Below are 144,179 nucleotides of genomic sequence, written 5' to 3'. Positions count from 1 at the left end.
GAGAGAGAAAAAGTGTTTTGCTCCCTTTTCGCACCCGTGGTGCGTCAGAACTAAACCGGGCCCCTTTGCAAAACTATTGACCAGCCTAACCTAAACAGAAACCTCTTACTTGCTAACGTAGAAACGTGGTCGGGAGGTGTAAGGCATGTAGAAATTGTATTTTTAATAACCATGAGTATGGTCCACTTCCATGTGTTTCTTTTTACTTTTTGCAGCTACATCGGAACGTTCAATTTTTATTCTTTACTAATTGCAAATGGTGTTTACATTCAAAATATGAGGAATTTTGGTGGCATTTGTTCGGATATTCTTCTCTTTTGAAATGAAGAAAAGAATAAAAGCAATACGCAAGGACAAAAAGTATTATCAGTACTAAACATTACCAATAATAATTGCTACGAAAAACTAAATACGTCCTCTTTTAGCATCTCTTATGAACTGCATGTATTAGTAACAAACAATTTTTAAAAATGTCCTCGCCGAAGATACGAACTGGCGACCTTTGCATTTGTAAGCCAGTACCTCAACCACTACACCAAGATCATGGCATGGTGAACGTTTAGTTGTCGGCGTCTTTGTTATGTTTGTGTTTTATGTTCCCACTTCAACAATTTTTACTCTTTTTTTCTAAGTTTAACAGCTGTTTCTGGCTTTCTCTTTCGGTGTCGTCCTTTATTTACACTATGCACTATTCGTATTCACAGTTTGTGCCTTGTGCAATGTCTTATTGAGATTAAACTTTTCTTTTTGTCCCTCAGTAAACATTTGATTGATTTAATTCTCATACTCTCCACGGATGGAGCGCAGGAATGCAGACTCGAAAAATAGGTGTACATTTACTTTCCTGACAGATAATACAACGATAACGTTGTTATGTGGTTGTATATAGTATTGGCAATCTGTGCCAGCTTATAAGAAGGTGATCAGAGGCGAATTAGTGGAGCAGTATTATGTGAAAAAAAGATACATAGAGATATCAACAGATTATTCTTTTGTAATCGTAAATTAGAAAAAAAGAGTCGTTGCTATGGATACATAATGAATAAGTGTGTGTAGAGATAGACATCTTATTATGTATGCTTCTCATGAGTGGATATTAAACTCAGTTAAGAAGGTAACAAAACGTATATGAGTTATATTATTTATGAAGTATTTAAAATTAATCCTTCTAAGTGCACGCCGAAACTAATTTATTCGTTGACCTGGAAACAAATTAGTGCCCATTAGTAAACTAAATAACATGCAATGCAGGAAAAGTACACAAACATTAACCCATTAGTGCCCAGAATTTCCCACTTATATTTTGAAAAGTTTTTTTCGCCTATTTGGTCTTACTAGTACTCTAAAATATATATTAAAATATTTTTGAAAAATATTTAGTTTTTTCTTGTTTTTTTAGCCCGGCAACTTAAGTTTCCAACAGGCAACATATTCAAGAAAAAGGGAACATTTTGAAAAGTTACAATTTTCAAGGAGAAAATACACTGGAAAATCATAACTATTAAAATCAAATCAATCCTTCCTTTACAGACCCTTAATCTTTCCTTCTGGAGTCTTTCAAATCAATCCAGTTGAGTCTTTCTCTTTAAAACACATTGTACCCAAAAAACAGTGCTAATCCCGCATCAATATATTATACAAAGAAAATGTAACAATTCTATAACGAAACAGACCCCAAAGTTACTTTACGATTACAACTAGCAATGTCAATCCATGAGTTTTTTGCGCTATGACGAAAAATTGCCATGGCAACTTAAGTTGCCAAGGGGCAGCAATGGGTTAACATATTATACAGTAATTTCAGCACTAAACATTAACAATAATAATTGCTACGAAACACTAAAACGAACAGCTGAGCTCCTAACGACAGGACTTACAGTTGTGGCCAAACTGTGTTAAGAACCTCTGTGTTCAATAATCCCCAACGGACTAGAACCAATGTCCACTCGCACGAAGACGTAAGTAATTCGTTAAAGTTAAAACTATACAGTGAAGGTTATAATAATAATATTATTATTATTATTATTATTATTATTATTATTATTATTATTATTATTAACATACTTTTGAATATACAGGGCGAAATTACTGTATAATATGTTAATCTTTATGTAATTTTCCTGCATTGCATGTTATTTAATTTACTCGCCTGGTACTTACATCCTATAACTTTGAGTAGTACCAAATTTCTCAAAAGTAAATTTCATTTCACAAATTCAACCTGTTGTATATAAGTTATTAGGACGTAAAATTGAATGTAATTTATACGAAAAACCCTTTTATGCATTGCAAGACCTGTAACGTTCAAAAATTCACCACAAACTTATAGTCGTATCGACATAAACAAAACAACAACAAAAAAAAAAAAAAAAAAAAGTGTGGTGTAGGAAACCACTTTACACAAAAGTCAAAAGTGGGCCATTGAAGACATACGAACTGGCCGAGCGGTTTGGGTCACTAGTCTATCAATCAGAAGTTTATGTGTTCAAACCCTGTAGAAAATATTAGTTTTGTTTTTTCTTAAAAGTTTGTTCCTATTTTCATCAGAGAACCGAGAACATTTGTTTGAATAAATCTTTGGAAACTACTTTTCTCTCAAATTCGATTAGAAGCGAACATTATATGAATTGCAAATCTAACATCCACAGCTGAAAACAAAATATTAAGTATGTTCAATATTTCATTATTATCCTTTGATATGTAGTGAAAAATGAATTATAAGCATTGACAATTTCAGAAGATTCTCCCCGGTAATGGTCAATATATGAACGAGAGAAAACTGATGAAACATTATCAGTCCATTTGAGCATGATCGAAGATAATTTATGGCCACGAAGGGGAAATTTATGTCGACAGGGTCCCAAATTCTCCCACAGGTCAGGCCCTGAAATCATCAATGTTTCAAAGGTATCCTTAACAAATAGAATATTACATTTATTTCTCGTTCTACGTTTTTGAAATGGAAAAATCATAATTTTAAAGAGAATTATAATTAAATAAACGTAAAGATTTATAGAACTAATGAAGTAAATACCCTTGTGTAAGTTATCGATTTCTAATCGGATTAAAACTCGAATATTCGTTTGCATCACACTTTAAAGTAAATCCTCTGTGTATATATAATTCTTACTGGAAAGCATGTTTAACTAAAATTACTTAATCAATATTTTTAATAATATATATTTATTGTAATACTTTTACTATTCAATGTTGTATACACTTAATTTCCTAAAGCAAAACCTCGCAAATGTATAGTTGACTAGTGAATATTATCAAATAAATTATCATTTAGTTTACGTAAATATTGCATCACCTGATTTTAAACTTCGTACTTTAAATAACAATAACAATAATAATAATAATAATAATAATAATAATAATAATAATAATAATAATAATAATAATAATAATAATAATAATAAAAAAAAAATTATAGTCATATCTTTATCAGAATTTCAGGCTTAATCAATAAATGAATTCAACGTGGTCTCTATTCAAAGCTCTATTTAATAGAAACACAAAGAGAAACTTCGAGAACAGGTAAAAGAAAAAGGTTACTTTGGTGGGATTGGAAGTAACCTTTAAGAGTTTTTTTTTTACAAATTACAGACAAATGGCTTAGACACTTTTTTGTTTTCTTTAAGTTAACTGATTCACCGAACGTATCTGACATATGAGTAACTTGTCTCTATTTTCTACTCGGTTATACACGTTTTACAATCTTTTCCATTAACCTTGAACGACAAGAACACGAACACAAAAACATCCACCTAGGTATGACAGTTAAAAGTCTTGCTCGAAATAAATATAAATTTCTGATATTATTATTATTATTATTATTATTATTATTATTATTATTATTATTATTATTATTATTATTATTATTATTATTATTATTATTGGTCTCCTACTTCTTGGACAAGATGTGAAAATTCACTACCTTCTTCATATCGCTAAATCAATATCTTCACTGTTTTCTCGTCACAGCTCATACCCTAGCTATCTGAATAGCAGTTTGTCTCATTGTTGCTTGATCTATGATTTTCCCTCGCATAGTAACAGATAGTTTTCTACAGCTTTTAGAGTGAGGTCTTTTGACAGCCTGTAGAAATTTGCATAGTGATTCGTATTAGCAATTACAGTAAAGTGGATCTTTCTGTTTCTACTGTGCATCATCAGCATCATTATATCAGAAGTATTCCGCCATTACCAGCTGGTCACTTACCGCAGCTGAGAACTGCCATGCTCCACGATCTTCTGTTAACCTCTCCATCTTCACATACAATTTTTCTGTTTTGATATCGCCAATAGCCTAATTCTGTTTCTATATAGTCTAATTCGTCCCGTCCCTCTCTTTCCTGCCACCATACTCTCTAGCACATCCTTCATGATACAGTTCCTTCTTAACAAATAACCCAAACAGTGTCTCTTTCTCTTCTTAATAATATTTTTCTCCTTCCATTTCTAATGCCCTCTCATTCGTTTTCCTCTCGACCCAGCTATTTCTCTCCATTCTTCTCCACGCACATATTTCAAAAGCCTTCAAGTGTTTCTCATCATTTTTGTGTAATGTCCATCTTTATGTCCTATAAATACAGCAAAATACAGTACACGAAGCATTTTATGAGTCTTTTTCTTTTCAACTTTATTCCTAGTCCCACAAAATACTATTTCCTCCATTCTAAGGGCTTTTTTCGCCATTTCTACCCTTGCTTTTATTTCACGTTCGCATGTCATATCATCACTAATAATAGTACTCAGATATCGAAAACTAGTCACTAGTTGTTTTTTCCCGCTCCTATTTCTATATTTGACACCGATCGCTTCGTTTCAATCACCATGGATTTTGTCTTTCTAACATTTATTTTCATCCCATATTCTTCACAAGCCTTTCTCAAGTTTTATACATCTTATTAATTTTCTTTTTAGATTCTACAACAACAGCCATATCAACCCCAAACCGTATACACCTCACCATTCTATCTTTTACCGAAATTCCATCTTCATTATGTAGACTCGTTTTCGCTATCTCTTCTAAATAGCTATTAAACAAAACATAATCGGCGGAATATATAACCTCTGTTGAACTCACCTTAGAATTACACTGTCTGTCTACTGTGCATGCAACAGTGAATTTCCATGGAATATCATGAATAATTCTGATAATTTATATAATAGTTATGGACGAATATGTAACAGAACCTATATCAATAATATATATCATTCCTCAAAGTAACGAATACGGTAAACATTAAAAAATCAATAGACATATTACAACAGGGTGAAATAAGTATAAACTTCAGACACTACAAAATACATTTCTCTCGCTTTCCCCACTGGTATAGTGGCTAGCACATGAGAATCAAGTGCATGGGGTTCTGGGGTCGATTCCCCGTGTGGGAAGTTAGGAATTTTAATTGTCATACCTATGTGTATGTTTTTGTGTTCGAGTTCCTGTCGTTCAAGGTTATGGAAAAGATTATAAAACGTGTATAACCGAGTAGAAAATAGACAAGTTACTCATATGTCAGATACATTTGGTGAATCAGTTAGCTTAAAGAAAAGAAAAAAGTGTCTAAGGCACTTGTCTGTAATTTGTAAAAAAAAAAAAAAAAACTCTTAAAGGTTTCTTTCAATCCCACCGAAGTAACATTTTTCTTTTACCTGTTCTCGAAGTTTCTCTTTGTGTTTCTATTAAATTGAGCTTCGAATAGAGACCACGTTGAATTCATTTATTGATTAAGCCTGAAATTCTGATAAAGATATGGCTATGATTTTATTATTATTATTATTATTTAAAGTACGAAGTTTCAAATCGGGAAATGCTGTATTGACGTAAACTAAATTAAAATTTATTTGATAATATTTACTAGTCAATTATACATTTGCGAGGTTTTGCTTTGGGAAATGAAGTGTATACAACATTGAATAGTAAGAGTATTACAATAAAAATATATCATTAAAAATATTGATTAAGTAATTGGAGTTAAACCTGCTTTCCAGTAAGAACAATATATACAGAGGATTTACTTTAAAGTGTGATGCAAACGAATATTCGAGTTTTAATCCGATTAGAAATCGATAACTTACACAAGGGTATTTACTTTATTAGTTCTATAAATCTTTACGTTTATTTAATTATAATTCTCTTTAAAATTATGATTTTTCCATTTCAAAAACGTAGAACGAGAAATAAATATAATATTCTATTAGTTAAGGATACCTTTGAAACAATGATGATTTCAGGGCCTGACCTGTGGGAGAATTTGGGACCCTGTCGACATAAATTTCCCCTTCGTGGCCATAAATTATCTTCGATCATGCTCAAATGGACTAATAATGTTTTATCAGTTTTCTCTCATTCATATATTGACCATTACCGGGGAGAATCTTCTGAAATTGTCAATGCTTATAATTAATTTTTCACTACATATCAAAGGATAATAATGAAATATTGAACATACTTAATATTTTGTTTTCAGCTGTGGATGTTAGATTTGCAATTCATATAATGTTCGCTTCTAATCGAATTTGAGAGAAAAGTAGTTTCCAAAGATTTATTCAAACAAATGTTCTCGGTTCTCTGATGAAAATAGGAACAAACTTTTAAGAAAAAACAAAACTAATATTTTCTACAGGGTTTGAACACATAAACTTCTGATTGATAGACTAGTGACCCAAACCGCTCGGCCAGTTCGTATGTCTTCAATGGCCCACTTTTGACTTTTGTGTAAAGTGGTTTCCTACACCACACTTTTTTTTTTTTTTTTTGTTGTTGTTTTGTTTATGTCGATACGACTATAAGTTTGTGGTGAATTTTTGAACGTTACAGGTCTTGCAATGCATAAAAGGGTTTTTCGTATAAATTACATTCAATTTTACGTCCTAATAACTTATATACAACAGGTTGAATTTGTGAAATGATTGGGGTTGGAGTGATCGTAAATATTTTCATAGTTAGGAGCCTGGATATACAGACCCGCTTAGCGTGGGGATTTACTTTTGAGAAATTTGGTACATATTTTGATTTAGTTTGCTTCGGAGATACCTAACTTGCAATAAAAAAAGGTTCTCATTTGAAAAATCCAAGTTGAGCTCCCTGGGTCCCACACAGGGCCGCACATATTTTGACAGGCACGAGCTTCCGATAGTTCCTTTCATATCCTGCAACTTTTGTACCTTCTAAATTTTCGAAAAAACGCATACTATCCGAGATATTTAGCCGTTCCGAAACTTTTGACAAGCACGATATACAGTATAAATATTGTTTTGACTTGCGGCCTCGACCAAGATACCCATAAGCTAAATTTGGTAACTCTCAGCCCAGACCCCAGGCCGGTCCCGGTAAACGCTCCCCATGAGAACCCCTGGTTCGAAATTTAAAAAAACAAACGCTTTGCCTCGATGACCCTTCTATTATGCCCCGTTCGTAAGCTGATTGAGGCTAAATTTCAAAGTAAACGCGATCTTAAGTTTCACCATTGAGCTCAGCGACCAAAAAAGCTATGGATTTCACACTTATATCGGTTATTTTAGATAATTGTTACATGGCTCGGTAACCTCCCCACACATGTGACCCGGGCCCGCATACAATTTCACCTGAATTTGCAAGTCATCGCTAATGGAAGTGTCACCATTGATTTCAGCGAGCGCAAAAACTATGGAATTGTCACTAATATCGGTAATTTTGGGCTATTTTTTTTACATGTCTCGGTATTTCTTCCCCCCCCCCCCTCCCCAATTGCCACTGACTCCCGGTCCGCATATATTTGTTATTAAATTTGCAATTCATTGCTAATGGAAGTGTCACCATTGATTTCAGCGACCGCGAAAACTATGAATTCGACACTAATATCGGAAATTTTCTACTACTTTTACATGTCCCGATAACCGCCCTCCTGCGACCCCCTGGTTCGAATTTTGAGAAAAACGTTTAACTTTGATCTGGAGCGTGGACCAAGGTATTTGTGACTAAAATTTGGTAACTCTCGGTCTATTTTTCTGGTTCCCAAGCCGGTTCCGGTAAAAACCACCTGAGGCCCCCCTGGTTCGAAATTTTTAAAAAAAACGGCTTCGTCTTGATCTGGGGCCTGGGCTAGGTACCCCTGACCAAAATTTTGTAACTCTCGGTCCACTCGTCTGATTCCCAGGCCGCACACAGACAGACAGACAGACTTACAGACAAACACACAAACAAACTCTTTATTTTATTTATATTAGATAAAAAATTAATATACTGAATATCAGCTCTCCAACTTGAACGGCTTGCGAGATACTAAATTTTTCGCAAAAATTCGGACCCTCTTAGAATATGTAACATAATGAAACAGATATTGTATGATAACTTCCTAGTTGAGATTGAGGCTTAAGTATATACCAAAAATCATTTCATTTGACTTTGCAATTTGGATATGATGATCATGCACACATAGTCACATTCAATTTTTTATATAATAATTCATATATTACACATGATTCAAACATTTTTCCCAGTAGCTAGCTCCTCTACGAAATCACAGGCTCCGTCTCAAATAAGTCCTATTGCTATTATTACAATTGCAAATATCAATATCTAAAATTGCCTGAAGTTCTTTCGTCAATAGAAACAAATGAAACGAAAAAGGATGCCTTGAAAGTAGACAAATTCACCAGTGTTCAGAAGCTGTCTACAATGCACTGAGCAGAATGAGTGTGTGGGTCGTAATACGTTGTTAAGTCAGAGTGGGTCCTGGTGGGTTTGGGGTTGTAGTGGGTCACGTTCTGTTAACCCGCGGTTCCCCGACCCGCTCCATCTCTGGTCTCTACATACGGATAAAACAATCATATATATGTATTTTAACCTTCTTGATTTTACTGAACCTTCACTAATTTAAGATAATTTACAAACAATGCAAGAAAGCAATTATTAATAACATATATAAAAATATAGAAATGTATTTTGAAGGAAAAAGTAATTGGTGTACTCGAGGTTCGAACTCGAGTTGCCTACTCAATAAGCAGACACCTTACCGACTTATCCAGGGCACAATGTGCAAGTTATCGTTTCGAAGCTTTATTTCTAATGTGTGTGTGGTAGTAGTGGTGCGACAACCGTCTTGAAGACCCATTTTGCAGTTACAAAATCACTCTTTTAACCCCCATTAATCCGATTTTTATACACCTCTCTCTCTCTCTCTCTCTCTCTCTCTCTCTCTCTCTCTCTCTCTATATATATATATATATATATATATACATATATATATATATATATATATATATATATATATATATATATATACAACAGTAAGTAAGAGTATAGATTAAGTTATTCTTGATTTTAATCTACAGAACAAATTATTTTAATGAAAACATGGGGGCTGTTGCCGTAGATGGCTAAAGACCGTAAATAAAGTTCAAACTTCAAGTATAACTGGGGTAACTCCCGACAATAACTGATTTAAGACGTTTGATAGCGCTGGTAAAGGCTGGTTTATAAACATACTTGCTATAGCGTGTGTAGGTAAGTGGTTACAGCGTCTGACTGTTATGCTAAGTGTCCGGGGTTCGAGTCTCGGCCTGGACTGAGTTACATTTTTTTCAAGGAGTTAAACACTCCTTGATGTTCGCGTTTGATGCTGAATGAGATTTATCCTATGAAGGGAGAAAAACCAGGACGGATACAGGGGCAGAAGGAAAGACGGACACTGTTTATCCTTAAGTGTTAAAATTTAATTTATTCCCATGTCTTTTGCTCTTTCCTTTCCCTGTTTCCTTCTTTTCTCATTTTATTTAGCTTTCCATACTTTTTCTGTCTCTACATGATGCGTATTATTCTTTTCTGTTTCCTTTGCATTAATTCCTATCTCTTTGATCTTAAAGTGAATGGAATTTCTGCAGATTTATCTCGTGGTTGTTTCTCTAAGTGATGCTCTCAGATAGTAATACTTTTTCCTCCAAGTGGAGGAATATCCTGGCATGTTATGTTTTCGGGCACGTATTTGCTGTCATGTTGGTTGTCCAGCTATCAGACATAGAGTGAAACTATCCTGCTACTGGAAAAAGCTATCATTTCTTATGTATCCAACCTCCACTTATTACAGTCGCTGACTGTACTATAAGACAAAGTTATGTTTCAGCTACAATACAAGACACTGATTCATTTGGTTGCTTTTTCTGATATCGAAAACGGTAACAAATAAAATAAAATATTTTATTCGTTTTACAATGAGCACACAAGATGGCACTTGCTGTTAGATCTTACTAGAAGTGCTCACTTTTATGAAATGTTTATTTGTATGTGGAAAGTATTTTAAAGTAACGGTCTTATTACAAAATAGATATATTGTTTGATCGTTTTTCGTGTTAAGTTTCACATTTTATTTAAATATTAATTTACATTTAAGGAAATAGATTTTTGAGAAGAAACTTGCGCAGAACGCCATAATGCGTTGTTGCCAAATTTGTACGTTTACTGTGGTAGTCACAATAAGAGGATTCCTGGATTCTAGTGTTGCAGTTCGAGAAGTGAAACTTAGCTGTGAATTGCGATAAGGGTCAAAAACTAATTTCTCCAGTAAGTATCCAAGCAGAATTCCAGAATTACTTCCTTTATTACCTGGAATCACTAAACACTCGACATTATCTGGCAACGCCGCACTATTCAAGCAGTGTTTAGCATAGCACCGAAAACACCTAGTGATCCACCTTAAGAGTAAAATGGGAATTTCGGCCTTTTGAGATGGGATTTTATAAGGTTCAGGTTGGCATCACTGTTCTCTAAGAAGCATCTGACATAAAATATATCCCATCTGTTCCTACCAATAGTTTCTACTATGTGGCTTTTCTTTCCTTATTTTGTCGTTCTAGTCATAATAATAATAATAAATTACATACACAACAATATTAAGATTAAGGTGGATCACCACCCGGAAGTCAGTATATATTTTAGCTCATTGCCTTAACTACTGGGCAATGAAACGTTACATATTATAAATATTGTACTATAAGATAGAGTATTGTTTCAGCTACAGCATAAGACACTGATTCATTTGGTTGTCTCTTCTGATATCGAAAAATGTAACAAATAAAAGAAAATATTTGATTCGTTTTACAATGAGCACACAAGATGGCACTTGCTGTAAGATCTTACTAGAAGCGCTCAGTTTTACGAAATGTTCATTTGTATGTGCAAAGTATTTTAAAGTAACGATCTTATTACGAAATAGATATATTGTTTGACTGTTTCTCGTGTTATGTTTCATATTTTATTTAAATATTAATTTACATTTAAGGAAATAGATTTTTGAGACGAAACTTGCGCAGTACGTTATAATGCGTTTTTGCCAAATTTGTACGTTTATTGTAGTAGTCACAATAAGAAAATTCCTGGATTCTAGCGTTGCAGTTCGAGAAGTGGAATTGCGGTAAGGGTCGGAAATTAATTTCTGCAGTAAGTATCCAAGCAGAATTCCATGATTACTTCGTTTATTATATGGTATAAGTAAACACTTGACACTATCTGGCAACGCCACACTATTTAATCAGCGTTTAGCAAAGCACTGGGAACACGTAGGGAACCACCTTAATATATGGTGTTCATTGTTCAAGACGCTCCGAACCATAGAGATTGATCTTAGAATGGAGAACAGTCACCAGAACGACTCTGCATAAGGACCATTGTCTATTTGGCGCATGATTAAATTATTTAAGGGCAGCAGCGTAGAAGGGGAACGGTTTCTAAGCCGTAGTTTCTGTCGTACGCCGCATTTCCCATAAATAACAAGTTTTTCAACTTCGGGTCCCATTCCGTAACAATTTGTATGAACGCAACGCTAAATCTGCACGCTAGTTTTTGTTGTGCATGTGTAGCACTGGAGTGTATTGTCATTTTCACACTAGATTGGTACCAGTAGTGTGTCCAAGAATGACGTAGTTTTATATATATATATGAATATATTGCAAATTTTGTGTTTACTAGCGCTCCGTAAATTTGGCGAACGCTGGCACGGAATAAGTCCCTTAGAGTTACCTCTCTGTGTGACTACAATTTCCATCAACATCGTCCTTATGTTGTTTTTATCCAGACTATGCCAGCAAGGATATGCCAGACTAAAAAGAGAGAACAGCGCAATATATATAAACACATTGAAGAAACGCGACATGAGATAGATTGGGAAGGAATAAAAGGGTTAGAAAGGAAGAAAAAGATTGTAATAAAAAAGTGGAAAGAAGGCCAGTGGATTAAGGAATATGGGAAGGAGAAGTTGATGAATTGGTCTAGTGGACTTGTAATACATGAATTATAGGAAAAGATGATAGACAAAATAGAAAGAAAGAATTAAAAGGATCAACACGAGGTGTACAATAGAGAACAGCAGATGGGCAATAGCGAATAGAAAGTGTGAGTGACAAACATCTAATTAAAAGTTTCATAACAGGTGCTCAAAAAGAGAAAGTGATCTCACTAATTGAAAATTTACATTTTAGAGCAAATGAAAAGTTTACGTGGGTATGTCTTGCATTCAGATTGTATATAAGCTGTGAAAATTGCATATTTCTCTCATAATGTGTCTGAGGAAGGATATGTTACATAGCAGAAATTGTAATACAAATATATAATCTTAATATATATATTTGTATTGTAGCTAGAATGTAGCTAGAATGGAAGAAAGTAGAAATGCTTTCAAAGTCTTGACTGGAAGACCAATCGGAAAACGACCATTAGGAAGACCTAGGCGCAGATGGGAGGACAATATTAAGATGGATCTCGCAGAGATTGGAATACAAAGTAGAAACTGGATGCAGTTAGCTAAGGATAGAAGTCAGTGGAGAGCTTTTGTGAACGCGGCATTGAACCTCCGGGTTCCATAGGCCATAGAGTTAGTTAGTTAATATATATATATATATATATATATATATATATATATATATATATATAGCTTTGGTCAGTTGGAGTTTTATTAGCAATCTTTAATTTTCCATAGCTGCAATGAATAATTTACTATATTTACAATTTTAGGCACTGCTCAGAAAGAAAAAAGATAGAACATTTGCTCCAGGTGAGGCTCGAACTCACAACCCCGGCATAGCCCACAAGTGCTGACTTATAAGTACCGTGCGCTAACCAATTGCGCCACTGGAGCTCAGAAATTCTCTATCATGGTAAGGACATTTACTGTGTACATAATCCTGACATTTTGTCAATTATATTTTTGCTTTATTGTATATCAAAAAAGCTTGAATGTGATGCTTTGTTTCCTCCCATTATTTAAATAGAAAAAAGTTTCAGACATGAAATTGATATTTCTCGCTTAATCAAAGCAAGCATCAGGTTGGCACAATATTCTCTATAGGTGGCAGTGTGCCATCTTCATTAGAATGGTAAACAGCAAGCCTCCGTGGCGCAATCGGCTAGCGCGTTCGGCTGTTAACCGAAAGGTTGGTGGTTGGAGCCCACCCGGGGGCGAGCGCTAATTTTATGTGATTATCATATATAACATAGATAATACGCTATACCAGTAGCTATATATCTACGGAGAAGAGAATATATTGAAAGTTTAGGCTTAACCTACGGCTTGATTACTCTTCAGCTTTTTTCTCTCTCTCATACAAGAGAATATATTCTCATAACTTTACGGAAGTCGTGTACCACCCAGTAATGGGTCGCAACATGGTCCATATGACCATTAAGATTTCTAAATTTAATTTTAGAACTGCTTAAAACTACTACGGTTTCGTACCATTTTTTTCTTTCTTCCGAAACATCCGAACGGAAAGACAAATATCAGGTAATAGATTGATAATTGCTTTGATCATGTTTACATCTGATTGATCGATTTTATTGTACACTCTCATGGACACCAAGGTTATGAAGGACTAAAACACACTTGGGAATCGCGAGCCTACCACAGATCCAGTAGCGTACTTAGAAGCATGTCTAGCACGGGGGGTGAACTCCCAAGTCCATATAATATTAGATGTTCGTGTATATACTGTATCCTAATATTGTGAGTGTTTATTTTCATATATCATCTTGCCCAAGGGGTGTTAAAATCTCGATCCCTTGTGTACGCCGCTACAGAGACCAGAGATAAATTTAAAGTGCAAAACAGTGGTCTAGTGAAGGAAAAGGCCTCTAGAGTACGAATTTTATAGTATTAGAAACTCAACATTTTTGAATATGATTCATCTGCGAACATTGTCACAGAAGTTCTATATTCCCAAAGAATAGCATATAATATTGCTGGGGGATTGCAGCTTTTTCAGTGAGCAATACATTGAACTAGATAAAAGAAATACTGCAGTGAACTAGATAAAAGAAGTAGTGCCATATATTTAACAATTTACGATAAATGTAAAATAGAACTACTTCAGTGTTTGTTATTAGTTTAGGCTAAAATTCAATGGCTATACTAGTTTAACAATCATTTGGAAAAGGCTTGGGACGATTTGACACCCCCTTGGTACTACACGTAGAAGGTAGGCTTAATATTTTTAGGGTTAATATATTGAGCTCCCATTTTACGCTAGCAGGATGGCCCTTACGCCTTATAGTTACGATTGATTAATTGATTGATAGGGGGTAATGAGGACGTCAGCATCGTGGCTATGTGTCCCCCTTCCTTATGGTTACGAGTCCGCCCTTGACTGCAGCTCTTTGTCTGACACCATTCTCTGGCTCAACCTACTTTTGTCAAGTCAAAATATTGATCGGTCAAAATTGTGTCTTCGTTTGTGTTTGATCAAAGCAAACTAACTTTGTCTCAGCTCTCGAAAGAAATGCAGTTCCCATCTTTCAAGTTCAAAATGCGTTCGAGACAACAATAAGCTGCATATCTATATATATAAAAGAGAACGCACAAAATCCTTTGTCCGCTCATCACGCTAATACGGCTGAACCGATTTCTTTCATTTTTGGGGGGTTGTTAGGATTTGGACCCTAGATGGTTTTTATCATATCACTTTAATTTTCAATTACCAGTGTCTTGAGATAATTGACCAATCAGGTGTCAATACGTACAAAAAATCCTTTGTACGCTCATCACGCTAATACGGCTGAACCGATTTCTTTCATTTTTGGGGGGTTGTTAGGATGTGGACCCTAGATGGTTTTTATCATATCACTTTAATTTTCAATTACCAGTGTCTTGAGATAATTGACCATTCAGGTGTCCATACGTAGAAATCCTTTGTTATTAGTTCATCATAGGTATAAAAATAAACGTATTTATATGCAACCCGCATGACCCTGTGACTCGGCGGGTTAACATAACTAACAGGCGCTATAAATCACTTGAAAGCGAAAAAGTAAAAATTATCTAAGTAACAAAGTTTATTGCGTTCCGGGGTGACCGCAGCGAAGCGGGGTGAACGCTGCTAGTTTTTTATAATTATTTTTTCTAATTTATTTTTAAATTTTCGTCATGTATATTTGTTGGATTGAAGCTAAATGTCCCCTTTAGCACCGAAACTGTATAAGATGTGGATCTAACATGGAATCCGAACCACATGAGCTCCCAGCGGAAATCATACCCGGGTCTCTTATGTACACATACGCTAACCACATAGCCACGATGAGAGGCTATGATATTAGAAACCGGGATGTGGTAGATTGCCTAAGATTTAAGGGACTCTGAGGTAGATAACTGAATCAAAAAGTTTGACTACTACTGGAACTAAAGAATATACGATGTAACAGAACGTGGCTTAATCTATAGTAAACAAACTAATAGTGAAATAACGATCAAAGCGTTAAAAGAACAACTGAAAATTGGCAAATGCATTAAAGTACAAAAGATCTTGGGCCCTATATAGCTACAGAGTCGTTTTTAGCGTTGTATTTAGTTTGACTAATGCGCGATGCTAACTTCCATATTTAGTAACAGTCCCGTGATCAAAGTGAGACGGTATGCAGTGGTATGCCATACTGCCTCTGGTTTTTCAGTGATCAAGACGTACCGTCACTGTAGAGTAGATGCTAAATACCTTTAATAAATTCATTTTTATACACAGTAATTGACGAATAGTTTTGCACATAAAGAAAAAAAATATTTCGTATGTAGAAATAATTTCTAAATTGACAACATCGACATTTTTGTTATCCTCTTTCTACCTTTTGTTCTTGAAATCAGATGTCTTCAAAGTTCATCTAGTTTATATTTTGATATCATATTGAATTGTTTCTTCATTATGTATGTGTGTGTCTTCTTGCCTTAATGCATATAAATGTGTTTTGAGTATTGGCGGATTTAGGATTGTTTTCTGTGGGGGCGGATCTTCTCGGGTTTGGACATCTCTCAGTCAAGTGGGGATCCGGAAGTTTTCCCGCAGGAAATTGATAATATAAAAACTCGTTTTTTTTTTTTTTTTTTTTTTGAGAATATTCGTGTATAATTCTCTATAATACAACATAAGGAGATATTTAAAATTTTTCTCTTTCAAAAAATTGTTGGCGAGGATCAGTATCCTATAAAGACTCCTAATATTCCATGTTCCAATTTTTTTTTAGAGGATGAGGTTGTTAGCCCTACCCAAACCCAATAATAATAATAATAATGGTAACATAAATTTAAATGCTGTTTTGGCGTGTTGGCTAAAGGAGACGGTGATGATGAGAATGAATGCAATGGTGGAGTGAAGAATGCAGAAGGAAATAGAATAACTCCGAGCTAACCCACGCACATGGTGTTTGCCCACCACGATATCCATTTGGAGCAGGTTGGGATCAAACCAGGTACCCCATGCACCATAGAGATGAACGGTCTACCACTGAGTCACCGCAGCTCCTTCTTTTACTACATGCTATTTAGGATAAGCTAGATAGAAACTTAAAGTTTCTACTATGTGAGTGACATTTTCTAAAACATTATTAATAGAAACACTGGAATCCAATTGTAAGTTTTTTTTTTTAATTTTAAGAATTGATATTTGAATTTTCTAACTTAGGGGCAGACTACTGAAATTATTAAAAAGCTAACCATTTTTTTTTGCCCATTTTTCGTAAGTGAATAGAGATCTCGAAATGTAACTTATCACAATAATACATAATGCTATCTTACACCCGAAAATACGATTCGGAAGAATTTTCAGTGTTGCCACCCATAGAAATTACAGTGTGGTCAGAATTACCCAAAAATCTAGGTTAAGGCAGCGACTAGAAAAATGAACTCAACGGTAATTGATGACTTATCATGTTGCCATGGTTCCTTTTTAACCACTTTAAAATAATATTTCTATTTATTTTGTAATCAACAGGAAGAGTAATTTTAATAGCTTTCTGTTAAGTTAAAAAAAAATACAAATATTATTTAATACTCACCTTTAGTTCTTAACGAAACAGAAACCTTAGTGCAAAATATCACTATGGCATTAAATTTCGTTATATAAAGAAATGAAAAATAATGCATCTATACTTGAAAATATAGAAGATAATATGACAAATATTATAAACAATTCTATAGTGGAATTAAGCAATGGTTTATAATAAACTTCAGTGAAATGCAAGGTATTTGGAGTTAGCAAAAATATTTGTCCTTATACGCTGAATTACAAGTTTCTTGAGTAATAATTACGTTGACATAACCAGTACGACAATTTATGACGAAAAATGCCTTTTGTATCTTCATCCGTATTATTTAAATTTCGCAAGGTTCTTCGAAATGTCGGAGAGACACTTGAAGCATATTTGCATGTTCATGAAACGGCAGCATGATCACTGATGAGTACAATGCGCATAAATGAATACCTGTGACATATTAACGCCAGTATCATATAAGTCCTGTCTAAAAGACTACGTATTGGAAGTTTTAAACGTGAACTGCTAATCCTGATTGTGATGTACCCATACGTCACTAAAGTGTAATGACAAAAGTGCTGGGAGTCCCGCAGAGGGCATAAATGTCTAGGACGTATCAAATCGTCTGCATTCCGTATTAAAATCACCAGCAAGGATAATCTTGTTGGATACATTGGGAAACAGCGGGAGAATTTCTCCACTGTAAAATTGTCCTTGGACAGTTATATTATCGGAGCCAGCCGACGCATACATATAATGAGCGTCAATACCTTTACAAGTTATGTTGATATCTCTGCCAGATGGTAAATAAACATTCATCACCAGAGCCGTGCCGTGGAAAATCAGCGCCCAGGGCGAGAGTATACGACGGCGCCCCCATACATATATTCCAAGCAATTTTTCCTATCTTTTTTCCTTTTTTCTCCCGAATTTTTCACCCCCATCGCCCCGTCGCCTCCCCCCCTTCGACACGGCCCTGTTCATCACCTCAATACTTTCTTTTTTACATACAATGGCTGTACCTCTTTTCGTTTCACCAACGTTCACATAAATGCGATATTGCGGTAAGAACTCGAAATCAATAAATGTCACTTCCTGAAGGAAGATGAATGCACCGCCTATTTCATTTAACATTTCTATACATGGCGATTCCATTACTGGCAATGACTAATATTCAGGAATGCATACGATCTAGAATTAGTTAGAACTGCCGGCATTGACATGAAGTTTGTATGCATTAAGATGAGAAAGAAAGAGGGAGAATGCTTTCCACGTAAATAAGATATCCAGTTTAGAGTACGAAATGTGCAATATAGCTTATCGAAAAATGCAAGGAAATAACATGTCCATGCATCTGCAATAACAGTGGTCTCCACATAAACCTTAGCATTTTTTTTCTGTATGTATCTACGCATTGAAAAGGAGTTGGTATGATGATCACATATTTACGTCACTGAGAACTCTGGAAGCTTCATTGAACATTTGCTTTCCGTTTTTCAACACTTAGGCACTATGCAATGGCGGGTATGATATTGGAGGAATGTGTGAGGGGAGGGATGTTAACCTTCGCCTCAGACTGTATGCTATCGAGATAGTAGGGCACCGTTGTTTATCTGGAACCTTTCTAGAGTTGTCAATAGATGCACTATTACCAGGGGCGGACTGGCCCACCCTACCACCCTGCAAATGCAGGGTGGGCCCCATCCACCATTTTTAAAAAGATGTGCTCAATTCAACCTACCAGCATAAAAAATATGGCAGGGTAACTCCCGCAAACTTGTGTTTTGCATAAAAGAGACGTAAACTTTCATGAACAGACCTTATTCTTCACGTTTATCGACTTGAAAAGGTTCCGTCTCTGAGACAATCAACTTACGTCAAGTTGGCGACTACACTTGTAGCCACCACCCTAATATAATCAAATTTTTTGTGCTCAATTTGTGCTAATTTATGCTGCAGTTATCAGAATTTGTGCTACAATAGTTACGGAACTAAGTAAAAAAGAAAGTTGGTCGCCAATTTGATGTCAAGTTAGCGACCACATTGTCAAAAACAACTCCTACCATTGAGACATTAACAAATTATTTTGTGCTCAATTTGTGCTGATTCACGATGCAGTTATTAGAACTTTTGCTGCAATAATGTGGTTATGCTTAAGGTTTATCCTAATGGGGGTACATTGCGAGAGGTTTTCTTTCTTAAACATAACCGACTCCGTCCTATACTCCTGATAGAAGTGTTACGTAACATTAAATAAACTAGGAAATTTTAGGCGTGAATAAAAGATACAAGCCTCAAATGTGTGATTGATTTTAATTTTTAGTGAAGTCATGAGATGTTTGTGAATTGGTTTATGTGTAGAGACATTTTGGCAGTTGACAGATTTCTTAAGCACATACCTGATTTTCTTGTTGAAGATTATTGTCCCACGACAGTCACTCCAGGTCCAATCTCAGCCCAAGTCCTTATTGACACAACAGTGACTTTCCGAATTTTATCTGATGTAGAATTTAATGTTCGAAGTCTAAAGACAAAATTGTTTCAAATAACTTAGTTACATTGAGACTATCGACGATGTAATCTCTGGTCGCTCTTTTTTTATCCCGGAAATATCGTGAGGTTATATACTATTTCTTTTGCTGAGGTTGTTACCCAAAGTGACGTAGATCCATGCAATGACCCAGAAACTCGGGTTCATGTACAAGTCGGAATTTGGTTCAGACGAAGAAATCTGTCAACGCAAGATTTACATAATGAGGAAGTTCATTATGTAAGTCAAACTGTCTTCAGCACATAAAACGAATTCGCAGACAAATTACATAATTCTTAACATTTTATTATAGTTTTAATCTGTATTTAGATAAAGGAATCTTTTCCTGTTTTTTCATCTTTAAGAGTTGAATTTAGAACCAAAGTACAACACAAATAAAAAGTTTATAACTGGCCGGTTACAATAATTACAGAATGAAGAAAAAAACAGGTTGGTCACCAAGATGACATCCAGCTAGGAAGGGAAATACTAAACTTTCAGCGACCACCCTTTCTACACTTGAAAGAAGAAATTAATGCTTGCGATGGAATTGTTTCTCGATGCTTGTATTTGTGTAGCACAAAGCAGAATTTGTGCTCGCATAGTTAACCAGATATACGGCATTAATAAAAAGTAAAGGGAAATATTAGAATTTCAGCGACCACCCCTTTTAGACTAGAAAGAGAAAATTAATGCTTGCGATGTAATTGTCTCTCTATGCTTGTATTTGTGCAGCACAAGCCAGAATTTTTGCTCGCACAGTTAACCAGAGATACGGCATTAATAAAAAGTAGAGGGACATATTAAAATTTCAGCGACCACCCTTTCTACAATTGAAAGAAGAAATTAATGTTTGCGATGGAATTGGCTCTCGATGCTTGTATTTGTGCAGCACAAAGCAGAATTTTTGCTCGCACAGTTAACAGATAAACGGCATTAATAAAAGTAGAGGGACATATTAAAATTTCAGTGACCACCCCTTCCACACTTGAAAGAGAAAATTAATGCTTGCGATGGAATTGTCTCTCGATGCTTGTATTTGTGCATCACAAAAAAAGAATTTGTGCTCGCACAGTTAATCAGATATACGGCATTAATAAAAAGTGAATGGAAACAATAAAATTTCAGCGATGACCCTTTCTACACTTGAAAGAGTAAATTAATGCTTGCAATGAAATCGTCTGTCGATGCTTGTATTTGTGCAGCACAAAGCAGAATTTGTGCTCGCACAGTTAAGCAGATATACGGCATTAATAAAAAGTAGAGAGAGATATTAAAGTTTCAGCGAGCACCCCTTCTACACATGAAAGAGAAAATTAATGCTTTCAATGGAATTGTCGGTTAACTTTCCTTGCAAAAATTCTGCTTTGTGCTTCACAAATACAAGCATCGAGAGACAATTCCACCGAAAGCATTAATTTCCTCTTTCATGGTAGAAAGAGTGGTCGTTGAAATTTTAATATTTCCCTCTACTTTTTATAAACGCCGTATATCTGGTTAACTGTGCGAGCACAAATTCTTCTTTTACTGCACAAATAGAAGCATCGAGAGACAATTCCATCGCAAGCATTAATTTTCTCTCTCAAGTGTAGAAAGGGTGGTTGCTAAAATTTTAATAATTCCCTCTATTTTTTATTAATGCCGTATATCTGGTTAAGTGTGCGATCACAAATTCTGCTTTGTGCTGCACAAATACAAGCATCGAGAGAGAATTCCACGGCAAGCATTAATTTTCTCTTTCAGTGTAGAAGGGGTGGTCGCTGAAATTTTAATATGTCCCTCCACTTTTTATTAATGCCGTATATCTGGTTAACTTTTCGAGATCAGATTCTGCTTTGTGCTGCACAAATACAAGCATCGAGAGGCAATTCCATCTTAAGAATAAATTTTCTCTTTCAAGTGTAGAAATGGTGTTCGCTGAAATTTTAATATTTCCTTCCAATTTTTATTAATGCCATATATCTGGTTAACTGTGCGAACACAAATTCTGCTTTGTGCTGCACAAATACAAGCATCGTGAGACAATTCCACCGAAAGCATTAATTTTCACTTTCAAGGGTAGAAGGGGTGGTCGCTGAAATTTTAATATTTCCCTCTACTTTTTATTAATGCCCTATATCTGGTTAACTTTGCGAGCACAAATTCTGCTTTGTGCTGCACAAACACAAGCATCGAGAGTGAATTCCTTCGCAAACATTAATTTCTTCTTTCAAGTGGAGAAAAAGTGGTCGCTGAAATTTTAATATGTCCCTCCACTTTTTAATAATGCCGTATATCTGGTTAAGTGTGCGAGCAAAAATTCTGGTTTGTGCTGCACAAATACAAGCATCGAGAGACAATTCCATCGCAAGCATTAATTTCCTTTTTCAAGTGTAGAAAAGGTAGTTGCTGAAATGTTATAATGTCCCTCTACTTTTTAATGCCGTATATCTGGTTAACTGTGTTTCCACAAATTCTGCTCTGGGCAGCACAAATTAAAGAACGAAAGACAATTCCACCGCAAGCATAAATTTTCTCTTTCAAGTGTAGAAGGGGTGGTCGTTGAAATTTTAATGTGTCCTACTTTTTATTAATGCCGTATATCTGGTTAACTGTGCGAGCACAGATTCTGCTTTGTGCTGTACAAATACAAGCATCGAGAGAGAATTCAATTGCAAACATTAATTTCTTCTTTGAAGTGTAGAAAGGGTGGTCGCTGAAATTTTAATATTCCCCTCTACTTTTTATTAATGCCGTATATCTGGTTAAATGTGCGAGCACAAGTTCTTCTTTGTGCTGCGCAAATATAAGCATCGAGAGACAATTCCATCGCAAGCATTAATTTCTTCTTTCAAGTGTAGAAAGGGTGGTCGCTGAAAGTTTAGTATTTCCCTTCGTAGCTGGACGTTATCTTGGTGACCAACCTGTTTTTAATTCATTCTGTAATTATTGCAGAAAAAGTTCTAATAACTGCATCATAAATCAGCACAAATTGAGCACAAAATAATTTGTTAATGTCTCTATGGTAGGAGTTGTTTTTGACAATGTGGTCGCTAACTTGACATCAAATTGGCGACCAACTTTCTTTTTCACTTAGTTCCGTAACTATTGTAGCACAAATTCTGATAACTGCAGCATAAATTAGCACAAATTGAGCACACAAAAATGTGATTATATTAGGGTGGTGGCTACAAGTGTGGTTGCCAACTTGACGTAAGTGACAATCAGGCCCTAAAACCTTGCAACAGCGAGGTTTGTGATACAGCAATGTTAAACACGAGCACGTTAATTACTACTTTTTAAAATATAAGAAACACAGTAGATTTCAGGCTGTTATTGGATTTGGATACCATTGCCTACTCCGAACCTTTTACAAGCCGGCGAGTGGCGATCTTTTAAAGAAACAATAGTTTCGTAGATATTGTGGAAAGTGGAGGTGGAGCCGGAACGCTTTTGAACTGCATTATCCTCAGAGCAAGCTTCGAAGAAAGAAATCGGATCAGACTTTTTTTTTCAGTGCGGTAAAGCGAAAAGAAATTAGTCGCCACTATCAACGATTGTTTTATGCAAACCTCAAACAATTGCTATGAAGTTGCTGCCCTCGGCTCGTGTTTTGTTTGTATATTACATCGAAGAGCAAATCCGATAGTAGCAATTCAATTATTGGAACACCAGTTATGTGTCGTTTGTCGTGGAAGACAGATGTGGTTGTGTCAGTATGGATGGTAGGAGTGATTGTAAGATTACTGTAAAGAAAAAATATAAAAGTGGTGCTAAAAAGCGAGAACACAAACGAAGATGTGATTTACAAAAAGCTGCATCTGACCCAAAACAACGTAGGCTATTTGAATCTGTGAAGCCCCAAGAAACAAATGAGCGTGATGTGACTCATTCGAGTACTGCAGGACAGTTGCCAGGTATTTTTTTGTTTTTTTGTCTAAGGTGTTTATAAATTATAATGTATACACCACGTCTTTGGATGATTTCAGTCGATTGTAGCTTATCTTTTATGGCTATTTTTACTTGAAATTACACAACTTTAACAGGCGAACAAGAAATTAACTGAACTGTTTGCTCCCGCGTAGTGCTTTCAAACGGGTCAGATCAGGTTTGATACGATAATGCCAATAAAAAATGATAATGCCAATTACACACTGTATGAGTTACTATTAAAATGTTCCTACTTCAGATTTTTTGTAATTAATGTTTTGCTTTTGTATGAATATATGGGATACTATTTATAGGTTCGAAGATGGAATTTTATATGTAATACATATGAAGAATGCCAAATACATTTTTTACATTTTTATACAGTGGGCCCTCATTTTAGTTTAGCAGGGTGGGCCCTATGGTTGCCAGTGCGCCCCTGACTATTACCTTCTCTCGTTGTTGCTGACAGCTGATGATAGGAGATTTGTAATGGTAGGCAGTTGTGGAAAATATTTGTCATCTTGTAAGTTAAGCACTTTTTCCAGTGATTCCTTCCGAAACCATGGAATTTGGGGTGAGCACTGTAGGTAGCGGCGTAGCAAATGAAGGGTTAACTAGGTGTAGTTCAGCATTTCCTGTGGAAAGTTGTCATCTTAAATTCAGGGAGAGATGCAGTTGGTCACGGAAACTTTATTTTTACGAGGACAGCTACTGGCTACGTGATTTCAAGCAAAACAAATAAACCATGTACGAGGTTGTCTTTGGTACACTTCTATTTACAAAATCCTGGAATTCCTTTCAGAGACTAAGTGAAAAAAAAAAAGTAAAACTAGATCAATCATAATTCACACAAATCTGTACAGAGGAAATTAAATTTTTTCTCCGATCTTTATATGGACATAAGCTGTAAGTACTTGTGCCGACGGTAGCCGAGCGTGTGATGAGGCACTCAGTCTTCATAAACAACTTGTGAAACTTCAAGATTGAAAGTTCGAAACTCAGCCTCAGAAGTTTTATTTTTTAAACATGAAGATATGTAAAAGTGTAATACATATTTGTTACACATTTGAATTTCAAAAGATATAGCCGAATAACGCGGTATAATGTGCCCTTACACGGATTGATGTGATATTTATACCAAAGGTACCTCATAGCCAAAGATAACTCTGGCCAGAAAAAACAAATTCCTTCAAATTTCGAAGTTATTGTTGAAAATTCGGCAGGGGTGGCCCTTCTAGTAGTAAACTACAGCCGACAGTTCTAAATTCTACTGTATCAAGCACGTGTCTTCGTTAAGGTAGCGTTTATCGGAGAGAATATTCTCACTGGCTCACTAACAATGTACAGTAAAACTTGTCAACTTGGCCACCTGCTCATCTTGCCCTGGTTCGTCTTGAACCTGCATTTTCCAATACGACATTCGTTATTACTCTGTAAGTTGGCCACCTATCTATCTTGGAAGCTAGCAGCATTGAAGCAATGTTTACCCTATGATGATAAATCTACCTGCGTATCTTGGCCGCGCAAAATACCACTTTGTTATTTTTCTTGTCTTTTGTATTCCCACATGAGAGAGATATATTCTGTATTTTAGATTTTTAACTTCTTCTCGAACGTTACATACTGAATATCACGGATCAGAAATATTCCTCGCTCTCACTCTTTATATATATATATATATAGGAAACTCAGAGGATGCAAATCAAAGTGGTTAACGCTCCTATTACGGCACGTGTGAACTCAAACGAGCGTTAAAAAAGACTATTCTGCTTCGACTGACTAAGCATTAGGTAGACTGTTGCATTAAACTGTTGATACATAACGAAAACTATTTTCCTAAGATGGTCCCTCACTCATCATATTGAGACACCGAGAATTTTTTCTCGTACAATAGCTAATAGGAACCGAAGTAGGTAATGTTTCTATGTGCCAAAACCAAATATGAAACTACTAGGTAGGCTATATAAGGTTTCTTATTCGTGTTGTCGATAGTACTGGGTGTGTCGTCCAATCCTTTAAAAAAAACAATGACCGCTGTCATACACTGAGCAAAATTTTTTGAAATACACATTATTTGAAAAGCAAATGTAATTTGTAAATATACCGTAAGACGAGGTTACTTTGTACAAAATATGAAAAGAGTTGCACAGTCTTCTGCCAGTAAAACCATGAACTGTAAACAGTTTCAAATGCCACCGTAAGATAGAACACCTAACTGTATTTTGCCTATGATGGTGGCGGTTAACATCAGTTCTAATTACCCGGAGGTTTTGTTGTTGTAGAGGTATGGAAAGTAGACACTGTAAAGGCCGACAAAATTTGGAAGATATCACCTACAAGAATTTCCACCCAAGTCAAGTATTTCGTAGAATATTACTGTGTGTAATGGGATCCAGAAGCAATAGTTGAAATTGAAGTGTGAAACGTTTTAAAGTCAAGTAAATAAATAAAACAAAACTGGGAGAAGGCGGTTTTAGCCTCTAGTCGGGGTTACTTTGCACCTGCCCAATAAAATTACTAATGCTGGGACCTCCTGCCTTCTAATTTTAGGTAAATTTCTTACTTAGATAATGCCGGAAGGGATTCCTTTTTGGAAAATAAATTACGAACGCAAAAATAGTTTGAGAGGGGCTTCACTCAGCTTTTTTAAATTTTACTTTTAGAAATCACTAGACTTGAAGATTAAAGGCATAGGAATGACTAACATTAGATTTTTTTTTTTTAAATCATGCAATTTGGGCAACTTCAGCCTGAAAGCCCCATACCGTTGGGATTATTTACCTGAACATAAAGAGCAAATCAATTTACGGGACTACCTTTTTGAGTTGGCATACGCTAAACTATAGAACGTGGTTCCTGTGCCGGTACCAGAAATACATAATTTTCTTTTCAAATATCTATAATTCATACTGCATGCAGTTTTGTGTAGGAAGTGAAATGTATAAATACTGAAGGGAAAACATTGCACAGAAACATTATGTTCATATTTAATATATTGAATATACATGGCAAATTACTTAAACCCTGTTCGGGCTAAGCTCTAAACTGCGATAAACAAAGGTATGTGAAACTAAATCTCGCTGATTTGCTGTTAGCCTACCAACGTTTGTACTCCTCCGCAGTATAGTTTGTATATTATGATTACCTTTACTATGAAGCTCCATATAAAACTGCTGCATAATTATCAATGACAAAAATATAATACGGATTATCTAATAATACTGCAATCCAGTGTTACTGAAAACAATAGAAATAAACACTAAGCATACGCAGTAATTATGGCGCCAATTCAACTGTAGGGGGCGTGTTCTGCTTTTAAGTCTGAAAGATAGCTGACATGAATCCCGGTTCTGTGAGTACTGTGGTAAGATACAGGAAAATCTTTACTCACAGCAACAATTGCTTACCAGCGAAATTCTAATCATCTTTTTAATCTTTCGAGTTTCTTTCTTCCTTTTCTGCTGCTGCCCTAAGTATCTGGACAACACGAGACAGTACTGACAAAATGCACGTACAGTCGCTCACATTAATATTCGGTTTTTATTAGGAATTGCCAAAAACAAATTGGATTTGAATAAATGGTCAAATAAACGTAATTTGTAAGGCAAAAGATACGTGGATATATATTGAACTCTGAAAAAAAAAAAAAATGTGACATAAAATGCTAATCAACGCTTGGTAACAGGATGTGAAACAGATAATCGGACAAAAATACCTCCTATTAATATTCGGTTTCGATAACACCAACGCTGTTTACTCGTTTCTGTACTACGTAGAGGGCATGGTATGGTGACAACACATGTACTTCAGATGACAGCAGAAGAGAGGTCATAACAGAGAAGCATAAGCAGCACTGAACGTTGTGAATCAAACAGGTTACATGGACTGGCGAATATGGGTAGAAAAGGTAAAAATACAAGTGTCGAGCAGTGGCAATTGGTGATCCGTCGTCATGCACAAGGGCGTAAATATGCTAAAATAGCTGAAATATTACGCATTCCCAAGAGTACCGAGAAACACTGTCAGGATATATAAATATGAAAGTAGAATTGAATCCATACCACAAATTGGACAGCCCAGGAAATTGTCAGATAGTGACGAACGTGCTGTTCTTCGCAAAATTAAGAACAATCCCAGGCTAAGTGCAGTGAGTATTGCGGCATCCCTAAACTCCGAGTTACACAAGAGCGTTATCGCAAAAACAGTCCGAAGAGTATTGAGATATTCCGTGTTTCATGGTAGGGTACCAAGTAAGAAACCGTACGTAAGTAAAGTCAATAGGAGACAAGATTTAATTTCGCACGAGAACATGTGGTTTAGTCGGAAGACTGGTGGGAAAACGTCTAAACCAAACACCTCAAATTTACTTTCGTCCACGAATAAGACTTACTCACATGTTCTCGTGCGAAATTAAACCTTGTCTTCTATTGACTTCACTTACGTACGGTTTCTTACTTGGTACCCTGCCATGAAACACGGAATATCTAAACACTCTTCGGACTGTTTCTGCGATAACGTTCTTGCGTAACTCGGAGTTTAGGGATGCCACAAAACTCACTGCACTTAGCCTGAGATTGTTCTTAATTTTGCGAAGAACAGCACGTTCGTCACTATCTGACAATTTCCTGGGCTGTCCAATCTGTGGTATGGATTCTATTCTACTTTCATATTTATACATTCTGACAATGTCTCTAACGGTACTCTTGGGAATGCGTAATATTTCAGCTATTTTAGCATATTTACGCCCTTGTGCATGATGACAGATCACCAATTGCCACTGCTCGACACTTTTATTTTTATCTTTTCTACCCATACTCGCCAGTCCATGTAACCTGTTTGATTCACAACGTTTAGTGCTGCTTATGCACCTCTGCGATGACCTCTCTTCTGCTGTCATCTGAAGTACATGTGTTGTCACCATACCATGCCCTCTACATAGTACAGAAACGAAAATGAAATGAAATGAAATTCTTGAATTTTACGTCCCACGGTTATGCCGGTTAGGCTAAAGGAGACGGTGATGAGTAATGAATGAAAATGGTAGAATGAAGAAAGTGGGAGGAAACGGGAGAACCCCGAGAAAACCCACGCACACGGTGTTAGTACAGAAGCGAGTAAACAGCGTTGGTGTTATCGAAACCGAATATTAATAGGAGGTATGTTTGTCCCATTATCTGTTTCACATCCTGTTACCAAGCATTGATTAGCATTTTGTGTCACTTTTTTTTTCTTTCTTCCAGAGTTCAATATATATTCACGTATCTTTTGCCTTATAAATTACGTTATTATCCAAATCCAATCTGTTTTTGGCAATTCCTAATAAAAACCGAATATTAATGTGAGCGACTGTATATAATTTCTCCTCCCCGTGGGGAGTGAGTGATACATCACTAACCAATCTTATTTGTGACAAGCGGAAAGACACAACTATTTTGTTTATTGGAGTTTAGAGCATACGCTGAACAAGCAATAGTCTTCTGGAAACCTATTTCAGTAATAAGACAACGAGTTTCAGTTTCAGGTTACTTTCCTGACTATTTCCGTAACTTCTGGAGTTCCTCAAGGCAGTGTTCTGGGTCCACTTCTTTTATACATGGACGATCTGCCTTCTTTGTTCACAAACAGCTCTACCAATATTCTATTTGCTGATGATTGTAAACTCTACAGACAAGTTCAATCCGAATACGATGCTCTTGCTCTTCAGCATGATGCGTAAATTCTTCTCAACTGGTGTAACTCTTGCAAACAGCTTAAACATTGAAAAATGTGCTTCTCTTACGATTTCTCTAAAAGAGGAACCCATACACCACAATTACAGAATTGGTCATAAGAACATAAATCCTGTCTCCTCTTTCAGAGATCTTGGTGTTATCATTGACAGTAAGCTTACTTTTGCGGATCATATAAACGCAATATCTTGTACTGCTATGAGAAAACTGGAACTCCTTTATCGATTCACTGACAAAAAAATCCTAATTCCTTGTTCTATAAATCATATGTTGCTCCCACTTGCGTAGGGGAGAGGGGGAGAACATTGGTACACGGGGCACATATGTACGAGGTAGATATTTTTCCACTGTGAAGAGGTAAATGGACAACAGTTTGGTTTTGGCAACATTGGTGACAAACGAACATTGTGAGGCACAGTTGATGGATAGACGTAGAGTTTTCTGTGGAAAAAAAAAAAAAAACTTGATTTCTTAGAGCAAACATTTTCACTTATGTCTTTGTAAGCTTATATTTGTAATACGCACTGGATTTTTGAAAACTTACGTATGTTGCATAGAAGTGTAATACTTTACAAATAATTTCATTTATGTGCAATTACCCTGCGTGGAGTAATTTTTCAGTTTAGGAATTAATGATCCTGAAGTTCGGTTGGGGCACATTAGTACACATGCATGTGGGGTGGAATGTGCTCCCATTGCTCTATATCAATCTACTCCTTCCATTTGTAATTATAAGGGTAGACTACTCTTTGTGCGTTTCCCATGTATCAGTTTTCATTGTGATTAACATCAAGTAGAAAAAGTTACTAATAATATAGGCTACCTCTTGTGTGATCGCTTGATTTCCGTAATCAAAGCATAAAAATAAATTAACCAAAATATGGAAAACTTTCCTATTATATTTCCGACTTTCCGAAACTATAGATATAGCCGATAGGTACACAAACTTTCGAATGGAAAACTGTTTAACCATTTAGGAGTCATGATAGCAAAAATGTTAAGATTCCTCCCCCCAGGTCATAATAACATGCGAGTGATTTTAATAGGCACATCTCTAACAAAATCAACCTCAAATATATATAACTTGTACATGGACACTAAAAGCCAGCGTATAGTAAGCGTAATATTTATTCGACTTTCAGCAACCAATTTGAAACTTATTCGGCAAAGGTCTTGAAACTTTATTATAAAGGTAATCAAGAAAGTTCTGTGGCTTTTTGTGGAAGTCTGTGTTCAATTGGCCCTCACACCGTGAGTTGAATGCGAATAGAGATAAGGCGAAGGTCAGTTGTTTAGTGTGGATATACCCAACATACTGCCTGATTGTGGCAGTTCAGTTACACAGTGAACTTGCGTAAGGACAGCGTAAACATGGGACCTCCAGAGAGAGCCCTAAGGGCGAGTATGGTGTACAGGTTCAAACTGAGGTCAAACGCCGCTGTAGCAAGGGAGAAGATATGCCAGGCCTCCGGTGAGAGTGTCGTGACCACGTGAACAGTGCAAAGGCGGTTTAACACTGGAAAACGCACCACGTGCCGGAAGATCAACACATGTGCAAAATGAAGATCTTCAGGCAGCGATTAAGGCGAACAGTAGCCAGACATGTGAGGACAGACTACAATTCAGTGAGTGAAGAAACCATTCGGCACCCATCATCAACTTGAGAAGAACTGCAAGTTGGGTCGATGGGTTCCACATGACTGGATCCGAGAAAGCGAGCAGATACCCGTTTTTTTTTTTTTTTTTTGTCTTGCCTGAGGAAGGAGCCATTTCTGGACAGTGTGTTGACATGTGACGAGAAGTGTGTCGTGCACGAAGCTCCACTGCGCCATAATCATTGGTTAGCATCCCATGAACCGGTTCAAAAACAGCCGAAACCAGCAATGCATCAAAAGAAGGTCCTCCTGTGTGTTTGGTGGAATGCTCGTGGCATCGTGAATCGGGAACTGCTACCAGCTTGTCAGAGCATCAATGCAGCTGCGTACTGTCACCAGTTGGTTTGTATTCAAGAATATCTCAAAACTACGGAGCGAACACATCTGAATCGCAGAGGGGTCCTCCTGTTACAGGACAACGCTAAGCCCCACGTGGCTAGGATGACCCGGGACACCATTCTATGCCTTGAATAGGAAAAACTACTGCATCCGCCATACTCCCTGGACATTGCACCATCCGATTATCACCTGTTCTACCGCGATGAAATCCATGGCCTTCCAGAACGTTGACAGAAGGTCGTCGACGCTGATGGGACTATTTTTTATCTTCCAGGTACGTCTTAGGTGACATATCGACGTTCGAATGTTGTGGGTGAAAAAGCGGCAGAACTTTCTTGGTTACCTTTATAATAGCAAAGCTCCGCCTTTTTTGGAGACAAGGAGACGCTCGAACCAAAAGTATAACATCTTTTTTAGTTAGTAACTGAGGTAAGAAAGATGTCAAAATTTTGTAAACTGTAGGTAGCCCTTGGTTATTTATTCTATTTTTCCTTATAGATACAGAACCTCATTTATAGTACGTTTTTATCTTTGTAAATAGCTGGCGGAACTTTTAAATTTTGATGAGAACACAAGCAAGTAGTGGACATTTTATTTTTATTTATTATTTTTTGTAACAGGTTGAACTAGATCTGTTGAATTACTAAAGATTCTTACAAATCTTCACATTTTTTTTTATGAAACATGTTTTTATTTTGCATTTTTGCTGTTGTAGATCCTTAAATCTATCGTTAAAATACCTGAGTTTGTGAAAGTTTAATAGAATATTGTATCTCAATATATTCCATGGAAAAATAAAAAAAAAAAATACGTTATCTCTATTATCAAAAAGTGTGTGTGATATTTCACTTTGCTCATACCAATCTGCCCCTACATGGGGAACATTGGTACAGATTGCATATCTTTCGTAAAATGTAATTTATTCCAGATAGGACATTAGTAGAAACAATATTGTACATTGTAAATGTAGCTAAAGAAACACAGTTTAAGTAGGAAAAAGATCATGTTTATTAAGTTGATGATATGTTCTAGAATCTCGAGTAAGTAAAAATCGTACCAATGTCCTCCCCTCTCCTATTGTTCTCCTATCTGGTCTATGGTCTGCTCTACTCATTTAAATATAAATAAATAAATTCCGTAATTAATTTCTTTTTAGCCATTGTATCCTACCGAGTACCTCACCTCCGAACACTTCCAATAAAAATTACGTTTTAAAGTCCCTCAATATCAAACCTCCCCTAGCGAGAAACAAAATTTCTGACCTAATTATTTTTGCAAAAAAATTGTAAATGGCCATATATTGTGTGAACAGTTATTAGGTCAGATCAATTTTCGCGTACCCGCTAGAACAGCACGGTCTAGTGTTCTCTTTTACATTCGAGGGGCGAGAGTTGATAATGTCCAAAGGTCCCTTCTAAAACGAATTGTCAGTTTTTATAATCAGTTACCAGAGACTGTAGAAGTTTTTTTCAAATGAGTATACTTTCAGATCATCTATAAATAAGCTATTTTTGTAATGTTGCTGTTGTGCTGTACCATCTTGAGCTCAAATTGTTATTAAAATGTTAAAATGTTTCAGTGTAAAATGGCCAAGTACTGTATCTGAAACATATTATAAATAAATATGATGAGCATACTTCTTTGTATGTTGTGCAAAATATCCCCCCAATGGGGTAACTTTGCACTAAAGTTTATATTTCAATAACTATGGTCATACTGAATGTTTACTAATGCACTTGCACAAATGTTTTCCTTATATAGTGAAACCTCCCTTAACGGACACCTCTATAATACGGACAGATTTGTTTGTCCCGGCAAAAATATATGCTCTCTTACGGAACAAAACCCTCCCTTTTACGGACACTCTCAGATACGGACGCGGACAGTCCTTTTCTCCCCAAACGTTTGAATAACCTCTTCATAACGGACAGGAATTGTTCTCGGTTCTGCGATATATTACAGTATACAGAAAAGTCTTTTCCCCATAAGTGTATCTTTCGAGTCCAAACCTGGTGAACCTTCAAACAGAACAGCTGAACTTGTAATTTTTCCGCAATAAACTGCTTTCTGGCAGAAATCCTAGAAAATTTTCAATAAGCAATAACACTCATGCAAGGTTAGTCGTAAGGCCAGGAATTCTATGCGAAAGATCTTCCCTTCCCTAACAATTTTAATCCCTTTCCTCTGGTCTTTGCATCTTTACCGACAATTTCATAGATAACAAAACAAACATTGTTTGTTTTACAACAACATTTTCAACGAGCAATGCTACCTCTCTTACTTTTTTTGGAAAAGAAACATTTTTCTTTTACTCATGATACTGGAACAAGTCTGGGTTGGTTTTTTCCCGGCTTCCTTTTTTTTTATTTTCTGTAAAAGGGTATTCTTTGTGATTGGGCCTGGGTCAATAAATATGCACCCCCAATAGCTTGCCTTTTCATCCATTTTGTCAACGAAGATGCCGCACACACACACACACACACACACATGTTTCTTCTGCAATCGTACTGAGGATTTTTAGAGGACACTTGCTAGTGAGTTTTATTACCGTTGTAGAGGAAAAAGCATGCCTTTTTCGTTAAACATTGCCCAGCAATAATAGGCTATGATTTATAGAAATGAATTTCTCCTTCATCTCTCCCAGTAATTCAAATTGTACTAAATAAGACTATTTTCATATTGAATTTTACGTATTTACGCCCATACATAATGTATTTACTGTATATTTGCATAGAATTACCCTTATGAGAAATTAAATTTCTGTAACCTCTCTATGACGGACACCTCTCAGTAACGGACAAAACTTCATGTCCCATTGGTGTCCGCTATTGAGAGGTTTCACTGTATATCTAGCTATTATATGTTTAAAATACGTTACACGCGTGCTCTAAATCATTACGTTTGTAAGTTACATGCGATTTTCTTTCAAATTCCTTAAATCAGGTTCAAAGTAACCCCGTCTTATGGTAACGGGTCCTCTAATGTTGCAAGTCGATCTCCGACGTTAAAAATACCGCAAAAATGACAAAACAAGCTAAAATCACCTGACCTGAAGTAGAAAGTATTCTTAGCACGCTCTACAGTTCCCTGAATTATCATCAACATGGATTATATCATATTCCTAAAAACAATGTGTTCAAAAACTAACTGCCTGCCGGGATTCGTTGCCTCTTGGGAGTCAGTTTTTGCAAGAGGGATCGCGAGCTTTATGTCGCTGCTGTCTCAGACTGTTTGATGGAACAGATATGTTTTTATTGTTACAAAACTCAACAGTTGTTTACATTATATGAAAAGTGCATTTATTCCCAAGTTATCTTGTATTTTTTTTCAACAAATACGCATAGTTTCTGATGTTAGTATTTTCTTTAACATTATGCCTTTATAATTTGATTTGGGTTAACATATCTGATTACTATCTCTACCAAGATCTGATTCCCTGACAACTGAACCATGTATACGAATGTAATTTGAGATTAGAAAGTCTCATATCATACGGAATACGCATTGACGTCTGCAAATAAACATCTGAGTACTCATGCTCGGATCAAAACAAACGAATTGACAGTTCAAAACTATTTGGAAATCAAACGTCATGATGGTAGTTAATAAGCAAAGTGTTACACACAATGAAGAGTTTCTGCAAAAACAGCCAATAACATTACATTGTTGCCGCATTGTAACATGTTCAGAAGTGTTTACCAAACGAGATGGAAAGAGTTCAGCGGACGCCTAAGCGAAATTCTCACACGTGTTGCAACACGGTAACACATCCTCATTTAATCTTTAGGAGTCTCAGTATGTTCACCTAAGTAATCCCCATTGAGCCCAAGCAAGTTCTTTGGCGAAATGCGATATTCATAAGAGTTGCTGGCGAAATGCGATATTCATAAGAGTTACTATCAAATCCCTGTAGTTCACTCCATAATTGGTCTAGAGACATGAAACAAGAACCAAAATGCGTAGAATAGGTTAAGATTTATACACAGTATGATTTATCCCAATTGAAGCAAGCATAGCTTAAGGGAGCTCGAAAATTGATATTTTCTTTTACGAAAAACATTGGATTCCTCCATTTCTTTCCCTCCACCTCCCGTAAAAGGTGGAGGATGGTTCTGATAGCTAACAGACAAACCATCTTGATGGAAACAAAGGTGTTCCTCTGAAAAACCTTTCAACTATTAATTAAAAAAAAAAAAAAAATGAAACCTGTATTTTCAAATTTCTTTCTTCAATAAAGAAAGACGTCATTTCACCCCATTCCTCTTATTGACACAAATAAGTTTCCTTCAACTGAAAATCATAAAAACAATATTAGTAAACGAGACTAATAAGCTTCCAAAGATAAATTTAAACAATACTACATTTAAACCAAGGTAACTATCTATATACAGGGTGTTAATGAACTATACCGACAAACTGTAAGAGGTGATTCCTCACATGAGTCAAAAAGTTCCTAAGGACCTATGGGGAAAAATGCATAGTTTCAGAGCTAGGGTTGTCCAAAATCGCGAAAAAGCCAAATCACAAGAGGCCTTATTTCGAATTCAAGAAATTGTGGAGTGGTGGTCCTTATCAGGAAGGAAGCCAAGCATATCCCAATTCAAAAATGCGTATTTCATTAATGTTCAATGGGTGTACGGAGTATTCCCTGCAGGGTGAAATTCCCACACATGCCATCAACCGATTATTGAGATATGATCTGACTTTATGATTGGTCCAAAGTCGGCAAACCATGAGCCTTGATGGCAGTGAACACAGAATCCTTTGGCGCGATGATAAGTCTTAAAGATCGTCAACAGCACGGTCTCTTGTACTCGAGAAAAAGCACACGGATGTTTTCTTTCACGCTTGTAAGCGAAGAAAATGTGAAATATACCGTGACGAAATACATCGCAACACAAGTTATTCCGCGCGCGCGCGCACGCACGCACACACAAATGGAGCTGCCGGTTCCTAACACTTCCAACTTCCCTCCGAGGCATTGGACGTAGATTGTCAAGGCTTACCTCCTGCCTACTTTGGACCTTTCTTGAAATCAGGGTATATCTGAAAACTCCATTCAGAGCAAATTTGAGAATTACACCCTGTACAGAATACCCTGCACTCCCACTGAAAATTGATGTAATATGCATTTTTGGATTTTATATGCTTGACTTCCTTTACACTCATAAGGACCACCACTCCACGATTTCTCGAACTCAAAATATGCCCTCCTGAAATTTGGCTTTTTCGCGAGTTTGGACAGCCCTAGCTCTGAAACTATGCACTTCTTCCCACAGGTCCATAGGAACTTTTTTGACTTATTTTGATGTGAGAAATCATCTCTTACAGTTTGTTGGAATAGTTCATTAACATCTTGTATATATACATATATATTGGGTATTCTGAAAGTTGCGCCCAAGGACCACAGAGCACTATTCTACAGGCCAAAATAAAGCGAAAAAGTTATGATGGTATGACCTCCGGGGTCTCCTTCAGCGCTACGGGGAATCAAAAGTTCACAATGTGGCAACGTCGCAGATTAACTTAGAGCCATTAGCATTACTCTACGAATACAAGAAGTTGAATCTACTGCTACACTAATAAGGAATGCTAGTGTCAAACAATATTGACTTTAGTTGCCATCTGGAAAGAAGCGATATAACTATTTGATAGATTAGTAGATCTAATCTATGGTTCTTTATTTGTGACGTTACCACATAGTGCAATTTGTCTCTCCAGTCGAGGACTTGAATTATATATATATATTGCTTTGACGCCATTTTTTTTAGAACACTCAATATACTTGTGTATATATAGTTACTTGGACTTCAAAGGAAGTCACGTAAGAGTTAACTACTGTATATATACATTCTTTGAACTCCTAACGATTAATGAATTCCTTCACCTTAGCTACGCTTTCGAACCTTTGAAGAAAACATCGTTCATCTAATTCTACCTTAGAGTAAAAACTTACCGTCAAGTAGAACACAAGTCATATTTGCATTTATCAGATTTATAATGAAATACAAACAAAAATGAACATTTCTTGACATAGTAATGAACCTTTATTAGCCAAATTTCTTATACAGTTTTGATTTTTTTTACATTTTTTTTATATTCCCCCATATTTTTTGGTATATATATATATATTTTTTAAGATATCTTTTTCTTATTGACTATTTTTTGTTTTTATTTTGAAACCCCTCCCTCCAAGAAAACTAAAAGGAAAACTGGAATGCTAGGAAAGGTTCCACAGGTATTTTAAGGTATTTATATAACGAATGTATGTGTATGTATGTATGTATATGAATGTATCAATTATGATGTCAATGTATATAGTAACTTACTTTCACCTCAGAAATGTTCAGTGTTTTATACGATGTGGGATATATGTTAAAGGTTTGTGTGTGTATGTAACATCTATTTCTAATTCTAATCTAATTTCACAAATATTAATTCACTAAACATGACGTTAAATATAGTTACTATAGTCTACAGACAAATTGTTTGAAAAGAAAAAAAGCGCTTACACCATATGTTGTACATAGTTGAACACAAAAAATATATTGGTTCAGCGGAAGAACCAGGTAGTAAATTACATTTTTTTCTTTCTTTTTTTTTTTTTTTTTTTTTTTAAATTGTTGTTCCATTTTTTCACTTCACATTCACATTCCACAAAATGTTCGTTATGTTCAAGATTTTATTTTTAAATTTAAACATTTGTTTTATTAATTATTAATATAATTAGAAAACAATTATTAATATAATCATTACAAGTAAAAATTTACACTAAATACTGTAAAACAAAAGCTGATTTTTTTTTGTAACAACTGAAAAAATTCTGAAGACTTAAGCATACATATTTTTTTTCTTTATTTATTTTATTTTTGATTACACACTTAGCTGTATACTTCTACTTACCTGATATTACATCATATGCAGGATTTGATACTCTTAAAATTTAGTGTCTTAACTTAAGATATAAAATGCGGTGCTTTTGATTGTTAACTTCTATTTTCAAGTTTGTGCCTATGTGTGTAATTTTAAGTTTTCAGAAACCTCATAAACCTATTTTCCGTCTCGAATTTTGATCGCAGCAGACATTCGAAATACAAATAGTCTGGTCAGATAATCGATAATGTAAATAGATAAATGTAATTCGTTCAGATTCATACGGTATGTTGTATTATAAACATCCGCCACACTTACGAATATTATGATCATGGTCGGAATAGGAAGTAAACTATATTAATTTCAAACTTAAACCCGCATTAAGTCGTTTTCTCATGTTAAATTTTAGTACAATTTAGCTGTCTAACGTAAAGAAATGAATGTTTTCCTTAAATTTTGAATGAATCTGAAAATTTGGATTTTATTTATCTTCGATACTGAATTAAAAAAAAAAAAAAAAAGTGTGTCCGTCCAGTAATAAAGATTTTCTCAACGGATTCTTCGAAGTATTACTGACTGTACACAACTTGGAAAACAACTAAAATAATTTTTTAACTATATAGTACAATATATTTCAATTACAATAATTAACTTAGTAAAACGCTCAAACAGCCTCCACAATTGAGTTTTGTAGACGCATATAAACTGAATTACGATGTGCCGCAGTACTCAAGATAATAGCTAAACATTTTTGTTACCCGTTTGGAGAACTCCAATAACATTTCTCCGGTTTTTAATTCCTAATAACTATGAAAATAAAAGTTAAAAACGCGTCAAGTTTTGATTAAACAAACCACACGTGCAAATAAAATAAGCCGAACTGGTATCGGAAACTGATTTCTCTTAACAACTACTGTAACTGATAAAGTAACAATTATAAACCAACACGCACCTTGTTATTTCAACCGGACATAAAAAGCTAACACGAACTTTTTATTATTTCAACTGGATAAACTCACTTAGGATTACATATATCGAGTGCAAGTTAATTTCTATCTGGCCATTTCACAATGCCAATTGATTCACAACCTTAAGCTGGTTACTCTTCAAATTGAGAACTCCCACTAAAATAAATATTGTTTCTAGCCTGATTTACATGCGCTAAAATCTATACCGTTTTAATCAATATTATATCTATTTCGTAAGTTGTGAGACACGGTTATAATGTTTAAGGTAGCTGCTTTGATAAAAACTTGAGATGGAACATAAGTCTGAAACTCAATGAATAATTGTTATATCACACAGAAAAATCTTACGCTAGTGTAAGGCAGTTATATTATTATTTTTTCTGTCTTTTTCGGGGGATAATTGATTACATCTTTCAGTTGATCTTTTCTCCTTAAGATTTAAATCATGAATAATATATATATATTGATAGAGAGAGGAGAGCGCTTGATTGGCCAAGAAATAATATATATGAAGGAAAATAAGCACTCGATCACATGCACACATTTGCATACATTCAAATATGAATTCAAACTCAATTTTAAAAAATGGGGAAAAAAGATAAAAGCTTACGCATACATACAGCGTTAACTTGGAATTCACATATAGGCACAATGCAGAATGGCTGATGTTCTCGCTACTCAGAAAATTATAATGAATGATGGTACAGACGTCCAGTTACACAGGATTCCGTTTATCTGCTTTGCTTTGCCTTGCTTTTGCTATTTGTTTATTTTTTAACAGCAAATTCAGTACGGCATGTAGTAAGCTGTCCGCCGGTACCTGCTGAATGAAGAGAAGTAGTTCGCATTAGAGCTTATGGCACTGTTGGCGTTAATTATGTACCAAATTGATTTTTTTTTTCTTTAACAATACATTAGTCAAGTTACATTTTTTTTATTCTTTGTCTTTTTTTTTCTTTTGGTAGGCAACTATGCCCAATATTACTCTAGGGAGAACTACTTCTCAGCAACTACTACCTCTACTTACGAGATTAAATTAAAAAAAAAAGGACATGCAAGCAATTTTGCCAACAAAAACTTACTAAAATAAATAAATGAAATAAATCTACTTTCATATTTACATAAAACTGACAGAAAGACTATTTTTTAAGCGTTAACTAAATATTTGCAAGTACTGAATAAAATTTGTTTTAAAAAACTATTCAACACTACGTTTTCAGGTATTCAATTTTGTATAACTAAAGCAAATTGATATCCATGTAAAAAGTTAAATACTTCAAAAATTACTGAATTTATGCACATGGATGCGCCTCTCTCTAATTTGGCATTTCATCCTCCCTATTTCGCTGGTAGTTTTAACTTAGTGAGAATTAGGTGCAAGATAAACAATAGTAAAATCTATTTCATTTAATGGCATTTACTAGATACGCAATCTCGAAATTTAAGTTACTCAGTGAAACAGAAGTAAAAAAATTGACTTTGTTATTTTTTTTCCAAGGTTTTTCTAGTCTCTCTATTAAAACCTATTTCATTTACTTCTCATTCTTTTAACAGAATAATCAACAAAATTACTCAGCGAAATTCAAATTGGATGATTTCTTACATAAGTTCGTATTAATTTCAATGAATAAGTTCGTATTAATTTCAATGAGTTATCAATATTACATTTCTGTACAAAGTTATTATTTTTGGAAAACAGAGAGACATTAGAATAATCTTGCAAAAACAATCAGTACGATAAAATTTCTTTTGTCATAAACTAAATATCAAAGGAGAAAGATTTTGTAGATCAGATAAGAGGTGTAAAACAGAATAATGACAATAGTAACTTTCGCAGTGAATGAAACAAAAGTTATGCAAATCGCTTAGTCTCAAAAAATTTCAAGCTCAATATGGTACACACTTTCTTCTTTCATTATTGTTGTGAAATAAATAATATTCACCTCCACATAAATACTTATGAAATATAAACTGACTAATTGGAATAGTACATGAGATAAAAGACGACGATGCTCTACCTTTCATTAAAATGTACACGGTAATTCATTTTGCATTTATAACACACACACACACACACAAAAGTTCTGTGCACCGGGCCCCAGGATATGGATTTGAAGTATTTTGTTATATAGAATCCAAATTTTGAAATCTCAGGACGATTGACTGCCTGAAGTTTTTTTTTTTTCGGTTAGGAGGGGAGAAAAGTTTGTGATTTTGGATAGGGAGGACATACGTTTTTCGTCTATATTTTATATATATATATATATATATATATATATATATATATATATATAAACTTGACACTCATTCATCCTGGGATTGTGTGTACCAAAATACACAGAATCCATACCCTGGAGCCTTTTTTTTTTTTTTTAATGGTTGTACAATTGATGTGGAATAAGGTAAACCTATCAAGTGGCAAGAAACTGATACTTCAGTGAGATGAATCCACTGAAGTATACAAGAGCTGTAAATGGACTTCTGTATGTCTTCCCCTAAGCTCTATTTCTTAGGTAACACATTCAATTTGGACATCGGTAACTTTACACACAAAAACTAGTACCAAAGAGAGAAACTAATTCTTACATCTGGGCACCTAGATCTAGATGAATAAATGTACCAATTAAAGAAGTGGAATAGTTTTGTTTATCAAAATGGAAACACTTAACGTTAGATTTAAAGGAAAACTTGCAGAAAATTTCTGTTGCAATACACAGCACAGAGCGCCCTTGGTTAACTTTGCCTATATCTAAGGTAGTCGAGATCATACCAATATTACTCGAGGGCTTTAGGAATGAGGAAGCCAAAAATTCACTGTTCTTATGAACAATTCATCTATTCAGTAGACAGTAGACGATTATCGAGACAACTTGTAACCTCGTACTGAAAATGTGCCGTCCTGCCGAAGATATCTTGTCCCAGATGAAGCTGCAACCACTTAGTCGATGCCCACATAGGGATTCGGAATACGTGGAGATTATGATACAAACCTTTTCTGTCCTTGGTAGCAGCCAACTCCTAGCGGCGACGTGTTGCTTATGGGGCAATATTATGTACTGCAACAGATCTCACTTTCTCTCCGTTGGTAACGATTGTACGATATGTGTATTTCAAATCGAGTGTATCAATTTGTAATCACCCTGTACTGTAAAAATATTTCGACAGTTATTGTCAATAACTTACTGTATAAATGCTTGCATTTTACTTGTTTTTATAAAATGTTCCATGTTTTTATCCCCCTCCCCCAAACCATTCTGCTGGAATGGATGCAACTGTACATTAACAAATTATAAAAACGCATTTACAAATAACTTTGCTCGGTACCGAATAATTGTCCATACGTTTTATATCGTCCTTCATTTTATAGTTTTATTAAGTATTCGAAGAACATCGAAAACACATCAAATACGGAGCATCTTAGACCATGCAGATAAGGACTAATATTACAGGTTGAAGAATGCGTTCGTTTCGTTCTAAGCTGGAGGAAAAATTGTATGATATATGAAAGGCAGTTCAAGAAACAATTTCAGAAGCTAATACGATGTCTGACAATTAAGTCTGCTAACTTGCCACTGTGTTATGATCAAGGGCGACGCTACACAAGCGGTTTTGTATTTTTACAGAATTTTTTTAGTGCCACAGCAGTGTTTGGGTTGATGCATGACTTTCGTACTGAGTTTCGTATGCATTGTTGTTTATGCTTACGCGTTCCCCGTCGTGAAAATGTCTGAGCTGGAATTGGAGCAAAGAACGTAAAGTTTGTGGCGAAGGTGAAAAAGAAGGCAGTAAAATGCAGAAAAATGTTAGTGCACGTTTACGGCGAGAATACTATGAAGAAAATGATTTTCGGAAGGGAGGAAACCAATGACTGATGATGAGAGGGTTAAGTTGCCTGTAACGAGTCGAACAGACGAAAACTGCCAAAGTTCGTCAATTATGAGTGGAAATTGGCGACTGACTATTCACAACAGATGAAGTGAACGTTAATAGAGAAACTGTGCGCATAATTTTAACTCAAGACCTTGCCATGTTCAAAGTGAGTGTAAAATGATCCAAAAGACCTCACCGATGAACAAAAGCAAAGGAGAGTAGGAATGTGCACAGGTCTGTTGAAGAGGCAGGACTAAGTTTTGGGACGAATATTAACAGGTGATAAAACCTAGGCCTTTGCGTATGACCCTGAAATAAAGCGACAAGTGCTCAATGGAAGACAATAGCTGACTCTCCACGAATAATAAAGTACCGGCAATCAAAATCACAAATCTAAAAATGATAACATTTTTAGATATTTAGATCGTACACCACGAACTTGTATCACGATATCAAACAATCAACCAAGTGCTATGGGAGTGCTGCAAAGATTGCGTGAGGTGAGACGCAAACTACCAGAATTTTTCGTTAGAAACTCATGGCTTATCTGTAATGACAATGCACCTGGGTACACGGCACTATTCACACGAATTTTTGACCAGAAAAGAACTGCGGTAGGCCAACTGCCGTACTCACCTGATCTCGCACTCCAATGACCTTTTTCTTTAGCCAAAGATCAAAAGTGCTGAAATGAAACCATTTTGATAATATTAATGACACTAAGGCTAATAACGATAGCAGCACTGAAGGTCATTCCAGAAATCGAGTCCCAAAAATCTTCGAAGAACGCAGTCGGCGCTAGCATCGTAACTTTGAAGGAATCAGATCAGTATGCAGCAATAATGTAGCACATTTTATGGAATGAACTCACAAACTTAATTGTCAGACCTCCTACAGGATTATTGAATTATAGTTTCCTTTTTCAACATCAAGGTTACTGCTTACTAAAGTAGGATCCAAACCACTACTCGGGTTTGTAATCAAGGCCCTTTATTGAACATTGAACCAGAACAACGCGTACTGAAAGAATGACAGTTGACCACTTGGCTTTAAAAAAGGGGATTATGTACCCTCCACCTAAATACCCATGTTGCAAAATGATGAAATACCTGCAAGAAATTTGATAAAGAAAATCCGAGTATAGGAACACTGAAGTACAGATTAAATACGAACAATATTTTTTTCAAGGATAAAACTACATACCTTCACTTCTCTACAATTTATTGCTACAAAAGATTCAATTTCATGTAATAATAATTTCGTACGTCACAGAACCAAATAATACAACACCTTTTCAACATCCCATCGTTATACCGGCTATGCTAAAGGAGACTGATAAGAAATGAATGAAATGGTGGAATGAAGTGGGAGGAAACGGGAGAACCCAGAGAAAACCCACGCACACTATATTTGCCCACCATAAAGCTCACCTGGCGCGAGCTGGGAGCGCACTAAAGGAGAACGCTCTACCACGGCCATTGCAGCCCCTTTTCAAAGAAAAACAAAACTGTTCATAGGAAAATATTAACTCTGGGATTATACTCTGAAACCGCGTTTTTTCAACCTATGTTTATTACGTACTTTTGTGGTAGTTTGATGTATGCCACACAATTGGACCCAGTGTAAGAGATAAGTTAAAATATATACATACAAAAAAATTCCTCTGAACATTTGGAAGAAGCAACTGACTTTTGCCTCTTGGAAATTTTGATCAGGACCTCGAAAAGCACATCTTATTAATTTTAGTGCATCTGATCTAAGCGTATATGCCTGAGATTCAAAATCTCTCAAATCATGCATTGTCAGCCCATATCAAATAATACTTTTTCGGCTATGTGCCTATTGAACCTTTTAATTATAATACCACAATATATTGTAATTAGCAAATCTGACAAACCCTTTTTTTTTTCCGTGAAACTGTGAGGTCTTTTCTCGGCTGTTAATACGGTATCAAATATCAGCGAGAGTGGTAGTAGTAGCCATGATTGAATCGTAGGTGCTCACTTTTAGTATTAGGAGTTCCTGGTACTATGCCATCCACACGGACTCTTATAATCTCACCACACCAACTACTCCACTTCAACAAATTTACATTTATTACAGCCTTCTTTAGCCTACACTGCATAACCGCGACGTATTACTTCTTTTCTCTAATAATTAAATACTTTTTTTTATATATTCTTTGAAAAAACATGTTTAATATTTGGGAAATATTTGCTGTTACATGAAAATGGAAAAATATACTATGTAATTTTAAAGGATTAACAGGGAAATGAAACTACATTCTATTACTATACTCTTGAAAATGACTATTTGTAAGTACACACAAAATTATTTCCATTCCGATGCGGAGCTAGCCTATCATCCTGAAACGTGGATATTAAAGCAAGAGGGTGATACTAGTTACGTAACTTCATTTACCCTTGTCAAGTCACACTATACGATGGTTACGTGACGCCAACTGTAAATTCTACCCGGTATAGGTAAAAATGTAGTATAGTAATTTATATCAAATAAGTAGTAAAAAAAAATAGTATAGGTAATTTGACATTTTAACATACACCAATGCCCAGGTTGCTACTTATTTAAATAAAAGGGAACTCTCAAAAGGTATATGAAAATCAAAGGAGCACATGAGTAGAGCTCCTATAGAAATCATATACAGCACACACACGCTAGAAACATTACGAAGATATTTTAAAGATGCTTCGTTGACGAATACTAAAAAAGGGTTGGGGGAGAGATACAGAAATACGATCATACGCCCTGACTACGCATACTGAAACCTCTGTTAATACTGCATTCAAACATCCGAAATTACAAGCTCCCACAATAATGCAAGTGGGCTAGTGTACATGGAAAAACGATTTATAGGACGATGCTTGAATTCACACTGGGAAAAAATCAGTTGTTTTCACATTAATGATTTTACAAAATACGATTTTTATGGTTTCATCACATGGGGTAATGATGTAATTTAACAATATTAACTTGAATTTTTTTTTTTTTTTTTTATTTTTCATCTTTATTTCTGGCAAGATAATCGATTGTCTTTTATCAGGGTAATTTTTAAGTTTAAATTGTATTGTTGTTTGGCTATTCACATTCTAGTGTGCAGCACCTCAGTGGCAAAACTAAATTGTAAGAATCTACATATTTCATTACTTAAACAACGAAAGCCAATATAAATTTAGGTTAATTTTACCCAACTTCTGGAACAAAATCGAAAATTCTTTAAAACAACTTTTTTCTCCACACCACAGCAGCAGAAAATTGTGAAAGTTTTAAATACGATATAGTTTTGTAAAGTCAATGAATATGTAGATTCTCATAATTGAGTTACTGCCACTGAAATGCCATACACTAGTATGTGAATAGCCAAACATCTACATAATTTAAGCTCAAAAATCATCCTGATTAAAGGCAACCGGGTATCTTCCCAAAATCATTTCTTTATATTCAATTAGCTGTTATGATGATGTGATTCTTCTTTCAAAACCATATATACCCGAGTTAGATAAATGTTCTGAAAAGACATTTGCGTATCATAACTATTCGGTTTTTAGGTACTTATCCGGATCATTTACTAGTTTTAGTGTGACTGAAGCTGAATTGCAGGAAAGAACCTAGAAAAACAGCTTCACAACTATAGAAACTTATCAGAATTTTGGTTGAGCAGCCAATGTATGGAAATATCCAATCATATGCCACTTTTATTTTGCTGTTAGGGGGAATCAAGAGTGGGAAGTTTGATCAGAATTCTATATACAGACGTAAAGTTTTCCGAAGTTTGACAGGATCAGGTTTCTTTATATTACAATTCTTAACATCATTATGCTTGTAATTTTTTTTATTCCTCCTGACAGTATTAAAATACTAATCAATAAACCATCAATAACGTCTCCATTGCTAGATTCCAGTAAATTAAAACTTGCTCAGTGCATACAAAACTACAGAAAACCTGCATTTATTCAGATGTTACAAGAGGCATTTTTTTTTTAAAAGTCCAACAGCTACACATCTGCCTTATAACACTGAGGAACATCCATTTACATTACATATGCATACATATTCGTTATACAGATTTATATTATTATATTACAGGCATTAAATAATAAAATACATTACTTGTATGAAAAAAGTAGCACGCAAGTTTCATAAAATATTAGTGATACAGCTTTTTCTTTAACGTCAAACAATACATAGACTTAAAAATGGTTTGTACTACCAAAGATAATGATTTCTACAGCAAAGAACATCTTACTGCAATGGTTTGAAGATAAGTAACTTCAGTTTAGGTAATAATATTAACGCATTCACGGAATATGTCTTTTGAAACACTTCACATGTGCGTTAGTTATTTTCTCATTAAAAATCATACAAGTTCCCACATTGGGAATGCTGCCAAGTTTTCTAATACTTTACGAACTGTTTCGGTTCACCTTAATGTGCACAATACAAACTACGCAAATGAGAGATTGGCCTCCAGGAGAATTGAATGCGGGACCATACGCGGAAATGTTAACCACTCAGGAGAATGAAATTTCAGAAATTAAAATATCGTCACTGTTCGAGGACGTTTCTCACTATTCTACTACAATTTAATAATCTTTACATTACGGAAAACAATGGAGGTAATACTAATAGACATAAGTAATAATACCAATGTTACTGTGTGTCAAAGTCCCGACATTTTTTACTCATTATTTGGTATGACAAAATCTTGTCATAACCAACTGCATATAATGCAATAGTCTGCGCAAAGAAAACTACCGCAGCAATTTTTAAAGTATTATTTTAAGCCTGATCTGACACTTCTTGATTACCTGTTGCTTGATAATACTCGAAATCACAAAATATCTTAAACAAAATTCGGGATTCCACGCTATGAGCTTACTGATCGCGAAACACCAGATAATATTCAATGATTACTTGCATCTATCCATTTCCATTAGTCTGCAAGATGATATTATCAAAGGACATTAAATATTTAATTTCTTTTTTTAAAAAAAAAGTTTGTTTCTTTGTTTTTACACGGAAACACGTAATTGTGATTTATACAAATATAACAAATTGCCTCTATTTTATAGCAAAATAAATTCAAGTGCCTTGAAAAGACTAGTTTTGTCCTTTCAATTATGATGACCAGAACCGGCCTAAGAGCAAAATGTTGTGTGTACAAGAATGAGTTTTGGCGCCCCTTACTTCAAAATGGATATAGAAAACCCTCTAATGCTTTTAAGCAACATTTTTATTTGTTGAACAAAAGTTATTAGCATATTTAAATGGCTAATTTACATTCAAAATTACATGAACATTTAAATTTTTACCATATTACTTTTTATACTTTTCCTCATTTCGGCGCCCCCCTCAAAATCGCATTTCCTTGGGCCGGCCCTGATCATGACACTACTAAAAGTGATCGCAAAATATTAACTTTCGTTTCGATATTTTCTTGTGCACACATTAATGAACAAAAAGGCTCATGGAATACGATTTACTAGGACTGAAATAATTCACGAAACTGAAGTATCTCAAGGTAATCTTTGCACATGGATTTATGCCTACTACCATGCCGAATGTCCAATCTCATGAATTCATGGCGTGAGAACTCGCGACTTGTACACATTTACACGTAATGAAATCCTTTGCGTATGAAAACCTGTATAATGAAGTAACTTATACTAGGTTGTTTCAGTGTGCATCTCATTACATGCCAGAAGCTAAACAAAATATTTCAAGGGAGAATAAAATACAGTTAATCACGAAACTTCGGACAGTTTGTTGGCGTTACAAACTGTTTAAATTTCTTCTCTGATATAGAGCAGAAAGTTCATATTAAATCTGATTCTTCTGTTTGAAGTAGTTATCATTCGGTATTTAAGCACCACAAGATATTGGATGTATTTTACACGGATAAAAAAAGCAAGAGTGCTTTGACTTCTTACTATGCTCATGATTAAAACATTTCATGAGAGACTTTAGCCGTCAACCAACTAAATCACTGTATATATTTAACTAATTTACTTCATCTTCAGCATCATAGTTAACCTGATATGAAGCTAATATGAAAATATCCGCAGACGAGTTGCCAATTCGGGAATAGTACTTATAGTATGTTAAGAGCTCCCTCGGGGCTAACCGGTTAGCGCACGCGCCTTCAGGGTGGGAGACCAAGTTCGATTCACGGCGGGAGCTTATATGGTTCGGATCCAACATTAAGCTGTAGGTTCATTTTTATATATCCTCACTGCTGAAAGGAATGCTAAACTGAAATCTAATAAAAAAAAAGTTAGTATGTTTAATCTTGTCCGAATGAAATATTTGCTCCGCGAATCCACCTTAGCTATTTATGGTATAGCTAGGTAAATTTTCATATCTTCATTTTGACTGTATGTAATGAGCATGAGTTCCGTAACACTATTCAAGGGCAAATTATTCCTACCCTCTTTTCGAACTATCTTGGTGACAATTTTCCGAGTTTAAGAGGACTAATAAAATTTATACTAGCAGACATAAAGGTATTTGTTTCCTGGAGTCTGGAAAGTCTTCAAAACTCTCCCTCCTGTTCTTGGCGACATTTGTTAAGAGATTTATGAACCCCGTTACCTAAAAATCAACGTTGCTACATCTCTTTGTTGTCCGTTTCATTTATTTATTTATTTATTTATTTATTTATTTATTTTTTTTTTTTTTTTTTTTTTTTTTTTGTTAATGATGAATTTTGTTTCTTTCCATAGGGTCTATACAAGTGTTACGGAAGTATGGCAACAGTGAAGAGAATGACAGCGCATGTTCTGCCTAAGATCAACCGAGCTTTGTGTGGGGGACAATGGGTAGTGGTTGGAGCAACAGATCTCGAAGTTTGTCTGCAACAGTACTGCTTATTAGAAGTTCACTGAAACATCCTGGAATTCAGCAACTTAACCATGTACGCCTCGTATCATCTGGAACTGATACTCACTTTAATGTTCAATTATAAAATATGAGATGCCTAATACAAGTACACAGTGTGTAATCTTGCTAGCCGATGAGTTTAGTACGATTACACTGGAACTATAATTTTACGCAGACTTCCGATTTAGGCAAAAACTATGTATCCTATTGATGTGCTGTTTAAAATTGCACTATTCAATGAAACTTTTGTAGAGTACAAAATATTAGATGGACTCCTCCCTTTCTCATGTGCATGCCTACGGACAACTATTATTTGTTTGTTTTAAGACAACATTTATTATAAAACGTTAATGATTTAATTTTATCTTATGCCACTTGTACTAATATAATTTCACTATTTTATCTCAGATTGAATATTCTCTTCCTGTTTGGTATCATTTTAGTCCCTTCCTATATTTCATCTGATGGATTCCTGCGACTGCTAATTATTTTTGTTAACGAAGAGGATTAAATAAGATGTAAAAATTTTCACACGCGCCTTCTATTTCAAACTATTTGCCCAGAAGTTCACAGCAGTCCAAGTGAATGAAATATAGGAAAGAAAGAAATTGATTCCGAAGGGGAACAGAACACGCAAGGTATGTAAAAATAATTTCATTACTTTTACCATAATTACTGTTTTAGGAGTGTTAATATCGTGCCATCTAGGATAGAATTAAAATGAAAACTCTATTTCTGGCAGAACCGTAATGACTGATCCATGAAGTCGCGCCGAGCGCCCGATCTGCTATTCCAACTTGCAGCTGAAAGATTAACCGCGTGTTGTAAGCTACCTCTCCTCCCCCACTCCCCTTATCTAACTGGCCTTCGCTTGGTTGGCTTAAGATGATTCATACAGCCACCCATCAACTGAGAAAGTTGCCCAGTGGAAGGGAACTAGCCTCTTGACTATTAAGATGTCAAAGTTCTAGACAGGAAGATTAACAAAAGATGTTTGAAAGTGAATATTTGGACAATATTGTCATTAATAGTCAGTTTTTATGTACAAAGTATCCCTGATCTTAATTTCCGTTTATTCTTTCACTCCAGCTCATTAATTTTCTCGCTATCATATACTCATAAACCACTAGAAAGCAAATAGCCCACCATTGACTTAATGACTATCTAGTTCTGCTGGGTAAAGAAAAAAAAAAAAAACTTTAGACAAGTATATATTTACATACATCGAAGATTTCCAACCATTCAAAGAAAGGCAATATGTTATCATTAAATGGATATACATTGGTAGTTTAACAGATCTTTGCAGAACAGAGGCTGTACAAGGCGGATCTACAGCTTAAAAGCAACAGCACTCACCGGGTCACTCGCATAGGAAGCAATCCCGTTCATCACTGGCCATGAAGAGAAAACTGGGTATATACATGAACTGACAATGAATTAATCAAATTCTCATTTTAAAAAATTATGATTTCTCCTTAATACACAGAATGCATGTGACTGTTTTCACATTCCTGTACAGTATAACGTATCACTGGTATTCAAAAATAATTGCACAGTCCACTTATAAAATGTGTTAATGGTCACTGTGCATGCGAACATACACAATACTGTTCCTTTCTTGTTATTTAATGTTAATTTAAGAGGAAAGAACTCGCCACCTGACCACTATTCAATCCGATATAAAATGCTCTTGGAAGTCAAATTATACATACTATCGCTTTTCTACAGAATGCATTTTAATAGTTATTTCTCTATCCATTTTCATATGTTCCAATCAACTGCGAGGGAATCACATTAACAATCACACATCATAAACAAGTTCGTGCTTGTATCTACAACTTTTAAGGCATATTTCTAATACCCTTCTCTCTAAAACTGAGGTCTCATGATTTAATAATACTCTTTGCAGTACAAACCGAATCTGTATACAATCCTGTACTTCTCTCAGTACTAAGGATTTTCTTTCCGTATTCTTATTTAACATACCAAACAATTCTCACAGTAGTATTCGACAGTGCTTATCAACTTCCAATGAGTTACTTTCAGTTTTATTTCTCCCAACAAAGTCCACTAAAACTGGCTTCTGTCCACACAGAAAAGAACGTTCTAGTAAAATTCGCACCCCCCGTGTAGCTTTTCTTCTTTCAACACGAAAAACTGAAGTCACCTAATTTCAAGCCATGCAGCAGTTAGGATAAGAAAGCTGTACACAATATGCTGATAAACCTTCAGGTAATCACAAAACATATTTTCAACACGTCGTACGAATTGTCAACTTTCGTCACTAAACAAACTATTGTTTAAAAAAAAAAAAAAAAAAAGGTAAATAAAGCACACTTCTATAACATGACGCTAGAAATAAACAGAGTCAAGTTAGCTAACAAGTTAAACTCCAAAGAAAGAAAAAAATATAGTTAATGCAAAACGACATTCCCACTTGTCCTTGCGCATACTTGCATTTCAAATCTTAAACACGTAGGTCCGTTTAAAAATGTAATCATAAAAAAAGTTAATTTACCATCGTAAAAAACGGTAAATTTCTTCAAGCATAAATATTTGCCCTTAAAGAATGCACTAGAATTAACACACGAGAATGTTCGTGTAATCGAAGAACTACCACTATTTAAATCATTAATATATATTTTTTAATTATATAGGTTTATTTTGATGCTCACTTGGAACGAGAAAACCGAAAACCTATTAGCTACTCTCATTATTTCCACTTTTTGCTATTAATGATACTCTATATAGCGCATGAAGCACGCACTATGCTCAAAATAAGTCAAAGTATCAGCTCAATACTTAATGAGAATATCCACAATGAAACGTTATCTAAAAATCACAAAGCTTATAAACATGAAATAGTGCCCAATTGACAACACAACAGTAACCCGTAACTCAATGACACACATACTCTGTACAAATGATTTAACACTGCAAATTTTTGTTTTTCTTGTAAACTGCTGGTAACAGTACCCTTTCTTTGCATGGATCCAACACACTTTATTCTGCAATCATTATTTTCACATGCAAAACATAGCTTTGCGAATTGTATATAGTATAACATAAATGCATAGATATGTCGAAGAATTATCGCAGCATTTACATCATGTTCGAAAAATTCTAATAGCCCAAGGTCTGTTGCATAATGCATTTCTATATATGAGGGCTGTCCAGAAAGTACCAGACGTTTTGGCCTATCGCGGCAGTGAGCGGGGCTAGTGTCAGAACGTTGCAGCACTCAGTACGTATTCAGCTATGGTAGTGTGAAGACTGTGACGTATTACAATGTGCGCTGCAATAGAAAATGCCGCCTGTTATGAGGTGTGTTCTGTGATTAGGTTTCTGTTGAAAAAAAAAAAAAAATAATAATAATAATAATAATAATAATAATTGAAAACCATCGCAAACTGTGTGAAGTGTACGGACATAATATATATATATATATATATATTTTTTTTCCAAGACAACGCACGTCAACACAGCCATGCGTACCCGAGAGCTCTTGGGTGGCTTGGGATGGAAGGTGTTCGATCACCCACCAATACAGCTCCGATTTGGCGCCGAGCGTCTACCATCTATTTCCAAAGATGAAAACATGGCTCGCTACACGATGCTTTGATACTGACGCCGAACTGCACGCCGCTATAAGCCAGTGGTTGAAATATCGCAGGCAGCAGATTTCTACTGCGACTGTATTGAAAAACTTGTGCCACGGTACGGTAAGTGTCTTAATTTGCATGGCGATTATATGGAAATTAGAATAAGTGTGTACCTTTCAAATGTATATAATACAGTTTGGTATGTTCATTCTGTTACTTTTTTTTTATTTTTTATTTCAGAACGTCTGTTACTTTTTGGACAGCATTCGTATTACGCATCATACATTAGTCCAAGAAAGTAGTTATGTGCACTGATCTTTAGGATTCGAATAGTTATGCATAGAAACTAATTATTATCGATTAAAGCAACCTTTCCTAACCGGTGTAGCCACTCCGAAGGATTAAGTATAGTCTTTTTACGATACACTACTTTTTCCATACAACCATTCTTTTACCAATAAATTAATTTAGGAGACTGTACTTATGAATGCCTGCAACCATGTTCAATTCCATATAGAAAGTTAATAATATCTTATACGGTACCATTATAGTTTATTACGAGCGAATCAATTAAATGTGTCAATAAATTGTATCATCAATATATAAGGGTTGGGAATTTCTGGATCACGGAATCCAAAAGTTCATAAATCACTACAGAAATGAAACATCCATTAGATTTCTCCATTAAATTCTGTTTTATATTATATCTTTCCACCTTCTGGTAAGTCTCCCAATAGAACTTGATGCGTCTCGCCATTTTATACGTCCCGAATTTATTATTCGTATGATGTTCGGTCACATGTAAAAACAGAGAGCACGGATTGTGTACGGAAAATAATTTACTCAAAACTTTTTTTTTTTTTTTTTTTTGTTACTCGTGATGATGTTCAATATGGAAATGAAAAATACATTTCCCGCCATTGCTCTGAATCATTTCCTTAAACAGCATAATACATAATTCCACGATTTTTGAATATTTCCCAATCCTCAGTTTCTCGAAAATATAGTGGACACATTTAGTATTCGAAATAAGAAGCAATAAATGATATGTGACTTCCGGAAAGGAAAAAAAATTTGCGATTTAAAAAAAAAAAAAAAAGCTTCCTAATTAAGACCCCACTACATTTTCAACCTATCACAGGTGTAACCAAAATACAGCAATATTAAAAAGTTGTCGATATGTTTGACAGACCTTTCCTAATTATTTATTTTGTACATTTTTCTTTTTTAGTTTTCACTTATTAGACGTAAGAGAAAGAAATGGTATTTCAAAATGTGGGTGTGAAAAGGAATACAGAAAATCAGCTTTGGAATGAAAAACCAATGAGAAAGTGTTACGAACAGTAAAGACAGAATAATATTAAGCGTTACTCATCTCTTTTACGCGAGTCCTACTGACGAATAGAATTTTCTGAATGTTCGGTGCTTTTGTGCTATCATCATTAGACAAACAGACATTATATTATTTATAGAACTAGCTGCGTCCAAATATGCTTTCCTGGGATCATTTGAAGTAAATAAAGTATAAACAAAAACTGCTAAAAATCAAGGCACAAATGAAAGAATTGTACACTCAAATCCAAAATTATTGTCGCATGTCTGTAAATATGTTGTAGGAATATAATTTGATAACGAATTTGCCCGGTATTTCTTATAATGTTAGTATGTGTATAATAGGCAAAGACATGTATGTGGCAAATTTCATGTCAAAAGAGCAGTAAGTAAGAACAATAAAACGAAAATAGAACTTTTTTGTACATTTAACATCATTTTGTTTTACTCATTCTGATTTTCGTATTTATAATTCTTTTCCTATGAAATTTACCACAAATATACATTTCCTGATTATACACATAGTAAGTATTAAAAGTACTCTGCAAAATCATTATCCAATTATATTCTTACAAGAAGACAGATATAGATATGTGACAATCATTTTGGACATGAGTGTACATAATAGGATACAATAATTAAAAGTATGAGGAGAGTGGGTGGGCTAATGAGTTGTCTTACAACGTTCGTGGAAGTTATATGGAAATTAGAAACAATGCACAAACCCAGTGCTGATAATCACTTCCTGTTCATAAACTGGGAATCTTTCATTTTCACATATACATAGATAGTGAGAAAGTTGTTCATGAAAACATGTACTTGTAACAGTATTTAATTACTGAATTAACAAGAAAATGAAATTACCCAATAAGTACACAAGAATAAATCAGTATTTTACGAAAAGATCTTAATCTTACGAGTCCATATCCTTTAGTTTTCTAACTAACTAAACTCGCCTCACTTTAGACTACAAAGAAGGAAGCAGCACGGCAACCGAAAATTTGACAATTCATAAGTAGGACACAAAAAATATTATTACAGTCAAAGATGTGTGCTGTACGTTAATATTATAAAACTATTGTAAGGTACTGGTTAAAATTTTTAGGTATATCGTTACCCATTCATTTCACTAATTTTTCGTAAAGCTATGTTACTCATTCGTTGCCTGAGAAGTTAAATGGATGTAGTTTATTCGACACGTTACTAGAATGCACATAACATCAATTCACATTCCAAAACTCATCTCAATGTACACTTCTCTCTTTGAAAAAAAAAAAAAAAAAAAAAAAAAAAAAAAACTTTTTTTATGTGGTTGCGATAATATAAAGAACTGTATTCTTGATGGTGTGATAGAAGTCACGCTGGAAGGATACGAAATCAGGGAAGGAGTGTATACCGAGATATATTTTGTTTTATAAGAATTTATGTTATATGTATACGAAAGTTGTTAAAGCTGGTAACTACATTACTTAGCGGGGACTGTAATATATAAATTTGTGGGAAATGGCCTACCAACGATTATAAAATATTCGTGACGAATTCCTTGTCTAAGGATGAATCCATAAACAAAAAGCTTAATTCTGTCTGTATATATGTAATTCTTGCGAAAAATACGATGTTGCTGTTTGTTTTTTAAAATTTAATTTGAACTGTTTTGATATCTGAACGTGGTTTCACAAGTTCGACCTAGATCTAACGCCAGTACGAAGCATACGTACCAGGCATCGGGTACCTGAAGACGCTATATATATATATACATATAGATAAAATCAACCACAGAAGTCCTCATGGAACATATGGAACATTCAAGACAAATTAGTGTATTCTATTTCCAGTAGTAGAATGCTCCTTGAAATTCTCAAAATTTTTAACATTTCAAACCTATATCGAAAAGTTAATAGTGGAGAAAAAGACTGAGTGAAAATTGCACACAGTGAGTCCTATTTTTAAAAATGTAAATAATCTTTTGTTTTCCTACCAGTCAAGGTGATGCCGGGAGAAATGTCCCAGTTATTGTGTCCACTAATCTAAATGTAGGACACAACTAGCGGTGTGCATGCGTCACTTGTGAGAGTGTATAGGTCAAACGAGACATCAAATGTGCTCCGTACTAAAGTTTCTGAACGGAAATAGTGAGGGAGGACGGGGGAGAGGAGCAATGGTCAAAAGAACCTTTGATTTTCTACAAATCATTTTGTTAATTTAATGTATAAATTCCTTTCCCTCATAGACATTCTATAATAAAGATAATAATGTATAACAATATATAACAATGTTTTCGATTTAAGTTACACTCAATATGCTGTGACATTTTTTACTGGTCAACTCGAGAAATTTGTAAATCATTAGAAGTAAATAGTTTCACAGTTTGAAGGAAAATATAGACATTCTGAAGTGTTGTTTTCATTTGGTGAGGAAGAAAGGCTTGATAAACATTGAAAAAGGAAAGGTCAGAATGCCGAACTTTTTCTTTTTCTTCTTTCTTTGAAGTACATCTTCAATTATGCGTGACTATTCTAAAACGCATAACTACTCGAATTCTCAAGATCAATACGGGAAGTTTATGTGTGAACACCGGATTTATTACACAGTAATGAAACATAACACTGACGAATTCTTACTGAAATTAAGATTGATATTACTGTTATTTTTTCTCACTCACTCCCTTGAAAGTCAATTATAATACTATGTTCTTACATGATATGATCTACTTTAATGGTACTCCTGTAATGGTATCTGGACACACTCGTATTTACATTTACTTTGTAGCCCTTGCAAGTTCCTAGTAGTAACGATTATAAAAGAACTCCAAGGTAGGTTACCATGTTCGAAATCCTCGTCATGTGACTATACATACAAAGCACTTTATATACGTTTGAACTCGATATCTTTCCAACTTCAATGTCATATTGGTGGCTATCGTTCTCTCATAGAACATGACAATATAGGAGGAATAACTGCAGCCACTACGCAGTCACAAACAACTGATAAAGTATAATTAAATAATTCGTTCTCTCTCTATTGCTGAAAACAATTATTTCTGTGAGAATTAATTTCATAATTTATAAATAAATTATATATATATTTTACAACCCAACAAATATTAAATTATTCATCTGTAAATCTGAATTTTAACATACAATTTTATTTTATTTTTAAAGCACAAATCAATAAACTGGGAGTGAGTAGGCTACACCGATAGCTACTACTAGTAAATAGGTATGTAAATCAATAATGTTCTCCCAACTTGTCAACAGGAAACTGATTACCTACGGATGTTTTTTATTATGGAACTAGTTAAATAATGCTTATTTCGCCTAAATACCCAGCCTTGCCAAACACAAAAGATGAATTTGTCCAGTTTTTTTTACCGATTACTTCGATCAATGATAAGACACGCAACTTTTGTAACTGAGGCAGAACCGAGGCCTGACAAGGAGCAAGTAATCTTCAATTCCGCTTTGATATTTAGACACTTCTTTACTTGTATATGTTTTGTTGTATTAAACATCCTTTTTTCACAAAGGCAACATGCGAGATCCACATATAACGAAGGATACGGACCATAAATATTCTCACAGAAATTAAGCCAGGGATTTCGTGGTCAAAGCCTGCGTGCTAGCCATTCGGCAACTCGTGAGCCCAGTCCTACATTTTGTACAAATCTTAAACCATACATTACTTTAACCGTTAGAACACTTTTAGAACTGTGTACTGCGGACAAATACATAGAATATGTCTTCTTCGCCAATTACGTGCGTAGCATCGATGGTCAGTAAAAAACATAGAACCGTACTATTTCTGGTTATCAAAATTCTATGTAATTTCACCCCAACCTGTAAAGTGCTGGGCCCAATCTTCTACAAGCTACTGCCTTTGAAACGGAAATAATACAACAGCCTTTACGATATATATTAACTCCTAATGCACTTTTACTAAAAGCCTCAAACTAACTCCTGCTAACAAAGCAAATCATATTAATATTGATACCTGACTTATGTTAAAAGTAGAATGAATCCATCAGAAAAATTCGGAAGATCACAAGGAACTCTCATTTGAACGTCGCAGTACAACAGTGAAATAAACTAATTGTACTGACCTCAAAATATGTAAGGCTCCACACACAGACAATTAATATTTTGTCCATCACTGAATGGGCTAAAGGAACCCGAATGTAGTCAGGATGCTGCTGTTCCTTGTTCATTGCTTGATCCTTCATGAGCACTTATTTTCACTCTAACCTTTTATATCAAGGTTTCTTTTTCACCCCAAAACGTAAAATTTATTACGAAACTAAACGTTAGTTCAATATTTTTATCTGAAGATAAACCACTGTACCGGATATGCTCACCACATAGGATTCTCTCAGATACAACACAAATTAATTTTTTCCGGCCAACAGCTTGTATCTGACTAGCAACACTGGCTTCTTCACAGCTTGTATTAATACCAATTGCTGTGTCTATCTCCCGCATACTATGCTAATTAGAGGATCTCGTCAAGATAAAAATCACGAAAATATAAAGAAAAAATTACGAGCGCGATACGTTTCAAAATATGCACTGCATACAAGAACTATACTCAGTCACTGTGAAATAAGTAAAAATAATTAATCGAAATTAGTTAAATTTACTTTCTTGCAATACAACTGAATAGGAAAATGAAAATTATGTGCATGTGAACATACAAAATATTATATGGTACACGCTCTCAATTTTATAGGCAAGTATCTTACGAAGAAACCCTTGTCCATTGACAAAAAGCTAACACGAAAACATTCCACAATGCAAAGAAACAGCTCGTTGTGCTAGCAGAAATAACTAACGTCCTCAATGTTAAATATATTATATATATATAAAAGCATTAATAATACGTCTCTCCTCATACATATATATATTATATAGAGTAGCTTTAAAATTACTCTGGGAACCGAATAATAATATTAATAAACCTTGCTTTATAATGTTCTTAAAGTGTTGATAAAAATAGTATCTATGCATGGATACAGTTGGTTTCACTAAAAACTAAGATGCATTCTTCACCTATCTTCTGAAACTTCCGAAGGTTTTTAATTAAATCTGCTAAGATATTCCTACATTTCTCTTACACAGCTTCAAATGTCTTACATGATCAATATTACACCACAAGAAAAAGTCGATATAGTTTATTGTTAAGACTAATTTCCCGATTTTCAGTTCTCACACACGAACACTTAACACGCAGCCCAAAGAAGAAAAACACATACACTGCAAACCACAAACCTTACTTTGTGGTGCTGTATTTATGGTGATCTCTTACGGGAAACGTCAAAACATCATCACTCGACTGTGTATAACTGTGTTTAAAGTTTCTCTTAATTGTTTATTATTTATTTATTTTAATATAGAGCTGCACACAAACATAAAATAATCACTTGATGCAATATATAATCAGCTGTCGTTACTGAAATCTTGGAGATGCGAAACTTCTTCCAATACTGAACCTAGCACAGATTAAATATGGAAACATTACAGACATAAAACAAAAAAGAACTCTAAAAGCACTCTTCATCAAGAGGCCATATACAAACTTAAACGTGATTATAAATATTTGTGATGACTTCATATTGTAACAAAATAAAAACGAATTATTGAATTTGAACTGAAATTTAACGAAAACTTCTTGAATTTTGGAATGTTTTGACTCCAAACTTTTAAAATAAATATAATGCAAATCAGATAAACGTTTACAGATTTAATGTTATTTCATAGTTAAAAAAAAAATATATTCCATGTATATGATTGTTCTCTCTTACCGGTCATTAGCGAATTACATTTACTATTTGAAATGGGAAGAATTAGATGCGACTTCATATCCGGAAAACAAGAGTAACGCTCACGAAAACTTTTCTCATGATAAAGCCTAAATCTCCTTCGATGAACTTGCTCGCGGCAAAGCTTATTAAATATGCACGTAAGGAATCATCCGTTGCAAAGTAATAATTCAGGAAATATTAATTTACCAGTACCAATTTTAAACTGTTTGCATTTCGTTTACACTAATATCAACATTTAAGCGTATGAAAACTATAAATATCTTGTGTTTTGTTTTCGATTGTGAACTGATTATATCTTATTGACACACCGGAATTTTCTGAAAGCAGCATGTACAATCCTTAACTTCAGTGCATAATATACACACAGCGTAACGCCTCAAAAGGTCTGGCCAGCCTAATGAATTATTATCTGGAAAAGTGATAAACCCAGTACGTCGTAAGTAAACTTCCAAATTGTTTTAAGATGTGATTCAGTGTTCCTTAGCAATTAAACGTAAATCCAAGTCCACACAACTGAGCTTATTCGATTCATTCAGAGAGAACTTTTTATCTAATTACTACTATAAATCGAATCATACTTGATCATTGATGAAATATACTACATTCGTTGTACCACGTACGTTGAATGGGAAGAAAATTCTCTTCACGTTTTCTGCATTGTCTTACTTTCACGAAATGTAAAATATACCTCCATATTACAAAATATGCGTAATACCGATTTCTCTACCTGGGTAAGATAAAAAAAAATTAAATCCCTTTTGAAAACCGGTTTCAAAATTCCCCCTGAACTGCATTTCGGCGGTCACTACAGAAGTTCTTCCAAAAACTACCTTGCATCTTGTTATATACATGGAAGTAAGGGTTTCTCCACAAAATGATAATTAGAGGATTTATCGAACAATGAAGTTTTGAACCTTGCTATAAGTAAATGTTTTCAACGAAACCTTTTTGCCCCCCACCCTCCCCTCAAACTTTTTGAGGATCAAAACTGAACGTAGAAGAAAAATCCTTACAATATTTTTGTTATGAAAACGACGGCTCTCTGCAGCATAAATATTTCTCCACAATTAATCCCACACAAATAATATTTATTGAAGTAAGCATGCGATTAATAATATATATATTTTTAACGAACTTTCATATGTGACATTATTTCCACGCTTTCAATGGCACTACAACTCAAAGAGACACTTGGCCCAGCTATTTATTTACTGGATGAAGGGAGGAAGATATTAGTTTTAATACTGCCGCTAAATTCAAGCAAATCTTAAACTGTTTTGGGATTTTGAAAAAAAATCTTCTCACCACAACTCAAATGTGAGTCGATATGCACGAATGATAAGCGTGCTAACCATTTACACAAAGTAACTACAGTTATCATTATGTGGTTTACATATACAATAAATAGTTCCTCATTTTTTCCTTTCTCCCTCCCCTCGCTCTTCTGTCCGCCAATCTTTATAATTAAATATGGAATTCCTGCAAAGCTTTTTTTCTTTCTTTCTTCAATTATTATTCAATTCTGCACAAGTTCGGGCGCGCAAGATGACATTGTGAAAAATTAAATAGTCTGCCAGTAAATTATCTCAGGAGCTAACGAAACCGTTTAGAACAGAATATTTAATACCGAACGCAGTAAAGGGCTTAACTTATCTTGTATGGACAAGTATGATCACAGTTTTTGACGAGAAAAATAAGCGTTTTTAATTGAAACTAACTTGACACACAATTTTGTTTTCTTAGAGTAAATGTTAAACAATTTAATGAAGTAACACTGAATAAAACAAATGTTATGTAGCGAACTTCTCCAATACCTAAGAGAAATTATCATTACCACTCTCTCTCTCTCTTCTTCTGAAAATTTTTTAGGTGAATTCAGAAAAAAAAATCTACAGTTATTAAATTTACAGCCACCGGAACAGTACAAGCTATTGGAAAGATACACGTAAAACAAGCTGACTGACATCCGACCGATTGCAACGCTGCTGCCACCTGTGTCACGAAGCCTGAACGCAACTGGCATCGTTATCAGTGTGGTGCCTCGCAAATGCCGAAGAATTGTGTTGGTACTAGTGAAATATATGTCGAAAGTAAACAGTTACATCATGGATTTTTCATGCATACTTTTCGAACTAAGTAGTGAAAATATCACAAACTCAAGATATCGTGGCCTAGTGGACACAAATGGACCTGCCTGATGTTACCAGCGAAGGTGTCGCCTCAGATACTTAGTGGAATTCGTCGATTGGCAGGTCAGAAGAATTCACTGCTTCAATGTGACATGACCCAGATATTAAATCTGGCGCAGTGCACTTTCAGACACGTCATCCGTCGCAATCTTGAACTGTGGACAGTATATAAAGGCCTGATTTACTTTCTCCCGCATCACACTACTGAATGTAAAATAAACTGTACGGAAGACACTTGATGTTAAAATGGAAGACTGGTTGTAACATAGGATGAGGCACACAATGATCTCACATAACGGTAAAATTCCAGCAAAAATGCATACCTGCCTCCTCCAACATAAAATTGAATTGAGATTCTGTACTATTGTAACACTTGAGAAAAAAAGTTTATACAAAACAAAAACGTATCATAAAAATACTTCGCAATTTTGCGTATCTTCATTATCGGTAGTTGATTAGTTTCATGGATTACATTACCTTCTTAAAAGAGGAGATTTTAGTACAAATTATTTCATTTTTTAAATACTCGACAATCAAGGCTGCCCGTAATATCCTTTCTGTAGTTAACTTGAAAATAATTAAGTCTCGTCACTTTTCCATTTCTAAAGACATATGTAAAACACATATACATACACACACCGATTATCATTATCGAACCACGGCTAGTCACTTATAAAAATCATTTTAAAAGCACTAGTATTCGATTATCCGGAAAATACACTTCAAATCAAAGATTATCATCCAACAAAACAAAACAGGTACACCCTCCCCTAAGCCCTCAAATTGAGTAATAAAATGCACTTTACCTCTTACCTCCTATTCTCCTTGCGAAGTCCGAATAGCCTAACAACACTATTCTCTCGTGAAAATCAGTAGAACTAGCAGTGTAAAATGTTGGGAAATTCATTAAGAGAAATATGGCGCAGTTATTAACTTGCATGTTAATTTCAGTTTCTTTTAGTAAGTTCTCATGTGGTACTTCCTGACGAAAGTACAGACACTACGAATTTATTACTACACTACTTAGCTCCCTGTAACCATCATTAGTTTACCTGGGCCTTCTGATTGGCCGATAACCAAAATAAGCTGAACCTCGAGCACGAGCACGAAATCTTCCCCGTGGAGGACGGTCTGTCTTGCTTAGTCCTGGGCGATTCGTTCTTTTGGGCATTACCTTGAAAAACAAGAATTCAATACTTGATTTATTTCTTGACAAAGGAAAATTTCAGCAACCTTAAAAATATTTGTAAAACCTGTCAAGCATTCAAAAACTAAGGAAACTCTAGTAGTATATACCGTACTGGCCATAAATATAGTACAACGTTTTTAGTATAAAAACATATTCATAAAATATATACTGTTACTATAGTCACAGCCTAGTCCTTTACAATTTAAAAAAAAAAAAAAAATACATCTTTCCACGTAAAACTGTACCATCTGTATCACTCTCCCGCGACTGTGCCATACCGTTGCATGACTCGACAAGATTTGACGTACTCAGTGCGACAACTGGAAATCAAGAAATTTATAGTAGAAAGTTTCTTACCTTGGATTATTCAAAGCACGACCCTCCTGCATTCATAGATCGTTGCGCCCTGGCCGTCAGTGCACAAAAGAATTCCCGGAAGTCTTTTTGTGAATGTTGTTGAAAACCCTTGTCGCAACTCTATTGATGGCCGCTACGTCATCTAAGTACGAACCTTTCAGTGCAGACTTGAATTTAGAAAATTGAAAATAATTGCCCTGGGCCAGATATGGTAAATAGAGAGGGTCGGACTACACGCAGATCATCTTTTGGGACAAAATGTGTTGCACAATTACTGCCTTGTGACTTGGGACATTGTTATGGAGCAGATGTCACTGATCATCACGATATTAGGACCTCACATGTGTAATACGCTTCAGTAACCGCTTCAACACAAGATAAAATGAGGCATTAATTGTCTACAATGTAGGTCCAAATTTCTTGTGCACAATGTCCTTACCATCGTAAAAAACAATGAGCAAAAGCGTGATTTTGAAATTGACTGGCACAGTTTTCTGGCTTGTCGGGAGTTACGAGGCTTCCACTTTGCATTCTGACGTTTTGTCGGGTCATATTTAAAAAACCTGTCTCATTCCAGTAACGATATTCAAAAAGTTAGGGTCCCTATTGGTTGTGGTAATCAGTTCTTTGCTGTGATCCACTCTGTCCCTTTGTTGGTTATTTGTTAAGGAATAAGGCACGAAACGAGCACAGACCACTACCTTCCTGAGATCGTGGATTATCATTTGCCGCAGTTTCTTTATTCACGTGCAACTCCTCGGCAAGGATTCACAGAGTCGCATTTCAGCCTTCCGTGATCAGTGTCCTCACTTTCTCCACTAATTCCCTTGTTTCCATTCTTTGCCGCATCCGGATGCTCATCGTCCTCAATTGACTTCCGTCTCTCCCTGAAACGCCTGTCTCATACAAATACACATCCTTACGGGATAAACAAGTTGGCCCATACACTTGTTGCAACATTTGATGAGTTTCTGTAGCAGTCTTAATCAGACACGCTCTCTGTTCCATATTGAACTCACGACGCAGATTAGCAACATCTATCTACACTCATCACGCCCATTCAGGTAACTGTCAAAATCAATGCACTTGGTATCATTACTCATAAAATATCTATTTCAAATTGCCGCACTATGTATACAGAGCAAATATGTAACACTAATGTGTCATGTCAAGATCGATTTGATTGATGCCTAAAATTCGCTATTAACCCTTTGCGAGCACTTTGTACAGAAATTTAAAAAACACTAGTGTAACAATTTTGCATACGTAACATTGCCGGAACTATTACTCAAGTGTTACTTATATACATTTTGGTCAATTTTGTTTTATTAATACTATTGAATATAGCTTTGGAATTAATACTGTAAAGCTATTTTAAATCTATCATAAATTTGTCCGTTCTCTCATGACTAATTCTAATTTTCATTTAGACCTAAATTTAGAGAGAACTGCTGAAAAGCTTCCTCCTGGATCATCCCGATTAACGATACTATTAATTGCAAGAATAGAATTAAATATATGGAGAAAAAATTATCAAATTTTGAAGATAACTGATATTGAATAGGAACCAAGCGGAAGTAGAATTTAATAAACCATGCAAAAGAAAGAGTAATACTACACCCCACCCACCTGTTGTTAATTAACAAACTAAAATTCAATTGATACAACTTGTCCCTTGTGACAGTTGCTTTCGTTTTTTTTTTTACTTCCTGCACGTGGTCATAATCAACCAAGAAGGACTGTTTCTATGGCAACAGAACGTTCAGCCAATTATTGTGTCTCATTTCTCTCGCTCTGCAGTGGTAAACATTCTACCCTCTCCGCACGTTGCAAGTTTGAATATAAACAAATGCACATTGTTTTAGTCGAATGTCATCTTGGGTAGTGGACCTGGTGGTTATTGAAAGCATTCCTTTTACTTAATTTTTGTGTGATTTAGCATTCTACATTCAGTAAATGTTAATATGGAACAAGAAACAATTCACTTGTTCTACTCGTGTAGTTTCAATATTCGGCGCAAAAGCTGGCAACGCTGCACTGAGCACCACGTGAGCGCAGCGAGTCGTCACAAGGGACAAGTAGTATCAATTGCAGTGTATCGAATAATAATACGTTTCAACCGAGCGCAAAGAGCAGCTCTATGCAATGATTTATATTACGAGGAAATATTTCGTGTTGGAAGGCATCGTGCATCACACGCTGCTGCTGCCGAGCAGAACGATAAACTGGACCTGTACTGTCGACAATTAGCGCGAGTGCGCCCAACAATTCAAAAGAAAGGGGCAGAACTGGGCAACAGACAGGATGTCGTATACTACATAGACAACAGCAGACATCTCGATAACGACTAGTCAGAAATTGAGAATTTGGCTAGGAGGTTTTAATGCATCTACCGTATAGCCCGGACCTGACTCCGTCGTTTGTTTCGGTCTCTGCAGAACTTCCTGAATGGTATTAAGTTAGCTTTAAAAGGGGTCTGTGAAACCCATGTCACAATTTTTTGACGAGAAACAACGGAATTTCTGGAGCGACAGGACTGTGTATTGTCGAAAAATGGGAGGTCATCGAGCAAAATACTGTATATGTTGTTTTATAATGTTATTTTCAAATTACAACAAACGTATTCAATTTGGACCTCTAAAGGATCAATGCTTTCTAGACAACCTGATATTCCGGAAAATACGGTAATTCAACAATGTTTTGGGAAACGTGAATTAAGGTAAGGTATGAGTAATTAACACAATAGCTTTAAAGATTCATATTTATATTCTCTGGAGTAATTAATTTAGGGTCTGAACAGTTGAGAAATGGTTATAGGATAAAAATTGAAAGCAATTTCAGAATATGCATCTCGAAAACTTATTATTAAATAAATTGTACGGTAATCGTGTAGCAATACCACTCAAATTCAATTTGCATCCAGTACATTTTTTAAAATTTCTATGTTATTTATATAGACAGTCATATGCTATACAAGCATATTACTTTAATTTTTACATCACTTCACAATTCATTCTGTAACTAACTATACTTCATATACTTCACTTTTTTACTGAGATAATGACCAATTATAACAGTTATAACGTACGTATTTATCTGTTTCTGTTGTGTGGTGGTTTAATTTTTTCTTATACGAGTTGCATGCCAAAAAGGTCGGTATTTTTTAAAAAAGAAAATGACAGAAGAAGAAATTTATTGTGATTGATATACGAGTACGTACCTTGGCTGTTTTTCCACATAGTCACCACGAACCTTCGGTGTAAAAATCTGCCGCCTGAGAGTGCAACAAATCCAGAACTGATGTTTTGAACACTTCATTTTCGTTGAAATGCTTCGATGCAAGCTACTTTTTCAGGTGAAGGAAAAAATTGCTGGGGCCAGGTACGGGACTATACGGGCGATGATTGAATAGTTTTCAATTGTCTCAACAGTACAAACAACTGAGCGGACCGACATTGTCACGGATCAAAAATTCCTCCCCCCCCCCCCTTGAATTTGGATGGCACGTCGCAGACTATTCAGTGTTTCGCAATACACATCTGTTGGCATTCTTCGCCCTGGTTCTAAGATTTCTACAAGAATCATATCCTTTTGATCCCAAAACACATTTTTGTAAATTGATAGTATTTGAATTTCTTCGCTTCAGAAGAACCAGAGTGCCGCCATGGCACTGACTGCTGCTTCGACTCCCAGTAGCGTACGATATCCAGGTTTTGCCCTCGTCATTATGTGAGAAAATAAGTAATCAACATCTTTCTCCCCATTGGGACATCAAATCACGTGCAGCCATCATCCTTTGCTCTTTGTGAGCGTCTGTCAGCAGTTTTAGCACTTTATCAGTGTTGTCAACCTCGCGTAATTTTTTTTTCATGCACCTGGCATATTTTACTCACCTATCTTTATGCAAGCATTACCAAAGGAAAGAATTTTTTAGTTAAGCTTGGGCTTCCTCTCATGTGCTAGTTTATATAAGATTTAACAAAACAAAACGAAACAAAAAAAAAAATCCTCTGATTATGTTTGCAGAAAGATTGGTGATTGAAATCTACCAGGAAGCAAATAAATTACCACACCAACACAATAGATAAATATTTACTATAATCACTAAGGCTTTATACGAGGGCAAGTCAAGAAAGACTTGGACTGATTTATTTCCCGGCAGTTCTGTTAACGCTGGAGCTTCATAGTTTGGCATACAAGTAGGGTGGGTCTTGCTGTGCATATATATAAAATGTTGTTAAGGAATCATTGCATGTTTGGTAACCACGACTTTTTATTGCAGGTGATGTTCTGCGCCGCCTCTAGAAGTCGCCTGTAGAAGAAATGGAGTCATTACGAGATGAACAATTTGCAGCTATACGGTTCTGCTATCGCCTGGGGAAAAGTGCAACAGAAACTCTAGGAATGTTGAGAGCAGCCAACAAAGATGACGCTCTGCCACGAAGTACCGTGTTCTGGTGGTTCAAAGAGTTTAAAGAGGGCCGAATGACAATCACGAAAGCTGGTGGACCAGGTGTATCAGCGTCAGCTGTTACTGAGGTTAACATTAACACGGCAGCAGTCATTGTTAGAGAAGATCGCCGCATCAGTATCGACGATCTGGCAGCCGCACTACGCATATCTCATGGCAGTGCCTTCACAATTTTGCATGACCACCTCCACATGAGCCGAGTGTGTGCTCGATGGATTCCGCGACTCCTGACACCAGAGCAGAAGGCCGTTCGAGTGGAGACTTGCAGGGAACTGTTGCAAAGGTTTGAGGATGGTGGAGACGCCTATATGGAGTCAATTGTCACCGGCGATGAGTCATGGCTTCATCATTTCGATCCTGAGGGCAAGAAAGCCAGTACGCAGTGGAAGACACCAGGTTCGCCCACACCAAAAAAGGCATCGGAGGCGGTTTTGAAGGACCTCTCAAAGAATGGCCTGCGACACGTGTTTGAGGACTGGAAGACTCGAATGAAAAAGTGCATTCAAATGGGCGGGGACTACTTTGAAAAGGATCATGTGCCTGTTGCTGAGTAATAATAAATTGCCTAGAAAAAAAATCAGTCCAAGTCTTTCTTGACTAGCCCTCGTAATATAGGTACTTTTGTGTAGGAAAATCGAACAAAGAAATTTTCATAGCATTTAGTAAAACCTACTAAGTTGTTTCTTCCACCTGAACTATTTTGATTATTGGATTTTCAATTCTATACAGAGGTTGTTCAGTCTACATTTGGCAAATTTCGACTTACCTAAAAATTTAGAATCCATGGCGCCAGGTCCGTATGTGCTCGATGTGTTTCCCTTTGTTCCTAACAATAGCCCGACAGCGTAATTTACACTGTAATAGGCTTCTCTGAAGAACTGGGAGGGGAATCTTGTCCCATTCCCTTTGCACAGCTTTCCAAAGTCCTTCCACAGTTGTCACACGCCGTTTTCCCAAAGCCCGCTTCAGCAATCCAAATCCACAGTAGCCCATAGGACTTTCATCTGGAGATTTAACACCCTTGCCTCCTCCATCTCCCTGTAGAATGCAAGGGACGATCGTGAGGTATGTGATGAGGCCTTGACCATGTGAATGCGCACCAGATTGGCGTCATTTCCGTACATTGTTGGAATCTCATGGTCGTAGATCGGCCGCATGATCTGCTACTGAAAATACTGCGAATTTATTTTGCAGTTCTTCGCCACCCTACGAATCTTCAGTTTACCTCGGTAACAGTAGCTAGTAACGACCATGAACCCTTCTGGGAAGGATTCTTTACAGACACGGAGCCACCTTCTGAAGTTCTTGGCGCCTTTCTCTTGGTACGTAATAGCTCTCTGCTTGCCGCAGTCGGAAAGGTAATCCATGCTTTATCGAGCGTTACGACGTACATCCACCTTTGTTTTGACAGATGCCGTTCGTACAGCTTCCGGGCGTTACACTTTCGTTCCTTTTGGTGGGCATTCGTGAGAAGATGACCGCGAGTTTTCATGACTTTTTCCAGCTTGAGTTGATGGTGTAACGTCCGGCTCTCAGTCCCCAAAGATACGTCAAGACGATTAGCCATACACCTTTGTTTTTGCGGATTTTCTTGCATTGCCATTTTGCGAAGTTTCCTCTGCATGGTGGTGGCGGCCTTGGTGCATTCCCGCTTCCTAGGCAACTTCGTTGGTGATCCAAATGGTGGAGCTTCGTTGCCCTTGTACTTTTTAATAACATTTTTTTATTCCACTTAAATTGATGTTGCAACTATTCTTCTTGCACTGTTTTCTAATGACAGAAACACTAAAGTGGGCGTCATAAAGAGCCGCAACATAAGCCTTCCCAAAACCGGCTTAGTTTGGGCGGCATTTTGGTCACAGAGCGGAAACCCCCACGCTTGGAAACAAATACAACACTCACAACAATGGTCCTGTTTTGTGCGTTATTGTCGTCCGCGCGGAGAAACAATTCCATTCCCAGGAAGCCACTGCACAACACTGCAGGACGCCACGAGCCAGTTCGGGTGAGTCCATTCTGCCTGGGAGGGGGAAGGAACGAAATCGGCCACACGCAGGCTGAACAACCTCTGTATAGCAATAAACAAACAAAAACAAAAAGTGACTTACCTTGATTTGTCTACCTCTAAAGAGAGACTCGTCCATAGCCATCGCTGTCTGCACAGATTCACGTTCCGCAAACTCTATGTAAGCAAATCCTTTAGGGTGCCCGTCAAATTTGTTGCATAGAATTGTAACTCTATTTATAGATCCACAGCCATGGAAATGTTGTTCCAACTCTTCCGCTGTTGCACCATAATCCACCTGAAAATCGAATGTAACCATAATATGTAAAAGTTAAAAACGATAAATACTTATTTGGCTATGCATGAACAAGTAGACAACGTTACCAAGCTGACAAAGTAATCGGAAAATAAGTAAATTACTCTCTCATTTTATGTTGTGGTTATTTACCTTAAATTGGGTTCAATTCTATTACTATTTATAAATACGTTACTGAATTGTAAAAAGTTATACTTACATTGCCTACATATATAGATCTTGCATCAACTTCCATTTTTTCTTCTAGCGACATACTTAAAGGACTAGCTGCAATGAGAGAAAGAAAAAAAAAAAAGATTTTTAATCAATGGTCTGCAGATTAACATCACAGATCTCCTAATTAAGAAATGACACTTTTTACGAGTCACCGCGATATGGATGTGTGTAAGTATTTCTGAACTTAATGAGTGATGTTCGCAATACAGCGAGTAAAATGAATGAAAAATATACTACATTTAGTACTCATACACTAGAGTTTAAAGGACTGATTACTTCGGTAACTAGAAGGCGAAATGTTTCTGTCTATAGGTTATTGAGTAAATTCTGGGGTTACATTTTGAACAGAAAATTTATCTAACCATAAACGCATATAACAGTATCCTGTTCCGTTCAAATCATGCAACATACCAGTAGCACAATGTTATCATGCTCTCCTCCCTATTATTTCCTTCAATGTTAATCGTATAAAATGCAGATACTAGTTGTATCTGAAAATACCAAAATATTAGAAAAAGCTATTTTTTACTGCTTGAATATCTCAATTAGTCATCAAACTATAAATGCAGTGGATCGCAGAAAGATACCTTCGAAAATCATTTTGAAGATTACTAATATTTAACGTCACAAAATATAAGGAAATATACAAACCGCGTATATTTTAAAAATTCGAAATCAACAGAATAAAGTAAGTTAAGAGTTGCCATTACTATTTCCCTCTTGTGTTTAAACACTTCACATCAAGCCCCTTTGGCACCCTGTTAAGACCTTCCGTCATGCACATGCTAATGTAACAAGATCATACTGCAAAATACAATAAAAACAACTATGTTATGTACCTTCCACAAGGCATTAGTAGTTTACATTAAAAGGGTTTTCACGAACCTTGCACGCTATATTGTTCAAATCAAAAACTGAGCACACAGCAATATTTGAAGAGCTTCCATTACACCGCGTAATAAAGAACGAACTTTTCTTCGTTCAACAGACCATGAAATGCTTTCTGTACCTCAGACAGAATGGATTGCCTGCTCTAGGGCAATGAGCACACAAAGGCTTATTTCCAATTACATATTTATAAATGTTGTAAAAATTGAAATACCACTTTAAGAGTTCACCGTGTTTTTTAAAATTTTCAATACTATGACCCTAAATGAGGGATTCTCACCTTTTTAGAACTGCGGCAGAATGGAAAGAAATCTTTTGACATCCACGTCAATAGATTTCCTGAAATTCTCAGCATTCTGGCTGATCTTGGGCCTGTTGTAAATAGTTGTCCGTTCAACAGTGAAGAACATCTTGAATATTATATAAGTATCCTGTATTTTATAATATTTTGAAAAATGTTAAAATATGCTGGACACTTCGATGAAAGTTTAATACTCAAATCGTGCACATTAAAATTACGCTACTCTGTATCTTGAATGGTAGAATTTCTACCGCAAATCAATGACGAAAACACAGTTTACGTTAACAAAACATGACAAACAGTACAGGAAGTAAACAGTAAAAAACCTTTATCCGACACCTGCCTCCAATTTAACATTTGAACTTTTAAAACTAAAAACGGACTACAGAAACAAACTAAGCTTTACATACATACTTCACGAACGAAACACATAAGACAAATGGTTCACGGAAATATTAGGTTTTTGTCGCATTCATCGTAGTCGGGCCATCTCGTTTTCCTTGCAGCAAGTTCAGTGTTTCCGATAGAATTTTTCCTGTTCAATCAATATGCATGAAACCGTGTTGTATTCTATTGCAGGACTTGCAAAATTTCTCCTCTTGGGAGACAAAATAGTTAAGAACTGGAAGTAAATTATTTCTGTGGTTAACGCTTCTTGAACGATTTAAATTCATACATATATCGGCTGAAATAAACGAATCCCAAACCGGGACTATAACATGACTGACTTACCAGTCAAGACAATCACACAACACTAAAAAAGCACACTATCAGCATCTTTGATCCTGCATTCCAACATGGCGCCCAACTGGACGCGTCTAAACTGTTTATGTTCATTTTTTGCTTTAATTCTTTCCCTCTTTGACGAAAAGACTTGTTTTCTTTTCAGTGTGTGTTTTGATTGTTATCTAGTAATTCAAGATATACAGGGTTTTTTTTTTTTTTTTTTTAGACAAACTTCTAAAGAAAGAAAATAATACGAAATCGTTTGATATCGCAATACTGCTTAAAATTATGTAACTGTAAGAAACTGTTTTAATTATAACTACCAAACCATATTACTGTAATGTTATAAACGAAAGCACTAAAACACCTTAAATACGTTATTTTAAGCAGTATTTCAAACTTCACCAATGTTTATCATATCTCCGGAACGGTCTGGGAAATTGAAATGCTGTAAACGGCAAAATGATTTCTTCCTCTCTTGAAAACTACGAAAATACAGGTACAATACTTATCCAAGGAATTTTTTTTGAAACACGTCGTATCATGACAATGGTGTCCAACACTAAAGCTCTGGATGTGCACTGCTCGTCCGACTCAGTTGTGCCAGTATGGTAGACGCTTTCAAACTTAAAATGTTTGTGATACTGTGGCCGCCTTAGTTTCCAACGCTGAACAATAACTGGTATTGTAAGTTTTCTTTTAATATGTAGATCTGAAATATGTATCGATCTGACGTAATGCCATTTGAAAAATTTATATTGGGTTGGAACCTGCACACACTGTATTGCAATATCAAACGATTCACCCTTTGTTTGCTTCGTACAGTTTGACAACACTATGTGTAGTTTTTCAGATATAAGGTCTACAAGGAAATTTTTGACTGAAATAAATATATATATCTATTAGTTTATCTATTAGTTTAGAAGTTACAAGATTGTTTCTAGTTAAAAGATGCACCTTATATATTAGCCTGTGTCTTTTTGATATTAAAGGCAACTATTCTCTCCCAAACACCCTCTCTCGGCATTTTCTTTAACATTAACGATGACAAATATTGGAAGCCATGCCATTACGTGTATTAGTTTAGCAGTATCATTCCTGCATCAGTTTTTTTTTTTTTCCTCAGTCTTTTCTTTTAACTGATACTTCCTTCCTCTCTGGGAACGTCCGTTAACGTCATTTTGCTGCACTACCAGATCCTTTTCTTTATCATTTCCTATTGTAGTATTTGCTATCCTATGCAGATGTAAACAAAAGGATCCGATAATGCAGGAAAAAAGAGTGATGACGTTTACAGAGAGGAAGAAAATATTCAATTAAAAGAAAAAAAACTCAGGCAAGGTGATTTTTGTTATGAGTGTCCCCTGTAGCTTTTATTAGTAAATATTCCTTTGGGTAAATTTGTGATATGGTAACTATAATTGTCATATTCACGAATTCATTCTTTTCAACATTAAACTTTGAATACACGAAAGATTTTCCATGCACTTCTTTCAATTTGGCAAAAGTTATTTAAAAGAAAAAGAAAGCAAATTTTGGTCTTAATGATTGGTATGCACGATGCACGACTTCATCATCATAATAATATTGCTTAGCCACATATTCTTAAAATCTCCTATCAGCCAAAACCGGGAAAGCTTCACTTTCGTTTTTCATTGTCACGTAACGTACACTATTGTTACTCATTCGTATACTATTATAACAACTTGAGATTTTGGGTGCAACTTGTATAACATTCAAATTTGACCCCAAACTTCCGTGTGTTGCCTATCTTTACGAATTTCGACTTGTGGAAGAAAGATTAGCGAGTATCTTGATCAAGTCTACTCTTTTTTTTTTTTTAATCCCTTTCACAGGTTAATAAATACAAGAGTAAACAGAATCGCGATTCGTTTTCGACACCATTCAAGGATTATACGTAATTTTAAAAAATCTTAAGTAATAGGAAAGTACTGAAAGTACACATTTCAAATGATAAATGAACAATGTAAAAAAACAGCTATACGATACTAAGTACGCACTGAATTATCTTTCACAACCTCAAGCCAACAATTCCAATTTTACCATTAACAAAATTAAGACAAATCTTTTGAAGACTTGCTTGCCTAAATTTTAATAACTCCGAATATATTGTGTGTTTCCTTGACTAATGATGTTCACAAATATGATTACATTTAATATATATATCAGGTGCTCTAAAAACGACGTCCATGGACAAGACAGCGCTATTCTATACGTCAAAATAAAGTGAAAATGCTAGAAAATTGTATACCCTCTAGGGTCTTTTTAGACGCTATAAGGAATAAAAAAAATCACTATGTGATAACGTCGTACATTAACTTGGAACCATCAGCATTGCTTTACTAATTCATCAATTAGTTACATCGATTGTTATGCTAATAAGTGATGAGAGCGTCAACACTTATCGATTTCAATTCCCATCTGAAAAGAATCGATGTAAGAATTTGATGGGTTGGTAGATCCTCTATTTTTTCTTTATCTGCGACGTTGCCACATAGGGAAATTCACGTCTCCAGACGAGGAGCCGAAAAGTATACAATTATATATATTCCTCGCTTTGTTTTGACTTGTAGAATATTGTTCTGTATTCCGTAGGCACCATTTTTTAAACGCCCGATATATTATATATACATATTCCATGAAACTTTTATCTCTTATGGGACGAATTCAAGCTGCATGCATACTAGACATATGAAGACCTTGTGAATTATATCTTATTTCAGAAAAATGTTGCGTGTGTGTCTCCATAATACTAACGGAAACACGACTGTTTTAACAACAAACTGAAGCCGAATATTTTGAACACCAAAATTTTACACATTGTATGAACAGTCGCTGAAATCGCTAATAAACTTCCACTAGCATATAAATATTGGTTTGTACTACCAACCTGATTCAATCGATCTTGCATTCTGAATCAGTATTTCACATATGTTGATTCTAAGGAGCGTGATAAATACTATGACAATATCAAAATCAAAGCCAAGGTTAACGTAGCACCAAACCCAAACATCCGGAAAACACGTAAACATACTATTTTCTATCGTAGTTGCGTTAACGTATATCGAACTATTTTATTATTAGAATACAATTGCTGTTCGAAGAAAATTCAAGATCAGTTTAAATGACTGATGTTAATGACAAATAGCTAAACCACCCAGAGCCTCAATAGTAGCCACTTTTATTTTGTTATACATCCATCTTTATGTCACTGGAGACTATGAAAAGGCAAATGAAGTTCGAGTCACGCAAGTTCATAAAAAAAAAAAAGTGTACTAAGAATTTGACCAGTCCGAACCTTGAGCACAACGCAGACCAAATACTGTACATGATCTAGTTTTTAGGTATAATTTTAAGTGAGAAAAAAAAAAAAAGTACGAAATGAGAATTCAAATTTGGTAATCGAGAAAATTAAAGTACGAAAAAAAAGCTTTTTTTTTTTTTTTTTTTATGAAGGCACAAACCCGAATTGGTCCTAAAGCTCCATATTCCAAGACCACGAGCCAAGCTTTACTTAGGCAGACCGCTAATTGGCAACAATCCAAGCGGCCGCTAATTGACAAGTAAACTATAAACAATGGAATAAAGTCTCGTGTAGAAAAGGTCTCTCCCGCGAAGTGTTACAGTTCCCTGTGACTGAGCAAAGAAGAGTGCTGTGAGAGGATGGAAAAATTGAAGCTGTGAGAGTGCACCCGGTGTTTATGATACTGGCCATGAAGATTACATGAGAACCAAATTAAAAGATAAATTATGGACTAAAATAGCAGGCGATTAGAGTTAATGGTAAGCACAACTCACCCATCTCAGTGTGCGAATAAAATTTGATCGGTGATTTTACACAATGTGCTTATTTTTTACTGCTATTGGTCAGAGGCATGTTGACTTGTTCAATATGTTATTTAATTTCCTTTTTTAAAATCATATATTACTATCTCAATCAAACTTGGATTTTTCTGTGCGATTTGTCCTACTGCCATCTTATTGAGCTGATCCACACACACACATTATAATCACTTGATGTTTCAAGTAGGTCTAAATTAGTAGATTCGTATACTGATTTGGCAATATCTGTAATGCGTAAATGCCTTTCGCGAACGTGTACTCTAAAACTCATCAGTCAGTAACAAAATTATAACAAAATATCTCCTTTAGCTTACTGTAGCATATCGGCGCCTGTTTCTAGTGCATATATGTACACACTTCCATCGGCTGAAATCACAAAGTATTTCTGAAATTCAATGTCAAGAAAATGACTCGCACAAATTACCAGTGAGTGTTTTTGCTATGTAACAAACTATTGCTCTTTCTGCATTTTCGCTCACCATGCGACTTTACAAGCGAGATACGTCTTCTCTCTCTTCGTTGTCTATTGATTGCGTCCAATATGCGATGAATGCACGTAGGTCTCTCTCTCTCTCTCTCTCTCTCTCTCTCTCTCTCCGTATCCCCTATGACTCCCACTGTCTCGTATTGGCTGTCCCACACTTTGGTCAATTACCGGCCTCTTTCTCTTTGAATTTAAACAAACCCACTTGAAAATTATGCAAGAAAAGAAGAGAAACTATTTTCAACAAACTCAACCTCAATAACGAATTGAATCAGTTTACTATGTTCCATTGTAATGCTCTACACCAAGCTGTCAGAGTGCAGGCTAAATTACCAATTTCAATATTCGCGGGTCACTCTATATCGTGGTATTTATTTATTTTTTATTTTTTTTTTTTTTAAATCGGGTTTTCATGTTAAGTACTGACATTTTGAAAAGGGGCGCTGGCCAAGACAAAAATCTTTGTGGCCCTCCTATAGTCCCCGACGTATGCGCTAAAGCCCCTTACTATACATGGTAATCAAAATATACGTATGATGAAATATATGAATGAAAAAAAAAAAAAAAACCGAAGTAAATGGTACTGATTGTTTTTGAAGTGTGAGCGGCACGAACTCGAATTGATCCCAAAGCATAAGAATCATTAGCCACATTTTAGTTAGGGCGGTCACATACTTAACAACATGAACAGAAGTAGACTGATTTTAGTTATTGATACATGTGATTAAATGTTTTTAAAGAAAGAAAAAAAAAACCGTAAATTTCCAGAGTAGTACGTATTTGTTATATTTAGGACATTACTGAAAAAACAAACATTATATAAGACAAATGTTGAACCCACTCTCTTCCGCACTGAGCATTCCACGAATTCTTAGATACGGTTTCACGCAGTTCTCAAGTAATATAAAATGTTTGTACTTACTGAATGGAGTAGAAAAAATATTGATAAAAAAGGATCTTGTACATTTTATTAATTTAAAATGTGGCCCATACGCTCCATTAGCAATTTAAAAAAAATGTTTAAATTCAAATAGACGCTTACACTACGTAAGATATCTGCTTGTTTGGCAGTACACGATCACCAACTGTGTTAAGCAACCAACATGATCACATCGTGAATCAGTTAATGAACCAACACGCTTTACATATTTCATGCACACAACAGGCTAATACGAAGACAAGCTACAAGACTGCTTTATTCCATCTCAAGGTATGGTCACAATCCTCAAAAATCAAATCCAAAATGTACTTACCAAATGGATCTGTCGGATCTCTCTCAAAATCTGTAAATATTTATTAACGTCTTAGGATGTATACGAATGCAAATACTAAGTTACATAAATTCACATACGACGAGATACTGGATCTTAAGTACGCTTTACACAATGTAATATAAAGCAATATTAATACATTTTAGCTCGATTTTGAAGTCAGTAACGTCGGCTAAATACATACTAGTGATGTCGAGACTATCATCGCGATTATTCTAGATTCCGTAGAAAAAAAAAAAAGTAAGTTCGTCTTGTTCGACATAAGCACTTGAATATTTCCTGGTCCGTGGTTTAGGTTTTTGTGAATCTTAACTTTATGTACGTTTGGAAATATTAAAAGATGGAAGAGCTATTCTATTATATACGAAAAAATCCACCAACTATACGACGGCGAATAAACTAAGTTTCGAATATTTACTCTGATCCTACAATATAACTTTAGACTCATGAATAAAAGGTTATCATGTAACATGATTCTCCAATACTTAAAAGAGCTACCTCGTGACTATGTGGATAGCGTACACGCCTTTGACATGAGATCCGGGTTCTATTGTCGGTGGGATCTCTTATTTCGGATCCCACATTCAGATGTATGTCCACATCTCAGAGCCTCGTTGCTGAAAGGAACGTTAAATCGAATCCAATACTTAAAATGCTTTTATAATAGGAACTCGACACAAAAATGATCAAATTAGCTTTTTACCTGTGCGTTGCATTGACAACATCCTGTTTAACATTAATTATTTCGATGCAGAAATTCTTCGGGGCAATTTGGATAGAGTTACTTGAAGAATAATTATTTTTGACACGATAAATGTATTTTTTGGAATGGAATACAAGTTTGTAACAATGGAATTATCTGATGCTGTTGTAATTTCATTCGAATCGACCCCGAAGAACGTTCGCATTATATTCGAAATAACTGGTATTGCTCACACCATCAATTTTGGAAACCCTCAAAAAAGGTTAATTTGAAATATGTGACTCGGTAAACAGTGTCTCTAATAGTCACTCAATAAACAGTTTTCTAATAAAAGTGATAATTTTCACTGGACACATTCCAGAGATTAACGTGATATTAACGAATTATGTCAATATCATTTATGTGAATAATTCAGAAGTCACAGGAAAATAAGAATTTTCTTAAGAGCTACTGGATATACACAGATTTTAGAATTACTGATTTGTAAACTGGATGCATTTATTTTACATATTGTTACAATGAAACTGATCGTATGTAAACTTTAAACACTGTTACGACTTATAACTAACAACTTTATCATATTTAAAAATACTCCGTATTAATATACAAGATCGTTGTATCATTATGTAATAAACTGTATTAGAATTCAATAGAACTGCTATTTGTGGCTTGTGAAGAGAACCATTTTTTAAAAATACTAAGCACCATGTGCATATATTTTATGCACATTTAGTCTATTACTAAGAGTCATGTGCAGATGTTAGTACATGTTGGTATTATTCAGAAGGCCAGAGCACATTGCTGGCTACAGAATAAACCATCTTATTTTAATGCTTAGCGCTTAGTGTTTGTCATTTATGAAATTAAGCCGGTGGACTATCTACAAATTCAGACAGCCAGAATTATGATCACTTGCATTATTATGTTAGTAAATTACTTACTTGAAAATAACTATCACAACACTGAGTCAATTTATTTGAAATCACTCAATTTCAAATTAAATGTCTGCTGACAAAATTTATTACTATTTAATTTTTGTACACAAAATTGTACCGTATTTCGAGAGTAAGAACAAGTGTTCTTTCGTTTTTCAGATGTTCAGTTTTCTCTTGTTCGACCACTTTGTAAGGAGTAAGCCTATTTTGCAATTTACAAAAGGTTTGCAGTAAACGCTGTGGCTCTTATTTTTGAAAATACAGATTTCAAATAAAAATCATTAAAAAGAGAAGTAGTAAAGTAGTTTGGCATTTACTACAGCCCTTTGTAAATTAAAAAATAAGATTACGTGCCTATACAAAATGGTATCGAAAATAAAATTAAAACATGAATGCATGTTTTCAAACTCTTTAAATATACCACAAAAATTAAGAAATAAAATCTTTCAGCACTCAACATTGGTTGATTTGATATAGATTTACTCAGAAGGTAAACTATAAGCACTTTCGTTAAATCGCTCCTTAAATAGGAGAGGTAGAAACGAGGAAGAAAGAAAGAAAGAGGGGGTATAGATGTAGGCATCCATCTATAACGAACTCACATAGGCGCTTCATAAGTCCTACTTCCCTTTTAGATTTTTCTTACTTCTTCCCCTCCCTATCTGATGAAGTGTTCAACAAAAATTCTTATAGTGTACTTTTTATGTTATTGTGCAATGTTGTTACCAGTTTGCGGTAAGTAATACATCTATCATATTTACTTAACATTATTAATCTATGAACAGCTGACCCGATCAATACATCGGGAAAATTATCAAAAAAAAAAATAAATAAATAAATAAATAAATAAATAAAATAAATAAAATAAGTCACATTTATGAAGGTCCCAACATCCGTTTAGCTAATTGTATGGTAAATTAACAATCACAAATTGAAGTCGTCATTTTCTCATCCAACTAGCACTGGCATGCCGAACCGATTTCTGAAACATCTAATCTGAGAGCGAGGAAAAACAGCTTAAATGCAATATGTATTGTCATACTACAAACCGCTAGATCGATATTAAAAAAACAGCATTCAAAATGTAAATTAAAAACAAACTCAGCTCTGACAATATTCTAGTACCAAGTGTGTTCGGAAAATACAATGTAAAGACGGGTGAACACAGTTAATTCAGATAGAATAATTTCAATTATGTTTTTTTTTTTTTTCTCCAATATTCGACGTGACTCGAGTGATCGCGAGGACTCGAAGTTTGACCTCGATTTAACCAATAAAACGCGAGGGTGTGTCCCGGTCGTTAACCCCCTTGCCCCATGAAATTTTGCCAGTGTAGTTTCTCGCGCTGTACGAAGAACATCTCCTAAGGATACAGTGTTGTTGGATTGCCGCTTGGTCGTTCTTTTATATTTTCGCTACTATCTCTTAATTCGAATAATGGTTAGTTAGTGTTATAATTCTTCAAGTGTTGTTATTTTTTGTCGCTCGTTTGCCGCGTTTTCTCAGTTCGGCAACGTTGTGGGTTCATTTCTGCTGTTTCACTTTTTTATTTTTTTCAAGTGCGCGTTCGGAAGGCAGCTCCACGAATCGTACCGAATTCTTCCGATGCATCACACGCGAGGGAAAGCAGTTCTATGATTTGTGTAGAGCCTAGGCTTCACGAGTCGTTTCTGTCACGATAGGGCAAAGTAAAATATACAATCAGAAGAGATTTATAAATTAACGAAAAGTAAGTTTTTGATTACGCAAATCCTAATGCGAAAAGGATAATGAGATCAGTTATGATCAATATCGTAGAATATTAACACGTTTATAGTAAAAGTAGTAAAATGGCTGTCGAAAAAAAAAAAAAAAAAAAAAAGCGAATAAAGACTACAGAAATTTACACAACTTTTACTCAAATCACCATAAAAGTATATAGTGAAACTACCGTAGTTCATACTTTTTTTGGGTTCACAAACTAGTCAGAAGTATTTTAAATTTAAATAGTCTTTACTGTTTCAATATTTTCTATGCAGAAAGGTTCAGTTTTACTTTAATTATAATATAAAATAATACCAACATTACGAACTTCTTACTTGATTGAGCGATGAATCGGCGATTTTACAATCAGCCACGCTTTCCACTACAAACCCTATTAGAAATATTCTACAAAAGGGAGACAAGACAATCCTTTCGCGAAAAGATAATAAACTAATGACTTCAAATCTGATATGGAGACACACACGCAGGAGAAAACAACATATCCACTGAAGCAAATGTACATATCAAATATTAATGAGTAAATTTTAGCTCTGACACTTTAATTCCTATGTATCAAATGTCATTCAATGTTTTTTTTTTTTTTCTTTTCTTTAAAGAGCACTTTATTTAGTAAGGTAAATTTGTAAATTCACAGTATTTGTTTAAAGAAATATAAACCTTAAAAGCTACGAGTACTAACTTATTCCTGGGGGGCTGCCTAGATTCATCTGTTTATCCACTTCAGACTGCAGTTGCTTCAACTTCTCAGCTTCCTCTTCCATTTCTCTCACGCGAGCTTTGATTGCTTCAAGTTCCTGTAAAATGGAAGAAAAGGCCAATGTGCACTACTTCTGACATTTTTATGACATACGTACAATGCTACTTTTCGGCAACTTCAGGGAAAATAGATGCATACTCTATCCAACAAGTTCCTAACCCCGAGATATTGTTTAGCAATCATGTGTGATGTTTCAATAGACAATTTCACATATACAAGGGGAAAAAAAAATTGTGAATCCTACAATCTCTTACAACTTACTTCTACAAAGAATTTCTACATAAACAGGCGTTTCAATCGAATACTTCTCAATAAGACTGTAGTACGTAAAATATACTGAGTCTTTCAGAGGAATAAACCTTGCTGACGTATCTTGAGACTAACAAATTATTATCTATCTAAAGTGAAATAATCTGCACCGCTGCTGACACTATACGTACATACAATGCTTACTTGTAGACCCGATGGCAGAACTTTGTCTTTCTGCGATGAGCTTTAGTAAGTCAAAAAATTTCTTCAGAAGAAACACTTGTGATTGTTAAAAATACGCTTTACGCGACGGAAAAAAAAAAAATCAAACTATATTAACGCGAGTCGTCCGTGCATTTAAGATATCTACACATAGCAGGCAAGTTTTACATTTTTCCGTTTGCAATATTTTCTTTCATCTGGCAATTTTCCCGCACAGGCGCGGCAAATTTTCTGCGATCACATCGCAGATCGCGGCATGTTCTGCTATGGGGCTTGTAGATATCGAGACTTTGCACATTTAGGGAATAAAATGATTTTTATTGAAAACAGATGGCTCTTCTGATATGATCCCACTCAACTACAATGCGGATACCTTTCAATTAAAGAAAAAAATGTAGAAGTCGACAACGAAAGTTAAGAAAAAGGAACTCCAATGCATGTCTATCATTTCTTATGAAATATTTTATAGACGATTTTCGCAACCATAATAATAAACTGAAAGAGTGATAGCCATCAAAAGAAAGCAAAAATGCATTTAACTCCCGTCTTCAGACATAACCTGCTCGAACCAAAACCGCAAATTTCACGATCATTCAATGCGGTCCGACTGATTTCTTCACAAGAGGTGAGGGATTCTTGGAAATTTTACGAAGTGAAGGTGAAGAAAATTAGGTTGTGACAAATCACTATTGTCAATACTTTAATGATGGAGGAGGCGTTGTGTAAAAAGTATGCTTAGTTATATAGTTTCACGAAGAACAGCCTACGTGTAAAGGAAAATTGTACTTGTTACAATAAATACTATTCTTCATTCAAATACTGGTTTACTGTGTAATCTAAATTTTACAATAGCCGGAATACAATAAGCCATTGCAGCAAAGGACAGCAGGCCGCAACGATAACCCAGTCTTGATTTCTGGTGTGTATCTTCGGTCGGTCTTAGTTCTTATTGTATATTTTGGTGAACAAACAGTACCACGAATAGTTTCTTAAAGTTCTCCAAGTTTTACTCAACGTTTTCAGTCCATCTTGTATATCATTAATCATTCACTTTCTTTCATTCACTACCGCCTGAACAACTAAAACGTGGGACATTTTCAGGAGTTTATTCCGCAAAAGAATAGAAATCTTTGTTTAACGTCCTAGAATTATGCCCGTTAGGGTGAGGGAGATGGGTGATTAAGCCAAGTGAATGACGGAAAAATCGGTGGAATGAGATTATGGGAGGAAACTGGAATACTTTGGAGGAAAAAAAAAAAAAAAAAAAACACGGACACGATGTTGTCCAACACAAAGTTAACTTGGTTGAGGATGGAACCTAGGGTCCACGGTCAAGAGGTAAGCGCTTTACCAGAGCCAACGTGCTTCTCCGCAAAATAGAACGTGTGCTATATATTCAAAATGTATCACCATCAGAAGATAGAAATGTATATTCATATATGCAGTCTATTAACTGTAATGTTAAAATTTATCTTTCTTGAAGCTGAGTCACCAATTTGTATTTAAAAAATGTACTAGTCTATGTAAGTATAATTAACAAAGAAAGAACGAAAAAAAGATGTTACATTAGATGAAGTTAGAGATTAAATTTAGACAAAACTAACAGGGATTTTATCAAGTGTTCAGTTTCCGGAGAACAAAAGCCTAGGATAGCTTTGAGATTAGTGTTCTTTGCAAAACGAAATGATACTTCTTCAAGCTTTACGTTCTACGTATATATTGTTTTGAGTCAGAAAATTAATGGTAACAACTGATTTTCTGGAATAAAAGACATGGATGAAAACGCGTATAATATACGTATATATGTAAAATCACTGATCAAAAAGTATCTGAGCTTGAATTTGTTTTCTCGATTCCCTGCGAGGTCGGACGAACGAGGTCGACTGGGATACTCATGAAATCCTGTGAAGTTCCTTGTGGTAGCAAATTATTGATAAAAGCACCGAGGTGTTTGCTCTGTGTGTTGCATAGATTGTTATCGTGTTTTTACAGTCGAACAAAATACATGAACGTTTTGACCAACGTATCTACATCAGGTTTGACCAGAAACTTGGAGTGACAAAGACTGAGACAATTAGGAAGATTAAACGTATTTTCCGGTTCGAAGAAGGCCGAACGTCAGTTGAAAGAGGTGAGAGTTCTGGTAGCCCACCAACATCCAGAACATAGAACATCAACACAGTCATAACCGCTGTATAACAATCTGGGAGTCTGCTAATTGCTAATGAAACTGGCCTTTCTTACGGTCCGTGTAGTCCATATTAACTGACGACCTGAACATGCATAGCGTGGAAGTAAAGTTGGTACCCAGACATCTGACTAAAGAACACACAACTGCGCCTTAAAGGTGACACAGATTTGTTGAAATGTTCAAATATTTCCTGAAATCGATTACTGAAGATGAAACGTGGGTTTATGGGTACGATACAGAAACAAGTCCAGTCTTCTAATAGAGATCTCAAAACTCACGATGTAGAAAGAAGTAACGGCGGGCCAACAGCAAAAATCAAGGTCATGCTGCCTGTGGCTTTTGATTACAACAGTGTAGTGCATCACAAGTACGCCAGAAAGAAGTCACTCAACATTACTACCTCGGGACGCAGTTCCTCGCAAGAGATTGGAACCTTGAGTCTGAAACTTGGAAGTTGCATCATGATCATGCTCCAGTACATTATGCTCATCTAGTTCAAAAGTTTGTAGCCAAACACTAAATTCCTCAGGTACGGTAAGTTCCCTACTGAGTGGACATGGCTCCCTGTGACTTCTGGCTTTTCATCAAGCTCAAATTTTCACTAAGTCACTCTTTTCATAGCAGACGAAACATACTTAATGAGGTACCTGATAGCGATATCACAAGAGGACTTCCAACAACGGAAGGCTCATTCAAACAAGTGTATACTCTAATGGGGTCTACTTTGAAGAGAAATATGAGGTACAGGGTTCCCACAAGAAAATTATATATATTATACTTGAATATAAATGGGAAGACAGGGGTTCAGTTCTATCATGCACTTTTTGAACGGCCGCTTCCACCCTCACACTCCTTTAATTACCATTTGCATTAATTATTAATATGTATGATACAGTACAACATGCCTTGACATTGCAAATTAGACTTTTTTGTTTAAAAAAACTATAAAAAGCAATATAACATGCAGTCAAGAATATATTGTGAACTGTATCTGTCCTAAAATGAAATGAAATCGAGGTTTAAACCAGCCAACCCTGCTTCCTGGAACATTTTGAAAGAACAAGGAAAAAAGAAATTGATATAACAATATTTCTACTATTGGAAGAAACATTTCAATTATCCAATAGATAGAAATAAAAAAGATTATATTATATTATATATATATATTACACCAATTGTTATATGAACATACATTCTACTCTAAATACAACTTAGTGCATCTAAGGAAATATATACAACAGTAAAAGTATTAGTTACACTTTCATTTTCTTCAGCGCCTGAATAAGCTTATTTGCCATCTTCCGTTTCTCTTTGTTCTGCTAGTCTTGAATTTTCTGTAGTTCATTGATCTTCACGGATGCGGTATGGATCATTCCTGGGCAACTTAACGTCAGCCATGTCTTATTTTGATAGCGCAGAAGATAATCTTGTCTGACCATCTTTCATCAATCTAATAGCTACTTCCATTTTCTTCTGTACTGTTTCGTCCATTTCATTTAACTTCTTCAGAGACGATTCCCTCCTTGAAACTTCGTTTGATGTAGCTTCTTGCTTCGCATTTCTTTGCTGGAAATCTGCCACTGCGGTCTCTTTGTATCTGGACTCTTCTAAGTAAACTTTATAATTTCTCCAGGCGTTCTGCATAGCATTTATTAATTGTTATGTAACAGGTAGGTTTTCAACTTTTCCTCCATACATTCTAATGCTGATCTAGTCCTCAGAGCCTTTATATTCTCGTATGCAAGATGGGATCGATCATTTCGTAAAATGTGTTTGTTCTCCGATAAACCACGTTCCACATCAGCACTACCATGAAATATTGATTGGCAAGCTTTGACCACTTTAGATCACTGGATATTTAATTGTTCCACATGAATTTCTTCTATCGCATACTCTTGCCCAGTATTGATCCACGAACAAGTATCTGACACCTTATTTCCTTATGTTATTTTCACAAGTGGAAGTAGCAGTGCCACAAAAATATAGGTGGTTTCGTTAAAATTTAGGAAATATAGGAGTTTATAGGAAGAGAGACAAATATATAGGAAAAATAGGAGCATTGGAAAGCCTGCAATAAGTGTCCTTTTACTAAGAACCCGCTCTCCAATAAGACATTACCGTGGGATGAAATTAAACATTTTCAACATTCCATAAATCATAATATTCTTGTTTCTTGGACATTATCTTTGCAAAGAAGTCCTCTAACCTGATGCTGCCCATCTTTTCTTCGTATTCTCTGAAGTCATGAGATTCCTGAATTTCAGTACAGAAAGACATTCTTTTCTCAGCTACAGAACCAGATATTCTGTTGTGCCATACAGAGTTTGTAGGATGCGTTTCATCCTAGTTCGAACAAGTTCTGATTTTTTCTCTTCTAGCCTGGGGTCCAAAGCTGACAGAGCACTACCAGTTTGTACTCCAGAGGGCTCCTTTCCACGATCATGTTAACTATACCCAGCAAAAAGTTTCGACAGTGAAGCATGAAAGCTAGTTTATCTTTATCTGATGCTTTCAGTTCTTTTAGTAGCTTTTCTGTCTTAAAACCGGTGTCCATGAAGATGACAAGCCATACTTCGATTTCTGCTTTTACGTGGTCATATTCCCCTCTGTCTGTCTGTCTGTCTGTCTCTCTCTCTCTCTCACACACACACACTATTATATACGTGTTGCGGTTGCCGATCGTTTTTTGTTTTCAATGTGTCATGTGGACCTTCCTCTTCCGTCAGCAGTAACCAGTTCACCTGTGAGTGTCGTGGCGTGAAAGTGGTGCGGTAAAATGGGCGACCTGACAGACTTCCAAAGAGGCATGATCGTTGGTGCCCGTCTGGTTGGAGCTTCAGTGGCAACAGTGGCGAACATTGTGGGGGTATCGAAAGGCACTGTCCAATGTCACGAGGGCATACACAATTCATGGGCAAACGACGTCTGCAAAGCACAACAGTGGTCGAAAGACAATCCTGTCAGATAGGGACTGGAAGGCATTGAAACGGATTGTAGCAGCTAAAAAGAAACTGATTGTAGCAGCTAAAAAGAAGACCACTGCAATGAAAATTACGTCTGAACTAAATTCCGGCCTACAGAACCCGGTTTCATCGAAAACAGTGCGACGGGAACTTCATAAAATGAAAATTCATGGCAGGGCCACTATCGCCAAACCCCTGGTCACAGCAGTAAATGCGAAGAGGCTTATCCAGTGGTGTGCAAGGACCACAAGGCATGGACTCATTCATGAGCAGTAGAAACACGAATGTGGTCCGATGAATCTACCTTCACCTTGTTTCCAACAACCGGTCGTGTTCACGTATGGAGAACACCGTCGTAGGCCTATGATACAGACTGTCTGCTCCCAACAGTAAAGCATGGAGGGTGGTTCTGTTACAGTATGGGCATCAACATCGTGGTTTTCTGCAGGTCCCATCATAGCCCTGCATGGAATGATAAATGCTAAGGCGTATGAGGCCATCTTGGAGGACCAGGTTCTACCCATGGCCCAATATTGTTCCCTGATGGTGATGGCATCTACCAAGATGATTTGGCACCCTGTCACGCTGTAAAAGCGGTAAAATCATGGTTTGAGGAGCATGACCAGGAGCTATCACACCTCGCCTGGGTCCCACAATCACCAGATCTGAACATCATTGAGCCATTGTTGTCTGTTAGAAAGACGTGTTCGGTCTCGTTACACTCCACCAGCATCCCTTAAGGAACTGGAGCATGTTTTGGAGGAAAAATGGTACAAAATTCCACACACCACGATTCAGGAGCTGTATACGTCCATTCTACGTCGAATCCAACCCCTGTATATGTATATATATAATTCCCTCAGTACGAAATACGAACTCTGCATCATGCATCACTGTCATCATGGGAATGGACATTGGGGTCCTCTTCACATGTCAATCTGTGCGACTGATACAGATGAAAAAGTTAGATTAAAAAAAAAATATATATATATACACGAACATTTACGTTCCCTGACTTTCCATGACACTTTTTTTTTTTTTTTTTTTAAACACAAAATGCACGATTTCCCTGATTTTCCAGAATGTGGGAACCCTGGAGCTCAGTTCACAGGTACGATATTGTTTTTTTTTAAATAAAGGTATATAGGGTAGATCATTTATCCTGAAATTATCTTGTAAATTTTAAACGGAAAAAACAACCCTGAAATTATGCATCACGCAAATATCCGCAGGGACACTGTTCGATACTCCTCAATATATAAACAGGTTGCTAACCAAATAAATCAAGTTAGTTTTTGAAATAGCACTACGTCAAGCTATTACAAATTTCGAAGCTACATATTAAAGGAAAACAATACATTTATTATTAAGTGTTGCAAACTAAGGACGCTCACAAACGTCGAAATTTCGTAGGCCTCTACCTGAGTAACAATACAAGTGAGAGATGGGTGGGTGAATGTACACCTAAAGTACCTGTCTCGAACACTACGATAATAATGTGACGTATTTCGAATAAATAGGAGCGAAGTTACAAGGAATTGAAAATTTGACTTTTCAAAGGTTTTATGTCGAAAAGTTACTCTAGTAACTTATTTATTCATTTAATCATGGTCTATGGGTTTCGAAGGAGGTCAAAATCATGATGCCGTTTACAGTGATTTTGGTATCTCAAACACTTCGAAGGCATCAAAAACATGAGAAAAGACTGGTATACTGCTTTTCTTTGACATTACTGCAACAGATCTTGGTAGCTGTAATTAAAAGTCCTCAATTACATGACTAAGCAGTGTTGCAAACTAACAATGTTTATCATACCTACGGAGCGATTTGAGATATCAAATTACTGTAAACAGCATTTTAATTTCTACTCCTATTCGACAATTGAACCTATATTCTGAGGCCATGTTTGGGTGCCGAGGACCTTATTGAACGCTGAAAATATTTAGAAACTTAGAAGAACTTTGTAAAACTGTTGTAAGAACACTTTTTTTTTTATTATAAGAAATGATGGGTTTAATTCCTGAATTTGTTATTAAGACGACTAAACAAAACCATGCAATATTCTTCCCTATAATTCAAAGAAGTGGTAGGATGCGCAGTGAAGAACCGTAACGTAGTAATGGAAACATATAACGTCTTGCACCAAATCAATCAACGGCTTGCCAAACTTCCAAGAACTAAATCACACACAACATTGGAAGAAAACAGCTTACAAATATTGCTTTTATATGTCAAATATATAGTCACCAGCAAAAGGATTTATCCAGCCATGTTCTTTTGTTAACTTCCAAACGAATGGACCAATTCAAACTTTATTTCTAAATAACCTGTCGCAGCACGGGCATTTCTCACCCGAAAAATTGGTTAGTAGCCTGTACGTGCGTTGTCAGTTTTTAGATCGGAGTCCTCACCCAATTTGCGTAATTTCCGATTTTGTCTACTTTTTCTAGGACAAACAACATAAAAATGTCTTTCTAGTAAACTTAAATCCTTTCTCGTAACAAATCTGTAAAAATCTTCACATTATAACCGAATCCAGAACGTACTCTTTCCAATATTCCTTCAATGAACAAAAATTTCCTGCGCAATTCTTTCAGATCCAACCACCCAAATATAATTTTACTACAACTTCATTTGTATATTATTGGGCCAGGATTGTTTCGTTTTCAATGCGGGTGGCTAAAGCTTAACCAAAACGAAGGAGCTCCACCAATTTTAATTAGCTTTGTCACGTGACTTATTCTAAGGAACGAATATAGCTTGGTCATAAAACAATCGATTCTGAGTACCATAAACTTTCTTAGATTCAAATCTGGTTAAAACTAAGCGAGATAATGCAGGTTTCGTAAAATATCTTGCACAAGCAGTTTCATCAAGGTTTCGGCCCGTGCGGCAAAAGGTTTTAGCATACACACGTTGAGTTCTTATCTATTAAGGAAATTACACACAATTTCGTCTACTCGCTCCGAAGTTAGCGAAAGATGGTAGTTGGGTAAATTCTTTTGCAAGCAACTCGTATACTCTCAAGTATAACAATTACTTATTTTTGTACATCAGCAAATTTAAATATAACCCTACGCACCAGCGGGTAGTGCTTTCTTTTCAAATAATTTGCACGAATGTACCTAATTTACCTTTATTTTTGACTGTCGTAATGTTCAAAGATATCCCTCCCTCTTTAAAACCTTCCTACTACGCAGGAAATGAAAATTGGTACTTTTTTCATTTCTCAAATAGGAAATGATAAATCTAAAGCAGCAGGATACTTTAAAGTTGGAACAATTTTTCCAACCTCTCATAACATCATTTAGCACTAAATTATGATAAATACTGATCCGATTTTTTAAATGAAATATTGACTACGACGTACAGAATGTAATCGCAATTATCTTCGCCATTTTAAGTAATATGAAGTAAAAAAGCTTTAGACCTGCCGCTGCTTCAAAATCATTAAATGCTCATTCTATCAACGTGTGCAAAATTCAGATTTTTAACTGCCATCTGCTTGTGTGTTTGGAGATTACAGAAATAAGTTACACATACATAGCAGCGATACAATTTACCAATTCATTAAGTTTTGATGATTAGATATGTATTTGAGCAATTTTATCACTTGCTGTTTCAAATCAAAAATGAAACTCGCAGTGTTATTAGTACTGTTAATATTTGTATTCCCGTTTATTGTAATACATCCTTGTTTCTGAATGTAAAGGCCAGCATACAGTCATTCATCTATATACTAGGTAACGTACAGTATATAAACCCTGTAAGCTAATTAAGACTACGCTTCCACTGAGAATCGAATCCGAGTCCTCGTAGTCGCCATTCAATACGCAAGAATACATATTTCGATGCACGGTTGAAAAATTTAAAAAAACAACTCAAGCTGCTTATTATTATTGTTCTTTTACTTCTCGATCAAATGTAAAGAACAAAATAGTTCTTATTAACAATTCGTTAAACAACTATCTAGTATTAGTAATTTATTAATTTTCTATCTTTTTCTATCTTACGAGTGGGCAACTTTCGTTAACACGAAAAGCAGCGAAAAATCTACTGTATCGTAAATTTCAAACTAGGCTCTGCGGAAACCTTGTATCTTGCAACATTTTTATCTTCGCGAAAAAGCATTAATTACTTTGCTCTCGGTGAAAATTCATCAGTACCTGGGGTTACAGGTTTTAAGTGAATGATTTTTGGTCTTTCGAAATAGAGAACACGAAACAGCTGATCTAACCGCTTTTTAAACACGAAATGTTTAATTGTAATAATGGCAAAGTTTGGGTTTTACAATCCGTAGCGACTGGTCCCCTTGGGAAAACTGATTTACGCAGAGCTACCACCCACTAGCACCGTTCGAATTAAACTCTTACAGGGTCTTCAACAGTAGCACCACCAGTGCCGGGTCCTTCACCTTCTACAGTGTCACCATCTTGTCCATTCTCCATCGCATCTAACTGTTCCATATGATCATCATTCGTCAAAGCTAAATCGTCCACATCTGCCATATCACTTCCTGAAAAACATGAAAAAAATAAAATTCAGATTAATACGTTGTGTAACTTACATGTAAGCTGAATTAATGCATGATTAAAAGTAATACTAAGCAATAATGACACAAAATACAGCACATGAGAAGTAAAATTTTCAGCTAGTTTCCAGATGCTCAAAATTTTGCAGCTTATTTCCTGCTTATTACTTCAAACAACAAGAAATTCAGATAGTCTAGTTTATACCCTGACCATTCATTCTATGTCGGCTAAGCACAACTGTGTAACTGCTGACAACTCATTCGGGTCTCAAATTTTACTGCAAAGAATTCAGGAAAAGCATTAACTGTTAGATCTTGCAGTTTCAAATCGGAGCTTTTCGGGAATATAACAGCGCGATCAGCCGAATCTGAAGTTCTTCGGACTGGCAGGCTAAGAAATCAACGACCCAAACGCGACGTGGCTACACCAACACAAATGGGGTCGATCACAAATATTCAATAATAAAAGAGGCACGTTTGAGGCTACCAAAGAAAGTGTCGTCTGAGGTTCATCGTAACATTAAGTCGATTGGTACGGCAAAAGAATCAATGATTCCACAGATGAAATCTGACAGTCCACTGTCAACCACTTTATTCGTCACTGTCTTGGTCTACGACACGTACAGTGTTCTTCAAAAAGTCTGGCTACCCATGCCATTGGAAAGTGCTCCATTCTTACAGTTAATTCTTTGGCCAATTTAGTTCATTATTTAGAGCTGAAGAATTAGAATTTCCTGTATACGGTTGTTAAAATATGGCCTACAGCAAGGCAGGTGACCAACATTAAACAAGATTATACACCCCCGAAGTGAAAATGGAACAAGTATCATATTGGATAAGGCACATTTACATCTCTGCAATACCTATGGTAAGAGACGTTACTGAGTTTTTCTGCAAATGACGAGGAATTTTCACGAAGAGAAACATGACTGTTGCCAGATAAGGTTATGAGAAGTTGGAGATAAACGTGAAGGTGAATGCTATCTACTTCAGGTACCCATCATGGCCCCAATCTATCTGAAAGACATCCCTCGTTTATACGGAACCAATAGGTGTGGATTCACATGAACAAAGCGGCTTGGGTATAAAACCTCGCGGCCCAAATACTGTCTGATCAAAACCTAGCGGGACAGAATCGTCAGTACAAAACCTCATCGCACCGACTTCATTGTAGAGTATTTTATATGTCGCTATATCTATAAACTTAAAAGGTAACACAATTATACAAGTGAAATACGCATAGATTTCTCTTGCTCATCGCTGATCTATTATTGCTATTTACACGGCATTTGTTATGTCGAGTGATTTAGAAACTCGCTTGTGCGTAACTCGAGAATTCAAAGCCTACACTACGCATATTTCACACGATAAAAAACAAAGCAATGTCTAACATGCTAAATTTTATACCGACCGGATGAGTTCCGTATATTGATTTCTGGTTTGGAATACATAACGCAAAATTTGACCGCTCACAACTCGGAAACCCGTAAGTGTGCACAATAGCAGGTCAAGGTCTATCACCATATTAACTTGGATCTTGATCGGACGAGTAATATACAGTGTCCTTAATTTTTCAAGGCAGGACGAAACTAGATTCAATGGATACGATTTCCTCTTCATTTGGGTTTATTTTAGGATTATATATCCATTCATTTTGAACTGTTCCATTTTTTTACGCCTCTACAGTTAGCAATTTTGGAAGCCACGTTACTTTTAAGTATTTTTTTCTGCTTATTCTTATTTTAACCCCAGAAACTGAGTAAATTGTTAAAAATTTTGTCCCGTGAGGTCTGGGCCCCACATTTTGTCCGTATACCAGACAAAGCGCCAATACATCCTATCGGTTATCACAGTATGAAGCAGAAAACTGGAATAAGTGTTATTCCTCCATCACATTCCAGTTAAAAGCCATCATGCAAGCCAAGCCTCGTTACCTTCTATGGCCTATGGAAAATCTGTAGGGAGGAAATCTTATGTTTGGGTTCCAACATATTAAGTTGTAGTGAAAACTACGATGTGAACGATAGTTCATAATGCTCGTAGTCTGGTACAACATAACCGGTAGTGACAGTATGGCTTTCCATGGGGTAGGTACACTAAAAGTAGTTCGAATATTACCTTATAAACCTTCTGCGAAGTGCTCCATTTAAATAATCATGTTTCAGGATAATGGGACATCTGTGTACCAATTTTAGTTATGGAAGTCTTAGTTAGAGGAGCAATTAGGACTGAATGGTAATTTATTTTACAGATTATATTCAGGAATGCATTGGATTTTATGACTGATATCAGTCTCAATCTTAGTTTTCATTTTAACAACGAAATTTATTCAGTATTACATAATCGACTTTGATATATATAGGTAACTAACTATACTGTTACATCAGTTGGTTGTTAAACTTATTAAAAGCCCTTGCTGAGTATCGGAAACCGTCATGTGATAGGTAATAATCGGAGTCAAAGCAATATTTGTAAAACAACGTGGATCAAGTTTTCTTAGAAAGCCAATGAAGAGAATATTCGTATTTTTTTTTTTTTTTTAATTTAATTAAAGCACAACTTCGATTCTACGCCAAGAAGCTTAATTCGTACCTTTAGGCAATTACAATTAGACCTCCATTTTGCTCCCAGTTCCACTGTAAAACGCGACAGACGTGAGAAAAGCTAATGAAGTTTCTTCTCCTTTTCCATTTATGTTGAGCAATCTTAAGCTTGGAAAAGGAGTGCATGTTATTAAAACTTTCAGAATACATTACCTGAAAGGGAATACAATGTAATTTCACGGAACGCGCGCACACACGAATACAAAAAATAAATAAATAAAAATAAAAATCCAGATGACTAAATTATTAGCATTTATTTATTTATTTTATTTTTAATTTTTTTAGACGGTGTCTACTGAAATTCCAAAATGAAATTTCATGATCTTTTCCTTACAAAACCATAAAATCTTGCAACATTCAAAAACTAGTAACAATACCTATATTCTTTATCTTATCACTACTTTCAAAGGCTGTTCCCTGGAGCGATCAAAACTTTGTTTTCTCACAAACTACTGAAGTTAGATGCGTAGGTGGTTTCGCTGATGGAAATGAAATCTTTGAGTTTTACGTCCCACGGTTATGCCGGTTAGGCTAAAGGAGACGATGATAATGAGAGATGAGTGAGATGGTGGAATGAAGAAAGTGGGAGGAAACTGGAGAACCCCGAGAAAACCCACGAGCACGGTGTTTGTCCACCACAAAGTTCACTTGGCGGGGGCTGGGATCGAACCCGGGACCCCACGCACCAGAGGTGAACGCTCTACCACTGAGCCACCGCGCCCCCAGGTTTCGGTGATGGGATGCAATGTGCCCATCCCATTTGGGTGCACGAAAGAATTTGGGTACGATTTAGGTAAAAATTTCCATGCATGCGATAGAACCGTGCTTTGCTTGCGATTTGGTACCGTCTAAAGCCGACTATATACAATTTTGACGTTTTATAGAACAAAATTTTCCAAATCTAAAGATTTTTAAAATATCATGACCCGAAAGCTGAATTTTCTGGCTTTCACGACAGTTTTCTGATTTAGTGACCGATAGACACCCCGCTACATCAATTGGATTAGGTTCGCGGTTCGATCTCACATGGTTCCCATCCTAAGTCCCAGACAATCACGATGCGTCCAAGGTTTTTAACACTAAGAAACCAACAAATATCAAAACTCTGCCGTGTGAGATTGTTAATATCTAAAATTAAAAATTGCTAGTAAATGATTGATGTTGAATATCAGGTATCAACAAATCATTTGTATAATAAAAGAAAACTCAGCGATATTTTAATTGAATTCTCCTCCCGACCTTCATAATTACGATTCTAGATACAGAACATACTACACGAGGTGATGAAATTTATGATTGATCTAGTGCCAATATACCTGATCCAATATTGATACAACTGACTGATAGGTCCCAAGAAATGCGAAATGATCCTACTGCTACTGCTTAAACTTTCTCGTAATTGCTGCAAATTAACATGCCCTGGTCTATCTAATTGAATGATTCTGGCAATTAATTCTGCTGCGTTGGGCCGCTTCACAATCTTATTACATGTATTATTCCTCGAACCGATTTTGCATATCTTAGTTTCTAAGATGGTTTAACACTAGAAGCGCCGTCGGGGTCATTTTGATATCCCCCCCCCCCAATTTCCTTTTACTTAACATACAATGGAACGTCAAAGCTAAAATTTTCTGACTTCTAAAATGCATTCAAGTATACTGGGACAAATTTTCACATTTCTATCTTATTAAAATAGATAATCAGATACCCCTAGAACAGACAATAGGGGTCATTTTGACCCTCATAAGAAAACTGACAAATTTGCAAGCGAACGTAAGTTTTTCAATTTCCTATATGACTCATTGTTGTTTTCTAGCAACTATTATCGTGTTTACTGAGAGAACAAAAGAAAAGTCATAGGACCCTGTTTGATGATCCATAGCGCCAGCAATTTCCGCAGCACTCTTCGTGCAACTTTCGACTAGTGTGCACCTTTTCGTACATAAGATACAGAAAGAATTGAGTGTCGAGTGTGCCTTACCCTCTTGAACAGTTAGATTCAATGTGACAGTGGTGACTACAGTAACGATGAAGATTTTCGTGTTTCTAATGGAATTTGCAGAATGTGTCATCCTCTGAAAGTAGTGACAGTAATACCGAAGGAAATATGGCGTCTAGCAGTGTAGATTCCTTTGGTATGCGCAGGCAAGGACAAAGTAACAATGCGCTTACTCAGCCTACAGGTAGCAGTTACCAGAAGTACACATCATCTAATGGTATTGTGCAGACTCCTATAAATCTTAGCAGCACCGCTTCCACTACAGGTCGCACGCCATCTCGAAATATTGTGACAATTGCAAGTGGACCAACACCTTTTGCTCGTCGTAACATTTTGTCAAATCCTGCTTCAGCACGGCGTTTGATGGTGAAGGAATTAATGGTGAAACACATTCAAGTATGTACTGTTGCCGAAGCACGACGCAATTTTGGAGATGACAGCAACTAGAATATAACGCGGGAAGAACTCGATGCATTTTTCGCCCTGCTGTATGCCCGTGGTGCACTAGGTCATTCAAAACATTGTGCTGATGATTTATGGAACAATAAAATTGGAGACCAAACATGTTCCAATGTCACGCAATCGTTTCCGTAAATCATGCGGCATCTCAAATTTGATGTGCGAAGCAGCAGAGCTGAGCGCCGGGCAACTAACAAATTTTCTCTCGCGTCTGAGACTTGGAACTCATGAGAAACTGTTATTTGTGTTACAATTCTGGACCAGAAATAGCCATCGATGAACAGCTGTTGCCATACAAGTTTGGGATCAAATTCTAGTTAGCAATTGATGTAGATTCCAAATAGGTGTTAAGTGGTTATCCCTATTCGGGCAAGGATGAAAACCGACCGAATGTACAACTTGGGAAGAGTGTATTGCTAAAATTACTGCAGTAGTATCTAAATTCCGGAAGCAACGTCACTACTGACAATTTTTTTTTTTTTTTTTTTTTTAACTTCTGTGAAACTTGCAGATGAACTTTGTATGCAGAAACTCTCAATTGTTCGAACGATGCGTTTGAACAAACTAGAATTACTTCCTATTACACGCGACACCTCAACACCACGATATTCGACTCTTGCACTGAGAAATGGAGACAAAACACTAACAGTATACAGGTGCAAGAGCACAAACGTGCTAATTCTTAGCACCATGCATACTAATATGTCTACAGACGACAGCCCAAAGAAGAAACCGAACATTATCACTTACTACATTGGCACAAAATGCGGCGTAGATGTAGCGGCCCAGATGCTGAGGAAATACACTACAAGATATGGAACTCGCAGGTGCCCTGTTCAGGTATTTTACAACGTCTTTGACATTGCCGCACTCAATGTTTGGATACTTTTCAATGAATCATCGGGCTCCAGAATTTCACGCCGAGAATTTATTCTTGCGCTGGTGGAAGAACTATGTGCTGATGCTTTGTGCAAGAAATGCCCTCCGGTTGTTCCAGCGTTCACCACAAAACGGAAGAAGTGTGCTTTTTAACTATGCAATGGAAAGAATAAAACTTCTGCTCGTTGTGAGGGATGCCAGAAACCAATTTGTGGGAAATGCGTTGCTGTGACTCTTAAGCGTGCATATTGTTCAACTTCTCCTGATGTCTAAAGAACTTTGGAACATGCGTGTTCATTAATATTTTACATTCGTGTGTATGATACTCATTTTGTAACAACTTGTGATATGTTGAGTCATATGGCATCATTTTTGTCTTTTTTTTTTCTTAGGCAAAACACATTGTGAAGCAAGTTAAATCTTATATCTTGTCATTGTTACAACATTTATAAATAAAAAATATAACTTGCTCTTAAGATATGAATTTCTTATGGGGGTCAAATTAACCCCCAATGACTGTTTTAGGTAAACCCAAAATCTGGCTGTTCTAGTGTTAAAAACTAATTTTCCACAATACGAATATAAGTTTCTTTGAACCTTGCACAATCTTATTCTTTCCCTCTCCAATACTTCATTTGCTTCATGAACTATATGCCTTTTTGGGAGTCACACGTTACGAACAATTGAGACGCAAATCATACTGGCCACTTTCCTTATCAATATCCCACCAAACTAACTTTATATATATATATATATATATATATATATATATTAAAAAAGGGGGGGGGGAACTCCTAAGACAAACACACACAGATATATGAACGAAAGTCACTATTTCGTGACTTCGTACGTCTTGAACCACAAAATCTCGATCAAATGTTCAACATAGATGAGGTTAGGGCCTGGGATGGTTTTTATCATTTCACTTCGACGGTGCAACCTAGGGGAGGGGACATATTTAAAAATAACCGAAAATGATAGATATCAATGTCGGCGGGGTCGCTGAGATGAACAGCGACACTTCCGACGGTTTAAATCCAAAACCAGCTCTTTATGTCCAAAATAAAATGTATTCTTCTCGTGCGAAGAATGCGCATTCTGCTACTGAAGTATAAAATACACATTCAACTTTTGATTCGTAATAACCAATCTGTTTGGGTTGTTCATTTATGAAATACTGCTAAAAAAAATACGTTCCGGCATGAGAACATCTTGTGTGTGTTTAAAATTTAAGAACCTGCCTCACTAAAAATAATACAAAATTTAACATTTTTCTTTTGCTTGTTTCTCATAAGTGAAAGGAGATAATGAAATGTAACTTACCAAAATCTGATAATGTTATTCTACAACAGAAAATATGAAACTGAAGATTACTCAGTGTTGCAATCCATAATAATTACAGTGTTGCAATCCATAATAATTAGTGTTGCAATCCATAATAATTAGTGTTGCAATCCATAATTACAGTGTTGCAATCCATAATTACAGTGTTGCCAGAATAACAACGCTCCTAAAAATCTAAAAAAAAATGAAATTTTTGAGTTTTACGTCCCACGGTTATGCCGATTAGGCTAAAGGAGACGGTGATGATGAGAGATGAATGAAATGGTGGAATGAAGAAAGTGGGAGGAAACGGGAGAACCCCGAGAAAACCCACGCACACGGTGTTTGTCCACCACAAAGCTCACTTGGCGGGAGTAGGGTTTGAACCCGGGACCCCAAACACCAGAGGTGAACGCTCTACCACTGAGCCACCGCGGCCCCCCTTAAAAATCTAAGTTAAGGCAGAAACTACAGAAACGAACTGAACTGCATTTGGTTACGTATCATGTTCTGGTTTCCTGTGAACTACTTTTTAAATAATAGTTGTATTTAGTTTGTAATGAACAAAATAGTTAGTTATTAAAACTAAATAATAATGTTATCTAAAAAGTAGTTCACAGGAAACCAAAACATGAACGTAACCTACTGCAGTTGAGACAGTTCCTCCAGTCACTGCCTTAACTTAGATTTTAGGGGCGTTTTTGTTCTGGCAAAACTAATTTCTATGGATGGCAACACTGAAAATTCTTCACGATCATATTTTCTGTTATAGAATAACATTATCTATGATTGTGGTAAGTTGCATTTCATTATCTTCTTTCCCTTATAATAAACACGCAAAAGAAAAAGGGTAAATTTTGTATTACTTTTAGTAAGTCAGGCTCTTAATTTATTGAACACAACTTGTGTAATTTTCTAAGTTGATTATACTACGTAAGGCAGTCAAAAATAGAAAATTCGACGCACAAATCGTACTGTACTAGGAAGAGGGAGCTGGAATTGAATCTGGAGCAGATAATTCTTCAGAAGACTGGAATTATACATTATCAACGTAGGATATAACACAAATCGTATTTAATAAGGTAAGTTTTAAGTTTTCAAAAAAAAAAAAAAAAAAAAAAAACATACTGAAGCTAAAATTTCTTCAGCAACTTTTCATAAATGAACAAACCAAGTGATTGGCTACTACGAATCAAAAGTTGAATATGTAATTCGCTGTTATTCTTAGGAAGATAGAAAATGTGTATTTTATAATTCATTAACGAAGATTTAGAAGCTCACCCAGTGGAATATTGATGGGAAAGGGACAACATAGCCAGTACGTGATTAGCTTCTCGATTTAATTCTTCATAAGGTGCAATTCCCTAAGAAGCTTGGAGTTCATAAATCAAGCGAAATATTGGGAGGGGAGAAAGGATAAAAACAAAACATATGGGTGAGATACGTAACAACTTTTACTTCTATTATACGTAACTTGTGTAAATAATATGGAAACTAACGTTATTTTCAACACTTTCGGCGTCTTAAATGTAAAACTTCACATTAATTTGAACTTGCTCCTTCTGATGTTATGCATACGGTGATGTGATTAGTATGCGGCAATATTTCGCTAACCTGATATAACTCCGTAAAAATACAATTAGAATAAAGAAAGTTAGCTAAAATTAATAAAATAAAAATCGTACTTTATCACAATTTTGTAATGTACGTTTTTTTTAAAAAAATAGCGGTTTCTCTATATCCTAGACACGAACTGAACCACTCAAGCGTTGGAACGGGCATTTGAGGGATTGCTGACATCTTCGGGACCCGACGCAGAATAATCGCTTGCAGTGGAAAAGGAATATATCGTCGGGACATGAGTAAGATTTTATTACATTATTTCATGACTATGGTAAGAAAAAGACATTAGATAAGGCTTGAGAATAATTTTATTTACAGACAAGAAATTAAAATTTACATATTCTACTTCTTGAATGATATTTGAAGGCTATTCAGAATAATATTCGCTGGAGTCATCTCAATCGGAATTTGGGACTTCTGACTGACTCCTCATAGTTGGTGTAATGACTTTTCACTTTTTTTGGAGGGGGGGGGGGGGGGGGGGGGGGCAGGTTAATGTTTGGATCGAAATGCATTATTCGAAACTTTCTGTTTGTTACCAGCCCATCAAGCTACATATATGGAAAGCATTCCACGTCGGTAATCCTGAACCACTCGTAGATATTCATTTCTTGAATTTCGTACATCCCAATGGGTTACACACGTGATTCCAGGTTCGACTGTCCGTGTGAATACTCCTTCAGTTCAGATACAGGGTCCCACCAAAAGTAAATCTCGTTTCACATGGCCTCGCTGCTGAAAAGGGTCGTGAAAATCAATCCAGTATCTTAAATTTCATAGAGTTAAATATCCTTAACAAGGTGAATAGCAGTCATAGCACTCTTTGGAATCACCTCAGCACTAACTTTTAGGTACATTGTCGTGGAGTAGCCTTGTCTATGATGTGTCAAGATTTAAGAGACTTCATTTACCAAAATAACTAAGCGTAATGATACGAGAGCATCTTTCTACAGCGCGCAGTAGATAAACACTGGTGACCTTCATTTGTTCGTATTTAGCCATGATTTCTTATGAAGTTTATTTCACCAATGAGGTTCAGCATAAAAAACATTAATTTTATTAACAGTCTGTAAATCGGTGTTGTTCATAGCAGTTGATGTGCACCATATCCAGCTTTAAAACAAGTATCCACATAGAAGTGGAATTTACAGCTACAACTGTTCTATGTGGTTCAAATTTCATTGCATATTGCCCTTATCTTCAAAAAGTAATCATAAACATGCTTAGTCTGGCCATAAATACAGTTACGAAGTAAAAAGTGGAAATCAGTAATATGGTGAATGGCAATTTAATATACATGATTTGAAGGATGCAAAGCAACGTAGTCTCACAACAGTATATACCAATCCTATTTCAAAATGTCCGCCATCAACACGTACATAGGCTCGAAGCCTCGCTGGTCATTCGTCTATCGCAGCACGTATGGTCTCCAACAGAAATATCGCCACTACAGCCAGTAAAGGGCGGTTCAAACAGTCAACTGTGGAATGATTTCTTACAGATCAGAGAAGCTAGAGGGCCATTCATCAGTAAGTTACGCACATTGTGCCCTAGTTATTCCTTAGTTGATTTTGCTTTGTCGGCAGGTGCAGAATCTTGCTAGGAAGATCATGGGGAGAGTTTCAGTCAGACGAATTGTCAGCATGAGAGTTAAAAAAAATAAATAAATAAAAATAAAAAAAATAAAGGTTATCAGTGTATGGCAATTAATTAGGGAAAAAATGAATTCTCGACTATATGAGTTCGCATATTGATGCTATATTAGATTAACAGGCAATAAAGCATAATATGACAGTGTCTGAAACTCACTATCTCATTAACTAAGCTAGGATGTGTATGCTGCAGTAATGGAGAGAGATGCAGAAATGCATAGCGGAAACTAATGAGGAATTGCATCTGGAACAAATGTGGTGAAATGGGGCAAAACGTTTCGTGCTATGCTATTTTATGGGGCGTAAAACTGTAAACTTCACGTAAGAGAAACATGAATTGATTTCCCAATAGGAATGTATGATTAACCAAATATATCAAAAATCTTAACTCTTACATGCATGATAAGTAGAAATACGAAATTGAAACTGCGCTCTTTCCCACGTAGTACCATATAAGACATGACGAAGTACTATGTCAAGGTAGTGTACAAAATGATCATACAAGTGTCGCAAAGCCGTGCAACACACACACGGCATGTGTATTATGCCATATAACATGTTTTCACGCTATCCCTGTTTAGGCGATACCCACTATCACTGACGCGCCTGCTCCATACGGACGAACCCTTCGCTGTTGCTCGGACAACCGTTTTGCGCTCCTGCCCTGACTAGTTCAGATAGTATTCATGCTTTTTAGTGCCCATCCAGAAAGTTTGTGTTTTTAAGTTAATTCGTGTTTTATGCGCTGTAGCTTTTATAGCATACATGCACACGTTAGTTATACTCAACCCTACTACGGTACACTATCTGCACCCATTAATACAATCCCCTCCTTAAGAGTATCCCCTCATGTGGCAACCAAGTACAAGAAAGAAGTTTCTTCGTATGCGTTTTGTAATTTTTTTACATCCCAGGGCCATATATTGAACAAGGGACTACACCTTCAACAACAAAGTTTGACATAATACTGTAGTAGGTGGTTGTTTATAGAGCTGGTCAGAAACATAACAAGGAATAAGTATTCACTGTTTTCGTTATTTCTGATTACTTAACAGTCGGAAAGTATTAATTTTGCGCAATAATACAATACATATGAACATTCTTTAGTGGAGAGAACAGAAAGCTTGAAAATAAAACATTTGTGATTAATAGCTAGGAGTGAACGAAAGAAATGCAAGACTTAATTCTATGTAAAATATATAAAAATAACAAGTAAATAGTAATACAATGTTGAAAACATGTTTATGTGGATCTAATCCGGGGCTGTCATTTGTACAAGATTAGCCCTCTGTTACTAGCCAAAGCTTGTTTGCAGAACAGTTTGCACGTCGTGCATCATATGCACATTTTATCAAAACTAATTATTCCCAAGCTTGGCATACCTTCATTATTAACTTTTAAAGGACTTTATTTCGAAAGTGTTTAGATCAGGGTAAGTACCATCCTGATTTGATTTTAGTGTCCCTTTCAGCAGAGAGGCTATATTAGACGTAGACCTACAGTGTAACGTGGGATCCGAACCACATTACCTTTACTTTTGCAACACTGCAGGGCAAATATGGTACATGTTTTCCTTCCACATGAAATATGAAATTTGTAATTGACGCAGTGCCATTTAAAAAAAATACAACTTTATGTTGACTGGCAACATCGTTAACCTGGTATCACAGAGTATGTCAAACCAACGTCCTTCTGCCAATATTTGCATGGTACAAAATTTCAGTGTTATTTGTCTTCTAGTTTAAAAGTAATAAATAAGTATCAAGTAATAAAGTAATAGCAAATAAGTGAACTATTTTATATACGACGTACGTACCGTGTAAGTTTACAATACACCATCAAATTAATGAAAAATACAGCTATATTTTTCTTCACTTTTTTGTGCTCTAAATGATTCCCTAAGCATTGCGCATCTATTTCCTCTGCTCTTGCCAAATAATTGTGTGTACATTGATAATATCCGTGCAAAATGATGTGACCCCTTACGGATATAACTAATCGACCGGACGAATAGTATATAAAAACTACTGCATAAAAACTCTAATCAGTGCACAAAGCACTAACCTAATGGTTCCCAACCAATGTGTCTCGAAAATTTGGAATTTAAAGATCATGAAGCATGTAACAATTACCTAAAATCATTTTGAGAGACTGTACGTCAATCGCTCAAGCAGCACAATTCTCTGTACTACACGGCAGTCACTATTTTACAGAAACTTATATGCTTACACTATGATAATTTACAATATTACTAATATAAAAAAATCGAACAAGTGTGACGTGACGTAGGCGTTCAGTAAAATATGTCGTTGACTTAAAGGTTGGGAACCACTGCAGTAACCAAATTTTCTATGTGGGCATTAAAAGGCACGAATGGTATCTAACAGTCAAGGAAGGAGCGCAGCACGAGGGCCTGCGTGTCAACGGCGGAGAATATGCACACAGACCAAGATAGTGATTAAAAAAAAAAAAAAAAAAAAAATACGAAAGACGAAAATAGTGATAAAAATACGAAACGAAGCTGTTCAAACGAAATGTGCAAGCGAGGTAACCTACAATACTTTGAATCATTTTTCAACAATGCCGCATTGTTGATAGGTGAGGGACCCAAGGATGGGCCTGCTGAACTGGCAAAGATGTGCTTTTTCATTTAATATTCGGCACCTTACTAACTAGTGTAGAGCCCAAATGACAGTACTATTGGAAACATTCAACCATTTGAAATGAAATGAAATTTTTCAGTTTTACGTCTCATGGATATGCCAGTTAGGCTAAAGAGACGGTGATTATGAGAAATGAATGAAATGGTGGAATGAAGAAAATGGGAGGAAACGGGAGAACCCTGAGAAAACCCACGCACACGGTGCTTGTCCACTATAAAGTTCACTTGGCGCGAGCTGGGATCGAAGCAGGGATCATTCCACCATTTCAGTGGGACACGGTGACTCTGGTGGAGCACGTACCTCTGGGCCGTGGGGTCCTGTTTCCGTAAGTCTGTGTTGGACAACGTGTCCGTGAGTTTTCTCGGGGTACTCCCGTCTCTCATTTTCATTCCACTATCTTCCTTAGTTTAAAGGGCATAATCGTGGAGCATTAAACTAAAGGATTTAAACTCTACACTCCATCATTTAAGACTGAAAACCACCTACTTTCAAACAACTTTATCCTTATTTAACTTTTTCGTAAATGAAAATTACATCTGTTTTATGGCCTTAGGTATGCCGTATAGCACTAAAGGAGACAATGGAAGAAAAATGAAATGATGGAAAAAAGGAAGTGGGAGAACCCCAATAAAACCCACGCACAGTGTGCTTGTCCACCACAGAGACCATTTAGCCCGAGCTGGAATCGAACTAAGTACTCCACGCACCAGAGGTGAACGCTCTATCACTCAGTCGCCGCGGTCTCCTCTATTTTTTGTACCCTTACTTGTCTACTGGCTAGCGCTGCGCCATTGGTGCACGCGATCCTGAGTTCGATTGTAGTGAGAGCAAAAAACCTTTCAATAATCATCCATCTATGCTAAACAGCATGGGTAGCTTTTAGTTTCTCCACCAATCTTGAACATATAAAATCTCCAGTGTTATTTCACAAAATATAGCTGAGCGAGCCACAGCCAGCGAAGGAAGCTAGAAGATCCGCAGGGCTCATTGTTTTCTATCTGTACCAGGACTTGGACAAAAACAAGGAATTCGTTTCTGGAGCCATGAAACGAGGTGAGTGAGATTCTAAATATCATTCAAGAGCATAAACGTGGGATGCCTAACGAGTATTTCAAACATATTTCAACTGGAACATTTTTGACTGCAAAATATTGTATTTACGTGGTGACTGATTGTGAAATGAAATGAAATCTTTTACGTCCCACGGCTATGCCGGTTAGGCTAAAGGAGACGGTGATGATGAGAGTGAGTGAAATGGTGGAATCAAGAAAGGGGGAGAACCCCGAGAAAACCCACGAGCACGGTGTTTGTCCACCACAAAGTTCACTTGGCGTGGGCTGGGATCGAACCCGGGACCCCAAGCACCAGAGGTGAACGTTCTACCACTGAGTCACCGCGCCTCCATTGGTGACTGATTGTATTAGAGCCATACTCGTCTATCACAGAATGACCAGATATGCAAACTGCACAATGTACCGTCATAACCAGTTCTTGACGGATGAAAAATTTTACATTTGTCGATTTTCGGATTTAATTAGCAATCTTGGAAATAATTACTATTACTACTAATCCTACTGATGTTGATTACAAATTTAAAAAAATAAGATGAGAGAGCAGCAATATAATTATATTAATTGCATCCGAACCTTCAAATCTTAAAATTTAATTAAGACTTCAATCGAAAACCCAAGATGGGTATCAACTATAAGTAATATCTTCAAATAAAAATTGTGAAAACGTGTGACTGGGTCACAATTGAACCTGAATCGTGCTTTAGTACTAGAATATTTAACTACTCATTCAGTAAGTCCTTCTCAAGAGACCAGCCACATACTTTCACTCTTGAGATCTGCTCTTTTTAATACTGGCAGTGTTATGCTACTACCTGTATTTCAAAAATGAAGTTACACCTCTCAGTTTTACATTTATGCCACGTAAGATAAAGGAGGACACGATGGTAATTAAGAAAGTGGGAAGAAACGCGACAATCAAGAAAATTCACACTATGTTCGTTCAGCGCAAAGTTCATTTGGCATAAACTGGGCTCGAACTATGAACCCTATGCTCCCGAAGTGAATGCTCTACCACAGAGCCAAAAAGAATTAAGACATGCATATATTAATTCTGAAGAATACTGGAGAATACGCTTACATGAATACTTTATAAAAAAAAAAAAAAAAAAAAACTGAGAAATCAGTTTCATATAAACACGTAAGATCAAACTTCTACAGCGACATTATAAGATTCTATCTTGGAACTGATCATTAAGTGATCCATGAGAAATATAAACATTTGTTTAATTACTTCTAGATTCTAATAAGCGGAATAGTTGTATGCAAAAGATCTATAATAAGCGCAGTTTAATTTACGGAACCATATATTTGTAAAATCTACAAAACAAATTTGTAACAATTTTGAGAGAGCACTGTGTAAATAAGCTAAATATGTTGTGTTCCTCACTGTTGTGCTCTTCATAGAAATACATTAATAAAAGTTTTAACTTGTTAAGCACGGATTTGTAAATAAGGCAGCCAATAAATACAATAAACAAAGAGAAGTAAAGTGTCGGAAGTGAGTGCGCTAACTCAACGTGCAACACACGGAAGTGTCCGAGACTTAAGGGATCCACATATTTGTGAACTTTGCGTTAGTAATGAGTTTTATTATTTTGGAACATAATTGTACAAACAATGAAAATACGTCGGAAAATTACCTATAACATCTTTAGAAGCATACAAATACATAACCCAACACGACACGAGTTTTATGCCTATACAATTTTTTTACGCCATCCTCGTTCATATACAGTGAATGTAAAAAGTATTCATACACCTCGGAAAGTCGAAACATGTAACTTATCACGGTGAACAAACACCGCTTGAACTGAAAATTCTATTTTATTTCTTCAACTGTAGGAAACATAACACAAAAATACACTGATATGAAACAAATTAGGATTGTAGCAAAGGAAGAAACTACTTTTCGTGCAGGAAATTCAAAAAGGTTGTGAAAAGAAAGAAATATCAATCAACAAAAAGTATTCATACATTTCACTTAGTATCTATGTTTTCGTCACATTGTGCCACTTTAGTACTTCGTAGGATATCCTTTCGCTGCTATAATAGCTTTAATACGCTTTGGCATTGATGTTACTAAAGCCTTGGTCTTTGATGAGGGAATTTTCTGCCATTCCTCTTGCAGAGCATTTTGCAAGTCTTGTTTATTTGAAATTGGTCGTTTTCTAATCTGTTTGTCAAGGTAGTCCCAAGGTGCTCAATCGGATTAATGTCGGGGGATTGGGGAGGTGTTGGCATGTATTTTGGCGTATTGTACAAGGTCCAAAGGCGTGTATTTAAAGCGGAATGCTTTGGATCATTATCCTGCATGAATATAAAGTTTTGTCTAATGCCCATTTTTTCAGCAGATGAATGGAGATTCGATTTTAAAATATCAATGTACTGATAATGATTCATCGTACCATCTATAAAGTGCAAGGACCCTACACCAGATGCACTCATACACCCCCAAACCATGATAGAACCACCACCATGTTTCACTGTAGGTTTCAGGTTTTGTTTTCGAAACTCTGTATTCTTTTGCCTCCACACCATGGTTCGTCCATCAGATGCAAAAATGTTGAATTTGCTTTCGTCCGTAAATATCACGCGGTCCCAGAATTCTTGTAGTGTATTTCGGTGTGCTTTGGCAAATGTTAACCTTTTCTTCCTATTAACTTCACTCACAAAATATTTTCTTCGGGCTACCCGACCATGAAAGCCACGCTTTCTCAAGTAATTGCGAATCGTAGAATGTGAGACATGCACTTTAAGTTCATTATAAAGCTCACTTGCAAGCTCTGGCACACTCAGACGCGGATGTTTTTTTATTTTTCGAACTATCAATGACTGACAACGCGTATTTAATTTCACTGGGCGACCTGTTCTGTGTGCATTTATCAACGTTTTTCTCTGTCCCACTCTATCAATAATACTTTGAATAGTCCCTCTAGGCCTACCAACCATGTCTGCGATTTCAGAAAGTGACTTACACTGGTTATGCAGACGAATTATAATTCTTCGTTCCTCTTCTGTAGTTTCACGACCTTTACGTCCCATTCTGCCGCACTTTCAAACTCCGCGATAATGTTGTGAACTTGAATGCACTCCAAGGGAACGTAGAACAAACTAGAGTGCCCTTACAGGCTTGTCGTTCGTTTTTGTACACGGAGAGTGAGGTATTCCTGTGAGAGTTGTGGTACTGTATGAATACTTTTTGCACATGAATTTTCAGACTTTTCCAATTTTTGTCTCTGTAAACCAAGGTCAAAATAGCATTTGTTGTTTATACTTCCCCCAAGTCTTCCTTCAGGAACACCTTTTTCTAATAGCCCAGTGAGTTGGATTTACATATCATGGAAGCGGGACAAAATCTCATTTTATACAAAAATACTGGCTGTATGAATACTTTTTACACTCACTGTATATATACCCACCGACGCTACCGCGCTTGCTTCTTACTGGCGCACCCTTTGCTAACGCTTTGAGCATTACTGCGCTCCTACCCCTACTCAAATAGTATTCATACATAGTTACCACTTGGCACAATAGTGTCTTGTGTATAGTAGTTCTTATCGTGTACGTACACTAAATCTCTCCTAAAGTAAAGAGAAATACAAGTCTACACCTCAAAAATGATTGTTTAATGTAGAGAGTCGATTTACTGGAAAAGAAGTATATATGCAATGAATTCATGTACGGATCCGTACAATTAATCTGCACCTATTATGAATGCTTCATATTAAGCATCCATGAGAGATGTTAATTAAGAACAGGGATTTGTGGGATTAAATATGCTATGTCCTGCATTATATAGATCCTTCCGTGTTCATAACTTTCATTTTTATGAGTTTTTCCAAACTTACTATATATATTGCGACGGCTGATATTTAATACCTCCCCCATTCTAAATAGGAGTAGGAATACGGTGGTGGTAGTAGTAGTAGTAGGAACGGGTTAGAAGCCCTGCAGGGGTTGGTTCGGTTCTGCTCTCAAAATAGGCAAATTCGAGTTGGGGGAGATGATAAATGCCATCCCATTTCGACAAAGATGAATGGCTATCCATAATTGTGGTAATCTGATAACAGTAGAATGATCAAGTTAGAGCGCACAAAGATCAGAGCGGACGCTACTTGAATTCAATGTGGCCAAACAAATCATAAAAAGCACCTTATACAAGTACGTAGACCTATACAATATTCACTACTTATCTTATGGAGGGTTACGCAATATTAAAACTCTCATTCTATTCCTTCTTCGTTACCACGGATCTACTAGCCTGTAGAGTAACATTATTTGCATGTAGACGTTTCATGAAAACTAATCTTTGTTTTCTGTGAAGTATTTATACAAATATTTTTCCAACTTTAGCAACTCCATTCTTAATCTGTACTCAATTAGCTCACATGTGCACCAACATATCAACACCTTTACCTGATACCAGAAGCGAAAACTCACGACACAACAACCAGAAGTTCAAATGCAATTAATCAATTAACTATCTTGTACCTTTATTTCCTAATAGTACGGAACTGCCTACTTACATATCATCAGACGAAGTTGCAAGACAGATCCAACAGAAAATGAAAAATGAATAGAATTGCTAACCGGCTTACATTCTAATCAAAAAACAAACCGCTTTTGATTACAATTTGTTCAATATTATTAACACATTTTGTAAAATCTAAAAATAAAAGAGCACACACGCCGCCAACTCCTCATGGGTAATATCACTCCCACCAGTACATTGACACGAAAGCTTGCTCGGAACGCAAATGCAATGCATCTTTTCACACCGACAATTCGTATATTCTACACAGTATATTGCACCTTGAACATAAGCATAAAATTAAACATGCACTATAGCCTAAATTCTTAGTTATACTTTTATTACAAAGGACTTAAATACATTTCGGAAAGTAACATATTTTAACTTAAATGACCGACAAACCGCAAGCAAGCAACAAGCCGCTATATATTAGTTTACACGCTCATCTATTGAAAATTAGTGAAAATTTTACTTCTCACGAGCTGCAAGAGTGAAACACACACTAAAATACAAACTTTAAAGCAAAATTTACATAATATAAAACTGGATGCAACTGGATTTTCTACGAACTAATTCACAACCCAAAATTCCTACCTACACAAGCCTTCCTTATTACACTGTTTCGGCTGTCATTTTTTTTCGTTTTATACAGCGTTTGTTCAAGTGTTAGCAGCTCTTGCAGTTAAACATTACTGTGTACATTTTCATATGTAGAGATTACTATTGAACCTGATGCTTTCCGGGGCTTATTCATAGCGTTTTTCATCCACACAACTCAAAATTTACATTCGAACAGTCCAGCACTGCAGTATTCGAACAGTGTGTATATACAAACATTACATTCCAACAATCAGTCTAGTAGTTATAAATGTTAGTTCCATTGTGATTCCTAGATTTGGCGAAAATAGATACAGAATGAGGTGCCCGGATTAGTGTCACTGCAATATAAAATATTGCGTTTTATTGTAATTATTGGCACTGCAGTTAGAATTACTTGTGGATTTTTTTTTTTTTTTTTTTTTTTTTTGCGTAGTATTGCAATGCTTTGCGCAAACTTTACAAAGATCTATACATAATAAGCCTTTTCGAATTAGGCAAGGATTTCGCCTCTAGCGATTTCACGCTAGCTTTATTGATTTTATTATTGAAGTAGTAGTCGTTGAGCCAGAATCCAAAAAATAGGTTTTTGGTTTCATCTCTAAGGACTTGATGATACATATCTTTTTGTATTCACAGTGGTCCAAGGTGTTCATCAAATAATGATACCCTGAAATTTGTGGTAGCTTAAAGCCGCCATATTGAAAAATGGCTGCCATGTCTCTACATTTATGAGGTTTTGCGCATTTATCTCATAAACGGTTCCTCTTATCGAGAAAATGAAGAGGAATGAAATTGAAGAGGATAAAATTTTGCACATATTATGTTCTGTAATATTTTTTATTAGAACCAATCGATTAGGAGATATTTGCGATTAAAGGAGAAACGACCTTGTTTTAAATTGTAACACTTGTTATTTTCCCCTGGAAATATTTTACCGAGATACATATTTCTGAAGTATTTAATATTTGTACTAATAAGTTCCTTCAAATATTATTCATGTTAGTCTTCATCTTCACTGCTGTCGTCATCAGATGACAGTCCAGCGTCGAAATCAGTGACTTTTTCATAGTTGGAACAGGTCTGTATTTTGCACATGTCTATACATCTGAGGCTGTTAGAAAGGCACACACATGAAGGCATGGCACATTTTCTTGGGCAAGAACATGACATCAGTGCCAAAACAGCTTCAGGGGCAGGAGAATCCATCCATTGTACTCCCAGACAAGATCTTCCCTCACTGTCCGTTGTAGAAATCCAGCCATGGTCCACTGGGAATGGAAGCTCTGGATGGCTTGTAGACATTTCTTCCAAACGAGGGCTTGGTAGTTTGCTTTTCTTATATGTTGATAGAGCTTGTTCCGACATGGAGGAAGGCTATGAGGTTCAACAGACCCCTTTTTAGCAGAAAATATGCTGTAACGCAATTCATTGATGTCAGTGAACTTTTGCTGTCTAGAGTAGAGCTAGCAAACAAAGAACTCAAGCTGCTTCTTTGTTTCCTCTGGTATTTCAGCTTGAGTTCCAAGAATACTTAAAGCGGTTCTGAGTCTAGAATTTTGAGTCATTATCTTGTAGGCTGCAGATTTCTCCTTGCCTGCAAATCCACTTACTGCATCGCACCCAGTAAATGAATAAAGTCCGGGCAATACTTTACACACTTCTTGACCTAGAAAAGCATTCATCTCTAATGTTGTAGTACTTTACTCTGTCACTAGATCCACATTTTAGAAATATTGATCCCTTGTACTTTTTCAACTGTTCTTCTATAGCAAATAATGTAATAACAGCAACATCTTTGTCAACGGAGTTAATAATTATCTTTCTAAATCCCGAAAAAAGAGCATGTTGTACGTGAAGAAGAAGTCGGGTATCCGCCTCTTCTTGGAAACATGTCAACTCAGGAGCTTCTTGTGCCAGTTTGCTTGTAATTTTATGGCACTTTCCTTCACAAGTAACATACATAACTCGTGTATTCAGCTGATTGAGATACTGCACGCCCTGCCACTCTTTACAAATGAAACGTATAAGTTCTTTTTTGTTCTCGTCATCAGATAAAAACGGCTTCCATTTTCGGACTGAATGGGCAGGAGTTATATGTTTCACTTTTATAGAATCACCGACAGCTCGATGTTTTCGTTCGCTACTTTTTATAGACACTTGTCTTTACGTATCAAAGACAACGTGAATTGTCTGAGAAGATACGGAAGATACGGCTTCTTGTAATATTCTCGAAAAGAGGTTGTCAGCTACTTCGCCAAATGTTTGTAGTCCCTGTGGCAGCTTTTGAACAAGACACATTCCATCAAAGATGTTAACAGCGTCACTAGGAATTTGCCCATCAGTTGCAAAGTCTTTGGTCAGGACTTCCATCAGTTTGGACTTAGCAGTTTTTCGAATCGAACCATCAGGAGTAGCCAAAGACCATGGAAGAGGTCCCAGAGGGGAAAACGAACTCTGTGTTATTCATCTTCACACTCTCTTTCTTTTGCAAATCGGAGAACGTCTTCAGCTTCTGCTTCTTGAGAGGCTTGAAAAATTCTTCTGGTTTTGAGTCTTCAGACAAATGATCTTTCTTGAATTTTTCATAAGCTTTTTGGCTTACTTCATGTGCTGTGACCATGTCTTTGACAATGTCTGGAGTTGGCACAGTTCCAGTAGATAAATTGATCATATCTATTTCTTCAAACGGATTTATCCATTCATTGGTCATCAGGTTTTGTAACGCTGAAACATCGCGTTCATATTTTTGGATCCTAGGCAAAGAAAGATTTGGATGTAGCACAGATTGTCCTGAAGAAGAATTGCAGCTTGTTCTTTCACGAACCATGTGAAGAAATGCTGCTCTCATGTCAGAGTTTAAATAGTATCTTTCAACTGCTGCAGGTCTTTTGCTGAACATCGTTGAACCTTTTGTTCCCTGTGTGCCTTTATTTATAGTTTCTTCAATATTATTTTCAGAACATTTTAAGATCTATAACTTTTGTTAATTTTATTCCGTTAATTTGAGTAACTATCAACAAGGAAAAAATAAAATAAGTGTAATATTAGCGGTCATTTTCCAATATGGCGGTCATTAGCTACCCTGTAACTGACAGTATCATGGATAAAAGCCATTCTGGTATTGTGTAGCATCAAAAAATGTATAGTACACCAAGTCCACAGAGATGTAATCATGCAACTCCCTTGTTAACAAATGGTCTCAAAAATTGCAATATTAGCGGCCATTTTCCAATATGGTGGCCATTAGCTATCTTGTAACTGACAGTATCATGGATAAAAGCCATTCTGGTATTGTGTAGCATCAAAAAATGTATAGTACACCAAGTCCACAGAGATGTATCATGCAACTCCCTTGTTAACAAATGGTCTCAAAAATTGCAATATTAGCGGCCATTTTCCAATATGGTGGCCGTTAGCTACCCTGTAACTGACAGTATCATGGATAAAAACCATTCTGGTATTGTGTAGCATTAAAAAATGTATAGTACACCAAGTCCACAGAGATGTAATCATGCAACTCCCTTGTTAACAAATGGTCTCAAAAATTGCAATATTAGCGGCCATTTTCCAATATGGTGGCCATTAGCTATCTTGTAACTGACAGTATCATGGATAAAAGCCATTCTGGTATTGTGTAGCATCAAAAAATGTATAGTACACCAAGTCCACAGAGATGTATCATGCAACTTCCTTGTTAACAAATGGTCTCAAAAATTGCAATATTAGCGGCCATTTTCCAATATGGTGGCCGTTAGCTACCCTGTAACTGACAGTATCATGGATAAAAACCATTCTGGTATTGTGTAGCATTAAAAAATGTATAGTACACCAAGTCCACAGAGATGTAATCATGCAACTCCCTTGTTAACAAATGGTCTCAAAAATTGCAATATTAGCGGCCATTTTCCAATATGGTGGCCATTAGCTATCTTGTAACTGACAGTATCATGGATAAAAGCCATTCTGGTATTGTGTAGCATTAAAAAATGTATAGTACACCAAGTCCACAGAGATGTATCATGCAACTTCCTTGTTAACAAATGGTCTCAAAAATTGCAATATTAGCGGCCATTTTTCAATATGGTGGCCGTTAGCTACCCTGTAACTGACAGTATCATGGATAAAAACCATTCTGGTATTGTGTAGCATTAAAAAATGTATAGTACACCAAGTCCACAGAGATGTAATCATGCAACTCCCTTGTTAACAAATGGTCTCAAAAATTGCAATATTAGCGGCCATTTTCCAATATGGTGGCCATTAGCTATCTTGTAACTGACAGTATCATGGATAAAAGCCATTCTGGTATTGTGTAGCATCAAAAAATGTATAGTACACCAAGTCCACAGAGATGTATCATGCAACTCCCTTGTTAACAAATGGTCTCAAAAATTGCAATATTAGCGGCCATTTTCCAATATGGTGGCCGTTAGCTACCCTGTAACTGACAGTATCATGGATAAAAACCATTCTGGTATTGTGTAGCATTAAAAAATGTATAGTACACCAAGTCCACAGAGATGTAATCATGCAACTCCCTTGTTAACAAATGGTCTCAAAAATTGCAATATTAGCGGCCATTTTCCAATATGGCGGCCAATAGCTACCCTGTAACTGACAGTATCATGGATAAAAGTAATTCTGGTATTGTGTTGAATCAAAAAAATGTATGATACACCAAGTCCTCAGAGATGAAACCATGAAACCTCCTGGCTCAACGACTATAGTGATCTTGTACGGCTCTTGTAAATCTACATATTGTAGTGGTTTTTAGCATATAATTACTTATGCAGACAAATAATAAGAAAATAGTTCTATAAATTATACTGAAAAAGTACATTCCAGCTCGAGATTATTATTATTTTTTTTTTTTTAACTTTGACTGAATGAAATATCCACTGAAATGACCTAGGCAGTGGCGTGCGGTTATATTTTCGATCGGGGAACAGATCTTGTCTAGTAATATACCCTTCGAGACAGGGGCGTTATTTAAGGGGGCAGGAGTCCCAATTTCCTTCTCTAAGATTTTGAAGAATGCATATACTTTAATCGATTGTCTGCTAATATACTAGTGCAAAACGTGAAAGTTTTACGTCGGTGATGCTTTTGACCCCTCAAGCGAAGTTTGAAATGACGCCCCTGTTTCGAGATTGCCAAACACAATGTAATATTAGCATTCTTTATTAACGGGAAGGCATTATGTCCATGGGTGTAGTATGGGTGTGATCTGACGTTAAGTCTTGTTTCCATGGGTTCCTGGTCCAGGGGTGCAAAGATCCACCCAGAAGGCAAGGGTACCTTGGCCCACCCAAGGAGCAGTGGCAGATTTAGCCCGGTTCCGGGGAGCCTAGGCCCTCCCACTTTTTGAATGACAAAAATAATTGAACCTATATATATATATATATATATATATATATATATATATATATATATATATATATATTTGAAAGTTTGTGGTAAACTAATGGTTAGGGCAACCATAAAGTATAAATAGCTGTAAAAGCATAATGAAATTTTCCATCTATGGTTGGTATTAATACCACATCAGTGATTTTTATCACTTTATATATCCAAATTTGCTAATCTTATAAGCATAATTTTCAGAAATAAAGCATAAAGCATAATGCTTAATCCTTTTTATTCCAGAACCTTGTGTATGTTCAACAAAGAAAAATATGTTAATATATTTTATACCAAAAGAAAAAATATCAACAAACGCTGTTATCAACGACATAAACAATGGAAATCAACTGAAAATTGCATTTACGAGTAACAATGGAAAGTTCGAATTCCTCCTCCCTCCGAACCTTGATGGAATTTTGTATCACCGTACCCTGATGAACCGCACTGATGTAATTTTAGTGGGGAAAATGAATAGTTTCATATGCATTTTAAATGCTTGTGTAATTAAAACAAGTGAAAGAAATATGTAACAAAAATGGGTAAAATTGAAGTATAATTAAGGCATTTAAAATGCTGGAAAATACAGGAAAAAGCATAATAAAACATAATGTAAGGAAAAATAAAGCATAATGTACGGTTGTATAAAGCATTAAGTTGGTTGCCCTACTAATGATATACCTTCATAATCAGGGTTATGGCTGCCCCCCTTCCAGTTTTTACCTTCTAGATCCACCACTGCTAAGGAGGGGTGTATAGAACCGGGACATGTACCTCTAGTTGTTTGGAGGTCCATCTTGTTCCCTTTTATGGGTACAAAATTACTAAAAATTCTAAATTTGGAGGTTTTTGATCTTACGTTCTAAATCAGTATTGGGTTCATTGTATTTCATAAGACAGGGATATATTAACGTCCTACTTTGGGAGAGTGATGTACCTATAGCTCCACTCTCAAATTTTGTAAATTGCCAAATTTGAACATTTTGTATGGTGGTATGTACCTCTATAAGTTTGGGTAATACATTTCGTTCCCGTTCATGGCTATAAAATTGCCAAGAATATATGTTTGGAAGGGTTTTGACCTTATGAATCCTCTTTATTGATGGTTTATTACGTTATAGGTGAGTATAGGAATTCAGAACAGGGGTATATTAAAGCCTCTCCTCCAAAATTTCGAGAGGAGGATGTACAGGTCCACTCTTAAATTTTGGAAATTGCCAAATTTTAAAATTTGGTATGATAACGTAGGAATATGCTATGTACAGGGTAACACGCGGAAGCGGGAGATTTTGAATGGTGTAGTACACGGTCATTGTTAATGTCGACAAACTGTGAGACCATGATGATGCAGCATATGCGATGACATTTCAGTTGCCGTGGAACAGTGGTCAGAGTAGAAACATGCTTTCTCGTTGAAAGCATATTACAAGAACAAGTTGTCAAGCTGCACGGCGTAAGGTTCGGCATCATTTTCAACTGAGTCATCATGATAAATTATAAATTTCTGTCAATCCTATGCCTGTGCAGGTTATATACATAGAGTGTGTTCAACCGAAACGGCATACGATCGCAACGCTACATGATCGACAGTGCGTCTCTTATAAGATCTTGAGATAAGTCTCTGTAGCTATAATATGGTTTCCCAATTAATCTTAGCTTTATATTTACGTATAAAATATTTTGTGATTGTTTCAATAAAACACAAATAAAAACATTTTTTGATCACCAGTTAGTGTATTCAATGTTTCGTCTCGCTAATTCATGCTTGCTTATAATATTTTGGGTGCAGTTTTACTGTACGGATCCACAGATTGTAAAATGTACGGAAAATTTTGGAAAATTTGGGTATTTATGTCGAGAACAGAACTCAATAAACCCCTGCGGGGCTTCTAGCCCATATCTACTACTAGTAGTCCTCCTCCTCCTCCTACTACTACATACTATGAATCTGTATAGTAAAACTACACAACATTTTGTATAAGACGTTCGTTATTTTCTTTACTAGTTTTTTTTTTTAATAAATGATCTAGCATGTTAATAGAAATGTAGAAATTAAATAAATCTGGATTACCAAAATTAACACTTGCATATTTAGCAAATAAACTTTCATCATCATTTAAATCATAATTATAATCGAAACAATAATACACACGATTAAATAGAGACTTAAGAGATAAGATTTGTTCAGCACATGACATATTCGATTACGATTCTTCTACTTATAAATATAATTAATTTCATTTTTATATATAAATAATTCATTTTTAAATATTTTCTATATAATAAATATGGAGAAATATTGTGGTTTAATACGTGATAGACTTGACCTTATCCATCAAGATTTTAAAATTTTAGGAGCATTAATAGAAAATCAAACATTGTTAAAAATAAATGGTGTTAAAAGAGCAAGAAATGCTATTAAAATAACAAGAAAGAAAATTAAGTATAGTATACACCGTGAGCATAAAGTCCTGCCCTGATTATACAAATTTATTACGGAATAACCGTTGGACAGAATAATGTAAATTCTGATCCGTTACATAGGTTAGTATTACAAGTTTTTTTTAAGACCAATAGATGGCACTAGTGCTACCCAAGGGTGACGCAGTTCGTTACTTGGCGCGCGCGGGTTAGTTGGCGAAATGGCATCGAAGCAGGACAAAGCGCAACGCGTGCTGTGGTATCACGAAAGCAAATCGCCCATCAGTAACATAAGTAACGTAAGTGGTCTTAAAAAAAAGTAACTGACCACTATTTACATTATTATGTCAAACGGTTCTTCTGTAATAAACTTTGTATTCAGGGCAAGACTTTATGCTCACCCTGCATATATACATCAGAAACAAATTGGGATAGTAACAAAGGACAAATGACAGTGATGGTCACAATGAGGTTAATTCTTGAAAATGAATTAGATTTTTAATTATATTATTAGTGACTTTGATGAGTTATTCCCATAAAAGCCATATTTCTAATACAACACGTTAATAAACATAAGGATTTTTGCAGTTCGTATGAATATTAGCTGTTGTATTAGTGTTAAGAATGATTTTTCTCTATAATATATAAGAGAAGAATTTTAATAGCGTTAAAATGATACAATAAAAATGAAATCAAACTAAATAACGAAAGTAGAAAACAGTAAGATGAAAGATTTAAGTAAATATATCGTAATTGAATTAAGAAAAATAAATAAGAAAGGGTAATAAGAAGATATTCTCAATTAAGAAAACCAGAAGTGATTGACCGTATTAACCAATATGAAGATGAACAAAATTTATCCAAACATTTTCATTTGAAAAAAGGGATATTTGAAGAAGCAAAACCAATAAGACTTGAACTTAAAAGAAGTTGAGTTAAAAGAAACATAATTCAAAAACAGATTACAAACATTTAAAATACAAAACTTTCAAGAGTACAAAGACCCTACTAATTTTTTAATGCAAATGGTAGAATTGCTAAAAATAAAATCAAAAAGATAGTTTCAAACTTTTTAGTGCACTTAAAGTGAATATGTCATTTATTTGTAAATTTTAAAAAACAAAAGAAATCAGTTGAGAATGCTCCAAGAGCATTGCCAGAACGAACTTTAACAGAATGGAGAGATGGAGCGGGAAGGATAACTGTGATCGTTTCTACATGTAACAGTAATTTTTTTATACGCATCTTTTTCTGTTTTTCGCAAAAATTCGCAAAATATAATCTCTCTATGACTTACGGTTCCCGAGATATAACTCCTTTAATTTCCCGAAATTCAGAAGTTTTTGGCCAATATTTTGGGGACGCTGGCCAATTGATCAGTGGCCACCGGTTACTATTTAGTATCAAAATGTTCACCATCCTCTTAGGCAGGCACGTAGCCAGAATTTCGCAATAGGGGGGTCCATGACGAAATACCGTGGTTATCACACCAGGGGCTCGATCATTCGAAACCATTTTAGTGGCAACATATATTCGTTCGTTTAACCAGGATTTCGTAATGGGAGGAGGTGTGTGATTTGAAATACTGTGGTTACACGCCAGGGAATCGATCAATCTAAACTATTTTAGTGGTAACGTACCCATATTGGTTTGTTAGGACAGTAAAATGAGGATATATTAGTAAGTATTTTAATTTAAAAAAATCATGAAGAAATCTTGAGTGAAAGAATATAAAAAAATATTGAAAAAGATATAGTCTTCCAAGGTAATTCGAACTCGGTTCTTCTTGTCTTTTTCTTCTTCTTTTTCTTATCTTCGCTTAATGCCGTCAAGGATAGCAAGGAGATCTCTTTCCGGAGTAAAGACATCCTATAAAATGGATTAGTGTTGCCCCGAAATTCAAAATGACTTATATTATTGGTGATACTGGGCAAGGGAGCCGATTTCTCTGTAAATTTGGGGGGGAGGGGAATTCAGATGCAGAAAGCATATTTGAAGGATTTTAAGAAAAATTGCATTCAAATTATGCCAAATATTGTAAATTTACAAATACAATGAGGAGTCTTCGGCCCCCCAGGATCGGCGCCCTTGATACTGGGCATTTCTTAAGTTCTACCTGAGAGTCTATCTGACCGAATCGGTTTATCGATCGTCATTTGTAGTCCGTAGGGTTAACATGAAGTTAGATAGAATTCGGAATGCTTCTTTACAATAATATCCATTTTCAACTTAACCCCTCCCCGTTTCCTCCACACAAAGTTCCTCATAAGAAAAAGTAACCAAACTCTTGCTGTAGCCTTATATATATATATATATATATATATATATTTACGCTGATTCATCTTTTCCTCGTTTCTTTTTGTTTCATCCTTCCTTAATATTTTTTATTTCTGGATCCAAAGGGGGGATCCGTACTCCCCGGACCCACCCCTTGGCTACGTGCCTGCTCTTAGGTATTGATCAACACAAATGTTATCTCTCTATGACGTACGGTTCCCGAGATATAGCTCCTTAAATCTCCCGAAATTGGAACTATTCTTTGGCCAATATCTCGGGAACGGTAAGTCATAGAGAGATGATATTGGTGTTAATCAATACGTAAGAGGATGGTACACATTTTGGTACCGATATTAACTTGTGGTCACTGGCCAAACCAGTGGCTAGCTGGACAGTGGCTACCGGTTACTGTTTGATACTAAAATATTTACCATCCTCTTAGGTATTAATCAACACTAATTATCTCCCTATAACTTACGGTTCCCCAGAAAGGGGTCCTTAAATATCCGCAAATCGAACATATTTTTGGCCAATATCTCCGGAACAATAAGAGTGACGCGAAAATTCCCATCACTTTCTCAGATATTTTTTGATGCTGTATCGAATGGTGGGCCCAAAAGAAAAAAAAACCGCAAACAACAGACAGATGGATAGACAGACAGACACAGAGACATAGAGAATTCAATAACGAATTTTTAAGTTCGTTGAAACATAAGACCAGAACTATAAAACAGCTAACGAAATAATACTTGAATTTTCAGATTAAATTAATTTTACACAAAAGCTAAACACAAACTGAAAATAAAAATGGAAGAATTTCAAGGACGAGGATCTGGATGAATGTTATCTGAGATATATATATTTTTTGGAAATAAGAACTAATAAGTATGTTCCAGCTAATGGTTCCAAACATAATTAAGGAGAGAAGAGCATGTGTTAACATTAAAAATACAGATAAAAAATGTTTGTTATATTCAATGTTATCTGCGTTATATTTAGTTAATAAAGATGAGAAGAGTTTCTAGTATTAATATCTTTATATATATATATATATATATATATATATATATATATATATATATATATATATATATATATATATATATATATATATATATATATATATATATATATATTGTTTTAAAGATGTTTTTAAAGATATTCCATTCTCTTAGTATCAAATATCACCTGCTTCTCCCTCTTCTGCTTTGTTCCAAATTTTCCTCCACAAACTAAGTTCAGCACGGAGCTGTAATTCACCTGAGTTCTCATGCAAGTCTTTTTCGTATACTAATGCAGATTGCAGCATGGTAGAGTCAACATAACTGTGTCGATTGCTGAAATTAGTCTCTCAGTAGCCATAGATTATCAGATCTACTCTTTAGCTGCTGAATTAAGTGATCAAGGAAAGAAATCAATGTTATCCTTTTGAAATACTCCTCAGGATTTCTTGAGGGTTCCCCATCCATTGATCAATCATCGGTCCTTGGAACTTTAATTTCTTCCCCTATATTGTCTGCTCTTTTACACTGCGAATTAAATATACATGAGAATTGTACATTCAAAGTTTCTCTCAGTTCTCCGAATACTTGAAGGACATTTCTTGGACTGGTAATTGCAGCCGGCAGATCTAATTTTGGATTCTGCAGATTCTTACTTATCTTGATTGTAGAAGAAACACAGTGAGCTACAATTTCCATATTTTCAGTGACACAAGTTCAAGTAGCTACGTTTTACCATGGCACTGTAGCTCAAAGCACTGCTGGACACTTCATTATTGTACTTATTTTGTAAGCACTCAAGTATTACCACAATTTGAGGAAATGGTTTGAGGAATGTATTTAGTCTATACAGGGTGTTTCAAAACAACATCGACAACGTTTGGGAAGTAATTCCAGACACTAAGATAAGACAAAAAGTATCGACGTACGTGGGTGCACAAATGCTTTCTTTCGGAGTTATAGGCTGCCGAAAAAATTAAAAAAAATGAACTATAAAGGTCCATAGCTCTAAAACTACGAGACCGTAGTCTGGTTAAGGCTTCAGTTAGGAATTAATATGTGCGCTATCAAAAGTCCATACTTCAGAATCCAAATTCCTCACGCTACAATTTTAAAAGAAGGAGTTTGGCTACGGGCATGTAATTTGAAGTACTCACCAACTATATCTATAAAACTTGTTGCAGAAGTACCGTAGGATTCTAAAACATGGATCTTTGGATAGGGCGCATACTAGTTCCTCAGTGAAGTCTTGACCCGACTACGGTAGGTTCTGTAGCTTTGGAACTATGGACTTTTAAAATTCATGTTTTCGGCAACTTATTATGCACCCAGGTTGGTCTATAGTTTTTGTCTTATCTTGTTGTCAAGAATCACCTCCGAAACGTTGTCGGTATTGTTTTGAAACACCCTGTATAATACTCGTGAGATATATATATATATATATATATATATATATATATATATATATATATATATAGGGTGGTCCGTAAGTCTTAGTACAGTGAATTATTTTGGAAACAAACATGATTAAAGCAAATATGACTAGCGGAGGACGGACTTCGATAAAGGAGCTACCGATTGATGCATGCGTGGTGAATGGCGGCCATCTTGTGGCTGCAATCTTTGATCCAGGTTATTTTTTTCAAATCGGAAGGTAGGCATATGAACATCAATTAGTACTGTTTTTGCAGGGGGATGCAGTCCGGCAAGCGGAAATGCGTTAGCATATCCCGTTCCAAAGTTATGACGCCCGAAAGTTGTCGGTCGGAATTGCCAGAACATGTGATATTGGTCGGATGCAATACCACATGCTATCAATCCCTGCAAGAGGATTACCTCTGCTCATATCATGGTGTGGTGTGCCATATGGAACAAGTCGATCATAGGACCATATGGAACAAGTCGATCATAGGACCATTATTCATTCCTGGTACCCTAAATGGTGTCCGATATCTGGACATGTTACAGAAGTTGGTGTTTCCGTTGCTTCTCCGCCCTGATGCCACCTTGCCGCGATATTTTCAGCAAGATGGTGCCAGACCGCACTATGCGCTGCCTGCGCGGGAATGCTTGAATCTGTATTTTCCTGGACGTTGGATCGGTCGCCGAGGTCCTATGGAGTGGCCGGCCCGGTCGCCGGACCTCACTCCCTTGGATTTTTTATTATAGGGACACTTAAAACACTTGGTGTATTAGGAGAAGATTCGGGATGTTGCACACCTACAGGGACGTATTCAGGACGCCTGTGATAGGATCACCCCCGCTGTATTGTTACGGATTGAGGAGGATTGGATTAAGAGACTCCGGTTGTGTGTTGCAATGGACTAACAACATGTGGAGCACATCCTGTAGGTGGGACTTTGGGGCATCATAACTTTGGAACGGGACATGATAACGTATTTCTGCTTGCGGGACTACATTCCCTTGCAAAAAACAGTGTTGATTGATGTGTCACATGCCTACCGTCCCATTTGAAAAAAATAACCTGTATCCAAGATGGCCGCCATTCATCACGCACCACGCATGCATCAATCGGTAGCTCCTTTACTTAAGTCCGCCCTCCGCTATTCATATTTCCTTTAATCATGTTTGTTTCCAAAATAATCCACTGTACAAAGACTTATGGGTCACCATCTATTATCCATATATATAATTCTTAGAAACAATTCTATCGGTTCGGTTTTTGAATATAAAAGTCTGTACCCCCTGAAAAACTCATGTAAGGTCCTATATGTACCCGTTTAAGAAAAACTTGCTAGGTACACCCTTAGGATAAGCCCGATATATATCATAATATCTGGAGATCACAGATTGATATATATATATATATATATATATATATATATATATATATATATATATATATATATATATATATATATATATATATATATATATATAATTTATCACGAAGAACAAGCATTACACAAACATCAAAAAAACTTACTAGAAACCTAAACAAGATTTCAGCAGATAAGCTATGTACTATATTCGCCATCTTTAACTTTTTTCGTTACCAATGTAACAAAATTTTTCATCTGTGGGTGCAATGCGAATAGAGAACTTTAAAAAAGAAAGTGAATATTCCAGTTTATTTATTTATTTATTATTATTATTATTATTATTATTATTATTATTATTATTATTATTATTATTATTATTATTATTATTATTATTATTATTATTATTTAAGACGTTGTGCCTGATTTTATCCTCGGTGGGGTGGGAGTAGATACTAAAATTTTCCGATATTGACCCAGCATTTGTGAGCTATTGGGATTAAGACGTGACCAACTTCAATGCAGAAGCAATGGTGTCTGGAAATCCATGTGCTGGTCACGCATCATCGAGTTGAGCTGACATATCTGGCTGGACGTAGGCTTTCATGGACTGTAACACAAGGAAGCTTAATTTACTACTTCTTGCAAATTTCATCCTTGTTTCTATACTGAAGACTTGAGTAACTAAAGAAAGCTGAAAGGAACGTGAAAACTTTCTTATCTATTTCACGTGAAATTCGTCTAATCTCTGTGTATTGAAAAAAGTATTAAACTTCGTGTTGTAAGAGCCTGTGAAGTATACTGGCCGCTTATGACCCATATTTCAACCGGTGACGTCACATAATGCTTGTTGTAGACCCTATATACATGACTGGATTAGCTACCATTAGACCTTAACAAGTCTTTTGGCTTCAATCATTGTTGGTTGAAATTGAGTGGAATTTTAACATTGCATTTGCAGTTAACAGCTGCGTGGGGGAATGGTGTGTAACGCTGTTGTGCTAATGCGTGACGCACCCCCATGTAGTGCTCCTGCGCATGTATGCCTCACAATACCCTGTCACCAATTCATTATACCAAACCATTAAAATTTATTTTAAAAATGTTGAAACAAAAGTATGAATAAAATATTAAAAAAAAAAAAAAAACTTTCTATCGTGGTAACATTTTGTCGTCAAGGTGAGGAATCGTGAAACACCTTTTGGTCTAGAGCCGGTAAAATTTTAAATCTGGCCGTATGTATGTGTGTGTGTGTGTGTGTGTGCTCAAGTGCGCTTCTTCGTTATGGTAATTGTTAGTGCCTCCCATGATGTATTTCTGGGTACGCCACTGATCAATATTGCACTAATTATTACATTTGAAAAAGTTCGTAATTATTATGTGTTGATGGGGTTTAGATTTTCCTTTTTGTATTTGTACTATTGTATAAAATAGTAAAAGCAACTCACTTATCAACATAAAAGGCTATAACTTACTACTATTGACTGAAACAGGAAACTTCACTTCCCCTGAAAACAAAGATAAGATAGGATATTTTGAAATACGTATACTAAAGGATGATAAAGGTCTTTTTTTTTTTTTTTTTTTTTTTTAAGTGTCATGTTAGGAAGATGAAACTCAGCAGATGAGCTTTCCATCAGATATAACTGAATATGCTTGTCAGCTAGAAAACTCCGATCTTAAATGGGCAAAAAGGGACAATTTCAATTCAACTCTGTACAAATGTGTGAATTCACTCAAGTTAGAGGCGTGGAATTTGGTATTTAAACTTTCAATTTAAAGTAAGAATACATGTTCCAATGTTTGCAACGATTCCGCTTGTAATCGCAACTATAACGTTTATGTATATTTCATTATAGGGCAACGAGGACAAAAGTCCGGTACCTTATGATAACAAATCTTGTGGCCAGACCTGTTTAGACTTGTTTCATTAATGCTGTTAACGTTAATGATATAAGTGAGGACGAGGGGGTAAGAGATGGCGCTGTAAACACTAAGTATTGGGGAGCTTTGCTCTCAGTTTTTATTCAATTTTTACTATTTACATTTCAATATTTTTTGACAATTTTGTTATTTGCTACAATTTTAATATATTATTCTTCAATTTCAATATGTACATGCGCCGCTTATCCTTCCTTATTACATTAACAGTGTGAAAAAACAATTATAATTACAACAGGCTATTTCGGCCATGTTGGCACGAGCCATCTTAATACATAATCTTATTTCAAACAGTTTTCATTTAAAACAACATTAGTGAAGCAGTCCACAAGGCTGGGACTTCCTTTATGTAAATCCCCCGTAAGGGAGGTAACTGGAACTGGAACTGGAGGACGCTGTAAGTACTTGAGGTGTATTCTGCAAAATGAATGATAAGTATTAGGGAAATACGAAGTTTAAAAGAAAAAAGTTTAGTTTATTGATATAACTATCGTAATAAATTTTGGTAATTATTAAAGTAATTTCAATTGAACTGGGACCGCAATATATATATATATATATACAGTAGAGTGTCGATTATCCGAACGTCAGTCAACCGAACGACCGCTTAAGCGAACTGTGTACTCGCTCGCACCTGTTACTCTCCCACCCTACGGTCCATCATCCCCCTCACTCCCAAACCAAGTTTCTCACAGTAGTCGCCGCACTGAGCCACCGCTGGCGGAACATTGCTTCTAATGGGGCCTTCATAAGGCGCTGCTGACCGGCCAAGCCGCTAGTCCCTGTGTTTCAACAATCAGCACACTTCTGTTGGTTTGGCACTGGCTGTAGAAGTAGCGGCAGTATCAAAGCTGTTCACAGCAACAGCTGCGCCAGCTTAGAGTTGAGGCGTGCCGCTCCGCGCATGGGAAATAAACATGTACAGTTCGATTATCCGAACAAACCAGTTTTCCGAACACCCATGTCCCCCAATTACTTCGAATAATCGACGCTCTACTGTATATATATATATTTGTGTTACATATAATAGAGAAAGGAACTATTTTTATAATATTCAAATTTCTGATTTTTTTAATACAGAGAAACTCAATAGACCTTATTCGTTTCAGTTAAGGTATGTAGTCCGGTATATAAAGTCCTAATTGAAACTCGCCGAAAACGTGTTTAATCCTTTTCAAAAATTCAGCTTATAAAAGGGAACAATTTCTAGTATTAAATTTTCATTTTTTTAAATTTAGACAATGCCTAATGTGAAGATTCTCTTAAATTTGAAGTGTGAAAGTCGATGTATAAACTCATAATCAAAATGAGCGAATATGTGTTGGAATGGTTTCGAAAATACCGCTTCTGAAAGGACAAAGGGGGTAACTTCTACAATATTAAAGTTTCCGGTTTTATATTTAATAAACCTTTTTTTTTTTTCTATTCTTCTCGTGCAAACAACGGGCACTTCTATTTGTTCTATTGCAAACATTCTTTATTTGCTGTGGTAAACGTGTTTTAAATAAACACTTAACTGGTGGATTTTATTTGGAAAGCCGAAAAGTCGTTTGGGGCAATGGACCCTTATTTGTCATCCCCCGTGGCTATACTCCTGCAAGTAAGAGGGTAGAAGAGTTCAAAATTTATGCTAAAAGAGTGAGTATTATGTTTTTTTTTTTGTTTTTGTTTTAAATAATTATACTTTCAGTGAAATGCGTTTCATAAGAGTAGAGAGGTTCGTTTATTTTCCATAAACCTATTTCCTCCTGCTAAGGATGGAGACTTCAGCTAGTACTATGTATCGTGGCGGACATGTCTTTCACCAGATAATGGCGACATGGTAATGGTAAACAAATGCAGAGTATGAGAATTAAATCTGTCATATCTGTAGTTTCGTGTGGAGAAGAAACAAACTTGTGAACCAAAGGTTTAAGAACAACTCATGTTATTAATCCATTAGTGCATGAAGTTTCCTAGAGGTAATATTTGCGTACAATTTGTTATTTTGGTTGATTGATTGATAGTTTTACGTCCCGTTCAGCAGCGAGGCTATATGAGACGTGGACCTACTGATTAACGTGGAATCCGAACCACATGAGCTCCCGCCGGGAATCGAACCCGGGTCTCCCACGTCAAAGGTGCGTACGCTAACCGCTTAGCCACGGAGGAGCTCAATTTGTTATTTTGGGGTATGCTTAGAGCACTGAGCGGCAAGCACCATAAAAAATATCACATGCACTGGAAATACTTGACTAATAGGCCTATATTTCACCAATGCTTTTATAGTAAATAATATTTTATTCTTCATACAACATTAACACTTGGTTACTTGGTTAGCAGTTTTAGTTATTGACAACGAATTCATATTTCTTTTACAGTCATGTAGTTAAAACTTTATTGATATTTCAATAACAATGGCCGCCTTTGAAGGATTTGCCCTCCAAAACCTAAGTGCAAGTTTTTGGAGAACAATAACACCTTTTCACGACTGTTAAAGAATCGGGCAACAATGTTTTGTTCGCAAAAGTTCAGGATGTGAGGTTATAATGAATTAAAACTTAATTAACACAACATCCGATTTTTCGGATCACATGCACTAATGGGTTAATATAAACTTTGCCGAAGATTATTAACTTATATAATCATAAAAGAAATACAAAAGACTTTTTGAAATGAACAAAAATAACATACAAGCGGAGGCAAAGAAACGTAAGGTAACCAGACTAAAGATGCATGGTTTGCAGCATAGTGATCGTGGTACAGTGGACAAGGCGCTTGGCCAGTAATCTGAAGGTTCTTAGATCGAATCCACATCGGACATTTTTTTTTTTTTTACTTTAGGAATTTTTATGGCGATTGATCTGCGATGACACACGTTTTATTATATTCAGATATTTGAATTTTCGGATGTTTCAATACTTGAACTATCAAATCTTCAGGAATAATAATAGTAATAATAATAATTATTATTATTATCTCGTAGAAGATTAAAAATTAGAAACTTATTATCGCTCAAGACATACCATTACAAGCAGAAACATGACATTTGGCAAAAAAAAAAAAAAAAATCTGTTTTGTTTAATGTTGCCCATGGGAAGAGGAATTTCTCATCTCGATTCTAAAACAAAATAAACAAAATCGGGATAAGAATTAACATTTTACATTCGAGACGGGACAAGGCTAACTCAAATTATTCTCTCGCTTTGGAGATGAGAATGGAGACGAGACGAAAAGTATCGTAAACTTTTCTCGTCTTATCTCGATTCTCGAAATAGTGTATTCCACTCTATAAGTAACAATTGCTCTGTAGACTGAATCTTATACCGTCAAATGGGGTGAATAGAAACATGGGGGTGAATAGAAACAAAACTCCCAGATTAGTTTTGGATTTATCTGGACGATAAATTAATCAAGAAAACTGAAATTTCTTAACATAGTCTTATACGGCTAAAGTGTCCAGGGCAGAGACAAAATGTTTTACTGAGTTGGGAACACTGAGGTAGACGGCAGTAGCATTAATGTGTTACTGAAATCTTACACGGTATTTTAGCGCTCCTCAAACTTTTTTGGTAAGTATGACATTTTCATATTTGTTGCATTTCAACATATGCCTATTTTGTAGTTTGTTGTTTCATTTACTGACGTTCATAGTAAAAGTTTTCCTTTTGTAAATTATTTTTAATCAAAATTTAACTTTACTGGGTTATTGTTATGATTTTTAATTAGTGGGGTGAATAGAAACACTTCTTGGGAAATTCTTGAAATTCCTCAAGGAGTGGAAAATTCTTGAGGAGCAGAAAAAAGGACCTGATAGGAATGTATCAACCATCTCTAAGAACAAATTTCCAAGTCTTCTGAAAAAAAAAAGTGTGAAACTGAAGGAGGAAAATATCAGGGCTGGATTTGAAAAGTGTGGAATTTTTCCCCTTTGTCGAGACCAAATACTGAGGATGTTGCCAAAAAAAAGACAATAAACGAGAAGAAACAAAACACCAAAAGTCATCTCAGACTGTAAACCGTTCCCTTATGGATCTTCTCAGGAGCATGAGAGATGAAAAAATTAAATAAGGGAAGAAGAGAGTATGAATAGATGTTTCTGGTAAGAGTTTTGGTTTGTTTTCTGAAAATGATACATTTTCATCAAATCACAACGAAACTCAACCTACCTTTGTATTGTCGGAAGAGGAGAAAGACAACACTCCAGAAGACAACATTCCAGACGATCACGAACTAGATGATGGTTTTCTAAAGCTGGTGATTTTGCTGTGGTAAAATGAGAAGCTAAAACTCGATGAGACTATTCAGCACCCAAGTGCGAAAATGGGAACATGATGCATATGTGGGAGTGTTTTATAAGAGAGCACATAAACAATGAAATTTTCAGAACGAAACTGTTGGGTTTTATTAGGAGTTCGTCAGCACGCTTTAAGTATATGATAACTTTCGGGCCCCTTCGTGGCTAAGCAGTTAGCGTACGCGCCTTTGGCGTGGGAGACCCGGGTTCGATTCCCGGCGGGAGCTCATGTTCTGATTCTACGTTCATCAGTAGGCCCACGTCTCATATAGCCTCGCTGCTGAACGGGACGTAAACCTCAAAATCAACTCAACTCATGATAAGTTTCCCTGATGATTTCAGTGGTTTAAATCTTATTCAAATATCATCAAAACTATATGGTCGTTTATACCTATATTGTGCATTGTATTGTTTTATAAGTTTGTAACTTATGTAATACTGGTCTTATTGAACTAATATCTTGCAGGTATCAAATAAATAGTTCGTTTCAACAAATACGCTGTTTCTTTTTTACCTTTCCAATAGTATAAAAGAAACAACAATGAAAACAAAGTAATTGTTTCTATTCACCCCATGGGTAGGGGTGAATAGAAACATTAAGAAAAATCAAGGTGAAGAAAAGTAGAGTTGATAAATTAATATGACGTTTACTGAAATTCATTAGCATATTAAGACCTTTCTTTTGGAATAATCTGATACGCGAAATCTTTAACATTACCAGACTTATATTCTCGTATAGCCAAAAATGTGTTTCTATTCACCCCATTTGACGGTACGTTATTTCGTTACGTTGTATTTCAGAGTTCACTAAATTATGGTCTATCTATATATTTTTGTAGCAAGCTTTTTATAATTACATCTGCATATTCTATAAGTTAGTTTATTATATGCCTTAGTGTTCAATGATATTCAGTTATTTTTATTATAGTTATTTTCCTTAAAACGTACAGTAGAATACTTTCTACATGAAACTTTAGTGCAAAGCTTTCGTTTAAATTTGTGTAGTTGCAGAGGTGTGTCTTGAAGGTACGAAACCCCTTCCCCGAAATCCCTACGTTAAAGTTAATCCCTACGTTTTGCCAAATTTTAGGACAACTTTAAAACTTTTAATACCATTATTATTATTATTATTATTATTATTATTATTATTATTATTATTATTATTATTATTATTATTATTATTATTATTATTATTACTGAAGTGTTGTTAATTTAATGGTTCACCCTGTTCCACCCAGCTCCTGCCTAGTGGGTATTGTGATGAACAAACACCGTGCGTGTATGTTTTCTCTGGGTCCTGCTTCCTCCCACTTTCTTTATTCTAATATTTCTTTCATTCTCATCATCGACGTCTTCTGTAGCTTAGCCGACATAACCATTACTTAAAAACAAATTTTCTAATAGTTTGTGGGTACTTCAAATTATATGACCGTAGCCCTCTGTAAAAATTGTTGCGTGAGTACCTTAGGATTCTGAAACATGGATTTTTGGATAGGGCACATATTAATTCCTAAGTGAAGTCTTGACCCGACTATGGTAGGTCCCATAGTATTGGAGCTATGGACCTTTAAAGTTCATTTTTTCATGTTTTCGGCAACCTATAACTCCTAAAGGAATCATTTGTGCACCCAGGTTGGTCTATAGTTTTTGTCTTATCTTGGTGTCAGGAATCACCTCCCAAACGTTGTCGGTGTTGTTTTGAAACACTGTATAATCTCCCTCTCTTCGCTTGTAAGATGTTACCAGTGAATAGCCGCCAAATTTATTGTTCATCGTCTTGAATTTCAGCTTTTCTGAGGTTAGAACTCTAGTTACTGTCGTTTCTTCACCGGAAACCCAGCGTCTACTCTTTATGTATCAATCTTAGGAACAAGTATAAGTTTTCTAATTACGGGAAAAAGTCGACCGTCATTGATTTTTTAAAGCAAATTTTTATGGCAATTGCCTTGCAAGAATTTCACTAAGTTCATCCCTCACATTTCAGAATTTGATGGCCTGTAACCTGAGATCCAAAAGCCTGTCCATCATAAAGTTCACACGCTTGTATAGTAGGTCAAATTCTAAAGCTATGCTAAGTACGAGTATGATCCACATTGAATTTGTTTGGTTGAATTTAGTGTATTATTTATTTATTTATTTTTGCCAAACCCCAGATTTGATAACTCTAATTCGCGAACCAAAACCCTGTACACTATAACAACGGCGCCAACTTTCCAAAATTTATGTGTGTGCATATCAATGGCGGGATGTGTTACATCAGGGATGCAAATAAGCAACAAAATTTTATTAGCCCAAGAAAAAACCTACTTGCCCACATCTCACAATAGAAATCATTTACTTACTTTTGGTATGATATTAAATACTCGCCCGCACCGATAAACCCCTCGCACCGGGGAAGTGGGCGAGTGGTTATTTCCATCCCTGTGTTATATGTTTTTAGGGATATAAGTTAACATCAAAGTAAGCCGAAAATATGGGGTTCTATTCGCAATGTAGTTCCAGTTTTTTATTGTGGGGATTGTATTTGACTTGGGCAGTGAAGGCAAAGAAGGGGAGAATGTGTTGCTTGATTACCTTTGCACAAACATACGTGAAACAAACAATTATGTTTTAGAGGTTAGAAATTTTAACTTCCATCTTAATGTTTTAATAACTAATTATTTTTTGATAATACCAATTGCCAAGTGAGAAATGTTTATTTTATTTTTTTCCTATCAAACTAAAAATCTTGTGCGTGCTGCGCGCATTACCATAATATTTCACACTCTTATAGCACGTCAACGTGTACTACCATGCCAAGTTTGATCCAGATCAGATTAGTTCAGTTGATTGCCTTTTGTTTTCGAAAATGTAACTCCAAGTTCTTTGGCCTACAACTCAGAAACCAAGGGCCTGTATACCATACTATTTTACACAATTGCAAAGCAGGTAAAGTCTACCACTATGCCAAGTTTGATACACATTGGATGAATTCAGGTGAACTCAAACGAAATATAATGTCCTTTATTTTTCAGGAAAATGAAAAGAAAAGAAAGATGCGATAATGCCGTAGTGTCCCGAGGAATGCGCACGAGCCGAGTCAATTATGTACTCCCATGCGCAAAAAATATTGCGCGTATACTGTAACTCACGATTTTTCGCAATTATTTCATTTTCCATATGTTTATGGGTAAAATTTAGTTATTAGTAAGTGGAGATAATAGAAAGCAATCCATCTAAGGAGATATTTCCAAAAAATATAATAAAATAATAAAAATATAAGCAAAAAACAAAATTATGTTCGGTTTTGTGTATACTGGCAATAATGTTTTCGAGGGAATTTTTGGAGTAGCACAGCACGATTGCAGAGGGAATAACAAGATTAGTAGGAGAAGACCTGAACCAAGGAATGGAAATTGGAGTAAAATATTGCATTTATTGGCTTAAATCTAGGGTGTAAATTGTCTGCCAAATATAAATTAGCTTCTGTAAGCAAGATGTTATGCGAAAATATATAAACAAAGAGAAAAACTGTTGTCTTAAGTTTGGAAGTGACATGCTCTATAGCCATGAGCATTTATTTCTTAAGAAAAAGATCGGCATCAAAAGAAAATCTGTGTGGTCAAGTGGGTAGTGTGACGGACTAGTAATTCTTATACTGTTTTGACACCAGATCGAATCCCATCCGGTCCTGTTCAATTTTTTTTCTTTACAAAACATTGTAGAAAGTGTATAATTTTTATGTTGATAAAACTGAAACAATACAATTAGGAAATAACTTTTTGTTTCCTCTGATGACGTATTTATTTAGAATTAGTGTACTATTAGTAATACCAATTGCTTTCAGTTTATGGTGTTGTATAGCTTCCTTTATCATCCTCTTTTCTTGAAAAAAAAATTATCTCCAATAAAGTATGAAAAATATATATAGTCAGAAACAGACATCTTAGTATCAAACGTGATTTATCGTGATGAAATGAATAAGTTTCCCGTTATTAAAAAAGAAAACTATAGAAAATCATTGAATTTGGTCTTAAGGTTTTTATTGTGCTATATATATTCTTTATAAGACTATACTTTATAAGGGAAGATGAGCGATCATACCCTCAAATTTAGCTAGTGAGTGAAAGATGTTTTCGGCACAAATATTTTACAGGTTTAGGTGCATGAAACACCAATACGCCATGGTCTTGACCTTCGTTTATTTCACATTATTATCCGACATATCATAGCAGGTAAAAAGCAGCATCAATCGGCAAGAAGAACTGCAAGTTGTGGTCTTAGTCTGTTTTTGATGCTCCGGACTCGATCGCCTAGCACGCTCGTCTATACCTTGACTCATGCGTCTATCATTCAGTGCAGGCACATATCCAGCTTTTCTTTTCGGAGGGGACCCGACACGAATCCTCGTAAGCACGTAATTCTAATGTTTCAAAAATATCAATAATAATAATAATAATAATAATAATAATAATAATAATAATAATAATAATAATAATAATAATAATAATAATAATAATGCAACAGTTCTGTATTTCTCTTAAACGTTTCTTACTTGTCATTTATGAACCGGTCAAACTTAATTCTAACTCACACGAAATCGAAAAATATTTCCTAGAGACATGTAAGGAAAACTGTCTGCTACGTATATCACATAACAAAAATAGCAAATGGCAATGAGTGTATCGTTCTAATAAAGTAATGTTATAAACAGACCGGAAACGAAATTGTAATCCCATTTAAAAGTGTTCTTTAATTCCACCTGGTATCAATGGCATTACGGTATATTCTTACAAGTAACACTTCCCAAGTGTAACACTCCGATTTTGATAAAATTTGACAGTCAGATACTACACATAAAATAAACGAATACATGTTTTTTATTTTCTGCGGAAAAACTGTTTTCCGGGGGCAAAAGCACTCACCCAAAATTTTGAAAGTTGACGCCCGAAAGACAAAAACAACTGGACCAAAGTGTACGAAATTGTGCACAGATACGGCAGACGTAAAATGAAGGAATACGTGTTTTGTATTTTCCTGGAAAAAACGGTTAGGTGGGACACAGACCCCTCCAAACCTTTGATCATGAAATATCAAAAGTGCTAGTAACAATATGTCTGATGTGTGTAAAGGGCGAAGAATTCCGATGACACTTTGTGTATGGACAATACGCAAAAACTAAACGAATGCCTGTTTTAGGGGACAAAATCCCCTATCCAAAATGATGAAAGTTGACGCCCGAAAGGCAAGAAGAAGTGAACCGAAATGAATGAAATTGTGCACAGATATTGTAGACGAAAAATGAGGGAATATGGGTTCCGTATTTTCCTGAAAAAAAAAAAAAAAACGTTTCGGTGGGACACAGACCCCTCCAAAACAGAATGTCAGAAGTGCTTAAAGGACATGAAGAATTGGAACGACACATTGTGTAGGGACAATACGCAAAAAAAAAAAAGGTTTATTTTCTGCGAAAAATTGGTTTTAGGGGGCAGAATCCCCCCCCCCCAATTTTGAAATCGTGCACAGATATTCTAGACGTAAATCGAGGTAATTGTGTTTCGTATTTTCCTGGAAAAAAGCGATTGAGTGGGGCTCGGACCTTCTAAGCTGTTGATTAGGAAATATCAAAAGTGCAAATAAGTATGTATACGTCAGAAGTTCCTAAAGAGTATGGAGAATTGCAACGAAACTTCGTATAGGGACAATTTGCAAAACAATAAATGAAATGCATTTTAATTTGTATGAAAAAACAGTGTTGGGGCCTAGAGCCCCTCCAAAAAAAAGTTAATATTACCGTAAAAGTGCAGGAAGGAGTGGACCGAAGAAAATGAAATTGTGTGTAGATATTGTATAGACTGTATGTAAAATAAGGACTTTCGTGTTTTAAAGATGTCCCTATCAATTTTGGCACATCAACAGCAAACAGGAAATTAATCGGCACGAGTTTTTGTTTATGCGGAAAAACATTGTAAGGGTTAAAGTTGCCTCGTGAAATACTACAAAATACGCTATACTGTTTGTGCTTGTTGTTGATCTGCCAAATTTGAAGAAATCTGATGGAGACACTTGTGAAACACGAGGGCTTTATTTTTCATATCCAATATCTACAGACAATTTCATTCGCTTCGGTCCAATCCTTCCGACATTCAACGCCTCGGTCCACTCAGAAGGTTTTTTTCTCTTTTCAGGAAAATACGAAGCACGTATTTCCTCATCTTACCTCTACAACATTTGTGAACAATTTCATTCAGTTCGGTACATTTTTTCTTGCCTTTCTTGCGTCAAATTTCAAAATTCATGGGGGGGACCTTTTCTCCTCTAAAACCGTTTTATCGCAGGAAATAAAAAAGCCGAATTTGTTTATTTTTTGCTTATTGTCCTAACACAAAGTTTTGTTCCAATTCTTCATGTAAATTTAGGCACTTCTGACATACTGTTATTAGCACTTTTGATATTTCATGATCAAAGGTTTGGAGTGATCTGTGCCCCACCTAACCGTTTTTTCCAGGAAAATACAAAACACGTATTCTCTAATTTTATGTCCGCAATATCTGTTCACAATTTCGTTCACTTTGGTCCACTTGTTTTTGCCTTTCGAGCGTCAACTTTCAAATTTTGGGTGAGAGCTTTTGCCCCCTAAAACCGTTTTTCAGCAAAAAAAAAAAAAATAAATAAAATAAAATAAAAAATAAAAAAGCACTTATTTGTTTATTTTATGTATAGTATATACCTGCCAAATTTTATCAAAATCGGAGTGTTACACTTGGGAAGTGTTACTTGTTAGAATTATAAGAACAACGCATTGTCCACAGTTTGGACATTGACTCAAAGTAATCTGACATAAAAAAAAAAAACTCAAAAGGGAAAAAGTAGGTTTATTAAAAAGTGCTTGAGGTTTGGTAAGGGACAGCTTCCAGGACCTCACGCTGGATATCACTGAGTCAATGCATTATATTTGTTTCTTGCAAAGATGATAATTAGATGCGTAATGTGTAAAATTATATCATAGTTTGACTTTTTATAGGTCTTTCCTTAACACATCCATATTATCCGGCGTTCTGCCTGCCTGTTTTATGTCGGATAAGCGAAACTCTACTGTATTTTCAGATAGCATATACACAGGAGCTAGAGGTCTGCACGGGCCGGAATTTTTAGAACGAACTCGGCCCGTCCCCTTTAATTTATAATCTATAGGCATTAGCATTAAGGGCAGAGCCAATGGAGCCCAGGGCCCCCAGCTCAGGCGGCTCTTTAAAATCCCTCTGTTTAATACTTACGCTCGCGGTATCGCTAGATTTAAGTCTTTGCATCAGCAGCATTTACCTGTTAATAATGAATGCAATTATTTAATTGTTAATAATGAATTTAACTAAACTAATTATTGTAAACTTGGAGCACATTCAAATATTACAGCATAGTTCTCGGTAGTTCCATAAGTAATTTCAGAGACCACGGTGTTTCAGTGGTAGAGCGTTCACCTTTGGTGCATGGAGTCCTTGGTTCGATCTATGCTCGCGCCAAGTGAACCTTGTGCTGGACAAACACTGTGTGCGTGGGTTATCTCGAGGTTCTCCCGTTTTATCCCACTTTTTTCATTCCACCATTTCATTCATTTCTTATCATCACTGTCTCTTTTAGCCTATCCGGCATAATCGTGGGACGTAAAACTTAAAAATTTCATTTCAAATCATTTCAATCAAAAAACGGTTGCAGGAAGTACCGGTATGTAATTTCGAATAAAACAAACTACTATATACAATTCTGAGTATATTATTCTTTTATGAAATTCTCGCGAACCTTATTTCTAAATTGAAGGGTAAGAAGACTAAATTCATTCTCTTATTATTATAGATCCATTTCAATTGAAGCAGTTGGAATAGTTGAAAAAAAAAACATACCCTATATTCCAGTGTGCCACAATCGGTATAACGCGCCACACTGGTGTGTCCAGCAAAGTGAACAGTGTGACGCAAACTTTTTCCTATTATTTGCAAGAATATTTGTCGAGTTCCTGTTATTTATTATTATTATTATTATTATTATTATTATTATTATTATTATTATTATTATTATTATTATTATTATTATTATTATTATTATTATTATTATTAGGCCTATTATTATTAACGATTTTTTCATGGATCAGCTGTCTGTATACGGTTAAGCAACCACAAGTATCACATTGAAGGAATGAGTGTAATTATTTACTTTAATAGTAATACAAAAGTCTATTTGCTTGTATATTCTACCGGTAATAACTGCATCCGTCTAGAAAGCTAGGACTAACAACAAAGGGATACCAAGTTGTGACCACACACCGCCCCAAATCGTGGGTGCCACAAGTTCTCTTCTACGCCTTAGAACAATAAGGGCTGTAGCGTTCAGGGAGAGAGAGAAACAACTTAATTCCATTGCAGTTATATGCTTATTAAATGTTAACTTATATTTATAAATTGTGTAAGTGATCGTATCGTTTTCTGTTTATTAATAATAATAATAATAATAATAATAATAATAATAATAATAATAATAATAATAATAATAATAATAATAATAATAATAATAATAATAATTCTTATTATTATACATTTCTTAATACGTTGATTGCCATGTGTATGGAATTCCATACACACGGCTGTCCTGTACAGTAGAGCGTGATTATTTTCCATACGGAAACAATGTAGATATTCCAAGTTTGTTGTGTTCGTTCTATAGGTGTGTATGTAATTAGATACATATGGCGTAGAAATCAAAATTTAATGTCCATGCCACGTATATGCAAAACCATACACAAAGACATTTATGAACAAAGACATTGAGTTTGAGTTTAACGTCTCGTTCAGCAACGAAGCTATATGAGACGTCGGCCTACTGATTAACGTGGACTCCGAACCACGTGAGCTCTCGCCAGGAATCGAAGCCGGGTCTTCCACGCCAAAGGCGCGTACGCTAGCCACTAAAGAGCTTATGACTGAGACATTTATGAGCTAAAACAAAGGCGAAAACAAAGATGTGTGATGTGATTTTGAGTTTATCGTCCCTTTCAGCAGCGAGGCTATATGAGACGTGGACCTACTGATTAACGTGAAATCCGAACCACATGAGCTCCCGCCGGACGAAAACAAAGACCTTTGGAATTGACAATTGTTTGGACATTCCAGTCGAACCTACCTAATATTAACAACGTTTCTACGATAATTTCGTAACTTGTATTATTTCTTTTGTTGATTAGCTTGGTTAGGCTTATTTAAACACTTGCTTCTTTGCACCGACGTGTCACATCTCTTGGATGAAGATACACTAGCTCTCACTGGAAATCTAATCCAGAACCAATGCACTTGAACCATTTGACCACAACAAGGCACGTTTAAAAGGAAGTTTCGATTTTGTTCGGAAAATTGCGATTAGGTGTAACATTTAAAAATATATTTAAGAAAGGGTACAGAGTAAACGCACTGTACTTTCTCGCTCGAATTTTTTACACTGACTTATGTTAGGCTGCAACTGTTATTGAAACATTTATTTGGGAAAATGCGAATAAAATAATGTTTTGGAAAACTTTGCTAGAAGAAACTTCAGGCCCAAAAGTAAAGTACCCATTGGTCATATTTCCGTTAGAAATAACTTGATCCATATATTAGAATTATAAATGATATAATTGTATGTGAACTATAAGCAAAAGCGTCTGAGTAATTTCTGAGAAAATTATGCAAAAAGTCATCCCCAAGAATAAATTATCCCTTGTGGATCTTTTCAGTACAAACGAGCTATGCTATATTGTTAGTGTTTTCATAAAACATTTATTTATGAAATACAAACACAATCGCCTGAGTCGTTCTTGAGATATCGCAGGGTAAAACTTACTATCAAAAGTAATATACCATTTCTAGATTTTCCGGATGAGGGAATTATACCATATAGCTAGGTTATTTATGTAACACGTATTTATAAAATATGAACAACAAACATCTCCTGAGTTGTTTTTAGGAAGGTCATCGGGAAAAGCTTACCCTCAAAGGTAAACTCTTCTATCTGTACTTTTGACAGTATATCGAGTAATTTTTAAGCAAATCGTCGGGAAAAATTTCACTGTCAAAGTAAACTCTCTCTTTTGGATTTTTCTTTTCGGAACAAGCGAGTTATACCATATTGTAAGATTATTACAGAAAATATTTTTACTGAAATTAGAACAAATTTGTCTCAGTTATTACTGAGACAATTGTCCAAAAAAAATCAACCCTTGAGAAAACCACTTCTTCTGTATGTTATCGGAATAAACTATTTATGCTCTATGTTAGTTTATTAATGAAATATTTCTTTACGAAATATGAACAAAATTGCCTGAGGCGTTAATGGGAAAACCATCGGGGGAAAGCTCACCCTAAGATTAAGCTACTCCTTCGAACGAGTTGTCATATTGTTAGGTAATTAATGATACGTTTATTTATGAAATGTGGTTGAGAAAATTGTGCAAAAAGAACGCATCCCATACAGTAAATTACACCATATATATTTTTTCAGAAAAATTATTCATATGTGGTGGAGATTTGTTAATAAAATATATATTTATCAAAAGTAAATAAAATCGTCACAGCTTTTTTGTTATTTGAGAAAATTGAATTATTTTAAATTTTAATCCTTCAGTAAATTACCCTTGCTTTTAGGTGTCGAAGGACATAAAATTCGAAAGATATTATGTTATTAAAACGTTATGTCTAGGTTTCGGTGCAGATAAGTTGAACAGTATGGCCTCTATTTGAGTGCGTGTAAAAGCGTGACAAACCGAGAGACAAATAGATGGACAGACATCGAAAAATCATTTTTTTCGATATGTAGGAGCCATGTAACTTGAATTTATTGAAATCTAGTATTCGGTTTTTATAACTATCACCACACTTTCTTCTTTCGTCGCTCGAATGTGAAAACGAATAGGCCTACACCGACACGTACTGTGATAATTTGTAATCTCAAAAATTTAATTTGTTATGTTTAATGTGTGGTTACTCTAGAAAAAAAAGCTTATGCATGTTACATCATTTTATTATCAGTTTTTCATGCTACTGTATAATTTGGTACGATTATAGTTAATATTCATGGCATCTTTTGGAAGCATTCGCGTTCCTCACAAAGAGAGCTGTAAAATTTACTTTTGTTTAAAGAAAGCACTCTTGATTTTTTTTTTCACACAGACTTGCATTTCTTGCACTTGTGGATATGAAACAAAAGGAGAGAGAGAGAGAGTCAATACTTTAAAAAGAAACACACACACAGAAACACTAGAACAGTTTTTTTTCTTCATGACAACGAGCTATCGCT

At 35.7% G+C, this 144,179-nt stretch overlaps 2 protein-coding genes and 2 non-coding genes across 13 annotated transcripts in view; 1 reads left to right on the top strand and 3 right to left on the bottom strand.

The window, feature by feature from the left end:
- Nucleotides 1-19,811, bottom strand: part of Rrp42 (exosome complex component Rrp42) — a 102,215-nt gene extending 82,404 nt beyond the window's left edge. Inside the window, exon 1 of the mRNA XM_081756398.1 lies at nt 19,672-19,811. The gene's annotated coding sequence lies outside the window, so the exon portion shown is untranslated. The remainder of the gene's footprint in view (nt 1-19,671) is intronic.
- TRNAI-UAU (transfer RNA isoleucine (anticodon UAU)) lies at nt 13,030-13,121 on the bottom strand. Its single transcript is given in 2 exon segments — nt 13,030-13,065; nt 13,084-13,121. It is a non-coding gene; the product is annotated as a tRNA-Ile (tRNA).
- TRNAN-GUU (transfer RNA asparagine (anticodon GUU)) lies at nt 13,371-13,444 on the top strand. The gene has a single exon. It is a non-coding gene; the product is annotated as a tRNA-Asn (tRNA).
- A 17,647-nt stretch (nt 19,812-37,458) lies between the features above and the next one.
- Nucleotides 37,459-112,914, bottom strand: Pabp2 (poly(A) binding protein nuclear 1). Of its 10 annotated transcripts, none has more exons than XM_081756309.1 (8): nt 109,298-109,343; nt 93,226-93,368; nt 83,150-83,264; nt 79,051-79,080; nt 71,518-71,585; nt 71,106-71,300; nt 64,033-64,154; nt 37,459-40,098 (listed from the first exon to the last, which is right to left on the bottom strand). In XM_081756309.1, exons 1-8 carry the CDS (start codon nt 109,326-109,328, stop codon nt 40,062-40,064), a joined length of 741 nt encoding a protein of 246 aa, XP_081612435.1. In that variant the 5' UTR covers nt 109,329-109,343; the 3' UTR covers nt 37,459-40,061. The 10 variants fall into 10 exon arrangements, with proteins under 10 accessions (XP_081612435.1, XP_081612444.1, XP_081612470.1 ...); XM_081756318.1 differs by having other exon boundaries at nt 37,459-40,095; XM_081756344.1 differs by lacking the exons at nt 37,459-40,098; nt 109,298-109,343 and adding exons at nt 48,135-60,458; nt 112,783-112,914.
- Between the last annotated feature and the right edge of the window lie 31,265 nt (nt 112,915-144,179).

This window comes from Thermobia domestica, chromosome 1, assembly GCF_964235325.1.
Source record: "Thermobia domestica chromosome 1, izTheDome1.hap1.1, whole genome shotgun sequence".
Classification (NCBI taxonomy): domain Eukaryota; kingdom Metazoa; phylum Arthropoda; class Insecta; order Zygentoma; family Lepismatidae; genus Thermobia; species Thermobia domestica.
This window is presented reverse-complemented; position numbering and strand designations above follow the sequence as displayed.

Coding starts and splice junctions, on each gene's coding strand:
- Pabp2 (XM_081756300.1), bottom strand. CDS start 109,328: ATGTATTTGTATGCTTCTAAAGATGTTATAG. Junction 79,081..83,149: donor AGGCAGCCCCCCAGGAATAA/GTTAGTACTCGT, acceptor AAATATTTACAG/ATTTTGAGAGAGATCCGACA. Junction 60,459..64,032: donor CGGCCAATCAGAAGGCCCAG/GTAAACTAATGA, acceptor AATCTGTGCTAG/GTTCAGTATTGGAAGAAGTT.